The sequence below is a fragment of the Ursus americanus genome, chromosome 34 (genome assembly GCF_024610735.1).
Source record: "Ursus americanus isolate L20-20 chromosome 34, mUrsAme1.1.p, whole genome shotgun sequence".
Taxonomy (NCBI): domain Eukaryota; kingdom Metazoa; phylum Chordata; class Mammalia; order Carnivora; family Ursidae; genus Ursus; species Ursus americanus.
In genome coordinates, this window is record NC_142160.1 from 18,770,943 (window position 1) to 18,915,121 (window position 144,179).

Consider the following 144,179-nt stretch of genomic DNA (forward strand, 5'->3'; position numbering starts at 1 on the left):
GTGCGGATCCAGGGGATAATTCTTGACTTTCATCATGCTGGGAAGGCTTCAGCAATTAATTTCTTCTGTTCTTCTTGCAGCCAAGGGTTCTCCACATTATTCATCTCTTTGGGCAAAAGCCATTGGTGGCTTCTGAGTTATTTTCTCATTAGGTTTCGGGTGGGAATTACCCGATCGTGGATGGCTTGTTCATTTTGTAGGCGGATTATGACCAGGTAGGACCTCAGCGGTAACTTAATTTGTCTTGAGCTCCTAAGGCACGGAGTTCAGCATGGTATTTCCATTTGACATGAAGATAGCAGCTTGGCATTTTCAAATCCAGAGGCACCACTTCCTGATGGGCTCTCCTCTGAAAGCGGCTGGTTTCCCTGTGTGCACATGACAAGACCCAAATGGTTTCAGGAGAAGGCTAGACCTGGGCTTTTATTGCTGTTACTCTATAGGAAAACAAAACCAAAACAAACAAACCACCCCCCTTCCCCCTCCAACACTAACCTTTCCCGTTGGGAGATTTAACACTTGAACAAAATAGAGTCTGAAAGAGCCCTGGGTGTAGCAAGCCGCAGGGGAGAGCAAGTGGAGGGCAGAGGATGGGATTGAGTCCCCAGGGGTCTGTCTCAAAGGCTCAGAGATTTCAGAGAATGAAGTTGGGGTCTCCGCAGTACCATTTAACACGGTCCCCCTGATTATCTGTGTTTTTATATGTGGGGAGGGCTGATAGATTCCAGATAATGATTTTGCCCTCAAATTTTCCCTTTTCAGCACCGTCCCCTCTTCGGGGTCTTGGCCAGGCCCATAGTGCTTCCAGGTCAGCAGGTAAAGAACACAAACACCGCTTAATGAAAGGGAACCTTGGAGTCTTTCACAGTCTCGTGGAAGCAAGTAGATTGGGAGGTGGGAGAAGAGAGGAGCTGCCTCTGGTTGGTCAGAGTGTTGCCTGTTTGTCAGGAGGCCGGCTTGAGTGGCTTGTAATCCCCAAGGCATAGAAGCCAGGGTTTTCCTCCTCCCAGAGTGGTGTAATTAAGGGATGCTGGCTTTGAAGTGGGCCAAGTTGGTTTTGAGTGTTCTTTGTCTTCTCTCTGATTAGAAACTCACTTCATAGTGTATCACCTGGTCTTAGCACAGTCTGTGGCAGAGTAAGCACTTCATGTCCAGTGAGCAAAGGCATCAGTACATGCCCAGGGCTGGGAATGCATCCTGTCTGGTGCCCTCCTTCTGCAGTGCAGCTCACCTTGCTTTCCACGCTGCTTTCGCCTCCGTAGCAGAACTGCCCTGCTTGCTGTCCCACCACTGCTGAAGTAGTCCTCTCATTGGAATGTAGTCTGAACCACTCATTCTCTCCGAGGTCTAACAGTAGATAATGAATAATTTAATGTGCTACCCTAGCAGGGTTATGCACATTTTAACAGGTGACAGGTAACCGGAGACGGAGTAAATAATAAGAATAGATTCATATTAATGGTGGAATTTCAAGTTGATTGCAGGGCACTGTCTTGAGTCAGGAGGGGGGCATCTCTGTGATTTCCCTCGTATGGCTTACACAGTGAAGTCCCACACCTTCTTTACATCTCCATGCAGGACAAAAATTGAGATCTTCCGAATTCTAGCCTGGTCTCGGGCTGGGTTGGGTCTCTGAGGGAGGGGAGCACAGCGATGGGAAATATGGACAGGTTCACTGTGTATTCAGATTTTTTCCAGTCAAACAGAACGTGTGTGGGCTCAGTGAGTCTGGAAAATAATTTGCAGCTCTGACAGCCTCTTTTTATGGAAGGCATGTGTTAAACACAAAGTAATACCCATTAGATCTTTTTCTGTGGGAGGGAATGAAGGGGCTGATTCCCTTTTGGCAGACGTGGGCAAGTTGAGCTGCTGGCTGATAAAACAACATGGCCAAGGTCATTCAGCAAGTGGCTAGACTGCCTCCCGGTTCCTAGTCCAGCTCACCATTGCCCTGCCCGCCCCTGTTGTCCCGGTTCAAAAGCAGAGCTTCGTCTGAGTCAGTCTCCTTGGGAGGGCTGTGTGGAATGTGGGTGTCAGCAGTCTGGTCTTGCGGAGACTCTGAACAATACCAGGTATTTTGTAGCAGGTATGTGCTGAGTGTTCTTCTCTCACTGTCTGCATTTGGGGCATTCAGCATATAATCCTACAATTAGTTCATTAAAAAAAATAAAAACTACTTGCAGGTCACCTTTAAAACAAAGAGAGAAGCAATTTTGAATTTAGCAATTTTTCATTTTTGACATCTAGTACCACCTTAGGCTCTGCGCTTACAAATAATGCTGGTGGGGAATGGCTCCTTTATGCACATTTGAAGGAGGAAGGGCTATACATTATGAACAGAACAAGGATGAAGGAGTTGGTTGTGTAGTGCAAGATATTTTGAGTACATTAATCAGCCCATCTCTCTGAGAGTGAGAATCGTTTTTTTAAAAATGGGTATTAAACAGAATGCAAACAATTTGTGCAATTCAAGTCTGCCTGATACACAATGGATGGAGGAGGGCAAAGGGAAGATGTGAAAACACAGGGAGCAAGGCATTGAGGGAGCTCCTTAGGGTAAAATAAGGCAAAGGAAAGAAAGAGAGCTTGGAAGAAACACTAAGATGGCACCTAGTCCTACTTACATTCCCATAATGCTTGGCGCAGTGATTCATTGACTCACTTCAAAAGCAGCACTTAGGTGCCAGCCGTGGGTCAGCCCTGACCCCACAAACTCCAGGGGAAAAGACAGGCACCTACTCAGAGTTCCAATAGGACTTGCTATAATGGGAGCGAACACAAGAAGACCGTATCAGCTAGGAGTGTTTCACTTTACTAATGACAGAAAATACTGTTAACAGTCACTTAGAATTTTATATTTCTCACATAAGAAGTCTGTAAGTAGGAAGCTGTGGTGTGGGCTTAACACCCCAGTGACACAAGAACTACTATCTCTGATTTTCCTGGGCTCTCTCCCTCAGTGTTTCAAGATGGCAGCCATAGTTCTTTTGGGGTGGAGGAGAAGAGACGCCAGTAATAATTATCTTGTTCATCACGGAAAACCCCTTCTTTAAGCTCCAAGGGTGACCTCTACTGACTCCTCATAGGCTTAACCTGTGTCATATGCCACCCCTTATCTCCTACCAGCTGCAAGGGGAACAGAGAAAATGAGAACTTAGCTTTTCTAGATGTCTTCTAAGCCTTGCTCTCTACACTAGGAGGTTGACAGAGAAGATATCAATGGCTTCCTCACCTTACTTTTGGGCTTAGTGACTGGGCAGCACAGGACAGAGGAAGGGAAGGATGGGATCTTGGTTGGGACGTCTATTCCCTTGACTTTGACCTTGTGTGGCTGCAGCAATTAGGCTGCATTTTGCTGTTTCTGTCAGGCTGTCCTCTCCTTGGCTGGTAGCCCACTCTTCTTATCCTTTCTGGCTTAGAGATGCCCTACTATTGCCAGCACCACCCCTAATTCCCTCGCACGCATGTACTGCAATATTCATTAGGCTTTCTTTAATGCCACTCCTTTGTAGATACTCCCTTTTCAAATTACCCAACCTGAGTGTACCATTTATTTCCTATGTGTTCCCTGACTGATATAATAGTAGGGGTTGGGCATGGCTGTTTCTCTAGTCAACCAGCATTGTCTGTCAGAGGGACCTAATGTCCTGTGGGGGGTGGGGGCAGGAAGGGTGCTGGAGAGGGTTCACAGAGGAGCTGAAGTAAATTTCAAAGAGTAGGGAGAATTTCATCAGGTAGAGGAGGGATGGGAGATGGAGGGCATATAGGATGTAGAACCTTCTAGCAAGAGTAACATGTACAAAGAAACTATGGGAATGTGAGGGAGCATGGTGGTAGTTTAACGATAGTTGGGGACAGCGGAGACAGGACGCTGAAGTGTGGGATGGGAGAGTATGCGCCATGAAAGCCAGCTGGCCAAGGTGTTGAGGGTTTTATCCTGAGGGAGATGGGGTGCCCTTAAATGATTTCAAGAAGGGCGTGGCTTCAACTGTGTTTTACTAAGAAGATTCTGGTGGCACCATGGAGAATTATTAGAGTGGGTTGAGAAAACATCTGGGAGAGGCTTAGGAAGTTTCCACAAACTTTCTCCATGAGATAATAAAATCCTGAATGGAGAATAGCATTCCCTGATGACTTTCTCTCCAAAATTAACCCTCCCAAAACAGTTACGACATAGGCCTATTATATTCTGCCTCACAGAGTATTATGGCATTATAATATTATATTATTATAGTAGAGTACTATAGTTCACTACATTATTGACTTTTCCACTTATCTGTACTACCCCATGGGGACAGGGACCATGTCTCAAATTATCTTTGTATTCCCAGCACATAGCATGGGGCCTGGCACACAATAAGCATTCAATAATTGTCTGTTGAATTGAATGTGGGAACTGGGATTTTCATCTACTGGTGCAGACCTACTTTACATGCAAAGTGGTTACCTGTGATGACTCTAGTAGGGCTTGATTCTCATATCCGACAGCTACTCTCTTTCTGATCAAAAGACAGAAGGAAAAAAGGAAGGAAGGGAGGGAAGGAGCTAAGAAGGATGGAAGGGAGGAGGAGTGGGCAGAGTCTGGTTTTCTCAGTGATGTGGATGAGAGAGAAAGGCAGGGATGGGGCACTGAACAAGTTGGTACATGGACCTGTACTGCACATGACACCGAAAAGTTCTAAGCCAAAAGGAACAGAAGCCAAATTCTCCTTTGATCAGTGAAATGGAAGGGGAGGAAATAGACCAGGTAACAACAATGCATACCTTAACTGTTAGCACCCTGGCCGGGTTATTCTGTGTGGGCTACGGTGTGCTGCCCAGAAGTCCTTTCTGAAACCACAAGGCTGCGCCTGATTCAGAGTCCTGCCCAGAGATCATCTGTAAGGGCGACTCCCTTCCGTGATCTGGGGCGGGGGCGTGAAAGGCCCTCCTCTAACCCATTACCGCAACGATGTTGAAAAGTCCAACCTGATCAAATGCATCCCTTGGAAAAAGGGGGTGGGGGAGGAGATAAAATAATAAATTGTGGAGAGTGACTTGAAAATAGTTCTTGAGGGTTATGAAAAAGGCAGCCGCAGATTAGAAAACTCCAAATGTCAATAAAAACGGGACTAACTTGAGAATATACTAGAAAAAGTGTCAGAGAACAGGTAAACCTGTCTTTAAATCATGTCTTGAATACTTATCAAGTTGTGTTGGCTGGGATAGGGTCTTAGGACTTCACAAGAAAATCTTTCAATAGTTGTAAGCATCTGTTCTAAGTCAGGCACTTGCCATATTACCTCATTTAAAATCTTACAAAACGTAGCAATAGCTGGTACTCATTTTACAGATGACAGACCTGAGGCTTACAAAGTTTAAGTAACCTGCCCACAGTCTCACCGAATGTGATGGAGCTAGGATTTGAACTCCGTTTGTCTGATTTCAATGACCGTGAACTTCACCCAAGGTATTACTCTTGCGATACTTGTATCAGCTTTTCTACATTTCTCCCCCTTACCCGTATTCTGTTTTTCAGTGTCATTCCAGATGTTTGATTCTGTGAGGGGTTAATTCTCCCAATGAGGGTTTCGGTTGTGAAATTCCAACTTGGGTCTTAATCCTTCCTTGCAGAAGGGAAATTGAGATCACTTATGACCCTTGTATTTATCTTTGAAGTAACACATAGCTCTTCTTTCTCTCAGGCTTTTTGTGTAGGTTAGATGATTTACCGTGTATTTGTTTGAGAAATAGCGTGTGGCCATTTTGTTACTGGCCCAGGCTTTCGTGTTGCTCTTCACTGGAAGCCGGTGACTCATCTCGGAGGCATTGGGCTTTAAGTACAAGCAGAAGCCCCACTAAGTCCTAAGAGCATCTACTCTTTGCTCTTTAACAGGAGCGAACTTGGAGCCTTGAGAAGTGTACATGTGCTCATCACGAGTTTCTTATTTCTTTTGGGTGCTGAAATGTGGAATTATTTTTGCTGGTGTTAATCTGGAGCGTGCCATCTCAGGGAGACAGCCACCACGGCTGGCAGTGCTAGGCCCTTCCACGTGTGACCGAAAGCTAGCCGGGAGAACAGAATCCTCTGGCCAGGGAAGCTACCAGTTCTGTGTTTCACTTAGACAGCTCTCTCTCCCTGTGCTTAGGCCATGGACAGTTTTGTATCTGTTGGTGGGGTAACGCCTTACACGCCATTCTCCTTTGCCTGTCCAAAGGCTCAAGGGGCCTTTGCCATTTTATCTTCAACCTGAGACCTGAGCTGTAAGGTGGAATTCAGCTTGTCAGGAACTCTCAATCTAAGGCCAGGAGAATGTCTTTAGAAGGGTGGGAGTAGTCTTCGCAGTACGAGCTTCATGAGGCGATCCATTCTTAGTACTTGGTATCTTCTTTGGGTACGGAGCTTATTTTTTTTACTCTCACGTCACATATGTAAGACCTTGGATCTAGTGTAGTAATAACTAGAGCGTAACAAGAGGCTGATACAGGTTTGGGGACTAAATGGCCCCATCGGACAAGCCATTTTCCTTTCTGTCTTGTTTCCTCATTTGTTGAGAAGGATCGCTGCCCACAGCTGTGTCCGCAAGAGACTGGGAACCAGTGTTAGCTGGGCCGTCTAGCCCTGCAAAGAGCTAGCAGGAAGAGTTGGCTGCATCCAGACGGGGACCGTATGTAGCCCTGAGCAGAAGGGGAAACCAAGAGCTGAGGAGGATAAATGCCAGCCTTCTCTCACCTCCACACCCAAACTCCCAAGGCTTTCAGGAGATGGTGGGTTTCCCCTATCCTAAACAGTGGGGATGTAAGCCAGTCCTGCTAAAACCTTAAGCAATAAGGTGACTCCCGAAAGCTCAAGCAAATTCAGGCAGCTGACGTTTGGGTTGCAACGAATGTCAGAGAAGAAATCATTGTTTTGCCTCCAAAGCCATTTCCCTTCAGCAAGCCGTAAGTTTGTGGGTTTTTTTTTTTCTTTTTTTCTTTTTTTTTTTTTGTGTGTGTGTTTTTGGTTTTGGTTTTGGTTTGGTGAAGAGGAGAAAATTCAGAGTAGTGCTAAGATGGTGTCCAACTTTCCAAACCAAAAAAGAAACCAGACACCATGTGTAAGTTGATGGTGGTTTAAAGAACTGGAAAATGGGAAGCTAAATAAATAGAGGAAATACCCTTTCATACAAGCTCCAGTTTAGCAAAAGCAGTTGCCCTAAAGGGGAAAACATCACTTTCCTAATTATTCCAAGCCTTTATGAGTGAAACACTATTCACATCAGGGGTCCTGTTACTTCACCTTCATTCCCTTTATCCCCCTGCTTCTTGGTCCTGGATTAAATTCAAATTGATAAAATGCTTTTGCTAGCCACATATCTGCCATAAAGACAGAACTGTCTGCTGTCAAGATACACTTGATTCTTTGAGGAAAAACAAGCAGGAAATGATGATGAAAACAGTTTGGAAACCAAAGCAAAAAAAAAAAAAAAGAGAGAGAGAGAGAGAGAAATAAATAAAAATAATAAAAACGAATTACTGCAGGCAGTCCATGAACTGGAGGGGGGAAAGAAACCAAAAGATCCCTGGCTTTGATTCATACCTTCAGAGAGGTTTCCTTAATGACTGCTCTTTTGTGTCGCCAAAGCAGTGCTCATTTATCAGTCTGTGGTTTAATCCAAACCTATCAGGATGAAAATTCAAGGAGGGTGAAGGTTAACTGACTGACAGCCTGACTTGGAAACTCCAGAGTTGATAAATATCTACAAAACTTGATGGAAAGGCAGAGAGGGGAAAAATCTCTCTTTGGAACCACCGAAAACAAAGAGGAGCTCTGGGGGGCAGGGGGTGAAGGGAGGGCCAATCTGCTTCAGATGCCAAAGGCACATTTTATTCTAACACAATGTTTGATTGCTGGTGAGTCAGAGGGAATTTCTGAACTGTCTCTCCTATATGTCGATGCTGATAAATTTGTGGCGGTAAGTGTATTGTGGCCCAAAGCAAAGGGATTGATCATGGAAATTTAGGTGTTAACAAAGTAGTAAGAAGTCTCCAGCTGTGTTGCCTGCCAGACTCCTACTTCTCACTGGCACCCTCTTCCTTTCTGCACCCCCCCCCCCCATGCTGGATGGGTCTTACTACCTCCTCCTTTCTCAAATGTGTTTAGTTTCCCTTCTCCAAAGTGCCCTTTGTGTAATTGGTCTGTTTATCCTGGTACATAGTGCAGTGTCTGGGATGTAGTAGGTGCTCAATAAATGTTTGCTCGTCTATATTTGGAGCCGTTCTTATCAAACTGGTTGCCTCTGGTATATTGCACATTGCTGGTGACACAGCCCTTCCCTGGCTGCTAAGCTTGGTGTGGCGGTTAAGAGCTCCACTCTAGAATCAAACTCAGTGTTCTCCAGTAAGTTATTTAACTCTCCTGGCTGTGTTTTCTCCATTTATAATAGTGCCTACCTCATGGGGTCATTATGAAGATTAACTGAGTTCCTATTTTTAAAAGTGCTTAGAAGAAAAAAAATGATTATTCTGGGAGCCATGGCAGGTGTGGATAAAGCTTTTCAGTACTGTAAAAGAATCACAATCTGTAAATTCCTTAAAAGGTAAAAGTTGCAAGTCTCTAGAAAAGAGAAAAATGGAGGATTCGGCATGAGTGCCAACCCTCTTCTCTACCCTTTATGTCATCCTTTCTAGAATAAGCTCAATCTCACAAAATACACTGAAACCATACTAAAAACTACTTTGTATTTAATATTCAAAGATAATGTCCAAAAAGAATTTCTGCAGGGTCTCACGCATCACCTGTGCATGGTGACTGCTTTCTCGGCAAGCCGTGTATGAGGCAAGTGACCTTCTGCTTGTAAATGAGTGAGTGGTGATAATGATAAATCATGAGGAGATATTTATGACCAGTTCCTTTTTAGGGTCAATATTGACATTTCGTTTTCATCTGATTCATGGGTGGACTTCTGGTTTGGCGCACATTTTTCTAGTGGATTCTCTCATTTTTCCCTCCTCCTAATTAAAGAGTATCTTGCCCAAGGAAAAGACTAGATCTTGAATCAGGAAGATCTTGGCACTTGTTTGGCATCCAAAGTATGGAAAACAGGCTTCGCATTGCTAACACGTTCCCCTTTTTTTTTTTTTTTCTTGAGTTAGATAATCGTTTGGGCCCATCATTACTTCCTGTCGCATGTGGTAGCTTGACTGACAAATCCTTTGGGTGAGGACCATGTGTGCGTAAGGGTGAGCAAGATGCTGTGGTAATAATTGGTGGAAGTGCTCACTGGTGAGATAGAGTTGGGGGATTGACTCTGGCAGGCATCTCTCTCCAGAGTCTTAGGGCCAACGCTCTGCTATGGGTTGGGCTGCCTCCATGGCACTGTCCTGTCCCCCAGGAGAGGCACTGTGGAAACTTATCAGTTCTGGATTGTTGCCAGAGAGACCGAGGCATCCATCCCTACCGACTCTTCTCTCAGGCCATCCTCAAAGGCCAGAGTTCCCTGTAGACTTCATCTGGACAGGGTGCGGGGAGCCCTATTGAATGCTGGCGGGGGGGAGACATGCTGAGCATCCTCACTCTGCCTTCCATGTCCTCCCCAGAGCAGACTTGCCAATTTCCTGGCGATCAAGGGCATCATTTGACTATGTCTGATTTTCCTTCAACTCTGTCCTGAGAGTCCATTCCTGTAAGTAATTTGTCAGGAACAAAATTTCCCAGGGTGATTTTTCAATATTCTCTCTTCATTTTCTTCAGAAGCTTTATATGACTGTGCTGTATTCACTTCAGAGTTTTAGTATTTAGCTTATTTAGAGAGATAAACAAATATTATGATAATGACAGCAGCCAATGAACAAATGGTAATAACAGCAGAGACCTAAATATGAAAATTAATTAATGAGAAACAGGCAACAGGCCCAGCTGTCTTGAGCAATTTTGAAGGCATAACTGGAAACGTGGAAGATGTTCAAAGGAAGACTTAGGTGGAGGAGAAAACATGTTCCATTAACATGTACATTACAGATGTGAGCTTTGTCAGCAGCGTTTCTTTCTTCTTACCGTAAAGCTGAGGTTGGTATTACAAGATCACATCAATTATGTCAAATTAAAAAATGCCACGTGAGCTGAGAGCTAGAGGAAGAAGTTCCGCTGGTAAAGGAATTGGGGATAATTTTATTAGCTTAATCTCAACATCATGTGATGCATTGTTCTGCTGTCCAGTTGTGAGACTAAACCTATTTATGCTTTTGTGTAACACATGGCATTATACCGAGACTTTCCTTTTTATTTGCAGAGAAACTCCGTTTGCTTTTCAAATAGGAAATAACAAAGGAAATAACAAAGCATCTATAATTCAGCAGAAACCCTTTATAAGTAGTATGACCACATGACTCGTCCAAACTGGGTCAGTTTGGAGAATGAAAGAGGATGTTATTAATAATTATGCTGGGACACTAGATGGGAACCAAAATTGTCCTAGGCAAAGCAGGATATGTGATTATCCAAATTATGAGGCTAGAACATAGAGGCTGGGATTTGTATTGGTCTTAGGAAGATAACTAAAAGGTTATCAAATTTCTTCTTTATATCTTACAGTGTTTTGGGAGAGAGGAGTTGATTAATAGTACAGCCAATTTTACTATATTTTACTGTATTTAGTCCCTTAATAATGAGTAACTAATGGTATATTTCTGTCCATTATGAACTTTTCCTTGGTTCTTAATCATTTTTTTTAACCCTCTGGTATCTGCACACTTCATTTTACTTTCATTCAACAATCTGTCCTCCTAATGGAGATTACTAGGATATTAGAGTGATTTCCCTCATGATTTTGGATGGAGTCTGAGGGTTTTGCTGCAGTAAAAGAGGCACAGGGCTTGAACTTAGAACTTCTAGAATAATATTCATAGTCTTCCAAGAATTAGAGCCACCGATTTCTGTAGAGGTGAAACCTACAATGCTCTGTTCTGTTTGACCATCCATGCAATTGTTCACTGATGAATGGGGTCAGGAAATCTCTCTCCTGGGCTCCTCAGAGCAATGCATTATGGCCACGAGGATTTGGCTTCTCTCTCACCTCACTGTGAATGCCAAATCCAAACCATCAGCACACGATGACCTTCAATAGTTCAGGAAAACATCACTTGGTTAGGCTGAGACCCGATGTGGGCAATTCATTTAATAAAGAAGTAGAAATCTTCCCTCAATGCTGAATGGGTTCAGTTTGACCTCTCTATCTTGAACTTTAGTCTCTTTCATTATTTTGAATGAAGAGAATGTGGTTGACTGCACACAATTGCTGACCATCTTACAAATTGAGAGACATCTGGCCTCTGAAAAATCAGAAAGACTGCTCAGGATGACAGATAATTATCTGTTGGCTACTCTTGTCCCAGAGCAATTTGATAGTGCTGACTTTTTCGCACACCTGGAAATACTTCTCTTCTAAACTTCCACCTCAGCTAACCCTGAGCTCTGTGCTGTACCCTGGAGACTTCCGGGGCTTCATCTCCAAGGGCCACTTTTTCAAAGAAGCTGTCTTCTTGGCTGGAGGGAGGAAATTCTATGACTTTCTCTGTAGACTTCTTGACAATTGAAAACAGTAAGGGAACATTAAAACTTCGACATAAATAATTCAGCACTGATTTTCCTTGAGTTTCATAACCAATATTAGTTTCCTTCCCTTTCTTGTCATTACTCCCATGTCCTTCACTGGGAGGAATAACCTTCCCCTTGTACCTGCCATGGATTTGGTCCAGTAGCATATTTGGGGCAGCAGCAAGGAGAAATTGATGATAACTTCACTGATACAACGTTTTGTGCCCCCTAAAATGCTTATAAGATTCTCCTTCTATTTTTAAGCTCCATTATCACAGGGTTTGATTTTTTTTTTCTATTTTTAAAAATTTTAATGCTTTATTATAGTGTGTTGCTGGGGCCACTTTTACCCCCAAAGAGAAAGCATGGTTGTAATAAAGAAGGTCTGACATGCTTTTTTATGAAAGCTCTTCTCGGCTAGGGCTGGGCCTCTGCTGTTAGATCTCTGCCAGTTTCTTCTTTTGTGGCATTAATAACGTGGATAACCAAAAATATTCCCTCTCACCTCTTGAATTGCTTTTTATAGTTAACTGATTAATGAAATATAAATAATTATGAAAATGTGGGCATGGGAGCTAAGAGGAAGAGAAGAATCTGCATCCATTTCATCAACCTGCAATGAACTCTTTCCTTTTATAGATTACCTGTCAACTCAAAAAATCATTTAAAAATTCTGTATGACTCAGTGAGAAAGATTATGAACTGATTCTTTAAAAGGAAGCTATGCTTTTCTTGGAAGAGGAAACTATAGTTCTAGGTTATCTTCTCTTTAATAGAAGTCAGAGCTGCCTAATTTTTCTTTTTTCTTCTATTCTTTTTTTGCTTTCTCCCCTCCCCCCCCTTTTTTTACCCCCCTTCATCTTTCTTTCTGCCTTGCTTCTCATGCTTCCTAATGGCCTGCTATACACCAGGAATTCTAAGTATAGAGCTGACTGGGGATCAGGGGTATGGAGAGGAGGATGGGGAAGCTACAGCCCCGCCATTAATGAGCTGTCCAGAGAACAAATGAAAGCAACAAGGCAGTTGTGGCAGATGTGATCACAGCAGCCATGCCAGGTACGGATGGGAGCTAGAGCGGGGGTGGGTGGGAAGAGGAGGGTACCCTTTGCCTTGGGTAGGGGAAGTTTTCATTGAGAAGGTGATTTCTGAGGTGAATTTTGCTTGGTGAGTAGAAGCTACAGTGGGTTAAGAGACAGAGTACAGAAGGGGGAGAGGTTGTGTTCCACTGATACAGCAAGAGAAAGTGCTCCTGAGTTAGAAGGACTTATGTCGAAGAAGGAGCGACGTGGAGTGCCAAGGGAATCTTGAGTGAGAGGCCCGGAGAGCACATGGATAGTCCTCAGGAGTGAGGGGGACACTAACAGTCGTTATAAATTATTGCTGATGCTTGTGAAAGCAGGAAAAGTTGCTGTAATTATGCCCATTTCAAACAAGAGGAAATTGGGATTTAAGGAAGCCGAGTGATTCACCCGAAATCATGTAGCACCCGAAATCATAACTGGCAGAGTCAGAACACAGATTTAGACCTGCCTAACCCCAAAGCTAATCCTCCCTTCATACACCAGTAAAAGGGAGGCAGGGACCTGGAAAAGAAAGGGCCGGTCTCCACAAGTCATTTATTGTATCAGGTGACAAACCCGCCTCCCAATGGCAGTGGCACAGAGCTTCGGGAACTACCATTTCTAAAGAAACTCAGGGCTAGTGGAATATCCCCTTCGCAGCTTCATCTCTCTGGCTTGTGGGATCTACCTCTAACTTTATTTGGAGAATTTAGGCAAGGAGGGGAGGGAGGGTTTTCTGAGGCCATTTGGATGCTGTATTAGGGGATTGTGGCAGGGCTGACTAAGTTATACGGTGGTGGAAAATAACCTCCAAACTGCAGTTGTTTAAGACAAAAAAAAAAAAAAAAGATTTCACCAATCACAAATGCCACTTGCCCAGCGGGGGTGGCGGGAGTGCCTTCCTACAGTTGTCATTCAAGGGCTCAGGAGGAGAAGGGTACCACCGGTTATCTTCTGACACTGAGTTCTCAACACAGTGTGCTGAGGTTTGCCTCAGCTGAGCGAGAGTGTGCTGGAGGGTTGAGCTGTGGCAAGTACCTGAATTGGCCGGGAAGTGATACACATTATTTCTGCCTATACTTTATTATCAAGGACTAGTCAGATGGCTGCCCTTAGCTTCCAAGGGCAGAAGAATGGTCATCCCCCACGTGGACACAAGAATGAGATATTAGAGTGTATGAGTAATGTCTACCACTGGGATGTAGAAATGCCAGCACATTCCAGCATACCTCCTCCAAGCCTGAGGCACCACTGGGTATTATGCTGTTGTTTCTTCCCTCACTCTGCAGTCTATGATATGGGGGTTGGGATGCTGCAAACCACACTTCTGTTTTGTCAATTTGCTCCCTTTTAGGTTCTGCCAACTGGAAAGGCAGGAGGAGGGAGCAAAAACTTGCTCCTTCCTATTTGTCAGCTGATTTTGCTGTTGTTAGCCCACTGGCTTCCAAGAGGAATTGATTCCAATTCCCTGCTTCTTTTCACACTCCAAACCAGTGTCACCATGCCTCTCAGATGTGACCACGCCAGCCAGGCAGCACCCCCTCCTCAGAGGTCTGTACCCCAGGGGCCTTTTCTCCAAGTGCCTGAGGAATCAGCATCGGCACCTCCTCAGAGATCTGGGTCCAGGTCCCACAAGCTCCCCCAGACTTCGAGGTCTGTTAACCCCAACTTCTTCCCTTTGATCCCCTGCTCCAGGGGGTGGAAGCTGCTTCCTGAAGTTTCTATCTCTATGACCACAGTGTGTGTTCTTCCCTTTCCAGTCCTCCAATCCCTCTTGAGCCAATTTCCTTTTTTAAATTCTCCGCTAAAATAGCGAGGGTGGTTTATTTGTTGCGTGGACCCTAACTTATAGAGATACCATAGATTAAACTTCATCATAATGCAAACATACATTGTCAAGAAAATGGTGGTGTTGACAGTATGAAATAAAATGATGATATAGATGAGTACTAAGCTAAAAACAAGGGCTATTTAAAAATGGATTTTCATCCACTACTGTTAATGATGAATCTCACCGCAAGTTTGTATTGGGCCTTGAGATATGAACCAATTATAATAAAAAGACAAAGCAATTAAGACAATTAAAAATAAAGCAATCAACACAGGAAGCAAACCCTGCAGAACTTTCAATGATATTTTCAGATATTCAGTCTTTTACTAAAATTTACTAAACTTCATTTTAAACATTTAGAAACATCTTTTGAGTTGTAAAGAACAGCTTTCTGAATGCAAGTATTTTTCTACTTTGTTCAGCACTGTATCCTCAGAGCCTAGAAGAGCATGTGGCAGGTAAGAGACAATCAATGTATGTGTTAAAGTAATGAACAAATAGTAATAGTGCAAAACAAAGATTGCACAAATTGGGAAACAGCTTATTCTTGTAGTTGCAGTAAAAATGGCTAGTGTTATATATGGTAAACAAGAATATGCATCCCTTTGCCAGCCAGTGCTATTGGAAAGCCCAGAGAAAACACTGCTGATCATTTGAGGAAACAAGTATTAAAACAGATGTGGAATGTTTGCTCTACAGCCGCCTCAAAGTACAGATAGCTTGATCACGTCTCAGTTTATGGTATTTATTAGGTTCAGTTTCAATGTGAAAAAAACAAAACTACTTTGTGATCCATAAAAAAGAATATATGAAATAAGATATTTTGTACAGATTAATTCACTTCTTTAGAACAATTATTTTCTGGAAAAGCTGGGTAAGTGTAGCTGTTTTGACTGGAATTTAAAAAATAGGATTCTGGGGGCAAAATCCAGAGGAAGAACCATAAGTGAAATTCATTCTCTTTCATAAGCAGAAACATTGCAGAAGAAGTTGAAGCTAGGTATGACCAAAATGCTGCATAATGTCATTGATGTGGTTAATTTTTTCTTTTTAAAATAAGACTTTTAAAAGTCTTTGTGTCTGTAATGAGATGGTGTCTGTAATGAGATGGAGGGTGACCATGAAAATAATTTTGATCACATGAGAGTTTATTCTTGATCCTGTGGCAAATTGCCTGAGACAGAGGTAAAGTAAAAGATGAATTATACTTTATTCTTTTACAAACACACAAGTGTTCCAAATTTGCTGACATTTCATGTGATAACAAGTAGCTCTCTTCAGTACATTATTTAGAAGGCATTTTTAAAATATACACTCTTAATTGGCCCTTTCAGCAGAAAGGAGATATTTTAATAGTGAACGAGAAAGTAAATGCTTTTCAAAAGATACTCATGTTATGGAAGAGCATCTTGAAAAGTGGCATTTAGAAAGGTTATAATTGTTGACTGATTTTGTTGCTGAAAGTGGTCTAAATAGTCTACTGGTATACTTCAAATTGGAACAAAAATTTTCTGACTTGGTGAATAATATCACATATGTTCAAAACAATTTTTTAGAAATAAGAATGTAACGTTTTCCAATTACTTTGTAGAAACAAATGATTGAATTCTGGAAGGATAAAAATTCACTAGCTGAATGTTCATACCAATATTTGCCTAACTAGAGAATGAGATTGGAAAACATGTCAGATTTTGTAAGTGCAAGGAACTGTTTCATTTGGATCTATATACCTTGCTGAGGTATGTTTTTTTAAGTAAGACAACTAATATTGAAATAAACTTGAGTTGAAAATCAGATATTTTAATTGTTGTATCTCAAAATGTTAAATTTGGATTTCCATAGATAATGAAGCAATTTAATCACATTGCTATCACTAAAAATATCATTCATGTTCTATTTTAGTGAGATTAAATATGGTTTGTACCATTAAAAATAAAATACTAAAATATTGATAAAATATTAAAGTGCTAACTTATATTGGACCTTAATAATTGAATAATGATTGAAGATGTTATAACTTATATAGGAAATCCTGAAATATTAGAATAAGAACATATACCCAAGCTAATTGAGGGGGAAATATAGAATAATATATATACAATCAACTTGAAGTAAGAGAAGGAGAGAAAGAGCATCACATGGAGAAATAAATAGAAAACAAATAGTAAGATGGTAGATTCAAACCCAGATTAATCAATGATTATATTAAATGTAAATAGATGAAACACTCTTGTGTTGACTAGATAAAAAAAATGAAAAAATATGTTACTTTATAAGAGAAAATATATAAGGCTATAGGAAGAATGGCACAAAAGTGGAACAATTCTAAATTTTATGCAACTTTAAATGCAAAAATACTATATCTCTTTGGCTTCCATTTATGTATCTCTGTATCATCTACATACCTACTTACCTAACTATCTACCAAAAACAAATCCTCAAATATAAGAAGTTTTAACACACTTCTGTCAGTAACTGAAAGACCAAAAAGCCAAGAATCAATAGGGATATAGAATATTTGAATAATATATGTAATAAATAGGGCTATACATGGACACACCACGCCTATACTTTCAAATGGTAAGATAATGTTTGATTCAAGTGCACGTGGATCACTCACAGGGTTATAAATCAGGTCTCAACAAATTTCAAAGGATTTAGAACATTTATTTTCCACAGTAGAATTAAACTAGAAATCTTTAAGGGATAACTAGAAAAATCCCCATGTGTTAACACTTCTAAATTATTCATGTATCAAAGAGGAAATCACAATGAAAACTGGGAAAATTTTAAGCTGCTAACAAAAATGGCATATCAGAACTAGTGGAATATAGCTAAAGCCATGTGTAGAGAATGTATTGTCTTAAATACCTATATCAGAAAAGAGCAATGGCTAAACATTAGAGTATTCTCTCATGCAGTCAGCAAAAGAATAAGAAACTAAAAGTTACTGAGTGGAGAAAATAATAAAGGTAAATTCAAAAATAAATCACGTATAAAAGGAATTTACCATAGAGAAGAATCACAGAGCTAAACATTTCTTTTGAGACTACTAAAATTCATAAGTCCCTGACAAGCTGTTAAAAGACAGAAGGCCAATAGCAGGAAAGAAAATGGTGCATCACTATACAATTTAATGCTGTAAATTTGAAAATTGTGATATAATAGAGAAATTTATTTTACAAAACTACCAAAACTGACACTAGAAGAAATAGAAAGTTCTATAGAAAGTTCACAATCTTTTATTTTTAAAACATTGGAAAAAAATAGGGAAGACCTAAATAAATGAAGAAATATATTGTGTTGAGGATTTGGAGGACTAATTATGATGATGTCATTCTCTCCAAGTTGATCTGTAGACTCAAGACTGTATTTGTCAAAACCCAGCATATTCTTCTTCTTAATGTGTGCCTTTGTGAAAATTGAGGACCTGATTCTAAAATATTTATGGAAATGCAAAGGACCAAGAAGAGAGCAGGAGCTATCAGGTAGATAGGGATAATTTTACTTCATATGATGAATTATTATAAAGGTATAATAATCAAGATGTTATAGGATTTGCACACAGATATATAAATACACTAATGGATTAGAATAGAGTCCAGAATGAACCCCATGAGTAAATGTGGACTTAATTTACAACGTTTTCACTTATGGTCTTTGAGGAAAGGACAATTTGTTTTAAATAAGTGGTACTGTGTCAGTTGTATATCCACATGAAAAATAGAAAACTTCTACCTCATACCAGTACAAAAATCAATCCAGGTGGATAGTAAGCATAAATGGTACAACAATAGAAAGTAACTTAGGAGAAATCTTCATGACCTGGGAAGAGGCAGAGACTTTTAAAGAGGATACAAAAAACACTATAAAAGAAATGGTTGCTAAATTTGTCCTCTGGGAATAAAATTAAAAAAAAAAAAATCTCTGTTTGCAGACTGAAAAAGACACAAGCCACAATCTGGGAGGAGATATTTAGAACATATAACCAAAAAGGGGCTTGTGTGATAAATTCCTTGAAACCAATAAGAAAATACAGCCCACTGGCAAAACAGGTAGGAGACAAGTAGCAGGCCTTCACAAAAGATATTTGAATGGTTAATAAAGATATAGAAAGGGACTAAATCTCAGTAATTAGGAAAATGTAATTTTAAATCATAATATTTGAAGTGTTTTAAAAATCACAATTCATGAGAAAGACTAAATTTATTGCCTAACACTAATAAGAGTTGCAAAGACTATAGAGCAGCTAGAATTCTCGTAAATGCTGGTAGGAGTAGAAGCTAGTCAACTACTCTGGAAACTGGAAGTACCCACTTGTATAGAGCTACCCAACAACTTAGCGATTTCACTCCTAGGAATATATCCAACAAAAACACATACATATATTCACACATCTACACACACACACACACACACACACACACACACACACACAGACATATATAAAATGTTCATATAAACTTTTTTTTGTAATAGAAAATGGGAAAGCATTCAAATGTTCATCAATGGTATTAATGGAATTCTATACAATAATGAAAATGAAGTATTGCTGTATGTGACGTGGATTAATTGCACAAACCTAAGGTCTGGCAAAAGCATATGTATTATATGTATTATATGTTCAAAAACAGTTAAAACTAATCTGTGGCACTAAATGTCAGAATATTTGTTGCCTGTGATAAAGAGTGAAGATACAGGTTTCAAAAGGACACAAGTGGGGCTTCTAGGGGGCAGGTATTATTCTGTTTGTTGACCAGGGTGGTAGTTATATGGATATGTCCAGCTTTTGATAATTAAACTATATACTTATGATTTGCACATTCTTCTCTATGAATATTACTCTCTAAAATGTTTATTTCAAAAGGAAAGAGGGAGTATTAGACATGGTGGTGGACATATGAATTATTTCCTACCCTTGTTCTCTCTAAACAATCCTCTCTAGTCCAATATGGATTTGGTTCTTGGAAAAATGCTATGTATTGGTGGTGATGATGGTTGTGTCCTCTGTGGCCTGATGGAACCACTGCTCCCGGAAGGAGATCTACAGGGAGATACCAAGAGCATTTGCAGAAGAGAGTAAAGCTTTACTTGTGGGGCTGGTCTTTGAGAAGCTGCACAAGGTTTGGGTTGTTGCCTAAAGACATGACACTAGGTCCTAGGGTTTTCTGGTTACATGAGTGGTGTGCTAGAGCCAGCTCCTGCTAGATGACAGGCTGTTAAATGTTCACAGATTTATTTTAATTTTTTTATTACATAAATTTTATATTTTTTCCAGCTCTATTGATCTATATAACATTATGTAAATTTAAAGTATACAGTGTAATGATTTGATATATGTATATATTGCAGAATTATTACCACAGTAAGGTTAATTAAGACATCTATCATTTCACATAGTGGCCATTTTTTTGTTTGTGTCGTAAAACCCTTTAAGATTCACTTTTTGTAAGCATTCAAGTATACAATACAGTATTGATTTTTGTATGTTGATTTTGCATCCTTGAAGGATGAAAGTTGAACTTTACTGAATTCGTTTCTTAGTAATGGCAGTTTTGGGTGTTTTCTATATACAAGATCATGTCATTTGCAAGCACAGTTTTCCTTCTTTTCTGATCTGGATGCCTTTTATATATTTTTCTTGACTAATTACTCTGGTGAGGATTTCTAGTACTATGTCAAATAGGAGGTAGGCATTTTTGTCTAGCTCTAATCTTAGAGGAAAAGCTTTCAACCTTTCATTGTTGAGTATGATGTCAGCTGTGGGTTTGTCATGTCTGGACTTTATAATGTTGAGGTATGTTTTTCTATATCCAATTTTTTTTCTTTTTTAAAATTTGTAGCTCTTAACCCCTTGACCTATTTCACCCTCCCACCACCCTCTCCCCTCTGACAACCACCAGTTTGTTCTCTGTATTTATGTGTATTTTCTGTTTATTTGTTTTGTTTTTTAGATTTCACATATAACTGAAATCATATGGATTTCTTTTTCATTTTTTATCATGAAAAGATATTGATTTTGTCAAAAATGCTTTTCCCACATCTAGTGAGATGATCATACGATTTTATCTTTCATTCTATTAATGTGATGTATCACATGTATTGATTTGCATATGTTGAGCCATCCTTGCATCCCACAGATGAATCCCACTTGTTTATGTTGTATATTCCTTTTAATGTGCTATTGAATTCAGTTTGCTTGTATTTTGTTGAGAATTAGTACATCTATATTCATCAGGCATATCAGCCTGTAGTTTTCTTATAGTGTCCTCATCTGGATTTGGCATCAGGATAATGCTCACCTCATTAAATAAGTTTGGGAATATTTCCTCCTCTTCAATTTTTTAGAAGTGTTTGAGAAGAATTGGCATTAATCATTCTTGAAATATTTGGTAGAATTCACCAGTAATGTCATCTGGTCCTGGGCTTTTCTTGGGAGTTCTTTGATTACTGATTAAATCTGCTTACTCCTTTTTGGTATGTTCAGATTTTATATTTTTTATTTCTTCACTATTCAGTTTTGATAAGTTGTGTGTTTATAAGAATTTATCCATTTCTTCTAGGTTGTTCACTTTGTTGGTGTATAATTATTCATGGTATTCTGTTATGGTCCTTTGTATTTCTGTGGTATCTGTTGTAATGTCTCTTCTTTTGGATTTATTTATTTGAGTTCTATTTTTTTCTTGGTTAGTCTAGCTAAAAATTAATTATCTTTTCAAATGAGCAATTCTTTTGTTATTCTTTTCTATTGTTTTCCTATTTTCTCTTTCATTTATTTTTGCTGTCATTTTTATTATTTCCCTCCTTCTCCAAACTAGGGCTGCATTCAAGTGGGGCTGCTGGGCAGGCTTTCTGGTTGAACAGGGCTGCAGACTGGTAGGGTGGTAACAATGGTTGGATTCCTTGAAAGGGCAGGGCTGCAGGCTTTACTCTAATTTCTCATGGTTGGGTGGGGCCTCAGGCTGTCCTCCCCAATTTGCTGGCACCAGTGACTGGACTCTGTGTTTAGGTGGGGTTATAGGCTGGGCTTCATGGTTGGACCAGGGCCTCAGGCTATGCTCTGTGATCAGGTGGGGCTGTAGTCTATGCTCCAAAGTTGGGCAGGACTGCAGGCTAGAGCTTTGCAAGTAGACTATAGAGCTAGCTGCACTCTGCTGTTGGGTGAAGTCATTGGATGGGGCTCTCTGGGTGGGGCCTCCACCTGTACCTCACAATTGTCTAGGGCTAGAGACTGGGCTCCCTGCTCAGGTGGGGCAGCAGTTTCATCTCTTGCTTGAACTATGGATGTCAGGGCTGGGCTTCCCTCCTGGACCAGGCTGCAGGTTGTGTTCAGTGATTGGCAGGGCTCTATTCTAGGTTCCACTGATAGTTGAGGTTGTAGGCTGTGTTCTTTGACTGAGCGACACTATAAACTGTGCTTGAGGCTTCACTGTTAAGGTTGCCTGTTTTTGGGGGGCCCAGGGCTATGCTCAACAATTAGGGCAGCTGGCTTGGATCTCTGCCAGGGTGGCCCTAAATATATCTTCTATAGCTACAGATCAATTGTGACCATGTTTCCCACAGGAGTGGGACTGGAGGCTATGGTCAGCAGTTGAGTGATACTGGGAATTTTCTCCCCTGCCTGGGCAGGACATAGGATATGCTTCATGCTACTGGGCATTTGTAGCCATGCTGCCCAGAGGGGTGGGACTGAAGACCATGCTTTACAGTTGGGCAGGATTGTAAATTTTCTCCTCTGTCCAGGCAGGGCTGTAGAATGGACTTGACTGCTAGTATGGTCCTTTGGCTGGGGATCCAAATCAGGCAGAACTGCCAATTGAGCTCCTTGGCCAGATAGGACCACTGGCTTGGCTTTGCAGATGGGCAGAACCATTGGCTGAGATTTTTGCTCGAGTGCTACTGTAAGCAGGAATATGGTCTGCCAAGATCTGAGTGCCAGTTATAGTAGGTCTCCCCCTGGCTTCTCTGTCTCTATCTGATCCCCAGTGACTGAGCTCCACAGATTCCCCTAGTGATCCCTATGAGGTGAGACCAGAGTGAGCCTTCTGTGAAGTGTCCTGCAACACTGGGGAAGCTGCACATCCCCCCTGAGTTTGCTTTATCCCACCGGAGAAACTATAGGCTCAGGAGGCCCCATCCAAGTGGCACTGTGCTGGTCTGGGGGAAGGGGGTGGCATTCGGTCAAAGTGTAGCTACTCCCTATGCCCCTCTAATGTGGTCCTTCTCAGTCTCTGTTGTCCAGGGTGGTTACTTTGGCCTCACTCATGGATTTTGGAATTTTCAACACGTGTGTCTTGCATTTCCTCCACCCTTGTGGAGATTCGCAGGAAACACCAAAAATTCGGAGAAGTCCTTCAGTGAGGAAGCCGGTTTAGCTTCATATTAGTACAGTGTTTCCAAAACTTTTTGACCACTGACTCTTTTTTTTTTTCTGTAAATATTGACTTTACAGTTTGGAAAATGCTTTAGAGATTGATTAACCAGGCTCATTTGAATGCTGGATCTTTTATAACCAGGTCCCATGGCTTCAAATATAGCCTACTATTGACCTAGATCTTACAAGAGGCATCTTTTGGTATAAGTGCTCAGACTCTTATTTTCTTAGAAGCAAATATGCAATTATGGGTTACAAGTAAATCAGTTTGGTGACTGGATTCATTGTATTAACTTAGATTCTCCTATTCTGTTGACAACATCCTGTACTTGGCTTGTTCTAGGGGTTCCAATGCTTTGGACCCTGAAACTTCTTGCTGCAAACCAGTTCCAGGACATTGTAGTCTTGTGATAAGGATGGAACATCTCTACAAAGGAGTGATACTCACACTCATTGCTTGGTTTCCAGTAACATCACCCTCGTGACTTTCATCATTGCGGAGACATTTATTTTTATTTATTTCTTTTAAAGATTTATTTATTTTTAGAAAGAGTGCAAGTTGGGGGGGGGGAGAGGCAGAAGGAGAGAATCTCAAGCAGACTCCCCACTGAGCACAGAGCCCAATGATCCCACCACCTTGAGATCATGACCTGAGCTGAAATCAAGAGTTGGACTCTCAACTGACTGAGCCACCCTGCACCCCATCATTGTCAAGACATTTAAACTTTTTCTCAAAGTTCATGTAGGAAAACATCATGGAAGGTATGTTCACTGATTATTTTTGGTATGTAATTGGAAATGTCTTTCAGTCTCTACCTTCTATAAATCTTTAGCCAATACTGTAGTATACTGAGGACATTTTTCTTAACATGTATTACTATCATGTAAATCCTCAAGATGAGAATGGATCATAAACAACAGATCTGATTCTAACCCAAACAGTATCCTTCTGGATGTCTGATCTCTGTTTGCATAATTCATGTGACAGAGGACTGAGGAAGCTGGTCTCTTTCATAAAGTATCTAATTGTTAGAAAGTTTTCATTTATATTGATTCATAATTCATCTCCCTGTAACTTCCACCCATTAGTTCTAGGGTGCCATCTGGGGCTGCATAAAAAGGCATTTTATTTCTCTTTTCCTTGGGAGTTCTATAGCATTTGTAAAGGCCCTATCCAATTCTCTTTAGTTTCTTCTCTTTTTCAGTCCAGTGACCTCAAATATCCTTTGTATTTTCTCATGATTACTTGCCAAACTATAGATCTTGTCTGCATGCCTTTTCGTTTGTAATCATCACTCTTGATTTGACGCTCAGGACAAAATTAAATACTCCAGGGAAGATCCAGTTGGTGCACTCTAGCAAGAGATCTTCCTTATGTGAGGCACTGAAATTCTTCTGTAAGGTTATATTGAACCACTGGGCTTATAGCTAAAATCTCTAGTATTTAATTTTGTGCAATAGCTGCTAATTGAGACACATCTTCTCTGTCCTATCTTTTTACGGTCCTATTGATTTCCATCTGATGAGATTTGGCCCACCATCCTTGTCTATTGCTCTGCTTTGAGAATTTGCTTCTTTCATCCAACTTAGTGTTTTTTCAGTTTTGTTTCATCTGTAAGTTAGATCAGGCAGATATTAACATCTTTGATCAAATGATTAATGAAAACATTAAACCTGAAAAGTTATAACAGTATTTTTTTTCTTTTATAATAATTGAAAGTATGACAGTGTGGTCACATGGAGGTTTTGAAGTCAATGGTTTTTATTCTGTTTCATGAGATTATATAGGAATTGTGTTTAATAATTCTAATGGTTTATGTATTTTGGACGCTTAATAACTATTCAGTGTAAATGCCTCAAAGTGCTAATCATTCATTAGGTCCAGTATGTAAATATTGAACTTCTAAAAACTAAATGAGAATGAGTATGCCTAATATTTATTAACAAGGATGTTAAGAGGCATAATTGTTTGGAATCCAAATTTTTAAAATAGAAAAGGAATACTGAGTGAAATTTTTAGTATCCTTACCAGGCTATTAATCTTTTTTGGTAAAATTTAAATTTGAAATCCATCTTGATGACCTTCATGATAAGTTTTTCATTTGTAATTCCTTAGGTTTATCAAATAACTTAGGTGGAGAGGGCTTGGTGAAAGACTAAATGATAATTATATGATGATCCAAATGACAGTTTGGATCGGATGGATAGTGAGCAACCTAGCATGCTATTGTTCATGGCTTGCACTTTTATTGTCTGCAAAATAGAATGAAAAGTTCTTAGCATATGAAGCACAAGAAGTAGACTGATAACAAACTCTTTAATATACTTTAGCTCACCTTGTAAAACACAAGATCTGCTCAAGTTTTAGGATGGAGGTTATTATATACTAGTAATAAATGAGTCAGATCACATTGCTTCCCTGCTTACATCCTCCAATGACTGCTCATTTTAATAAGCAAGAAATAATAAATTCGACTTGGAAGAGCTGATGGGATCAGCCCTTACTTTCCTTTCTGGCTTCATCTTCTCCCCTTGACTCAGCCATACTGCTTTCTTTCCCTTAAACAAAATGAGTCCATTTTGCCTGAAAACTTTGCACCAGTTGCTGGCAAATGATCTCCCTATATGACCTCCCTATAGACTCTAGAGTTTGCAGTGACCTTTTTCTTCGTACTTTTCAGGTGTTAGCTCAAAAAAGCACCTCAGAGGGGCCTCTGCTGACCACTCAATCAAAATAACTCTTCTTTCTTCCTCAGTTGCTCTTTATCATATTACTTATTTTCCTCATGTCCCTTAGCATTACTGGAAACCATCTTGGTCTATTTATCTGTTAACTATAGAGTTTAAGGCAAAGTCCCTACCCTTGAGGAACCTTAGTTATTGCCATAGTCCTTAGGCCTGGCACCTAGTAGGCACACAACAAATCTCTGCTAAATAAATGAATCAATTCTCATAGTTACATGGAATTAGTGTCTCGTCCTTGCTGGTTCTTTTTATTATTCTGGTTATTATTCTGGTTCTTTTTTTTTTTTAAAGATTTTATTTATTTATTCGACAGAGAGAGAGACAGCCAGCGAGAGAGGGAACACAAGCAGGGGGAGTGGGAGAGGAAGAAGCAGGCTCATAGCGGAAGAGCCTGATGTGGGGCTCGATCCCAGATCGCCCGGATCACGCCCTGAGCCGAAGGCAGACGCTTAACTGCTGTGCCACCCAGGCGCCCCTATTCTGGTTCTTTTTAACTAGTAGAGCAACAATAAAAAAGGAGAAAAGCCAGAAATAATACAAACGTGGACATAGTAAGTTTACAGAAACAAATCCTAACTCTCAGATGACGATCTTCTGCCTATTTTAAGAGCAGCTAGAGCCATTAGTCAGGCATTTCCTCAATATTCCATCTCTAGGCTTGTAAATTAATATCTGTAACTTTTCCTTTAAGAGTTGAAAAAAGTGCTCCTAGTTTTGTTTGGGGGTAGTGCTACCACCTGAGTTCTGGGTCCCATCCTATCCAACCTTTTCTGGGATTATGGAGTCTCTCTCCTGTCTCCTGTATCTGTAATCACTTCCTCTCTGGTTGCTCTTTTTCACCAACATGTCAACATACTCAAGACACATCCCATCTTTTAGAACACATTCCTTTAAATCCCTCTTCCCTTCCCCCATCTCCAACAGCTCTTTTTACATCCCATCTGTTGCCACACTTTTTGGAAGTGTTGTCTACACTGCTGTCTCTGCTTCCTCTATTCACTTCCCAACCCACTGTAGTCTCATTTCTGACCAAGACCACCAAGAGCCTCCTTGCTGCTAAGTCCATGATGTTTCTCAATCTTTATCTTTCTTGATCTCTTGACAGTACTATCTATATCTTCTGGAAATATTTTCTTATATTCATGTCCATGAAATTACAGTCTCTTCATTTCCCTCTGATGTCTATGGCTATCCTGGGTCATTTTTTGCTTCTATGTCTAAAATGTCAGTATGTCATGGAGAATCTTTTCTGCACTATAATCTTTTCTTATTCCATGTACACTCCCCAGGTGATCTGATTCACTCCCATAGCTTTACTTTCAACTAAATATTGATGATTTCCAAATCCAAACTTGTATCTTTGGCTCGTGTCTCCCGACTATCAATTTATATACCCATCTACCTACTTGACATATCTGTTGAGATGTTTCATAAGCAGCTCAACATGTAAAACAACGGATTGGTCATCTACCTCAGCAAACTGGGGTTGGTTTTTATGTTATCTCAGTGAGTGCGACCATCACCTACTTAGCCAAACACATGTCGGGGAGACATCTTTGATTTCTTCCCATCTCCTGCCCCCAACATCCACTCAAGCCTCCATGTCCTGTTGAGTCTAATTTATTAACTTATCAGAAGCCCATCTCTATTTCCATTCCTGCCATCCCAAGTCAAGCCATTATCTTCTGTAGTATGGGATTACTGGAACGTCATTTTCCCTGTCTTCCTATTTCTAAAGCCTCCAATCTATTCTCCTTGACTTCAGAGTAATCTTTATAGAATATTATGCTTTTAAAAGACTTTTAAAAACATGAGAGACTATGGACTATGAGAAACAAACTGAGGGCTACAGAGGGGAGGGGGGTGGGGGAATGGGATAGACCGGTGATGGGTAGTAAGGAGGGCACATATTGCATGGTGCACTGGGTGTTATACACAACTAATGAATCATCGAGCCTTACATCGAAAACCGGGGATGTACTATATGGTGACTAACATAATATAATAAAAAATCATTATTAATAAAAAAAAAAAAAAAAAGAAATTTGGTCTCAGCATGTTTATGAATCCCTGAATGATCTTACTCTTCACTGTCCTCTTTCTTGAAATTCTATCTTGTACTTTATATTCCAGCCAGCCAAAGTTTTGTTCTGGCTTCTGTAATGTAACATGCACCATCTCTCCTTTTTCCCCTACCCCTTTTGCTAAGGCAGCAACATCTCCTGGGCTCAGCTTAGCATTTCTGCTGGGCATTGGGATATATTCTAGTATGTGGGTTGCAAGCAAGAGAAACAGACTCTGGCTTATATACTAATAAGGAATTGTTTGGAAAGGCACAAGGTAGCGCAAAGAAACAAATGAACAGCTAAAACTCAGGACCCAGGAGGGACAGGAATGAATGGAGCACCATGAATTTAAGTGATAATTAAATATTATTTCTTTATATATATATATATATATATATTTTTTTTTGTTGTTGTTGTTGTTGTTGTTGTTGTTGTTATTCGACAGAGAGAGACAGCCAGCGAGAGAGGGAACACAGGCAGGGGGAGTGGGAGAGGAAGAAGCAGGCTCTTAGTGGAGGAGCCTGATGTGGGGCTTGATCCCAGAACGCCGGGATCACGCCCTGAGCCGAAGGCAGACGCTTAACGGCTGCGCCACCCAGGCGCCCCTTAAATATTATTTCTTGAATGTCCTACCATTGGAAAAACTCCAACTATTTTTTATCTGTGGCACTCTACTCAAGATTAATATTTCTGGAAGAAAACATCTGATGGTTGGTCTAGCTTGGTTCACAGATCCACTCCATAAGCAGAGGGCTGCCCTCAGCAATTAATGGGTGAGTCCCTTAACTGCGGGGAAATAGAGTTCAGCAAAAGGAAATTAGGTGCTGGTGCTCAAAAAGAGGGAAAAGAATGCTGGGTAGGCAGAAACAGATGACCACTGTAGAACAGTGACTCATCACCCCTCACATTTGAAGTTGGTGTCCTTTCCATGGGCTCTCAGAATTGTCACCTGTTTTTTCCTTTTTTAAGGCTCATGGGCTTCTTACTCATTTGTTCCCCTAGTGGGTGATTAGTTTAGTTAACACAGTGACTGGCACTTAGCAGACAATCTATAAACATTCATTTAACATAGGATGGAAAGAATAGATAGGTTTAAGTAGATGCATGAAACATGCTCTGAAATGGCTTTTGTGGCTGGTTGGTTTGTGTTAGATAATTAAAATGAAATTGGAAGTTTTGAAAAGACCGTCCATGCCAAGTAAACACGAAACCATATGAACATAATATTGTGTCGACTCTAACTTCTTGAGGGTAGAGGAAGTATTACTTTTTGTATCTCACCTAATGCCTGGTATAGAATTTGCACTAAGAATTCTCTGAATAGCATTTATTGAATTAAGGCTTTTCATGGACATTTCCCTTGTACTTGCTGTAGTAACCTGTTAATCTTGAGCATATCCTAATGCAGTTCTTTCTTTTTTTCCCCTTTGTGTGTATGTGCTGCTTCAGTTTTTAATACCACTAATGACTTTGAAATGGGACATTGACTCAGAATTAGTGACAATCAAGTGTTAATGGTCCTTGCCTCTGTGGCCTATCGGCAACTCATCTTAGTTGATCATTAGTTCCCAGAAAATAAGCCGAATCAGGCTTTTCCAAGATGTGGCCATTTAGAAAAGATTCCTAATTGTCAATGGACTCTCTCACTCATCTTGCATTGCTTTTTCTATTTTTATATCTTCTTGGCTTGTGCTTTTGATAGAAAGGGAGTGATCTGTGCTGGTTCCAGTGGGTAGCTAATGAGAGGAATAAAACAAAAGGAAGAGACACAGAACAAAATATTCAAACTGAACTCACGTACACCATAATAAAATCAGGGGACCTAATTGCCATAAACGACCTTAGAGATTATCTAATTAAACTCCCTCATTTCTCATCTTATAAATGAGGAAATTGAGACCCGGGGAGGCTAAGTGACTTTCCCAAGGTCTGTAAAAGAAAAAACACATTGAATGCTACCACCCGTTCACTTCTCTAAGCATTTCTGAAGACTTTCTCCTGTTGGGCCTCCACCATAGACTCATCTCGTTGCATGTTTGTGAAAAAATGTGGTAGTGAATGAAAGGAGTCCAAATTTCAGTAGTGCAAAAATCACAGGCACATTTTGTACTTCTTGTGCCGCGATGCTCTGGAGATTGCCATCTTCCGCAGAAAATAGTCAATACAGAAAAAGCAGTAAAAGGGACAAAAAAAATTGGGAATGACATTGGTGGGGGGGGGAGCCAGGGTGCCTTTTTCTCCTGTAAAGTATTCTGTGAACCTAATTATGATTCATCCGCACGGAGAATTAGTTATAGAGATGCTCAATTCCTTCTTGCTGGAGAGACTTAAGTCCTCCTTAATGTGTTGGCCTTGCCTCGATTTATAAGGTACTGTTTCTGGATCTGTTTGTCCTCAGCTTGTGCTTCAGGAATGATCCTTCCTCTTCCCCTGCTCTGTTGTAGATCAGTGAGGCTGGAGCACTTCTGAGCTGCATTTTCCAACCTCCCTTGTTAACTGGACCAGGTCTCTGGGACCCGGCTTTAGCAGATTGTGCAAGCCCATTGTTACACGTTCAGGATCCCATGAACTGGTTAACACTGGTTAACATTATCACTAACATTAAATTATCCAACCTTACAGTTAAGTATGTAAGTTTAAAAGCAAAAGTAATACCCCCTAAAGTTATCATTTCCTAATGATTTTACTACTTCCTTTTGGCTGTTTCTTCTCATAAGGTTACTTACGGAAGTGTATCTATATGGGGGAAACATTATAATGGTGTGCAATTGTGCCTCTCATCCCAACCTTGCACCCAGTGACCGCGCAAGTCACTGAAGATTGGCCAGTTGAGAGTATTTACACCATGGGCATCGGCAAATGGCAAAACTCAGGGTATTTTTTTTTTTTTTTTTGAGAGTCAGTGGTTGACCTGTTTTTTTTGTTTTTTTTTTTTTTCAGATTTTAGAGGGTTCAGCTTTTTTCACCTCTCCTTCTGTGGCCCCCTTGAGTTGCGCCTCTCTCGAAGGGTGATGGCAGCTTCCCACTGGTGCTAATCTCCAGGTTGCTTCGCTGTCCGCCATTTGCCGTTGAGTTTCTCAGCTCTTCTATCCCTATTGTAACCAATTCCCTGCGTTGAATTCTTTCTGCTTGAAATACTTCAATGGTTTCCTTTTTCCTGATCACATCTTGTCTGATACACACAGCAAATTTATTTAGACAGGTGTCTTGCTTTCAGTAGCATTTTTATGTCAGAGCTTACCTAATTTAAAATAATATACAGCATTAGACATGGAAGGCCCTCTCTTTATTCAGGTGAAGAACTAAAGACCCAGAAAGAATAAACAATTTGTCCAAGGACCCACAGTTAGGTGGTAAAGGCAATACATACTTCCCCAGCATATGCTGAAATCTGTGAGCCCTGCATTAATATTTGGAACTAGAGTTGATATAAATGTATTAGAATTGCTAAATCCCTCCAGTGCTTTTTTGAGACTTGATTTTTTTTCCCCACTAAAATAAATGCAAATAAGCCAACATCAATTTTTGACTTGATAGCTCATATGTTGCCTTTAGTTAGTTATTATTTGGTGATTTTTTTTTTCGTGCCATGGTGGCTATATGATACCCAGAATGGGAAATTTGGTAAAATTTGTATGATTTTAAAATATTGAATTGATTTCCAAAAATTGAACTGATAGCCAGCCAGGTGTTTTGCTGTCGTAATTACAGTAGTAGCCTATTGGCTATATAGCTGTGGTGTCTGGATTCTGTATTTATAAAGGTCCATTAACTTATCATTTCATATATTGGCCCAAATCCACACAGTTCTATGGGACACAGAAGGAGATAGATGCCAGAGAAAGACCATCCCCCCCCTTTTCTTTATGGATTTGAATAATAAAAAGAAAATGGATTTTATTTAGGGAATGACTGAATAGTTTATTTCATCTCACAAGGAAGCCCTGATTTTCAAATTCTGCTGAATTGGTTTAGATTATAAACACTGCTCATGTAACTTTATATCTTGTAGGTCTCTTAGTGCTCTGCTATTAAAATATGAAAGAAAGGGTACTGATTAAATTTGCCTACACAGATACATTTACATTAGTGCATGATGATTAATTATAAGTTAATGTGCTCATTCACAAAAATATTTGAAGGTGGCATGATAAGACTGCATTGATAACCTGGCACAGCCCCTTATTAACATGATTAAAAGCCAGATGTGAGGCTATGTTCCACGTTTTGGAGTGGAATGCCGGCAAGCCAAACTGGCTTTCTCCAAGTGTCATACTCACCTTTGACCACAAGATGCCGCTCGATAATCCGTTATGATTTAGGTCTTTTGTTACAAGTGGAATGACATTTCCTTTTATTTTACATGCTCTCCAATTACATATTAAAACTCATAGTGGGTGGGTTGGGGGAGGAGGCTACCCCTACCCTGAAGGCACTTTTTAACTTGTGTGTGGGAAATCAATGAATAATTTCTTTAAGATACACAAATTCAGGCTGAGAATTCAGATGCCGTAGAATTACTGTACCCTTGGTTTCTGTGCTTCTGTGTGTAGATGTCTACACCCACCCTGCCATCCGCCCAACCTTTTCTGTTTAGTCACCAGCACCACCTGCCCCCAAATGAAATAATTTCCTGCTGGCCCCTGCTAGCACCACACAAAAACAACCTATTTATGTAGCTATTCAAAATGTCAAAGGATTATCTTAAAACGCAAACATGAAATCAGTTTTCTGTGTTTCAGGCAGCAATTAAGTAGTCACAACATGGCAGTCCATAGATGAATGCTCTGGAAATTATCATTTGCAAAGGTAATCACTGGAAGAAGGTAATTTTATTTCCCAAGTCCTTGTTTTAAGCTGGAAAACAACATCACGGCATGAAGATTCTCTTTGGTAAAGATGGCTGTGGTCCTTAACTTTTGGCTTGAATTTGTCTTGATTTTAACTTATGCTTTTTATTTTTTGAGGTAAGATGAAGCTTAAGCTTTTTCACCATCCTTTTTTTTTTTTTTTTAAATGATTAGTGTCCAAACAAAGACTTATGACCGTAAGACAAGGGTGGCCACATGGTCAAAAAAACATTCTCTGGGAAGTGGAAGGGTCAGCCTTAAATAAGAGGCAGCTACATAACAAAATGTCCTCCACGAATATCTCATCATCAGGTTATTTTGTCCATTTCTGGTATTAATTTGGCAATGATAGACCTGATTTGACCTCTAGAAGAAATAAACTGCCTAGGGTGGTATGATTTGGGGATGTCAAGAAATAACCCTCCAAATAGTAAGTCGTTGGCAGTCACTCTCATTTTAGTAGAGTTGAGTTTTCAGATACTTTGGTCTCGGTTGGCTGAGTACAGGGTTTTAGGAGATAGAGATTGATGATCAATAGAAACAGATGGAGGGGACAGAAGAGCAAGAATAAGCAGCAGAAATAGAATGAGAATGATCTAGAAGTGGAAATAAGAAAATGCTCTTGGAAACAACCTACCTGCTGCATTGTTTTTTCTGCAATTCATCCTTAGGGCTGGATCAACTTGATGACGAGAGCATCTAGTTAAGGCAATACAAAATGAATTGTAGAAGCTGATTCTCGTGTCCTGTAGCCAACGTTTGCATTTTTTTCCCGCTTTCCCATTTCATATCATTTTATATTAGGATACCTGGCTGGTTATATCACTGACAGATACATCACCTTCCTGTCTTTATCCTCATTCATTTGTTCCTACTTGTAAATCATCCTTTCACCTGCTGTTCTTCTCGTACGTACCATTCGCAAGGTACTGGGTGAGGTGCAGCAGATATGAGATGAAGATCTTTCAGTTTTCGGATCTACAAGGAGAAAATCCCTAAGTTGTGATTTAGAAAAACTTTTTTTTTTTTTCCTTAAAAATATCCTAACCCATATAGTGGGAGGCTTAAATTTGGTTTTATTTGGGCATAAGGCTTTATTTGTTATAAAAACATTGTAGTTAAAAAAAAAAAAAAAGAAAACCAACCAGCTTCTTGAAACCAGTGGTTTTCAAGCATTCGTGTGCACAGGAATCACCTGAGAATTTTGTTAAAATGAAAATTCTGATTCAGTAGGTCTAGCGTCGCACGTGAAACTGTGTATTCCTAACGCATTCTTGGGTGATGCTGTTGGTCTGGGGGCCACGCACAGAGTAAGAAGGCTTTCGCTGGACCTCCTGGGGGGTGACTGGACACCCATAAAGAGAGAGGTCTCTCACAGCGAAATGAGCCTCTTCTACCTCAAAGAGGAGACAAAAGGTGCTAAGACAAGCCACTATTATAAGAGCAGGACAGGAAGATCTGTTTCTGATGATTTGTTACCTGCCACGCGACTCTCTGTGCGGGTTTTCAGGATTAGATGTAACGGACCACACGCCAGGATACAGGTATTCTCCTAGGAGGGATACTAATCATTGGCGGCATCGCTGTTTTGAAACATCACAACCAAAATGGCTTTTATGTTCCTAAAAGAAGAAGAAGAAGAGGAAGAAAAAGGCAATGCTTTTGAAGGGAAAAAATAGTTTTCCGATAACCCCCATTAACTACAGGGGTCATTGTGGGCAAAATGAATGGAATTAGAAATCGGCTAAAAGCTGCAGTATATGGTACGCGATGACTGACAAGCCTTTCGCTGAGTAGTTACAAATGGGACTAATGGTTTAAACTTGTTAGTCATTGTCAGAGGCTCTGATCCTTGAGTCAGCCATGGAAGCTATGGCAGAAATCGATAAGGCACCACTTTCTGCAGTGAACCGCTAGACCATATAGATTGCCTGGAGGGAAATGCTGAGTTCCCTCCCAGGCTGCCAGATGAAAGCGGGCAGCTAAATCTGCAGGAAGATTGACCACACTGCTCGGGGCAATTAGGCCTTTCACCACTTTGAACGATGATTATAAATGGGGGAGAGGGTTGGGAGAGTGAAAAGGAAGACAGCTCTGCATGATAAACTGGAAGCTGGAAGCCATTTTGGGGAGCCTTGTCAGTTTCATGGTCACTGAGGGCATTTTTCCCCCTTTCCCTTGTTTGGATTGTTATACAATGAATGTTCTGGGGCTGCTGCTTTCTTTCCTTTTTTTTTTTTTTTCCTTTTCCTTTATTTTTCTTTAGAAGCTGGAGAGGGGGAGGACAGGCAGTGAGAGCAACACTTGGTTGATGATAAACTGTAAACTACAGCTGAACTCCATTAATCCATCCAATCCCTAAAGCCTAGGGCCTGAGAGCACGTAGGAGGATGGCTTCCTGTTGGACACGTTTCAAAACAATCACATCCCATTGTTCAGTGCCTTTTTGGGTAGAGCCCTGTGAGGGTGCCAAAGTCATCAGCGAAAGAAAGTGCATGTTCACACAACAATTACAGACAAGCTGCAGATTATCAGCAGGCTGCAAGGGGCGAGGTGCTGGGGCACATTCGGCAGAAGAGCCCCATATCTGATGCACGCAAAGCTGCACCCAGCATTATTACTATGAGTGACTAAGTGCTTTATGGCTGCCCAGGCTGCGGGAAGCCAGATGTGCAAGAGGACAACTACGGGAGACGTGCAAGGCTTTGCCCTGGTTCCCCGCCAAAAGGCAGGACAGGCTCAGCCTTGTACTGAAGAGTTTCTGGCCTCTTTCTGCTTCATCAACCTGGCATTTCTGCTCAAACTGCAATGGGGGGATGCATCTCCTTTCCATCACTCTTGTTGTTGAATCTCATTCCCTTTCTAGTATTGGCTTCATGATTGATTTGTTTAATTTTTTCCTTTTCTAACCAGACTCTGACTCCCATTTTACTGTTGACTTTAAGTTATACTGTAAACCATGTTCTGCTAAGTATTGTTTAACTGTCAAGCGGTTGGGGAGGCCAGAGGTTGTGAGGATAATCCCAAGGTGCTACTCTGTGGGAGGGCTGTCAATCAGAGGTTCTTGGACCATTTCATCGCCGTGGTGAATCTACCCTTGGTGGAAAGTGTTGAAAAGTCTACTTTTTTGAAGTTTGCTTGGCTCCTGGTAGCTGGGGAAAGGTTTGCCCCATAAAGATGTGTAGACTAAGAAATGAAATCCTGATCTTCATTAGAAGACAAGAGAATGCTTGGTGGGCGTGAAAGCTGAAGGTATCTAGTGGAGGTGATCTCTTCTGTTGGGAGGGTGGTTCAGAAGAATTTTTGTTGCCATTTTCTGTTGCATGGAAAGGGGGAAGTTTGGGCTCTAAAGGGCTAGATAACAGGGCATACCTTTGCTCATCTTTAACTCCCTGAACATTCCCTGGGTGGCTCCCAGGCAGACAGGAAACTTAATGTTACTTACCTACATCACAAGGACCAGCTACTCATGAAAACAAAAGGGAATTATAACTACTATCCAAACCTTAATCATAATCATAAGTGAAATAAAATAAAGCAGTGTTTGATTTGGAAGATTCTTTTATAAAGTAAATGAATATGACCTTTCCCAACCTCCTTTATGGCATAAAAAGGAATTTTTCCTGCAAATCCAGTACAATTAAAAGGAGATATTAACTCTGTTAAGCAACCAGGGAATTACCAGTTTCTTGAGAAAAAAAAAAAAAAAGACTTAATCCGAAGACTGTTAGGCGTCAGGTCCTGGAAGAATTTATAAAAAATTCAGAAAAACTTTTAGTCTTAGGAATGCTTCTTTTTTCTTTAAAGATTTTATTAGAGAGAGAGAGAGAGAGACAGAGAGCATGAGCTGGGATGGGAGGGTGGGGGAAAGGGCAGAGGGAGAGGAATAAGCAGACTCCCCGCTGAGGAGGGAGCCTGATGTGGGGTTCCATCCCAGGACTCCAGGATCATGATCTGAGCTGAAGGCAGATGTTTAACTGACTGAGCCACCCAGGTGCCCTGGGAATGGTTCCTCTTAAATTATAATTTTACTGAAGATGACAGTGTGGTATTCTAGAGTACTGGGCTGGAAGGCAGGAGGCATGAATTTTAGTTCTGATTTTACCCCACACCATTGGGGCAGGCACATGCCTCCATCTCCTTGCCCCTCTTTCTTCACCTGTAAAATGGAGAATTTCACTAATCAACCCTAAAGTCTTGTGGTTGGTGGAATAATGGCCCCACCCAGAGTCTACATCTTAATCCCTGGAACCTGTGAATGTGTTATGCTCTATGGTTATAAGGGACTTTGCCGATGTCATTAAGTTAAGGATCTTGAACTAGGGAGATTATTCTGGATTATTTGGGTGAGCCCAATGTAATTACAAGAGTCTTTAAAAGATGGAAAAAAAAAGGCAGAAGAGTCAGAGAAAGAGAACAGAAGCAAGGTTGGAGCTAGGCAATGTGAGAAGGACTCAGCCTGCCCTTGGTGGCTTTGGAGATGGACGGAGGACATAAGTCAAAGAATATGGGTGGCCTTGGGAAGCTAGAAAAAGCAAGAATGTGACTTCTGCCTTAGAACTCGCAGAAGAAATGCAATTCTGCAGATGTCTTGATTTTAGCCCAGTGACACCCATTTTGGAATTCTGACCTCCAGAGCTGTGAGACAATGAATTTATGTTGCTTTCAAGCTGCTAAATATTTGGTAATTTGTTCCAGCAGCAATAGGAAACTAATACAGGTCCCTTTCAGCAGTAACCTTCCCTGAAACTATGAATGTGCAGCATGTGGTCATTGGAAAATCCCAAATCAGGTAGTAATATGCAAAAAAGATGGCTACTCACATTGATTTGAGCGTGAAATTCAGGGTTGCTTGAAAATATGGCGTGTACGAGCAAAAACCAGTAAGGAAGGAAGTTAGGGTACTAACGCCCGTGAAGGAAAAGAAGGATAGAAAAGATGTTTGTGGAGGAAGAAGTATACTTCAGCATTTGCTTAAACTTGAGGTATTTTAAACAGCTGTAAGTCTTTTTTTTCTTTTTCTTTGATTGGCAGAGTGGAGAATGTTAATAGCCACGGCTTTAGAGGAAACAGAATATTCTAATTAAAGGGGCTGTTGAGATTGATCTCCTTGTAATGACTATCAGAATGCATTCTAAGCATCCCTGGAAAATGCCAGAATATTGCTAGAGGGGCAGCCTTTGCCACTTCAAGGAACAGCCCCTTTTATTATTGGGCAGCCCTTATTCTTAAGAAACTTTTCTTTTTTTTTTTTTTTTTAAAGATTTTATTTATTTATTTGACAGAGAGAGACAGCCAGCGAGAGAGGGAACACAAGCAGGGGGAGTGGGAGAGGAAGAAGCAGGCTCCCACCAGAGCAGATGAGCCTGATGTGGGGCTCGATCCCACAACGCCGGGATCACGCCCTGAGCCGAAGGCAGACGCTTAACCGCTGTGCCACCCAGGCGCCCCTTAAGAAACTTTTCTTACATAAAATCAATTCTATCTTCTCATAATGTCCACTTTTTGATCTTGGTTTCTTTTTTTATGTGAATTTTCGATGCTCGGACTTCAAGATGTACAGGTCTGTTAGTGAACAGGATGTGGCCATGGGCTTTGAGGCAAAGTTCCCACCAGACAGAAAGGGGTCAAAACCCCAAGTCATATGCATATAGACACAGGCATTCAGATATGTGCGTGTGTGTGTGTGTGTGTGTGTGTGTGTATTTAAAAGTACTCAAAAGTCTAAGACAGCTATGAAGTATTTTACAAGCATTTTTCCTGCTGTTCCTAGGGCCATCAACAGTGCTAGCTCACAGTAGGCGCTTAATGTTTGCTGACTCCGTGAATACATCAATGACAATGGAGGACACCGGTAGTAAGTAAATTAGCGATTATGAAAAAACCAACTGAATAATCGGTTCAGATTCATTACAAGATACACTTTGTAATGATAGCTTTTGCTCCCCCCCCACCCCCCTGATTTTAAAGACTGCAAGCAGTACCTTGTTAATATCTTTAAAGAGATTTTCTGCTTTCCACTGTTCCACTGGAACTGTAAGGGATATGTGGAAGTCCTTGCACGCTTTTTTTTTTTTTTTTAAAGAAACCTGTGCGGTCACTGGGAAACCAGGAGATCATTGCCTTTCACTGAAGAGTATGCGGCACTTTTTCCTCCCAGGCAATCTAATGAAGTCACGTGGGTAGCTGTAACCTCCCCGTAACACAGGATGTGGAGGTTACACTGGGCCTTGAACAATTAATCAGTGTTATGGCATAACAGTTCGAATATGGAAATTCTAAAGGTCCCACATGTTGATAAACGGCCAATTTATGCTAAGATCCATCAAGTGTGTTGAGGCATTTGGAGTTATCACTGCACAGTCATGACATGGTCATTATCAGACTGCAAATCGTCCAAAGAAATGACATGCCTCAGGAAGCAAGATTTGCAGGCAGAGCCTGCCTCTTTCTAAACTCAGTGTGAGGCCAGCTTGCTGTAAACGGAGCCATACAGCATGTAGATTAGCTCATGTGTGGCAGCTGCATGGTGGAAAGCAATTATAACACAGAGGCAACTCCACACGCAGGAACTAGCACCTCCTGAAATATGATCACCTCCGCTTCACTATGGAGGGAGATGCCAAACTGAAATACACACACAGCCATAATGGAAGAGACCTGAATATATTACATATTACAGCAGGGAGGGGAGGAGCTGGGGTAGAAGCTAAGCAGTTGGCAGAGGCTGCTGCTGAAAACTCCTTCGCTCCTCTGAACTCTAATATAGGACTCCTCTAGAGCTAACACAGTCCACTATTGCCTTTGTTGAACGTGGAGGACCTCCTAGGGAGGGTGTTAGGGTTTTTTCTTTTTGTTGACTGTACTAAACATGACAGTCGCTTCCTTCCCATTGTCATACCCTCTCCCTAGAGGACTCTTTCTCAGAAATGAGGGGCCACTGGGCCGGGAGGGCAGGCCCGGTGGATTGCATGATTGGTCAGTACTGGACCCAGGCTGGGACAACCTGACTCGGCCTCCCATAGTTCCAGGCCTTGATCTGTATTTGCATATAATGGCTGTGTAAAGCTGGGCCTGGGATGGTCCTTTCCGCCACGTGCTCAGGGAAGCAGGAGCAGCCAGTCTGCAGAGTGAGGAGGAGCCCAGGAGATACACAGACATGTGATCCAGAAATAATACTGTCTGAACGAGATGATTCCATCAGCTTCTGACTTCCCACTTCTTAGTCTCTTGTGAGGCCCTGCTGTGATTTCTTCTCTGTTTCTGTGAGATATTTGTATAGTCTTTCATAAATGCTCCCTTTATTCTACTTCCTGTTTTTGAAGCTTTGATTAAATGACACCTGCCCCCAACGTTAGCTGAACACTTACCATGTACCGCAATTTGTTTTGGTGATGTAGGTGTATCACCTTATTCAGTGCTTTTGCCAACATTCAAAGGTAGGCATGGTTATTTTATTTATTTATTAGTTTTTTTTTTTTTTTTAACAAGGAAATAGGCTTGGAAAGGTTAGATAATATCTCCAAAGTCACACAGTTGATAAGTGGGGGAAGTGGTGATTTCTATTGAAGTTACATTTGCATTGAAATTGATTTTACATTTTCTGTGAAATCATTAAACCACCTACTATATAGTAAATGATTTATGCTATAATTTGAGAACAGAATCTATGCTGAATTACTGAATCAACTTGGGAATATGACTAGAAACCAAATCATCTTTATTTAAAAAGCTAACACTACCTATGTTTACTTGAGGGTTGAAAACTTGCACAAGCCTGAAAGAAAATAGGCTATGTATTGGGATCTTGCTAAGGGAGTGAGGAGGAGGGAAAGTTTTAGAAGTGTTACCTAGACTCTTTATAGCCTGATCCTATTTATAGTTTTCTGTGATGCTAAAAGGATGAAAGAGGCCATTGGCTATTTCGTGAATTACTCATCTTAGGCTCTTAACGTGGAGAAGAAAATCAGAGATAATTAGATTAACATTATTTCACCTGAATAAAAAGTTCCGATAATCCTCTTTCCTGGTTTCATCTTTCTTTTCTGGATAAGGAAATAAACATATTCATTAATTTGTAACATTGAGGATCTTTATCTTCTTTAATTTTTATTTAGCCTTTTCCCCTGACTTCAGCCTTCCTTACCATGACGTTTAAGACCATTTAAGATTTGGCCACAGTCCGAATCTTCTCTCTGATCATTACTACCCTTCACATGTTCAATATTTCAGACAAACTGAATTTCTGGGAGCTCAAACACCTGTGTGATTCATCTACCCTCTTTGGTGCTTCCTGCCTTTCAACCCATGTCACTCCCCAATCTGAATAAATAGTACCTGTCCTTCCAGACTCTGTTAAATACTCCCTCTTAACAAAACTTTCCCTGATTACCACAGGTCACAAGCAACATGAACCTCACTCGAACACCCATAAGATGCTAGCTCTACCGCTCTTATGATCCCTAATAATGAAAACCTAGGTATTATAGTAATTTCTGCTCATGCCGTCTCATTACTGCACTATAAGCCACTTGAAGACAGGGTGAATTTTCATCTGTTTACTCTCCCTACCACAGAGCACCTTTCATGAAGTAAGTATTCAATAAACATCTGTTGAGTTAATAAACAAATGAATAGACAAATCCTTTAAGTGGGGGTCGTTTTAATGTAGCTCTGGTATTTACATTTCTTATCTCCTGGAATGCTAATATACAGTGTTCACATTTGTCACACCCAAGTACACTTTAGTTTTATCATAATATGTGTTTTTAAATATGATTCATTGGGGGAGAATGAACAGTGAATTGCCTACTCTTCAGTATTGTTTTTTTTATTATGTAGAAGCAACTTTGGTCAAACAGGCTCTATAGGCTGGAGTTGATGGCTGCTATATTGATGTGACATGTGGAGCGTATTAGACAAGGTGCTTAGCTCTAATGAATATGAGACCCTGACTGAATTGGCTTAAACAAAAGGGCAAATTATTAATATATTTACAAGAAGCGTACAGGTGGAGTAGCTCCAGGATCAGTTAAATTTGTGTGTGAGTTACATCAAAGACCTAGGGTCTTACTCTTAGCTTGTTGCCTTTGTTCTCACAATAGCTAGTCTTCAGGACTTTTGTCGTTGTTGTGATCATACACAGGCACAGTAATACCCAATGGGAAAAGAGAACAGGTCTTCCTCGGAGTATTTCTGCCAACGGTAAAACCTGTTGGGGAAGCACTCAAGCAGTCTCCTCATTTCTTATTAGCTGGGGTTGGGGTACAGGACGATTCCTAAACCACTTTTGGTAAACGCATTGGCATTACCATAATTGCTTTAGACTTTGAGGATTTACCTCTGAGTTTTGGAACAGGATCACCATCATATCTGGAGGGCGTGTAGTTCAATGAAATTAGGCTTCTGTTATCAAAGGTGAAATGTATAGTGGCTTTTAGAAGGCCATACCGGTATTTGCCATATAGAGAATGAAAATATTCCTTTATATAGATGAGCATTTCTCACCTGTGTGGTGGTTGGGGAGATGTGGGCAATTTTGCCTCCCTACCCAGGGGACGTTAGTGACATCTGGAGACATTTATGGAGGTCACAACTTGGGAAGTTGGGAAGAGGCTGCTATGGGCTTCTGGTAGGTGGGGATCAGGAATGCGTCTTACAATGCACAGAACAGTGCCCCCCCCCCCCAAATGATCTGGCCCTAATTGTCAGTAGTGCTGAAGTTGAGAATCTTTGGCATGGATCTATTTGCTCTCTGGGGCTGAAATATTGTCTAAAAAATTTTACTATTTGTTTTTAGCACTTATTGGAGACAGGACCACAGTTCATATATAATATCTTGCTTTGTAGGAATAATATATCAATAAATTATCATCTATTAAAACAATAGCAAAACTATTTCCTCAAATTACCTGGCTGGCCACTTGGCAGGACCCCAGGGAAGTGAATGTGACAGGGTAGGTTTTGACAATGACACTGAATTCAGAGGAAGACTGAGTCCAGGAGACAAACCTGTGGCAGGTACAACCACTGTTTCCTTTACTGAATGCAGTAAAAAAAAAAAAAATGACCAAGGGTCCAGGAAAGGGGAAGAAATGCTTTGTATCTGAGTGCCTACTGTTATAGCAGGCACTACCCAAGGAAATTTAGAATACGTGTAATAATTTTCCGGATGAGAAAACTGAGTTTCGGTGATATTAAGAGAATGGTTGAAAAATACTTTTAAAAATGTTGGCTTCAAATTTTATAATAAGAGAATAGTTTTCTCTCTTCAGATGTTTTTTCTGAAGAAGTGAAGAGGGTTAGTTGACCTCATCACTTGGTAGGAATTTGAAGTACCACAGAATTTTGAGACTGGCTAGTTCCCTAAACAATACTTGTTATGCTTCCTTTCCATTGTTTTACTTTCTTGTATTATCTGAAATTATAGCTGATTCTGTAGATCAGTCTCCCAGACTATTAGAATATCATTTCCTTTCAAAACTGTGGTCACGCATTACTTATTTTGTATTCTCTACAGCTTCTAGCACGATGGGCTGCACATAGTAGATGTAATGAACATTTCTTAATATTTTTGGCTGTCCATCTTCTAATTCCCCTCTGTATCAGGGGAGAATCCACCACTGTGTTGAGATGTAGAACTCTGTCTCCCACCAAGAATGCTGGCAGGTTCATACTCTCTGTTTCCCGGCTGTCGGGTCCCTAGGGCAAAGGGCATATGACCTAAGCATCACAAATACGATGCTTTGCTCCTGGATGTTGTACCATAGAGGTCTTGGAAGCCAAGAACTCCAGGTGGTGTAGTTCTAAAATGGAAGCTGGAAGGTGTATGGGTCCTTAAGACACTACTTGGAGAAGAGCTTTCTGAGAGAATTCCACAATACACACTGGACTGTGTGACAGGCCAAGCCAGCAAGATTTCAGGAATCATTCATTATGACGGTGTAGCCAAGTCTATCCTGACTGATGCATCAGTAAAAAAGTATTTGTCAATAGATGTGCTTAAAAGCAGAAGTGAAGTAGGGTAGTGATGAGTAAAGAACAAAAGTTTTATAGTCTGACAGGACCACTTGGAACTCCAGTTCTACCACTCACTAATTGAGTGACTTTTAGACATTAGCTGAAGGGAGCCTCGACAGAAGTATGGGGCAATGGTTTTTCATATGCAAGAAAGAAAGGGGGTATATGCATCCTGGGAAACTTGAATGAGATAAATCCTATTAAAGTCTTCCTAGCTCCAAGACAACATATTCTCTAAGCAACCCTCTCATCTCATTTTGGTTTCCCAAAATTGCTTCTCTCTTTTTCTCTGAAAAGTAAGCTATTGTATTTCTCACACAAACTAATCTCTTGTGCATCTGGATGACACAAGCTTTTTTTTTTTTTTTTTTTTTTTTTTTTAAATAGGCCTTATTCATGCTTTGATGAGCTGAAATGTCATACTTCAAATCTGGCAACCAGAAGTAAAAATTCCACAGTTCATAGGGTGACTTCGAGCCTTTCCTTTTCCCATCTACTACTCCCCATACTTGCTGCAGAACCCTCAGGTGGTTGACCAGTTGGTTATTTAGATTTAAGCATTACTGACTTTTGCCTCCCTCATTTTGCATCCTAAAAGCATCATGCTGGAAATTCAGTGTTATATGACCTGAAACTAGCATTTCACAGACATTCTTTTGTGCCAAAGAGCTCACTCTAATGTATGTCCAATCTTCCCACAATTATCACATTTCTTTTCCCTGCTGAGCACTCTGATGCCTTTTTGCCAAGTAGCTACAGAACCGCAGTGGAAAGAGTTCTGGTCTCTGGTGGTCAGAGTTGCAAATTCATCCCAAACCATCGTATAACCCGTACACGTGCTTCACATATGCAGAAAGCCTACTGTTATGACAAAAAGGTAAGTGGGTTATTCTGGGATGCCCTCTTTGCCATTAGTCGTACTGCATTGGGATTGTGGTGCACTGGACTAGAACTCCCAACAGCTCCGATTGCTGCCTGCTGCCTCAATGAATTTTATGTTAGCAGGCAAACAAAACACCAACCAAGTGAAAGGAATTCATAATGCCAAGGCTTCCTAGGACCTGCATATGCTGTGTGTTTTGCAAAGAAGGATTGTGGCTATCAGCTTGCGAGAACTAATCTAGATAAATCGCCCTTTTACAACACATCTGGCCTCAAGTTGTTTAAATTAGTGGAGTTCAGCCGTAGAACAACAGCTGAATTGGAGCCTACAAATTCATATGCTTCCTACACATGCATAAACGCTAAATGATGAGCTTGGTAATGATTGGGAACCCCTCATTTCTGAGAGACTGGTAAGTCTATGGTGTTGCTTTGCTGCACATTAATTAGGATAGTGTAATAAAGCTTCAGAAGGAGTCTTCCAAGCAACATAGTTTGAATTAATGTTTATGAAAGCTCTTTATTAACCTGAAAGTGCACTTCAAAGGTAATATGGGAAAAGCTTTTTTCCTCTTAATTGGCATTTTAGTAAGTATCACAGATCTTTCCATTTTATACCTATTCTCATTATAACCACAGCCAAAGATTTTGGCTGTCCAGCTTCCAATTCCCCTTTGGATTGGGGGAGAACACACCATTGTGTTGAGATGTAGAACTCCGTTCCCTTTCCCTGTCCTCTGGTCACCAGGGCAGGGGATATGCAACCTAAATACCACAATCATGATGCTTTCCTCTTGGAAGTTGTAGCACAATAACAATTTCCCAATATGTTTGCCATTGTCTTCTTCTGTGTTGAATTTGTTGATGAGCTTATAACTTCGGGGTGGGGGGAGTTTGGGGGGAGTGTTTCTTTTAGTAAACTCAGAGTTCAGAGTTGGAAGGACCTTAGAGATTCTGTACTCCAACCATCTGCAAAATAGAAAACTGAGGCCCCATTTACTTTTTAAGTAAAAGTAGCACTGTGATGTGGTTGCCAAGGAGCTCATGCAATATTGCTCTGTATTGAATCAGAACATGAGTGGCTCCAGGGATGATGATTTAACTTTGCTATGAATTTCCCAGGTCGCTCCAGTAGCATTGTGTTTATTTCTGAGTGTAACACATTAAGAGAAGCACTGGAAAGATAAGCTGATTCCTGGAAACAGACCTATGAGAGGAACCGATCTTGAGATCATGCCAAAAAAACTATTGATGGAACAGTTGCGCAAAACAAGGTTCAGGAGGAACTTGACAACTATCTTTGAATAAAGGAAAACTATCAGGAGTTAAAGGAGATCTGAGAAGCTCCTGAGGTTATGTGTAGAGTTTGAGTGTACGGGACCGTTTATACTTTGAGGTGAGGTAGGTCCGCAGAATTAACCAGATTCTCCAAAGACTAAAGATCAATGTGCTATATTTATTCTGTTGGCTGAAGAGGACTGGACAACAACCAATAGCTATAAGTTGCAAGGAGGGAAAATCTGGCTATATCAGGAATAATATTTTAAAAATTTGAGTTGTCTCCCTATGAACTGGTCTGCCTCCAAGTGGCGTGAATTTCTCATCACTTGATACTTCTAAGTCCCAGACAGCAGGGTTGGTAAACTGCTTCTATGATTCATACCAATTCTGAATTTTAGGAATCCTGTAACTCACAGCAAGCAATCAATGCTTAAGGGCCACGAACTTAACTTGTGGTATGGATCCCAGGTGTCTGCATTTCTTTCTTATTGTCTTTCTGTTACTGATTTCTTCAGGCTTAGAGTAAGCATATTTAGATAAAAATCCTCAGCAAAACAAAACAAAAACACGCAAGTGCTCAAGGGATTCCCTAATTATATCTTTCTAAAGGATAGTTTAAAATTTTAATTAGCATATCTTACATGAAAACTCTGAATATCTAGGGCTATTAAATTAGGAGACCTCATAGACTTCTTCATGAAGTATAAGAACTCTGGCTGAGAAAATGCATTTTCAATCGGGTTATTGTATAATTTGTTGCAAAATTAAAAAGTATTAATAAAAACGATCATTAGCTTTATTACTATATGGCTATGTATGTTACTTTATATTACCTATAAATATCAGTGTTAATATGTGCTAGAGGTAGAATCTAGTATTTTACGCGTATTATCTCTTAATCTTTATTCTTTTCAAGGATGACAGCTTTATTATTACCTCTATTTTACAAGTACAGAAATTAAAGGTTATAGAGGTCACTCGGCAAGTAACTGGCAATAGGATTTGAACTCAGATCTGGTGGTTTCAGAGTCCATATCTTAATCATTCTTCCTTTCCACCTCCCACACTTACGGAGAGGCGAAACTGATTAGATAGATCATTCCGCGAAGACCGTGCTGTGAAACAGTTTCGACTAGGTTGTGCCGCGCCTGTGAAATAGGCTGGTCTTGCGGAGCGGAACCACATTTCCCAGAACTCCCTTCCCGCCCCGTCCAGGTACGGTAGGCCATAAGAGACAACCTTGTGGGAGGCTGCGGGCGGGAAGAGAAACAGCAGCGGCCTTGTTGCTGGTCACGTGCGGCGTTGCGTCATTCCTTTCTTCCTGCTCACCTGGTTGGTGGGAGGCGGTGGCTGAGCTTGCATCTGCTGGCTGTCCTCGAGTCCCTCCTTCAGCTCCTCCAGCTCCTGGGCCTAGTGTTGTGTTTAGCTCCGTGCCAAGGCCTCCCCCATCTTTCTGGCGTCCGGAATGCTCATCCCATGAAGGTCAGAGTCCGTAAGAATTTACAAGGGCTTCATATCATCCTTCTGGGATTCCAGCTTCCCCTTAATCTTCACCACTTCATGTCTTCGCTTTTGAACAGCCGTGCCTGCAGATGTCTCGCTTCAGAAGTACTCGCGAGAACAATGGGTTTGCTGGGGCTGCTTAACCAGCGCCCCTATTGTGTGAGTCAAGGCCCCGTAACAACGTGTGTGTATATGCTCGGCCCACCTACTTCTGTCAGTCAGTCAGGGTTCAGTCTTTTTCGTACTTGCTATTGCTTCTCTGATTGAACCCTGAACAACTGATACAGGTATATTGGGAAATGACCTTGATTTGTGGCATGAAGCTGGCACATTTCCTATCTTCTATTGTTAACAGGCCTTATTTCTGGACCCTGGAAACATTCATTGCAATCTCTGAAACAGTAAATTTGTCTCTCGATATCTCAGCCCCACAAGAAAAGAAATAAGGGATTTAATAGCGGGAAGTCAGTGCAGACAGAACCAAATACTTCCAGACCACAGGAGGTAGCCTAGAGATGGACAGAGCCAGGCTGCCAGGTTCAGGTCCTGGTTCTTCTGCAACTTCTATGCTGTGTGATGATGGGTAAGTTATTTACCCTCTCTGGGCCTGTCTCCTTGTCTGCTAAAAGCAGTAGTATTAGTATCTACCTGTTGGGTGTATGAGGATTGAATGAGTTAACATATGAGAAGTGCTTAAAGTGTAAGCTTTATAATTAGTGTTTTGTTAATGTTGTTGTTGTTGTTATAAGAGAACACTAGAAGTGTTTCATTCAACTTCTTAGGGAGTGAAAACCCATGTTAGAGGTCCGCCATAGACTTTCTCTAGCCCTTTCCTATCCCATCTTACCATCCATGTCCCTTTCACTATCTTGGCTCTCTTTAAATATTTTTTTGGGGGGGAGATCAGGAAAAGAAACAATCACATAAGGAAGAGGGCACAGTACAAGGGTAAGAGACAAGGAAGATACTAAAGTAAAAGAGTTACAGTTAACTTCTTACATCAAGGCTTGTCGTAATCTAAAGAAAATAGGAGACATGACACATTAGGGAAAAATAATGGTCTTGACCGAAGGGGAGTCATGTCAGTGGCAGCCCTCACAATAACCACAGTCTGGGTAAATTTTCCAGATTCTAATTGCACGTGCTCTGCCTTCAGGCATACTGAAAAGGAGGTAGAATGGAGGTGAATAGAAAGTACTGTTCTTGTCCTCCCAATTGAGCTCTGTCATTCTCCTTTAAGAAACAAGTGGTTTTTTCCACAGACATTCTGGTACATTTTTCTCTGGCCTTGCCTGGAACAGCTCACCTTTTCTGGCTCTACAAGATAGGAGAAACCTTTTGAATGCAGCTGCTTGTTTGGGCTGATAGAGAGGCCTGAGGAGACATTTATTCATTCCTTTTAGAAGATAGCCTCTTCCTTTCCCTCTGGAGTTCGCTCTTGCCAGAGTGGCTGCTGTCTGGCAACCAGGCGGTCCAGGGTGGTCAAGTTTCAAATGTCACCATGCAAATGGCAGTTTCAAGGACTGAAGTCAAGGATTGAAATGCCAAACCTTAAATGTCCCTCAAATACATGTTTTCCCAACTAGTGACTTGCCACAGAAATAAACAGCAATTATGCAGAAGTACCTCCTCCCCCGCGTTTCCATTTCCCTCTCAGTTGTTCCCAAAACCATTACACGGAGTACTTTGTGACAAAAAGATGTCTCAGTGTGGCCCACTTAGTATTTTGAAGCATAGAAATGAAAGATGGTAGGGCACATATGCCACAGAACCACTAAATGACAGAATCATCACTGGCCTAGTTTTCTGAGTCACTGTGACAGACACAAGGGGATTGCTTTTAAAGCTCCTGATGACACATCAAGAAAAGGGAAGAGGATGTCTCTGCTTTAGAAAAGAGACTTAAAGAATCTTATTTCTGAGTTTTGAATTTAGACTTTTTTTTTTTTTTTTTAAAGATGGTGCACAGAAAATGAAAGGCAAATGACAGGGTACTTACCTGAAAACCCCTGATGGAGACACCTTACCCAAAAGCCTGTGAATGCACCGGCAGAGAGAATGGCGCACACTTTTTGCTATTTAGGGTCCTTGGGATGGCATCACTTATGGCAGGGGAAATTTCACTACAGAGCAATGAGCCAAAGAAAACATTACTATTTAACGATTACAGGCTGCTGTAATTCAGTCTCCTTGCCATGAACAGCAAATGAGTCAAGCTAACTAATGCAGAAGGTTGAACTCGTTTTCTTTTGAGGAGCCCCAGGAGCAGTTCCACAGTGACTTTTTGCTCACACGACCCAGTTGTTCTTCTCTTGCTTGTGTAGTTACTCATCCATCTCTGGATCCAAACGGGATCAGGAGAAATGAGAGGATGAGCTCTCAAGGAGAATCGGGCCAGCTTTTGATCATTCTGCAAGAGGCGAGGGATCTTCCCGAGGATCTCTGATGTCTAGAATCTGTCTCTTGGACAAAGCTGGTAGCTCAAGTTGTAGTAAGCTTGCACCAACTCCCAAGTGAAGGGAGGAAAAAAAAAAAACCCCACAATGATTCAAACTCTTTTATGGAAGCAAACAAATCAACAAACAAAATAAACCCATACTCTATGCCTTGAGTCATTGTATTGGTAAAGGTCCCTAGGATATCGGCTTTTGGGATTGTTGCTTTGTATCAAAACTTTTTCCTTTAGTTACTAAACTTTCTACTAAATGAGTTGAAGCTTGTAGACCTTAAATGAAAAGTAGGCCGATTAAGTGCAAGAGTTTGAGTTTTGATGCCATACAGAGTTGGCAGTTTTACGAACTAAAAATATAGGATTCCCACTAAATTTGAATTCCAGATAAACCATGTGTAATTTTTTAGTGTGAGTATGTCCCAAATATTGTATGGGTCATATTTATACTAAAAAGTGTTCACTATTCTACTGAAATACTTAAAACTAAATATATTTGCTCATCTGAAATTTTAACCTGGAGTCCAGTATTTTATGTCATAATCCTAGTGCTATAGGAGGATTGTAATGGACTCGTTGACAAACATTTTTATGGGACTGATTGGAGGTGTATGAAGGATGTGTTACCTGTGCCTGGGTAACCTGGTTTCTGAACACCTGGCTGTTCTCATTAAGAAGGACTCCTCGCATTTACCCGGTAAGAGAACTGCCGATGGTCATCCCTCCAGGGCAGCCTGAGGCCTGGGATGCTGCTGTCACCCCCTAAGGAGGACCTGCTGGTTCCTCCCCAGGCGCTTGTGGAGACCTGCAGACACCTGAAACTATGCCACCTCTCCTCCCATCAGTGTGCAGGATGTTCTGTTGGTAGTGACAAGAGCTTAGAATGTTTTACACTCTCTTTTTTTGGTTAGAAATCTTGTTCTCTTGCCCCACTGGGACTAGAAAAAAAGGAAGCTGTGTCAGAACTTACTTTTGGGGGGCACTCACAGTCTGTGTTTTCTGTGTCAGGCTGTCCAACCTCGCAACCTGAAGATAGGATCCTTAACAACATCTTTGATCTAAATCAAAGCAAACATGAACCCAATCAAGCTCGATGGACATGGTATATGAGAGCTCCCCCAGTTGTTTTTTAGTGCTTGTGTCCAATGTGGGCTGTATAGAGCATATGGAGATGTCCAAATAAAAATTTGGGAAGTGACCAAGAGAAAGGAAAATGCTTGATGGAGAGGCAAGTACAAATGCTACGAGAGCTCTCGTCTCTCTTGGTACATGCAAGGTGCTGAAGATCACAGAGTAGGGAATGATGGATTGTTCTTGGTCAAGTCATGGAAGAATTTATAGACTCAGGAGAACTTCATTGGAGCTGGATCCTGAAGTCTGTAAAGGAGTTTTCCAGGTGGAGAAGGAGGAGTGGGGAGAAGGGTGGGGGCTGCTGCACATGGAGTGAAGACAGGGCACGTTGGTTCAGGGATGGTGGCTGAAGTGTGTATGCGTGGAGATGGTGGTAGAGGAAACTGAAATGGTGAGTCTGTATTTGGATCCTAAGGACCGTGAATACTTTGCTGAGAAGATTAAATCTCATCTAGTAAGGGATAAGGAACACAGCACAGTACTTGTCCCTCCATGAAGATGTCACAGATCCATACTATCAGGTCAGTCTTCATGTATGGCCAGAAATCACAACTCGAGTGAGACTTTACGTGGTGTTTACAGCCAGTCAGCTGTTTTACCTACTGTTGGCTAGCATTGATTTATCATCCCAAGTAAGGCAGGGGCAAACTCATCCTGAGAAAAGCAAAAGGTTTTTTTCCCAAAACTGATTATAGGTTTCTTCAGCCTTATCTTCATTTACCACCTCCCCCCCCAAGCATTTCTAGATTGATTTCTGTATTCATAGAGGGAGATCCTGTTAGGAATTTCCCTTGGAATTCAGTGAAAGAGAGCTTGATCTCCAACTTTGTAGCCTCTCTAGATGTCTGGGATCTTAGGGAATGAAGGGAGTGTTGGTAGAAGAGAGAACTTGAGGTGTTTATTTCATTTATTCATTCATTTGTTTATTATGTGTGCATTTATTACATTGAGAGTGGGGAGGAATCTTTAAAGCTGTAAAATGGAGGAAACCAGACTTCAAAGTACTTTGGCTCTTTGCTTTTAGAAAATTGACCAGTTTAGAGTTCTGGGAAACCATACTACACCAAGGTGCTTAGAGGGTGGGTGTTCAATTATCACCTATGTATGTAATAAATGAGGAGAACTGGATATTGGAAAGGAAATTCTCTAATTTATGGTCTTAGTCTGGAGGATGCGGTGGAGGGTGATAGAGCAGCAGTAGCTGTAAATAAGAATTGTGCTTGCTTCAGTCTGTCCTGGAGCCTGGGTTGTCTTTGTTCCTTTGGAGGCTAATCATCTCTGGGAAACTGAGGCAGCATATTGCACTTGGTTGTCATTTCCCTGAACTTTGTCCTTCAGATCTTGATGGACATTTGGTAGCCTCATGCTTGAAGCTTTCTTGCAAGCTCTTCCAACTGACTGTCAGCCTGTCCAGGCTCTGAAAGCTCATTTTGAGTCCTTCTTCCTTCCCTGCTCTGTCCTTCGTGATAGATTCTTTCTGGAATCTTTCCTTCATGTGTTCCATTCTGAAAATACATCTTGGTTTCTCTGTAATTCTTGATCTTCTTACTGCTCACTTTTCCTCCTCCCACCTTATCCCTTAATACTCTTTTGTCAGTGTCTTATTGTGTCTTGTTCTTTTTGCCTTCCCACTTTCAGCCCTCACTCCCAGTATAGCAGAGATCCTTATTCCTTTTGGGGAATCACCTGACATATTTTTGTATTATTGACAACTCTGCTTTCTTGGGTAGGCTCCTTATCTTCCCTTATGGATTTTAAACTACAGAGAACTCCAGCCTTTCAGTTTATCTTGTTGGTTTCCTGGAGTAGAGGGAGGGTGGGGCGTAGCTTCCTTTGTCACTGAGGGGAGGAACGTTGACCTGGGGTTCCCAGGTCTGGCACTCATTGCTTGATCTGCCTCAGCCTTTGTAATGCTGAACATGCCATCTACTTCCCTTCTGTCTTCTGGACTCATATGCATCCTTCCACCCTGTGTTCTGTTGGGAATGGGCCAGTAGGAGGCCGTGGGAAGAAGAAAGAGGCTGTGGCTTTAGCCTCACTTAATGTGGTGGTTTCTGGGCTGTGGTGATTCTCAGCTCCAGGCAAAACACTGTTTCGGCGTTTGCAGCCTTAGCTGAGGAGATGCATCTCCCGTGGGTCTAAAAGTGGTACTCCCACCAGCAGCAGTCCAGGCTTGTAGGCTTCATTCAGGTCAGTGGCATTAGTGTAATCTGAATCTCACCCTTCCTTGCTTTTGTAAATCCAGCCCCCTGTCCCTCTGTTCTTAGCAGCCTTGCAGCACCTTCTAAATAATTTCCATAAATACCCTTTGTTTGAAATACCTAGAATGGTGTCTATTTTCCTGACTGGATACAACAAAATACAACATGGCAAACTGAAAGCAAAAACAGTGCAGCTTTTTTTGCTTTGTTTATGGTAGGTTTCATTATCAACTGAAGGAAACTTTTATTAAAAACCTTCCCTCGAAGTCCATACTTTGGAAAAACTTTGTAGGTGTCATAAACATAAAATCAGCATCATCTTGGGTGTAGGAAGACAGAATGCCTTGGATGGAAGTCAAGGACAAATCATCTTATAATGCAAATCTAAGAGGGTGGAGAAGCACTGTTGCCGCGCAAAGAACGTGACGTGTAAGGTAAACATTCCTAGCTTCAAAGTCTGCCCTCTTTACTTACTAACCATGTAATGATGGTCAAATCTTGTGATCTCTTTGAACCTCCATCTCCTCACTTGGTGACATCAATATGTAGTCTGACTCATAAAGTCATAGTGAAGGTCAGCTGAGAAATGTGTGTGAAAATGTTAGGCAGACTTAAAATTGCTCCGAGGGACATTATTATGGGAAATATTTAAAAAGGCTGTGTTCTGGTTGATGCCCATCTGATTTTATAAACAGTCACACAATTACAGGTACTTAAATATTTGAGAGCACAATGGATGAAGTGATTATTTTTTTATTGAAATATAATTGAGATACAACAACATATTAGTTCAGGTATACAACATAATGATTTAACATTTGTATACAATGTGAAATGATCACATTAAGTCTATTTACCATCTGTCACCACGCACAGTTGCATTTTTTTTTCTTGTGATGGGAACTTTAAGATTTATAGTCTTGGCAATTTTCAAATTTGTAATACAGTGTTACAGGCTGTAGTCCCCATGCTGTACATTATATCCACCTGACTTATTTTATAACTGGAAGTTTGTACCTCTTGATCTCCTTCACCCATTTCACCCTCTCTCCTCTGGCAACCACTGATCTGTTCTCTCTATCTGTAAGTTTTGTTTTGTTTGTTTATCTGTTTTTTTTTTTTTTTAGATTCTAGAGATAAGTTAAATTGTATGTTGTCTTTTTTTTTTTTTTAATTTATTCCATTTAGCATAATACCCTCGAGGTCCATCCAGGTTGTCACAAACGGCAAGATTTCATTCTTCTTAGCTGAGCAGTATTCCATTGTTTATATACACCACATCTTTATCCATTGATCCACTGATGGAAATTTAGCGTGTTTCCATATCTTGGCTTATGTAAGTCATGCTGCAGTGAACACAGTGGTGCATATATGTTTTTAATTTAGTGGGGTTTTTCCCCCAGGTACATACCCAGTAGTGGAATTGCTGTATTGTATGGTAGTTCTGTTTTTAATTTTTTGAGGACCCTCCTTACTGTTTTCCATAGTGGCTGCACTAATTTATATTTCCACCAACACAGGGCTTCCCTTTACTCCACATCCTCTCCAATGCTTGTTATTTTTTGTCTTTTGATAATAGCATTTTGACAGACGTGAGGTGCTATCTCATTGTGGTTTTGATTTGCATTTCCCTCATTAGTGATGCTGAGCATCTTTTCTTGTGCACATTGACAATTTGTCTTTCTTGGAAAAATGTCTACTCAGTTCCTTTTTGTAGCTGTTATTATGTGAGTTTTTAATATATTTAGGATATTAAGCCCTTGTCAGATATGATTTGCAAATATCTCCTCCCATTCTGGTTGTCTTTTTATTTTGTTGATGGTTACTTTCACTCTGCAGAGTTTACTTCCATGTAGTCCTATTTGTTTATTTTTGCTTTTGTTCTCATTGCTTCTGGAGTTAGTTTCAAAAAGCTATCGCCAAGACCAGTATCAAGGAGATCACCACCTTTCTTCTAGGAATTTTATGGCTTCTGTTTTTATATTTAAGTCTTTAATCCATTTGAGTTAATTTTTGTGTACCATGTAAGATAGTGGTCCAGTTTCATTCCTTTTCATGTGGCTGTCCAGTCTTCCCAACACTGATTATTGAAGAGACTGATCTTTCCTCATTCTTTGTTCTTGTCTCCTTGGTCATAAATTAATTGATCACGTGTGTGTGGGTTCATATGTGGGTTTTCTATTTTGTCGATCTGTGTCTGAGTGTATGTTAATACTGTACTGTTTTGATGACTATAGCTTTGTAGTGTAGTTTGAAATCAGCTTCATTTCTTATTCTCAGGAGTGCTTTGATTATTTCAGGTCTCATGTGGTTTCATACAAGTTTTAGGATTGTTTGTTCTGTTTCTGTGAAAAATGCCATTGGAATTTTGATAGGGATTTTTAAAAATCCGTGGATTGCTTTGGGTAATATGGACATTTTAGCAATATTCTTCTCTAATCTATGAGCATGGAATATCTTCTCATTTATTTGTGTCATCTTCAATTTCTTTCATCAGTGACTTACAGTTTTCAGTGTACAGATCTTTTATAGCCTTGGTTAAATTTATAGCTAGATATTTTATTCTTTTTGATGCAATTATAAATAGGATGGTTTTCTTAATTTCTCTTATAATTCATTGTTAGTGTATGAAAATGCAACAGATTTTCATATGTTGATTTTTGTATGCTACAGCTTTACTGAAATTGTTTATTCTTTTTTTTTTTAAAGATTTTATTTATTTATTTGACAGAGACAGCCAGCGAGAGAGGGAATACAAGCAGGGGGAGTGGGAGAGGAAGAAGCAGCCTCCTAGCAGAGGAGCCTGATGTGGGGCTTGATCCCAGAATGCCAGGATCACGCCCTGAGCCAAAGGCAGACGCTTAATGACTGTGCCACCCAGGCGCCCCTGAAATTGTTTATTCTAACACTTTTGTGAATTCTTTAGAGTTTTCTGTATATAAAAATCTTATAGTTTGTAGATAGTGACAGTTTTATGTCTTCCTTTCCAATTTGGATGCCTTTTATTTCTTTTCCCTGCCTAATTGCTCTGGCTAGAATTTCCAATACTATATTGAACAGAAGTGGTGAGAGTGGGCATCCTTGTCTTGTTTCTGATCATAAAGGAGAAGTTTTCAGCTTTTAACTGAGTATGATGTTAGCTGAGAGCTTGTCCTATATGGCCTTTATTATGTTGAGGTATGTTTTCTCTCTATGCACTTGGTTGAGAGTATTTATCATAAAGGATGTTTTATTTTATTAAACATGTTTTATTTAGTGTTTTATGTCATTAAATGCTTTTTCTGCATCTATTGAGATCATATGATTTTTCATCCTTCATTTTGTTAATGTGGAGTATCATGTTGGTTGATTTGCAGATGTTAAACCATCCTTGCATTCCTGAAATTAATGCCACCTGATCATGTTATATGATCCTTTTAATGTATTACTGAATTTGGTTTGCTAATATTTTGTTGAGGGCTTTTGCATTTATGTTCCTCAGGGATAGTGGCCTCTGTGTGTGTGTGTGTGTGTGTGTGTGTGTGTGTGTGTGTGTGTGGTTTTGTCTACCTTTGGAATCAGGGTTTTTTTGGCCTCATAAAATGAATTTGAAAGTGTTCTTTCCTTTTAAATTTTTTTGGAATAATTTGAGGAGGGTGAATTTTAAATCTTTGAATGTTTGCTGGAATTCACTAGTGAAGCCATCTGGTCCTGGACTTTTTTGGGAGTTCTTTGAGTACTGATTTCATCTCCTTCCTAGTAATTGTTTTGTTCAGATTCTGTATTTCCTCACAATGCAGTCTTGGAAGATTGTATGTTTCTAGGAATTTATCCATTTCTTTTAGGATGTCCAATTTGTTGATGTATAATTATTCTTAGTAGTCCCTTAAGATTTTTTGTATTTCTTTGGTATAGGTTGTAACTTTTCTTTCATTTATACTTTTATTTATTTGAGCCCTTTCTCTTTTTTTCTTAGTAAGTCTAGCTAGAGATTTGTTGCTTTTGTTCATCTTATCAAAGAGTAAGCTCTTTCATTGGTCATTTCTATTGTCTTTTTAATTTCTATTTTATTTATTTGTGCTCTGATAGTTATTTTCTTTCTTCTAATTTTGGGCTTTCTTTATTCTTCTTTCTGTAGCTTCTTTAGATGTAAAGTTGAATGGTAAGATTTTTCTTGGCTCTTGAGGTGGGCCTGTATAACTGTGAACTTGCCTCTTAATATCGCTTTTGCTGTATCTCGTAGATTTTGGCATGTGATATTTCCATTTTCATTTGTCTCAGGTATTTTTTTGATTTCTTCTGTGGTTTTTTTCAATGACTGTTCAGTAGTGTGTTTTTTAATCTCCACATATTTATGATTTTTCCATTTCCTTCTTGTAATTTATTTCCAGTTGTATACTGTTGTGGTTGAAAAAGATGCTCGATATGACTTCAGTCTTCTTAAATTTATTTAGACTTGTTTTGTGACTTATATATCCTTATATGTCCTCTTATATGTCCTTATATGACTTATATGCCTTCTACCTTGAAGAATGTTTCATGTGCAGTTGAGAAGAATGTGTATTCTGCTGCTTTTGGATTGAATGTTCTATATATCTAATAAGTCCATGTGGTCTAATGTATGGTTTAAGGGTTGACGCTTCATTATTTTCTGTCTGGATGCTCTGTCCATTGATGCAAATGGGGTATTTAAGTCCCTTACTATGACTGTGTTGCCATTGATTTCCCCCTTTAGTTTTGTTAGTCTTTACTGTATATATTTAGAGTCTTTACTGTATATATTTAGATTCCCTTATGTTGGGTGGATAAATGTTCACAAATGTTCTATCTTTTTGCTGGATTGACCCCTTTATCATTATGTAATGATTACTTTGTCTTTTATTACAGTTTTCATTTTAAAGTATTTGTCTAACATCAGTATAGCTACCTCAGCTTTCTTTGGTTTCCTATTGCATGAAACATCTTTTACTGTCCCTTCACTTTCAGTTTGTGTATGTTCTTACATCTGAAATGAGTCTCTTGTAGGCAGCATGTAGATGGATCTTATATGTGTGTGTTTTAATCCATTCAGCTGCTGTGTGTTATAGGATTGGATAATTTAGTCCATTTACATTTAAAGTAATTTTTGGTAGGTATGTAGTTTTTGCCATTTTGTTGTTATTTGTCTGTTTGTATTTCCTCTCTGTTCCTTTCTTCTCTTGTGGTTTGATGACTTTCTATAGTGTTATGCTTAGATTCCTTTCTCATCATCTTTTTAGTATTTATTCTGGGCTTTCGCTTTGTGGTTACCATGAGGCTTATCTCTAACAGTCTCTCTATATAAAAACATATTTTAAGTTGATGTTAAGTTTAAGAGCATTCTAAAGCTTTACATTTTTACATCCTACCCTCCACATTTTATGTTTTTGATACTATATTTTACATTTTCATATTTTGTGTATTCCATAACTAATTATTGTAGTTATGTGTATTTGTACTACTTTTGTTTTATAAATTTCATATTAGTTTTATAAATAGTTAATCCACTACCTCTACTATATATTTACCTTTACCAGTGAGATTTTTACTTCCGTATTTTTTCTTGTTACTAATTAGCGCCCTTTCTTTTCAGCTTAAACAAGTTCCTTTAACACTTTCTGTAATGCTGGCTTAGGATTCATGATCTCATTTAGTTTTTGTTTGTATGGAAAATGTCTTAAGTTCTGAATGATAACCTTGCTGGGTAGAGTATTCTTGGTTAGAAGTTTTTTCTTTTCAGTACTTTGAATATATCAAAGCACTCCCCTTTGGCCTGCAAAGTTTCTGCTGAGAAATCTGCTGATAGTCTTATAGGATTTCCCTTGTATGTAACAGTTTGTTTTTCTCTTGCCACTTTTAAGATTCTCTCCTTATCCTTAACTTTTGACATTTTTAAAAAAGATTTTATTTATTTTTGTCAGAGAGCACAAGCAGGGGGAGCAGCAGAGGCAGAGGGAGAAGCAGGCTCCCCATTGAGGAAGGTGCCCATTGTGGGAATTGATCCCAGGTCCCTGGAATCATGACCTTAGCAAAAGGCAGACACTTAACCAACTGGGCCACCCCAGGCATCCCAACTTTTGACATTTAATTAGTGTGGGTCTCTTTGGATTCATCTTCTTTGGCAGTCTCTGTGCTTCCTGGATATGGGTGTTTGTTTTACTAATCCAGGTTAGGGAAGTTTTCAGCTATTACTTCTTCAAATAAGTTTTCTGCTTCTCTCTCTCTCTGTCTCCTTCTGGGAGCCCTATAATGCAAATATTATTTCTTTTGATGTTGTTCCATTGGCCCCTTAAGCTACGTTCATTTTTAAAAATTCTTTTTTCTTTTTGTTGCTCCGTTTGGTTTGTTCCACAATGTTGTTTTTCAGGTTACTTAATTTTTCCTCTGCGTCATCTAGTCTGCTAGCAAACCCCTCTAGTGTATTTTTCAGTTCAGTTTTGTATTGTTCAGTCTCTGATTTTTTTTTTTTAGTACTTTCTTATGTCTTCTCTTTGTTGAAGTTTCTGATGTGTACATCCATTTTTTCTCCAAATTCAGTGAGCATCTTTAAGACTATTACTTTGAACTCTTTAACATAATTTGTATTATAAATTACTTATCACTATTTCATTAAGGTTTTTTCTAGGGTTCTATCTCATTCTTTTGCTTGAAACATACTCCTCTCTCCTCATTTTCCTTGTCTCTCTGTGTTTGTTCCTATGCATTCTGTGTATTAGGTGAGACAGCTATATCTCTCCCAGTCTTGCAGGCCTTGTGTAAGAGATGAACCTTATTGTTTAACCTCGCCCTGGCTCTTGAATGTCTCTTGAACCTTTGTGATTGTCTAAGCAAGCTGATTTTTTTTTTTTTGTAGGTCTTTGTTATTGAGGGTGTGCCAAGACTTGTGAGTGTCCCAGAAAGAGGGATTTCAGTTAGCACTGAAATTAGTTTCAGGCTAATTGGAAACTAGACCCTCAGACAGTAGCTTTTAAGGTATGCAAATGTATACAGTCCTGTAGGACTGCAGTTGTATACGCTGCTGGCCTCCAGACCAAACAATCAAGAGGTGTTCCCTTCATGAGACAGATAAAACTGGGGGCTTTAGATGAGTGTGTGGGCTCTTTTTTGGGGGAGGTATTGGGGAGCTGTAGTAAAGCCAGGTGAGAGCTCAAAGGTGGTGTCCCTGGCCTGTGTTCCCCAAGAGCATTTCTATTACCTTTAGGTGTGTGGTAGACTTGAAGCCTGTCCCTTTGGGTAAAGCTCCAGGTTAAGTAGATAGACCTTATTCACAGGAAGACTAGGGGTATGTTTCAGTCTGCTGTCTATGCGGTGCCCTGGGGATGGTAGGCGGCCAAGAACTGTTTCTTCAGTTGTTTCAGACACATGGGGCCCAGAAACGCAATCCCCTTTGGCTACCAGAGGCAGGTGCTCAAGTGATGTTCCCTGTATGGGCTTTAAGTATGGGCTGGCTTTGGTAGGACCATGGTGGAGCAATGTGTGGGGGCAGGGTGCTTCCTTGGCCAACTTGGCAGAGTTGTGGTGGAGCTGGGTGTGTGTGTGTGTGTGTTGGCGGGGGGAGATGGTGGAAAAGCGATTGATTTTTAACTAAAATCAAGGCATCAAGAAATTTCTGATACTGCTCGCATTTGGATAAATTGACTAGACATACCTCATTCTTTTGGGAAAACAGTTTTTTTTTTTAATCTGTAACTGGGGACAAGAATGCTGACCTGCCTTCCGAATGTGTTGTATGCATTAATTAACCGCGTATGATTGAGTAGCATCTTCAAGATGAGCATGTAAATGCCAAGTGTTCTTACTGATAATAAAGCAGATACTTTCTTGATGGGGTTGTCATGCAGATTAATAATTTAATTGCGACAGAGTGCTCTGATATTCTTAGATGAGAAGTGCCATATAACTTTGAAGAGGAATATTATCAAATAGCTTCTGCTTTGGTTCCTGAAAAAGCAATGCAAAATAAGGCAATGCTGATCTGCACATGCCTACCTGAATTGTTCTACCTCTTTTTAGAACAGCAGGAATTTAGAAATGGGGTTCATGAAGGAGGCCTGTAACAAAGTAATTACAAATTTCTGATTTTTGTTTTCTAGTAGGCTCATAGAGTCACTCCAAGATGATTTCTTCAAAGTTGTCAACAGATATTATAACTGGGAATTAACCAGTGCAAACACTTTTCTTTTGATGAGAACAAAATTTAACTGCCCATGTGACTCTGTCATTTCCTGTACTCCAACCACACTGGCTTCCATGCTTTTCTTTCTACTTGCTAAGCTCTTTTATTTTCACTCATGACTTTTGCATTGTTATTTCTACCTTTTCAGAGGGCTGAGCATGGTCACTTTTGTCCCCCTCCTGAAAGAAGTCACAGTCTCAGGACTCCCCTTGTCCCTAGATCCATTCCTTTCTGTCACACCAACCTTTTTGTCATTAGTACTTGTGTAAATTAGTTTGTCTTTTTATTGACCTGTTTAAGGATATACTGTTTCCCTCCACTAAAACATTAAATGTGTAGAGGTGGATTTTATTTATTTATTCCCTGCTTTTTGCCAGTGTCTAACACATACTGATTGTTCAGTGGAGTTTGTTGAATGATTTTTTTTGTCTTGAACAAAATTGTCCAATTGATTATCAGTAAGTTAGGACAGCTTTGAGCTGTGTATAATAGAGGCTTGGGGTGCAAAACTGAAACTTCCTTTTAGCAAAGTTCTATAAAATCATGAATATCAAAACAGTTAGATATAAGAATAATAGATGTACAGAATGCAATAACGGGAGACTTAAAATTCCTTGCCCAACTTAAATTATATTTTTGACATTTCCTTTTCTCTGCACTTGATTTTGTGATTCTATACTTTGGGACTTCTAGTCTTTGATAAATGCAAAAATTAGGTATATTAATGTCCTAGATCAGAGGTCAGTCTGCAAACTAAGGCATGCCACCAACTGCCTGTTTTTGTGAATAAAGTTTTATTGGAACACAGTTGTGTTCCTTCTTCCTGTGTTTTCTTTATCCGTTTTTGCACAGTGGCAGAATTGAGCCAACAAAGCCAAAAACACTTAACCTTCATAGAAAAGTGCTCGCCCCTTTCCTAGAGTATTATTTTCCCACCTCTCTTTTATTGAAATGTATTTGACATATAATATTGTGTAAAGTTAAGAGGTACATGTTAGGGGCGCCTGGGTGGCTCAGTCAGTTAAGCTTCTGACTCTTGATTTTGGCTCAGGTCATGAAACCAGGGTCGTGAGGCTCCATGCTGGGTGTGGAGCCTACTTGGGATTCTCTATCTCCCTCTGCCCCTCCCTCCCTGCTTCACACTTTCTCTCTCTTTCTCAAAAAAGAGGTGTATGTTAAGTTGATATATTTATGTATTATATGATCACCATTGAGTGATAATTTTACCAACTCTTTGGGAGCTAGAAAAATTAAAAGAACTTTGAAGTATGTACATTGATCCAAGGAATTGTTAGTGGCAGGTTCTGTTCTAAGGAGTTTTGTGCTATAATTTTCTACTCTTTTAAGAAAAAGGAGGTAAACAAACATGGGGGAAAAGAAACTAGCAAGCCAGAAAAACCTCTTTAAAATATCCTCAGGCAAAACTTGGAGAGTTTCATTCCAAAGGGAGCTTTGTTGGAATAAATGAAATACTGTAATTGTTTGTGCTTTTATGCCAACTTTTATTTATAGGAAGGAGGCTATTTTATCAGCATGCAAATTGGAGCCTCCTGTTTTAGACGGGAGAATTGGAAGGAGAGAGAAGGGAAAAGATGGGCTGACTTTTAGCAACAAAGCAAGTTGTTAATTATAAGAAAAATGATTGTCATTGTGTGTCTACTGTGTAAGCCATGGATTGTGTTAGGCGCCTCCACGTGCCATGTCTTATTCTTGTAGCGACCGCCAAGGCAGAAACTAGTGGCTCTGTTGTACAGATAAATGCTCTAGTGCTCCGAGGATTGTGGTAACTGGCTCACGGTCCCCTAGGTGATCTGAGGTGGCGTAGGATTAGAATTCATGTCTATTTGCTCTTCCCTACGAGAGCAGCAGCTAGAGAACTAGGGGCTGCACTTTACAGCAAAGGCAGTGGTGTACACTTTCATGTACTGCACCTATACACGATTTTATTTGTCAGTTATGCCTCAGTAAAGCTGGGGGAAACATATATGCATATGTACATACTGGGAAGGCAGAGCTCCTCCTACGAAGAAAACGTTAATTCTCACATCCTTCCCTTACTAGGCTCAGTACAGTGCAGGGGACCAGCAGGCCGCTTACTGAGCTGCTTTGACTTGAAGCGAGGAAGGTGAAGCACCTTTCCCACACTGACTCCCAGATCTTTCCTTTGGAGGAGTCAGGTGCTGCTTTGATAGATGTGGGGAAGGAACCAGAAGAAAGTGCTTCTCTCTCTGACTCTTACCTGTTAATTTGAAATGCCTTCAGCGAAGTCAGCTACCTGCAGGTTTTTAAAGTGAAACACTTTTCTTTGCATTTTCTTCGCATAGGTAGCTTTTGAGAAAAAGTCTCCTTTTAAACATTCCATGACTTTGGTCAAAGAGCCAGGAACCTGGTATTAAAGATTTCAGCACTGTCAGAAGCTTCCACCAATGAGAGTGCTCCTGTCATTCACACCGGGGCTTGCTCAATATTTCTCGTGTTCCTTGCTTTCACCCTGACAGCTCCTAAGTCTCGGGGGACGAGGGGATCTTTCTTTATCTTTTTATTCCCTCTTCAAAGTGTGTATATTTATGGGGAGACTACAGAGTGGGGGGTGGAGGATGGAGAGAAGGTTGGGGAGAATAGGTAAAGGGAAGGAGCAAGGCTGAACATTTTCTCTGCCTTTTTTGTTACTCCTGACAAAATTTTAAATAAAAATATCGGCCATTTGTTCAGGCTTTCCCCCCTCGCTAATATTTAAAAGCGTTCAATTAAGATTTTCTAATGTGTCCAATGAGTTAAGCTGTCCTATGGTATTAGAAAAATATTACGTATATAAATAAAATACGTCAAAGCATTAAAAAGCTATTACACACACTGAACATAAAATGGCAGAATAATGATGGATCCCGCCATGCAGGAAACATATTCAAAAATATTATCTTCCTGGTAATGAAATGCCATCCGTTTCATTTTAAGCTAAATACGTTAGACATATCAGTGGAGTCTGTGCTGACACAGCAGTGAGTTGAAATTGAAAATCTGAAATTATATATATGATTGGACACAGTGTTAAAGTAATTTATAGGAAAAACCACGAATGTGCTGGGTCTGCACCTTCTGGTGAACTCATTTTATAGAATCAGATAGAGGAAAACTCTACCATTTCTAATGTGCAGTTAGAATGGCAGCCCGCCAGGGCCCCAATATATTCAGTATGAAAAGAGAGAAGAAAGACAGAGATGGGGTGGGAGGGGAAGGGGGTACAGGAGCAGCCAGGGAAGGGGGGGCAACGGGGTGGGGGAAAGAGACAGGGGGAAGAAGCAGGACCTCAGAGGCTTGCTTCAAATTACAGCAATTCTGCATAAGCCATCAAGAAAATGGCGTTCGTTTTCATTGCTCTGACCTAATGGCATAGAGCGACCGTGGGAGCTGTATTAGCTATCAAGACAAGCGGGAGATAACAGGAGAGCCCGCGCAGGGCCAGCTTTCAGCGAGGCTGTGGCTGGGTGCTCTGTGACACCACTTGCGGAGGTGGTAGTCGGCCCCCCGGTGGCGATCATCTGACCCTGAAGGTTCGGGGGGATCCAGAGTGCTGACAGGAAAGGAGGCAATGGGTGGCACTCACAGACCCGCTCCAGTCACCTATCAGTGTGGCGGCTCTGGCTCCCTGACCCACTTTCTTCTTTCTTCTTTTTTTTTTTTTTTTTTTCAGTGTTGTGCATGTTTGGCCACAAAGTGCAGTGGGAAATGGGTTAAGCTGGGGATGAAGAGGAAAACAAGACTGTGCTTTTGTGTGGAGATGTGTGACGAATTGGTACCCTGATGTGCTTTTCGTCTTTCATTTATATCCATAATCTTGCTTGAAATGTGGATTATTTATTCATACAGGACTGGTCTCCTCCCGGAACACCAGGGAGCCGCTGCTGTGCGTTTTCATTTGGTGGCCGCGCTGGCTGAGGCAGAGGTGGGCTAGTGTCTCCACAAGTGTCCTTTCTAACCCTCTCTGATTTTTAAAGAGAGGAAAGAAAGTGTCGAACGGAACGAAAGAAGGAAGGGTGTTTTTTCATCCTGTAGCAGAAGGCCACCTCTAGGGCAGGAAATGCAGAATGGAGACAGAAGTGTTGGTGCCCTCAGGTGAGAGAAAATGCCACCACACCCTCTGGTGATCTTACTGTCCCCTCTCACCACATAGCTCAGGCATTTTAGAAGTCCGGCATTAACTGGAAGAGTGGGGGGGAAAAAAAGATCTAGAATGTACGTGGAATTTTTCTTTCTAAGCACTCAGGATATTTCCTATTTATTTTAATAGCACTAGTTGCCGGCTAGGGAGAATTTACTCTGTGGCAGACACTGGGCTCATAAGCATGACCTCACAGACTCATGACCTAGGGGCTGTTGTACTTCCCGTTTTGGTTTATAGAGGTCAGGGGACCTTGTCCAAGGAAAGAAAAGGACGATGAGTGCCCCAGATGACGAACTATGAACTCCTCATAGTCTTGGTGTGAGACAAACATCTGCCCAGTTTCATTCCAATAATTGTGGATGAATGGAGAGGTTAAATGACTTGCATCAAGGCCACCTTTCCTAAATCTTCCCTGAATCCTCCACCTAGCTGACGTGGCGCTTCTAGCATCCTGCGCCTTTCTTCATAGCATTTACCGTGGGTTGTAATTTGTATTTATGTGTGCTTATTAATGTCTGCAGTAGACAGTAAGTTACGAATACGGTAGCTGGGTTACTGCTGTATCTCTAGGACTCAGGACAGTGGCTGGCACTCAGTAGGTACTCATTCAGTCTTGGTTAGATAAATGAATGGATGGATGGGGAGATGCATTTTCATTGATAGTGTGTATTAGAGCTGGGGCAGGACACTTAGCGGTCATCCCCTAGACCACTTGTCATTTTTCACTTGTGCCTGTAGTTATAGTTGTCTTCTCCGGAAAAAGAATCAACATTGATAAAATCAAAGAATTTAGAAATTGTAGGAAGCCCAATGGCATATCTAGTCTACCATTGTCTCTGGTGCTGAATTACTCTTAGCCATTAGGTTTCTGCTTTGATCCATCCTGTGGTGGAATGCTCGCCGTATCACAAGACAACCTGTTCCATTGCTTTGTAGCAGTGGTTTGTAATGGCCTTTTGTATGAAGAATCGAATCTATTTCTGCAAATGTCATCCTACTGGTCTTTGCTTCTCTAAAACTCCACACATCAGGCCCTTTTACACCTACAAGGACAGGCCTTTAGATGTGTGAAGATAGCCATCATGTTTTACACTTGCATCTCTTTTGCAGGCTCTATCTACCCAATTCTTTCAGCCTTTGCCTTATGTGTTTCTGGGCTTCACACCATCTTGGTCTTCCTGGATGGGCAATGTCCCCCTTTAAAATATTTAATGCAATGAAAATATTGGACACCACATTCCAAATGTGATTGAATCTTTCTGTGATTATTGCTGTCTGTCATCTAAACATTTAATGTGAAGCAGTCTTATATTAAGTTAAATTTCATAGCAGCCAGACCAGAGTGTTGAACCATGTTAAATTTACGGCCAGCTAAAACTTATTTGTTCAATTCATTCATTCACTCAGCAAATATTTCTTGAGCCAATACTATAGTCTAGCCAATGGGCAAACATTGGTAGTAAGGTGAATGAGACATGATTCCTGCTGCCAGCTGAGGACCTGCCAATCTATTGGATAAGGCATATATGTTAATAATTATTGCACCCCTTAATCACATGATATGTATTTTAAAGTGTTTTATCACTTTGATTTTATATTCTATTTATAAGTCATTGGTACTTTTACATGACTTTATAACTGAGGGACTATGACAGTTGCAATATTATAAACAAGTCTAATAGCAGTATGTGCCAGGTAAAGATGTGTGAGAAAGGAATGATGAGCATCTTTGGGATGCACAAAACTCCACAGAAGAGAAAATTAGTGTTTTCAGGCCTTGGTGGATGAGCCATGGTTTGCCACTCTTGTGGTGAGAACGGAGCAGAGTAAGAGGGGAACGTGTGAGCAACAGGAGAAAGACTGGACCTCACTGTTGAGAAAACCTTCCCCCACAAGAAAGATGATGATGAATGTCATACAGAAGCATATCTAATTGCTGTAAATGTTCACAAGTGAAAAAGAAAAGGGGGAAGCTACTTGGAATTCTAAGAAGAGAAATCTGGAAAGAGATCATGAATTTGCATCAAGGGCAGTATTTGCAGTATACCACCAAAGGAAGGTAGGATTTCAGAGAAGATGGGAGGAGTGTATTCCAGGGAGAGGAAAATCAGCTTGAGCAAAGACCTAGAGGTGGGAGAGACCACAGAAGGTGTGAGTAGTCACAAGCAGTCAGGTTTGAATGGGACGTGGCATTCGGATAGGGAAGTGGTAACTTGGAATATATAGGAAAGACCCGAGTATCAGTAGTCTCTACCAAGTCTGAGTGCAGTACAGCATGCTTGGGCTCAGATACCTGGAGTTCACTCTGGAATACATGGTGAGGGATAGGCGAATTCTTCAGTCTTGGTGTTAGTTATAAATGGAAACAAAGGGAATTATTGATGGTCCCCTTTACCAGAAGTCAAGGATCTGGCAGTGGGGTGTGGATGAGGGAAATCCATCATCAGCAATTTTGAATTGAACTCCGGCAAGGTCTTGCCGTTTCTCATCTGACGGCTTCAGTATAGGGCCCTACTTTTGGCATGTCTTTGTTTCCATGATTCCCAGTTTCAACACGTTTTTTTTCCTGCTGCTAAGTAGAGTTTACTCACCTCTGTACTTACGGTTGCCTTTGTAAAGTACTGAACCTTTAATTTAATTGGGTTGGCTTTGTTCAAACATTCCATCCTGTCAAGATCTCTTTGAATCTTGAACTTTTTATTCAGCATATCACTTCTCTCTTCCAGTGTTTTGCTATTGAAAACTTTAGAATTGTGTTTTGCATCTTTATCCAAATCTGTGATGCCAAGTTTCAAAAAAGAACCAAGGAGAGAACTCTGTAGCACTCAACTAGAGATGTGGCTGGGGCTTGACACTGTCAGTGGATATGAGTGTTTGAGTGTTTTCATCCACCACAAATCACAATCATGAAGTCCTAAAATGTTTTCTTGACATCAAGACAAACTGTATTCATGACGAGCTTCTAAACACCTTTGAAATTCTACCAAGAAGGAAGTGGGGTTCATGTGGCTTGGAGATATGGTTGAAAATTATTCTGTGAGATAAACCCTCCCAGAAAAATTCTCTCTAATCTAGCTTCTTATGCTGCCACCCATATGAATTCCTTTCTGTGAAGTCTCAACAGCCTCAGTTACCTGTTCTCTCTATGGCTGAACTTCGATTAAATGTGCCCACTGGCCCTTAGCTGTCTAGAAAGTCATCCAACATTGCAGGGAATGGAAGGGAAGATCCTTCCTGGGAAGGCAGAATCTAATTTCTATTTTAGTTCTGCTTTTCCTTAACCAATACCAGTTCTTCATTTCTTATGGACTAAATTGTGTCCTCTGCCCTCTGAAATTCATAAATGAAGCCCTCTCAGTGTGATTGGGTTTGGAGATAGGTCTTTTGAGAGGATAATTTAAAGTTAAATGAGGGCATATAGACAGAGTCCTCATCCAATCGCACTGGTGTTCTTTTAAGAAGAGGAAGAGATACTAGAGAAAGAACTCTCTCCACATACACATAGAATAGAGGCCACATGAGGACACAGCAAGAAGTCTGTCATCTGCAAGCCAAGGAGAGAGGCCCAGGAGAGACTAGACCTGTTGGCACCTTGATCTTAGACTTCTAGCCTCCAGAACTGTGAAAAAATAAATTTCTATTTAAGACACCCAGTCTGTGATATTTTGTTATGGTATCTCTAGCCAACTAAGAACATATTACTATTTAAATGCTAAGTACCACCCTCCACGCCCCCCAAAAACTAATCTTGCTTTAAAAACCGGTTTTGGGGGAAAAATGTCTTCATTTTAAGAGTATGCACTAGTTAGGACACATTTTTACTACAAATCTATTAAAATATGAAAAAAACCCCTCTAAAATTGTATTTACGTAATGGTTCTGCATCTGTGCACACTCACATGCATATTTCATATTTGGGAATGCCTTCATTCAGAGAAATGGGAGTGTTAAGCTGCCTCTGAGTTGCTTCCCAGTTAGCAATCACCAACCAGGGAGAAAGATCATTAAAAGTTGTTGAGTGTCTTGGTAGATCTGTATCTTGTAAATCACCTCAGGATGATTACCTCATTCTCCCCTAAGTGACAAAGTCTGCGAGAAGATACATGTGTAGAAGGAAATAGTATTCATCTCTGGTTTCCAGAAACACATTTTTGTCTGGAGCCCAAGACTTTTAGGGAATGCTGTTGCTCTATGGCAGAGGTCCCCTTGAATCTCTGTGGTTACTCTCCAGCTCTGGGCCTGTTCTCTTTCTCTTTTTAGCTGCCTCTCATCAAGGCGGGGGTTTGAGGTTAGGTAGTGTGATTTTCCATTACTGCCATAACAAATTTTCACACACTTAAAAGCTTTATACAATGCCCATTTATCACTGCACAGTTCAGCTGACTCACAATGGCCTAAGTGAGTCTTTTGCTTAGAGTCTCACAAGAGTCTCACTTCTTTTTTGGAAGTGCTGAGAACGAGTCTGCTTCCAAGCTCATTCAGGTTGCTGGCTGAATGCAGTTCCCTGTGGTTGCAGGACTGAGGTGCTGGTTTCCTTGCTGACTGTCAACGGGGGACTGGTCTCTCCACCAGAGGCTGCTTGCTTTCCAAGGGGTTTCCCTCCAGCAATGGTGGATCAAGTCTCTCTCATTCTATAAATTAGACTTCTTTTTCTATAACCAGCTGGAGAATATTCTTGGCTTTTAAAGTCTCACTTGGTTAGATTGTACCCACATGGATAATCCAGGCAACTCTCCTTAAGTTCTGTTATCTAATTACATTTGCCATGTCCCTTGTGCTATGTCAAGTTAAGACATGAACATTTTTTTTGGGGGGTGCTATTATTCTGCCTACTATGATAGGTTTCTAACTTTTAATCTTCCCCAGATTTATTCTTTACTCAGAATCTTAGAAAGGCTATAGTATGTTTTCAAAATCCTTTAAGGCCATGTAGCTGGTTGGGAGACATTCATTTAACAAATACACAGTGGACCCCTATGATGTGTCAGACATTGTGCTACACCAGTAAATTGTGGGGAACAAGTTAGAGTCCCTGCCCTTTGGGAGCTTTCATTCTTTTTTTAAAAAAGTAAACATTATCATAATTATTTTGAGTACTTGGAAAGCAAAAAAAAAAAAAAAAAAAAAAGTCAAAGAGACCCACAGAGAGCCCTTGAAGGTAATGTAAAGTGTTCTTTGAGGAGATGACTTTTCAGCTAAGATGAAAAGTGGGAGAAGGAGCTAACCCCTTTGAAATATGGACCAGGGTGTATGAGGAAGAGGGTAGGGCATGTGTAAATAACACTTGCTCGCATATATTAAGTCATTTAATCCTTTCAACAATTGTATGTGTTGGGCACTATTATTATTCCTATTTTTCGAAGCAGACATTAAAAGATTTAGGTCCAAATTATTTGGGAGGTGATCCCAGGGGGTACTGTGAGGGAGTAGAGGAATGAGTCAAGGGAAGAAAACAAATGTACATTGGTGAGCAAACGATTGCTGTGGACAGCCTCACCCCCAGAGATGCTAATTCAGTTGGTCTAAGTGGAGTCCAAGCATTATAAAAAGTGTGTATGATAAAACTAAATTTTTTTTAAGCCATAAAAAGTCGGGTGATTTTGCTGCTTGAAGTCGAACACATTTCTAGCTGATAACATTCTGTGTATATGTGAGCGCACAAATAAGCAATTAGTAATGTTGAGTAAATACGGCAACAGACGGACGTGCTCATCTTTGCTAAGATCATCTTATCAATGCCTTCTGCTCTCCAGGCCTGTAGTCCTTCTCCTTCAAGTCTGTGCCCCATGTAGGCTCCAGAGGGATCATTTTTTAACACACACAGCTGACTCTGTGCCCTTGTTTATGGGGAGCTCATCTGATCTTCACTGGGATACTTGGTCAACTCCTACTTATCTTCAAGATTGGTTTTTAGTGGCACTTCCTTTGCGAGATCTTTTCTAAGACTATATCATATAACAAACATCTGAGCTCCTCCTGGGCCCCAGAACTTGGAGCTTCAGTCTTTTTTAAAAGCTGGCCAGGTTATTCTGACATGTAGCTACAACTAAGAACCAATATGTTAAAAGGACAGAGGGAGATGACTAGCAGAGGTAGGGAGTCTGTGCAGCATCGCATCCTGTCAGAATAAGAAAAAGGAGAAGGTGAGGTAGAACCATTAAGGACAACATCCTAATAGGAAGAGAAAAAGCAAAGGGTAAGGAAGGTTTTTTTTTTTTCTTTTTTTTTTTTAAGGTTTTATTTTTGTGAGAGAGCGCATGCGCACAAGTAGGGGGAAGTGGCAGGTAGAGGGACAAAGCAGGCTCCCCACTGAGCAGGGAGCCTGATGCGGGACTCTATCCCAGGACCCTGGGATCATGACCTGAACTGAAGGAAGATGCTTAACTGACCGAGCCACCCAGGTGTCCCAGGAGGGTTTCTTTTCTGAGTATGATTGTGATGCTTCTAAAAAGATCCTGGTAGATGAGGACCACTGGAGCAACAAGACCATGTTTCTGAAAGGAAAAGGAAGCATGAAGTAGGCAAATTCATTGTGTAGGCAAGACACGAAGCATAAAAAAGAAAACCTTAAAACAGTTTGTTTCTGGGTGAAAGTTTGCTTAACTGAGGATTGAGGGTTAAATAACATGAATTAATAATTTTTTTAAAAAAAATTTAGGACCAATTTGGGAATAATTGCAAAGGGAAATAGCATACACTGTGGCCAAGATTCTCTAGTGACCCTGCCAGAGACTATCACTGCTTGCTGACTGTCCACATGCCTCTATTTCCCTGTCCTTTTGTTTTAGTCCCTTTGTCTTCATGTGGCATGAAACCATCTGGCTCTCTCTTTTCCCACCTGGCACTGAGAGAGTGAAACCTCCATTTGTTTAGACCCCTGAGCAACCCTGTGGAGCAGACCTCTACCCCCAACATACCATGAGTGAGAAATAAACATTTGTTGCATTAAACTGCTGAGGTTTAGGGGTTAACTTGTTAATACAGACAACTCAGCTTATCCTGAACTACCTAGTTTGGTGTAAGAGAAAAAAAAAATCATGTTGGAAGAGGACAATATGGTTTGATGAAATGGTATTGAATTTAACAGCTTCTCCAAATAAGATCTTGGCAAAAATCAATTAATTTTGGTACTGGAACATAGTTGTTAAAAGGAATTATGATAAAGGAGACTGAACATTTTAGCTGGCTTTTTGAACACCCATTTTGATCTCCCTGCAAAGAGGAAGGAGATATTAAATTCTGTCATGTAGTAATTCACATGTGCGCTCTAAGCTCAAGCATTTGTAGGATCCTTGAAACAATCACTAAATACATTAAGTGCTTACTGTGTGTAGATCAATGAAGTAGGTACTATGGGAAGATGTAAAAACATCATGAGGTATAATATCCCTAACCTTGAGTATTTTTCACTGTGAAGAGGCAGATAGAACTGACACTGGTAAATGGGATTAGGATGTGGGGGGTGGAAGGGGCATAACTGGGAAAACTTATTAGATAAGAGTTTTAATGTCTGATTTCGAATGTCTAAGGACATAAAAGCTAAAGGGAAAATGGCACACATGAAGAAAGTCTGGAATTAAGAAGCAACAACATTGGGCACTTTTAAAAAGCTTTACAAGTCAAGACATGTAGTCTATAAATTCTATGTAAAGAATTGTTTTCCATGATCACATTTTGCAATGCAATTTGTCACCAGGTTTTTAAGATGGAAAGAAAATACATATATTCTTTTTTTTTTTTTTTTAAGATTTTATTTATTTATTCGACAGAGATAGAGACAGCCGGCGAGAGAGGGAACACAAGCAGGGGGAGTGGGAGAGGAAGAAGCAGGCTCATAGCGGAGGAGCCTGATGTGGGGCTCGATCCCAGATCGCCATGATCATGCCCTGAGCTGAAGGCAGACGCTTAACCGCTGTGCCACCCAGGCGCCCCAGAAAATACATACATTCTTTATCAAGTTAATACAAACTCGATGCTAAGGAAATATACTGAATCTCTAATTCAGTATGTGTAAGTGGAATTCGTATGTTGGGCGATGCCTTCTTTGGAAGTTATAATGGAATTATAAATTACTTGGTATATTTATTTCTCCCTTCTTGATCTGTATTTTTTGGTCAACACAAATATAATTCTCAATATTAATTCATTTTGGTATAATTAATTCTTTTTCCATACCATTGCAAAGCCTTAAAAAACATTGTTTTAATCCTCTACCCAAAATGTGGCTATAAAATGGGAAGATGATAATGCAGTCATTCTAAATTCTTATCCTGCTGATAGCCACAAAGTGAAGCACCCCTTAATTCCTAATAGCATTTGTTTTGTAAGATCACTTTTGCTAAGTGGTTAAGACAAAGACTGACTTATTAGAAGTGGTAGTAATTTATTACTATATTTAAGTTAATTATTTGTTGAAGAATATATTCTAGATTCTGCTAGAACTAGGGACTTCAAAAGATTCTGCTAGAACTAGGGACTTCAAATGTAGTGGTCAAGAGTATTCTTTAAAATTTTGGAGTATGTATCTTTTTTTTTTTTTTTTAATTTATTCGACAGAGATAGAGACAGCCAACGAGAGAGGGAACACAAGCAGGAGGAGTGGGAGAGGAAGAAGCAGGCTCATAGCGGAGGAGCCTGATGTGGGGCTCGATCCCATAACGCTGGGATCACGCCCTGAGCCGAAGGCAGACACTTAACCGCTGTGTCACCCAGGCGCCCCTGGAGTATGTATCTTTTTTTAAAGAAGATTTATTTGAGAGAGAGAGAGAACGGAGCGGAGGGGCAGAGGCAGAGGGAGAGAGAGTCCCAAGCAGATTCTGCATGGAGTGTAGCCCCTGACATGGGACATGGGGCTTGATATCACGACCCTGAGATCACGACCTGAACTGAAACCAGGAGTCGGATGCCTAACGAACTGTGCCACCCAGGAGCCCCTGGAGTATATATCATTTAATGTCAGGCTAATTAAACCTCCAAAATAAACATATGTAAAGAGAGGATGTATAAAGTTAGAACCCTCATTTAATTGGCTGTATTATATTTCATTTTATGGAGCTACCATCATTTACATTCCTCATACTAAGTATAAAAACCAGTAACAATACACTGCAGCTGTTTCCTCTAAAATATATGTATGTTTGTATATTTATTAATTTTTACATATTATGCATATATTCACAAGTTTAGAAGCACGTACAGAAATAGAAACACACCAAAATGTTAATACTGGTTTTTCGGTGAGGGGTAGGGAACTGTCATTTATATGTTTTTTTTCTTCTCTCTTCCGGATTTTACAATCTCTACAATGAACAGGAATACTTTTTACAGAAGTTTATTGTCATTCCTCCTATATTTTTTTATAAACATATGAAAAATTAAAGGCAGTTTTTAAAAATAAAAACCCATAATCTGATCACCATATGCCATTATAATTTTTATAGTATTGCATTCCATTTGCCATCAAACTGCGTATATATTTGATAGAAATGCTATAAAATTGCATCTGTAAATTTTTGTATAAGTAATATATTCATACAATACAAAAATCAAAAGATACAAAGGATTTACGATAAGAAGTATGTATATAGAATTTTTTTGCATAACTGTTTTATTCTGTATCTTAATATGAGGCTGCCTCATTGTTTTTAATGGCAGCATGGTGTTATCAGATTCCCTTTTGGTGAGTATTTGGGTTGTTTCTAAATTTCGTTAATGCGACAGTGAATATTCTAGTATCTGTGTTATTTTGCACACTTGTGACTATAGCTGTAGTCTGATTTTGTAGATGTGGAATCTCTGGGTCTCAATATGTATTTTAAAAATTCGGAAAGATACTGCTAAATTGTCCTCCATGGAGGCTGTGCCGTCTTACAAGGAATGTGTGAAGGACTCAGTTTCCCCACACTCTAATGAAACTTTGTATTATCAAACTGATCTGTCAGTTTTGAGAGATTAAAGGTTATATCTATTTTTTATGTGTACTTCTATGATTACATGTGTAAGTTTTCATATACATCTATATTATAATGAATGAAGTTTAGCATCTCATATTTTTTTTTAAGTTTTTTTTATTAGGTAATCTCTACACATCATGTGGGGCTCAAACTCATGACCCTGAGATCAAGTGTCCCATGCTCTTCCTACTGAGACAGCCAGGCACCACTAGGATCTCATACTTTTAATGGACATTTTTATTTCCTTTTTTGTGAGAACTATTGGTCACATTTTCCCCGTTTTTCTATTGAGTTGTCTTTATCTTACTGATTTAAAAAATTTTTAAAATATGAAGCACATATATATCCCTTTTCCATTTAAAAAATTTTTTTGCCCACTATTTGAAATGTTCTGTTTTATATTTCCTAATTTCAGTATTATTTTTTATGGTCTTCTCGGTTTTGTATCTGACTTAAAAAGATCTCTTCCAATACTGAGATTTAAAAAATATTTAATATGTTTTTATTTAATTTTCTTTACTTGCAATGCTGGTTATCCTGGAATTTATTTTGGGGTAAGGTATAAGGAAAATGTTTAACTGACTTTTTTCCCAGATGGCTAACTAATTATCAAGTATTGTTGAGTAATAGCCTTTCCCCTGTTGATTTATAATTCTATATTTATCATGTAAAATTTTACAATTAAAAAAGATAAAATTTTTAGAAAATATGAAGTAAGCCTTTTTGATCCCTCGAAGAATAATTCTAAGAATTCACTATAAGTTAATTTTTAAAGCAATGTACATCATATTTAAGATAAAGTGAACTGACTAAATACGAATTATAATCAAGGAATATTTTACCTGCTTTTTCCGAGTGCTCGTGTGCTGACTCATGCTGGGTTAGCTACACGAGAATCACTAGAGGAACTTAAAAATGGCGAGAGGTGTTTCTAGTGTCTAGGGTGGGTTGCAGGTGTTTACAGTTCTTCAGGCTGTCCCTAGTTGATTTTGATCTAAGTATAGCCAGACTTAGAAACCATTGGTTCACATAGTCACAGAATCTTATTTATTCTATTTCTGTTATGCCTACTATATATAAAACGCAGGATTTACTTTAGGAAAAGGTATCAAATTCATATAATTTACAACTCCAGTATGCATACATGTCTAGTGTCCATTCCTCAAAGCACAGGTCTTTCCCAATTCTTCTGTCCTCTGCAGAGCAGAGTTGGCAGTACACCTTAGCAGGTGTTTTTATTCCCTCTCTGTCCATGTTGACTGGGCTGGGCTTATGTCCAGCCCTCTCTAACAACCCCTGTTTCTCCTCTTCAGCCCCTTTCTTGGGCAGTAGCCAAGAGAACAATCCTGCTCAGCTTCTCCCTTTCTCCCATAAGAACCTAAAATAGAGCAAGTATTAAACCAGAAAATGATATATTTTTTTTACTACAGAAGCTTATTCATTATGAATGCCCCCATGTTTGAAATGATTTAGTCCATCAGAAAGCAGCATTTAATATGTAGTCATTTCATATTTGCATTGTATGAAACAAATGTGTACATAAAAACAAGATCTATAATCTTCTAATGAGAATTTCTTTCACTGTGTTAAAGAGGAGGCTTTCATAAGATGACTGTTGCTGGTCTGTCCACCCTTATCTATAAGTCACCCCATCCACATCACATCTTTTGTCTTCCAGCTGTTGTACAATCTTCTGTTTCCAGATAATGTCAAGCTTGCATTCCTTTGAACTTCTTCTTTTATACTAGTCTTAGCCCCCACTTTGCTCATGATGAAATAACTATCTGAAAATGATATTTCTGTAGTAATACTGAGTTTATTATCCTGTACTTATCTTCTTATCTGCTAGAGTATGAGTGGGCTTTTCTCTGGCAATTGGCAAAAGAATGTCACCCATTGAAACATGCAGTGAAAATCGGAGCTCTAGGGGGGGCTGATCCACATCCAAAAGTAAAGTACATTTCACTTAATGATGAGGGAGAAGCTTGTTAGACTCCAGGTGTGTGTGTGAGTGTGTGTGTGAGACATATTGGTTAAACCTATGCGTTCCCATCCTACCAAACTAATCCATTAACTAAAAGTAGTTCTTAGGCTGCTTTATCCCTAGAATGCCAACAAGAAATGAATGAAAGTATTTTTCCATAATTCAGACTACAGGAAAAAATATTTCCACTTAAGATTAATTTACCCTGAAAATGCTTAAGAACAATCCATCATGAGTTAGGGTGAGCAGACAAAAGAAAGTTTGGCAGGCCAAATTTTGAGATAAAATAATGTGAAGCTGTATAATTAGTATCTTTTAAATGGCTAACAAATAAAAAGAAAGACCAGGAAACATAAGAAAAAATAAGCAAAATGATGCCAAGGCAGATTTGAGAAAAAAAATTAAATTGAACTTTTAGAAATGAAAAAATTGGGAAATTTGAAATTAAACTTTATTTGAGAGGTTAAATATCCAATTAGACATAACTGAAGGGAAAATTATAAACTAGAAGAATGGCTATAAGAAAAATACCCAGGATTTAACACAGTGAGTAAGATAGACAGGTGAGAGATACGAGGATAGAATTATATTTTGCCATGTTCTCTTGATAAATGAATATGGGGGCATCTGGGTGGCTAGTCAGTTAAGCATCCGACTCTTGATTTTGGCTCAGGTCATGATCTCAGGATTGTGGGATTGAGCCCTACCTTGGGCTCCCTGCTGAGTGGAGCCTGCTAAAGATTCTCTCTCTCTCCCTTTGTCCTCCCTCCCCCCTGCTTGCACTTGCTCTCTCTTAAAAAAAAAAAAAAGTGAATTTGCAAAGACACTAGATTCAGAGGAAAAACTGGTTGGTTTTATTTTACTTTATTTTTTCATTCATTCATTCATTCATTCATTCATTCATTCATTCATTCCCATATTTAAAGTAGGCTCCACACCCAGCATGGAGCCCATCATGGGGCTTGAACTCAGAACCCTGAGATCAAGACCTGAGCTGAGATCAAGAATCAAAAGTTTAACTGCTGAGCTACCCAGGTACACCCCATACTTTGTTATTGTTTTTTACTTTATTGTTTTTACTGGGTTAACTAAACCTTCATTTCTAAAGGGCCAGCTGCTCAATGGCATTAAATTTTACTGTTAGACATAGAAGTATTGAAAGCCTTCTCAGAGAACACTTGGATTACAGGCGTAGACCCCAGGTTCCAGAGGCAACCAGTTTTTTTCTTGATTATTAGAATTAATCTCAGGCAGTACAGAAACCCCATTCTTGGAAGGGCTGTTTTTTGAGACCATTCTTCTTCTTTTTTTAAATCACATAGCTCATGTTTATTTAGCACTCACTATGTGCCAGGCAACATTTTATGTTCTCTTAACCTTTTTAATTTTTTTACAATTAAAAAAATTTTAAATTCCAATATAGTTAACATACAGTGTTATATTAGTTTCGGGTGTACAATATAGTGATTCAACACTTGCATATGTCACCCAGTACTCATCATGACAAATGCATTCCTTAATCTGCATCACCTATTTTAACCATCCCACCTCAAACTCCTCTTTGGTAACCAACAGTTTGCTCTCTATAGTTAAGAGTCTGTTTCTTGGTTTGTCTCTCTCTCTATTTCCTTTGCTTTTTTTTTTTTAATGTTTTTTTATTATATTACGTTAGTCACCGTACAGTACATCCCTGGTTTTTGATGTAAAGTTCGATGATTCATTATTGCGTATAACACCCAGTGCACCATGCAATATGTGCCCTCCTTATTACCCATCACCAGCCTATCCCATTCCTCCACCCCCTCCCCTCTGAAGCCCTCAGTTTGTTTCTCAGAGTCCATAGTCTCTCATGCTTCATTCCCCCTTCTGATTACCCTCCCTTTCTTTATCCCTTTCTTCCCCTACCGATCTTCCTAGTTCTTATGTTCCATAGATGAGAGAAATCATATGATAATTGTCTTTCTCTGCTTGACTTATTTCACTTAGCATTATCTCCTCCAGTGCCGTCCATGTTGCAGCAAATGTTGAGAACTCGTTCTTTCTGATAGCTGAGTAATATTCCATTGTATATATGGACCACAACTTCTTAATCCAGTCATCTGTTGAAGGGCATCTCGGTTCCTTCCATGATTTAGCTATTGTGGACAGTGCTGCTATGAACATTGGGGTGCATATGGGCCTTCTCTTCACTACGTCTGTATCTCTGGGGTAAACACCCAGTAGTGCAATGGCTGGGTCATAGGGTAGCTCAATTTTTAACTTTTTAAGGTACCTCCACACTGTTCTCCAGAGTGGCTGTACCAACTTGCATTCCCACCAACAATGTAGGAGGGAACCCCTTTCTCCACATCCTCTCCAGCAATTGTTGTTTCTTGCCTTGTCAATTTTTGCCATTCTAACTGGCATAAGGTGGAATCTTAGTGTGGTTTTGATTTGAATTTCCCTGATGGCTAATGATTTTGAACATTTTTTCATGTGTCTGTTAGCCATTTGTATGTCATCATTGGAAAAGTGTCTGTTCATATCTTCTGCCCATTTTATGATTTATTAATTTGTTTCTCTTGTATTGAGTTTGAGAAGTTCTTTATAGATCTTGGATACCAGTCTTTTATCTGTAGTATCATTTGCAAATATATTCTCCCATTCCGTGGGCTGCCTCTTAGTTTTTTTGACTGTTTCCTTAGCTGTGCAGAAGCTTTTTATCTTGATGAAGTCCCACAAATTCATTTTATCTTTTGTTTCTCTTGCCTTTGGAGATGTGTCATGAAGAAGGTTGCTTTGGCCGATGTTGTAGAGGTTGCTGCCTATGTTCTCTAGGATTTTGATGGATTCCTGTCTCACATCGAGGTCTTTCATCCATTTGGAGTTTATCTTTGTGTATGGTGTGAGAGAGTGCTCAAGTTTCATTATTTTGCATATAGCTGTCCAATTTTCCCAGCACCATTTATTGAAGAGACTGTCTTTTTTCCACTGGATGTTTTTTCCTGCTTTATCAAAGATTAGTTGCTCAAAGAGCCGAGGGTCCACTTCTGGGTTCTCTATTCTGTTCCATTGGTCTATGTGTCTGTTTTTGTGCCATGCTGTCTTTGTGATCACAGCTTTGTAGTACTGCTCGAAATCCGGCATTGTGATGCCCCTGGCATTGTTTTTCCTTTTCTACAGTTCCTTGGCGATTCGGGGTCTTTTCTGGTTCCAAACAAATTTAAGGACTATTTGTTCCAGTTCTTTGAAAAATGTCCTTGGTATTTTGATCGGGATAGCATTGAAAGTGTAGATTGCTCTGGGTAGCATGGACATTTTAACTATGTTAATTCTTCCAATCCATGAGCATGGAATATCTTTCCATCTTTTTGTGTCTTCTTCAATGTCTTTCAAGAGTGATTTATAGTTTCTAGAATATAGATCCTTTACGTCTCTGGTTAAGTTAATTCCAAGGTAACGTATGGTTTTTGGTGCTATTGTAAATGGGATGGATTCCCTAATTTCCCTTTCTTCAGTCTCATTATTCGTGTATAGAAATGCAACTGATTTCTGAGCATTGATTTTGTATCCCGCCACGTTACTGAATTGCTCTATAACTTCTAATAGTTTGGGAGTGGATTCCTTTGGGTTTTCCATATAGAGTATCATGTCATCTGCGAAGAGAGACATTTTGACTTCTTCTTTGCCGATTTGGATACCTTTGATCCCTTTTTGTTGTCTGATTGCTGTTGCAAGGACTTCTAGTACTATGTTGAATAATAGTGGCGAGAGTGGGCATCCTTGTCGTGTTCCTGATCTTAAGCGAAAGGCTTCCAGCTTTTCCCCATTGAGAATGATATTTGCTGTAGGCTTTTCATAAATGGTTTTTATGAGATTGAGGAATGTACCCTCTATCCCTACACTCTGAAGGGTTTTAATCAGGAAAGGATGCTGTATTTTGTCAAATGCTTTTTCTGCATCTATTGAGAGAATCACATGATTTTTGGCTTTTTCCTTCTGGATAAAATCTAAGACACTGATAGATTTGTGAGTGTTGAGCCACCCTTGCATCCCAGGGATGAATCCCACTTGGTCATGATGGATAATCCTTTTAATGTGCTGTTGGATTCTATTAGCCAGGATCTTGTTGAGGATTTTGGCGTCCATATTCATTAGGGAAATCGGTCTGTAATTCTCCTTTTTGATGGGGTCTTTGCCTGGTTTGGGGATCAAGGTAATATTGGCCTCATAGAATGAGTTTGGTAGCTTTCCTTCTGTTTCTATTTTTTGAAATAGCTTTAGGAGAATAGGTATTATTTCTTCTTTGAATGTTTGGTAGAATTCCCCAGGAAAACCGTCTGGGCCTGGCGTTTTGTTTTTTGGAAGGTTGTTTATCTCTGATTCAATCTCTTCGTAATTAATCGGCCTGTTTAAAAAATCAATTTCTTCCGGTTTCAATCTTGGTAGTTTATAGGTTTCCAGGAAGTCCTCCATCTCTTCCAAATTGCTTAATTTATTGGCATAAAGCTGTTGATAAAAATTTTTAATAATCCTTCCAATTTCATTGGTGTTGGTTGTGACCTCTCCGTTTTCATTCATAATTTTATTAATTTGGGTCCTTTCTCTATTCTTTTGGATAAGTCTTGCTAGTGGTCTGTCAGTTTTTTTAATTCTCTTAAAGAACCAGCTTCTAGTCCTGTTGATCTGCTCTACTGTACTCCTGGTTTCTAATTCACTGATTTCTGCTCTATTCTTGGTCAACTGCTTCCTCGTGCGTGGATTAGGCCTGTCCCTCTGTTGCTGTTCCAGCTTCTTGAGGTAAGAATATAAAAACTGCATTTTGGATTTTTATGTTCTTTTGAGTGAGGCTTGGATGGCTATGTATTTCCCCCTTAGGACTGCCTTTGCAGTATCCCGTAGGTTTTGGACCGTTGTGTTTTCATTCTCGTTGGTCTCCATAAATTGTTTAAATTGATTTTTGATTTCCTGGTTTATCAAATCATTCCTGAGCAGGATGGTTCTTAGTCTCCAAGTGTTTGAATTTCTTCCAAATTTTTCCTTGTGCTTGAGTTCCAATTTCAAAGTGTTATGATCTGAGAATATGCAGGGAATAATTTCAGTCTTTTGGTATTGGTTGAGACCTGTTTTGTGACCCAGAACATGGTCTATTCTTGAGAATGTTCCATGGGCATTAGAATAGAATGAGTTTTCTTTGGTTTTGGGGTGTAGTGTTCTATATATATCTATGAGGTCCAACTCGTCTAGTATGGCATTCAAAGCCCTTGTTTCTTTGTCGATTTTTTTTTAAAGATTTTATTTATTTATTTGACAGAGATAGAGACAGCCAGCGAGAGAGGGAACACAAGCAGGGGGAGTGGGAGAGGAAGAAGCAGGCTCACAGTGGAGGAACCTGATGTGGGGCTTGATCCCATAACGCTGGGATCACACCGTGAGCCGAAGGCAGACGCTTAACCGCTGTGCCACCCAGGCGCCCCTCTTTGTCGATTTTCTGCATAGGTGCTTGTCTATTTCCGCTGTGCCACCCAGGTGCCCCTCTTTGTCGATTTTCTGCATAGGTGCTCTGTCTATTTCCGATAGTGGAGTGTTGAGGTCCCCTACTATTAACGTATTTTTATCTATATGTCTCTTTATTCTGGTTAAGAGTTGGCTTGTGTATCTTGCTGCTCCCTTGTTGGGGGCATAGATATTTATAATTGTCATATCCACTTGTTGGATACATCCTTTAAGAATAATATAGTGCCCTTCTGTGTCTCTAACTATAGTCTTTAGCTTAAAATCCAATCTGTCTGATATGAGAATTGCTACCCCAGCTTTCTTTTGAGGTCCATTGTCGTGAAAGATGGTATTCCATCCCTTTACTTTCAGTCTGAATGTATCCTTAGGTTCAAAATAAGTCTCTTGTAGACAGCAAATGGATGGGTCATGTCTTTTTATCCAATCTGCAGTCCTGTGGTGTTTTATGGGAGCATTTAGGTCATTTACATTGAGACTGATTATTGCGAGATATGATTTTAATGATGCCATGTTGCCAGTAAGGTCTTTGTTTCTATAGATTGTGACTTTCTGTTCTATATCACTCTTGGGGCCTTTTTACTTTTATAGAACCCCCCTTAATATCTCCTATAGGGCTGGTTTCGTGGTTACGAAATTGGTCAATGACTGGCGATTCTGGAAGGTCTTTATTTCTCCATCAATTCTGAATGACAGCCTTGCTGGATAAAGGATCCTTGGCTGCATGTTTTTCTCTGAAAGAGCTTTAAAAATGCCCCCGCAACCTTTTCTCTCATTCCAGGTCTGTGTCGACAGGTCTGACATAATTCTGATACCTTTGCCTTGGTACGTGAGAAATTTCCACCTATGAGTGAAATCATAGGTATTTGTCTTTCTCTTGATGACTTATTTTGCTTAGCATTATACTCTCTAGCTCCATCCATGTTGTTGCAGGTGGTGAGATTTCTTTCTTTTAATTGCTCAATAATATTCCATTGTATATACGTACCACATCTTTACCTGTTCGTCATTGAATGGACACTTGGCTGCTTCCATATTTTGGCTATTGTAATAATGCTGGTAAAATATAGGGGTGCATGTGTCCCTTTGAATTAATGTCTTTGTAATTTGTATTTTATTTTAAAGATTTATTTGTTTATTAGAGAGAGATTAGGTGAGTGAGAAAGAGCACGCCTGTGCACAAGTGGGAGGGGCAGAGGGAGAGAATCTCAAGGAGACTCCCTGCTGAGTGCAGAGCCTGGTGCGGGGCTCAACTCCGCCACCCACGAGATCATGACCTGAGCTGAAACCACCAGTCAGCCACTCAACTGACTGAGTCACTCAGGTGCCCCTGTATTTTTTAGGTAAATGCCCACTTGTGCAATTACTAGACTGTAGGGTAGTCCTCTTTTTAATGTTTTGAGGAACCACCATACTATTTTTCACAGTGGATGCACCATTTTGCATTCCCACCAACAGTGCAAGAGGATTCATTTTTCTTCACATCTTAGCCAACACTTGTTTCTTGTGATGTGGATTTTAGTCATTCAGAAATGTGAATGGTGATATCTCATTGTAGTTTTGATTTGCATTTCTTTGATGATGAGTGATGTTGAGCATCTTTTCCTATGTTTGTTGACCATCTGGATGTCTTTGGAGATACGTCTGTTTATGTTTTCTGCCCATTATTATTTTTTTGGATGTTGAGTTTTATAAGTTCTTTATATATTTTGGATACTAACCAAATTACTATTAGAGCAGAAATGAATTATATAGAAACTAAAAAACCCCATAGAACAGATCAATGAAACCAGGAGCTGGTTCTTTGAAAAGAGCAACAAAATTGATAAACCTCTAGCCAGACTCCTTTAAAAAAAAAAAAAAAAAAAAGGAGGACCCAAATAAACAAAATCATAAACGAAAGAGGAGAAATAGCAGCCAACACCACAGAAATACAAACGATTGTAAGAGAGTATTATGAAATCTATTTGCCAAGAAATTAGACAACCTAGAAGAAATGCATATATTTCCTTTGCGTCTGCCTTCAGCTCAGGTCATGATCCCAGGGTGCTGAGATCAAGCCCCACACTGGGCTCCCTGCTTTGTGGAAGCCTGCTTCTCCCTCTCCCACTTCCCCTGTTTGTGTTCCCTCTCTTGCTGTGTCTCTCTCTGTCAAATAAATAAAAATCTTTAAAAAAAAAAAAAAGGAAAAGAAAAGAAAGAAACATACAACCTATCAAAACGAAACAGGAAGAAATAGAAAATTTGAATAGATTATTACCAGCAAGGAGATTGAGTCAAAAATCAAAAAACTCCCAACAAATAAAAGTCCAGGAACAGATGGCTTCACAGGTGAATTCTGTCAAATCCTTAAAGAATAGTTAATATCTACTCTTCTCAAACTATTCCAAAAAATAGGAGGAAAACTTTCAAATTCATTCTATGAGGCCAGTATTACCTTGGTACCAAAACCGGATAAAGACACACACACAAAAGACCATTACAGGCTAGTATGTCTGATGAACATAGATGCAAATATCTTCAACAAAATACTGGCAAACCAAATCCAACAATACATTAAGAAAATCATTCACCACAATCAAGTGGCATTTATTCCTGGGATGAAAGGGTGGTTCAATATTTGTGTATGAATCAGCATGATATATCACATCAATAAGAAAGAGGATAAAAACCATACGATTATTTCAATAGATGCAGAAAAAGCATTTGACAAAGGATAATATCCATTCATGATAAAAGCCCTCAACAAAGTAGGTTTAGAGGGACCATATCTCAACATAGTAAAGGGCATATATGAAAAACCCACAGTGAGCATCATACTCAATAGACAAAAACTGAAAGCTTGCTCCCTAAGGTCAGGAACAAGACAAGGATGTTCACTCTTCACCACTTTGATTCAACATAGTGCTAGTAGTCCTAGCCACAGCAGTCAGGCAACAAAAAGAAAGAAAAGGCATCCAAATTGGTAAGGAAGAAGTAAAACATGCAGATATGTTACTAAAACATTGTAGATGATGTGATACTATACATAAAAAACCCCAAAAGACTCCAAAAAACTACTGGAACTGATAAGTGAATTCAGTAAGTCATGGGATACAAAGTCCATGTGCAAGAATCTGTTGCATTTCTATACACAAATAATGAGGCAGCGGAAAGAGAAATTAAGGAAGCAATCCCATTTATAGTTTCACATAAGATACCTAGGAATAAACCTAACCAAAGAGGTGAAAGTCCTGTTCTACGAAAACTATAAAACATTGATGAAAGAAATTGAAGAAAACACAAAGAAATGGAGACATTCCAGGCTCATGGATTGGAAGAACAGATATTGTTAAAATTTCTATCCAACCCAGAGCAATCTACAGATTTAATGGAATCCCTGTCAAAGTACCAACAGCATTTTTCACAGAACTAGAATAAACAATCCTAAAATTTGTATGGAACCACAAAAGACCCTGAATAGCCAAAGCAATTTTGAAAAAAGCAGAGCAAAGCTGGGGGTATCACAATTCCAGACTTCAAGTTATATTACAAAGCTCTAGTAATCAAAACAGTATGGTACTGGCACAAAAATCGGCACATAGATCCTTGGAACAGAATAGAAAGCTCAGAAATAAACCAACAATTATATGATCAATTAATCTTCGACAAAGCAGGAAAGAATATCCTGTGGGAGAAAGACCATCTCTTCAATAAATAGTGTTGGGAAAACTGACCAATTACATTCAAAAGAGTGAATCTGGATCACTTTCTTACACCATACATAAAAATAAACCTAAAATGGATTAAAGACCTAAATAAAGACCTGAAACCATAAAAATCCTAGAAGAGAGCTCAGGTAGAAATATCTAACATCTGCTGGAGCAGCATTTTTTCTGGAGATGTCACCTGAGGCAAGGGAAACAAAAGCAAAAATAAACTATTGGGACTACTTCAAAATAAGAAGCTTCTGCGTAGTGAAGGAAACAACAAAACTGAAAGGCAACCTATGGAATGGGAGAAGATATTTGAAAATGACATATCTGATAAGGAGTTAGTATCTGAGACCATTCTTGATAGTAAGTATTTTGTTTAGTTGTAATCATGGAAGAAGAAAGATAAATAAAATGTGATTATTCAACACAAAGCATGGAAACAAAACAGGTGCAAAAGTATGATCAAGTGAAAGCAAAAAGTTAATTATATCTACAGGAACAGAAATATAATTGTATGAATTTTGCCCTTTTAGAGACGTTCAGATTGAGAAAGAACAAACCTACTTATATGTTGCTTCAAAGAGAAATACTTAAAATATAGTGACACAGGTTGCTTGTAAAGGAAAGGAAATGATTTGCCAGACTAATATTGACTAGAAAAAACTGGTGTAGCTGTATATAGCACATTTACTAAGTAGACAATCATTACATAATGATAAAGGGAACAATTGTCCAGAAATGGTAACAGTTCAGACCCTCTGTAAGAACCTAAAATCATGGCCTCTGCATGTAAAGTAAAATTTGATAGAATTTCATGAAAGTAGATGAAATATTAAGTCACAGAAGAGCAGTACAACATCCAAATAATAGGGGTCCTGAAAGGGGGGTGGAATGTGGATCAATATTATTAACAAAAGATTTAATAGCATTCCCAAACTGAAAGGCATGTGTTTCAAAGTACAAAAGAGATCAGTAAGTACAATAGGTAAAAGAAGTCCACACCAATACCTGTTACTGTGAAATTTTGGATCACTGGAGCCAGACTGATGATCATCAAGGTCAAGGAAAGAAAGAACAAAAAAAACTCCGAGGGTCACATACAAAGTATCAGAAATCATAATGACTTCTTATTTCTCAAAATCAACACTAGAAGATGGAAAACCACGGAGTAGTGTTTCAATATTCTGAAGAAAAATAATTTCTTTCCCATAATTCCATGTTCAGCCATACTGTTTTATCCCCACACATTCTTTCTCTGGAATCTATTAGAAGATATAGTTCATAAAAAGAGGAATAAATGGAAGAATGAGGCATAGGATTCTAGATATTGGAGATCTGTCACAGGAGAAATGCAAAGGGGGGATATCTGGGGTGATGGCAAAGAGAAATTCTAGGATAATAGGTGTGCATCAGGCATGCTGGGCAACCACCCACGTTGAAGCACGTTAGAGGACCTGGGAGAGACTTCTTCAGGAAGATAAATTTGATACAATACCTGATACATCTGATCATCTTAAAATGAGTTTTAGACAGTTGGTGAAGAGTTTGGTATTAATTGTAAATTTATAGAAAACTTAGCAAATAAAAACAAGACAGTATGTGCTGAAAAAATAAAGTCCACAAAGGAAAAATAATCGTAGCTTACTACATTGAGCTGGGAATGTTTGTATAGCTATAATGTAAACATATTTACCTAAGTAAAATAAGTATTTAACTCTATTAGAATGGTAGAAGGGAGGGAGAGTATATCTCTGTGGGAGGAGTTGGGAGTGAAAGATAGTCATGCAGTGGAAGTTAATAGAAGATTAAAACTCTGAAAAATGTAGTAACAGTGCAAGCATTTTATTTAGAAATATGGAAACAAGCACTGAGAGGATCAGTTAAAAGACGTAAAAGGCATTGTTTTGTGGATGAGGAAAGGAGTCTGCTGTGCTTCACAACGGTTGAATAGTCATTTGACTCTAAAATGTATTCACCTGTAACTGATAAAAACTGTCTTAAGAAAAATCAGTGTAATTTACCTCGTTAACAACTTAAAGGAGAAAAATCCTATAATCAAACAATAAATACAAGATACACATTTAATTAAATTCACCATTTACCCATGACAAGCTCTTTTAGCAAACTTTCTTACTCTGGCCAATAGTAATTTGAGAAGTTATAGAAAATATTATACTTAATGGTGACATGACAAAAGCAGTATTTTCAAAGACAGGAATAAGACAAGGATCCCCACTGTCATCATTTCTCTTTAGTATAGTACTGGAGATCCTAGTTGACATGGTAAGACCACAACACATGAGAATGAAAGGAAAAAAAATGTATCATTATTTGCAGACAATATTGTTTATCTAGAAAAATTCACATGAATCAAACTATTTGAACTAATCGGGGAATTTAGTAAGGTTGCTGGATATAATATCCATGTACCAATCTCACTAGCATTTCCATACAAAAAGAACAATTAGAAAATGCAGTTGAAATATCATTAAGAATAACACAGTATTTTATTTATTTTTATTTTATTTTTTTAAAGATTTTATTTATTTATTTGACAGAGATAGAGACAGCCAGCGAGAGAGGGAACACAAGCAGGGGGAGTGGGAGAGGAAGAAGCAGGCTCATAGCAGAGGAGCCTGATGTGGGGCTCGATCCCATAACGCCGGGATCACGCCCTGAGCCGAAGGCAGACGCTTAACCGCTGTGCCACCCAGGCGCCCCGAATAACACAGTATTTTAAGGACCTAGGAACACATGTGCAAAAAGATACCAAAGATGTTTATGGACAAGATTTTTTTTTTTTTTTAAGATTTTACTTATTTATTTGACAGAGAGAGACAGCCAGCGAGAGAGGGAACACAAGCAGGGGGAGTGGGAGAGGAAGAAGCAGGCCTACAGCGGAAGAGCCTGATGTGGGACTCGACCCCGCAATGCCGGGATCACGCCCTGAGCCGAAGGCAGACGCCCAACCGCTGTGCCACCCAGGCGCCCCCTATGGACAAGATTTTTAAACTTCGTTAGAGAGCATAAAAGGAGACCTAAATACATGGACAGATATGCCCTGTTATTGGATGGATGACCTGATGTTATAATGATAGCAGCTGACCTTTATCTTTAATTTCTGTGTAACACCTGTAAAAATTCTGTGTATTTTTTTTCATAGAATTTAAGCTGATTTTAAATTTTACTTGACTAAAGGGAAGAGCCATCACATTTTTGACCAAGAAAAATGGAATATTTAATCTAACAAATTAAGACCCGTTATAAATATTTAGTAGTTAAAACTGTATGGTGTTGGCACAAAAATATTTAATGAAGTATAATAGCTCAAACAGAATCATGTACATAGGTGTACATATGGTGGGGGAGATACTACAAATCCTTGAATCCAACTATTCAATAAATAGGGCAGAGTCAACTGCCTATTCACATGGAATTCATTAAAATAGATCACTATCTCACATCATACAAAAAAATGAATTCCAGAGGGATTAAAGACCAAAAATAAGTAAAGCAAAATTTAAAAAAATTATGAGGAATATTTTTATGACTTTAGGGCAATGAAAGATTTCTTAAGATGAAAAATCAAAAGCTATGAAAAAAACCATAAATTTACATTAAAATAAATGTCTTTTAATAGAAAGCTACAAATTGAAAAGATAACATACCAGGAAAAGTGTTTTTGTGTACAGCTGACAAAAATTTAATATCTGGAGTAGAGAAAGAATTTCTAATATATCATTAGAAAAACAGGAAAAAAAATAAGAATAGGAAACACACAGAATAGGAACCCCAAATAGCTAATACTTTTATGAAAATATATGTGACTCCTTTGTTGTGGGAAATACAAAATAGGCCATGAGATGCAGCTCCACACCTTCACTTTTGCAAAAAATTAGTCTTTCTGCACTGTTTATTGCTTAGATTGTAGGGAAACGTGAATTAATTCCTTGCAGGTAGGAGTGAAATTGCCATAGCCACCACAGTAGCAGTTTGACAATACCTGGAAAATCATACTTCCAGATGAGAAGTGAATCTAAAGGAGTGGTTCTCAAAGTGGTCACCAGACCAACAGCTTCAGCATCACCCAGGAACTTGTTAAAATTCAGTACTTCAGGTGTTACTCCAGACTTACTGAATCTGGGTGGGTTACACAGCAGTCTGTCTGCCTTTTAAGGAGCTCTCCAGGGGATTCTGATCAGGTTAAAGAATGGGAACCATTGCCCTGGCATAAATTCTTCATGTGTACTTAGTAAGGCATGTTCAGATTTTTATGAAGCATTGTTTATAATATAGAAGGAAATTTGGGAAAACTTTTATACTTAATCTGTTCACTTAACAGAATATCATTGAGGAATTAAAATTAACGAACTAGTTCTTAATGTTTTGACACGGATAATTCTCAAATGCAATGAGAATGAAATATACACACGAGGAACATACATGTAGAGCAGTGGTTCTCAACGGAGGTGATTTGCTCACCAGGAGACACCTGGTAATGTCTGGAGGCAATTTTGATTGCCAAAACATGAGGTATGCTGCTGGTATCTACTGGATAGAGGCCAGGGATGCCACTACCTTCTACCATGAGTAGGATGGCCCTCAACAAAATAAACAATCATTTGGCCTGTGGTAAGCTCAGTCGTAGTTGCCAAAGATGCCCATGTCCTAATTCCCAGACCCTGTGAATGTTACATTCTGTGGCAAAAGGAGTTTAGCAGATGTGATTAAGTGAAGGATGTTAAAATAGATTATCTTGGATTATCTTGTTGGACTCTAAGTGTAATTGCAATGGTCTTTATAAAAGGGCAATGAGAAGGTCAAAGATGGAGGAAGGCAATGTGACAGTGGAAGCAGAAGGAGAAAAGACTATATAAGTCAAGGAATGAAGACATCTTTAGAATTTGGAAGAGGCAAGGACATGAATTCTCTCCTAGAACCTCCAGAAGAAACCAGCCCTGTTGACATCTTGATTTTAGCCTTGTAAAACTCATTTCAAATCTCTCAACGTCTGGAACTATAAGAGAATACATTTATATTATCTTAAGCCATTAAATTTTGGGTAATTTGTTACAACGGCAATAGGAAATTAATGTACAACCCAAAATGTCAATACAGTTAAGGTGGAGAAATCCCGGTACAGAATGCCATTTCTGTAAGTTAAAATTTATACAAAGCCATACTACGTATTTTGAGTGAATTCCTATATATTTACTTAATACTGAAAATAATGAAAGTGGTAAGTATCAACGTCCAGGTTATAGTAGACTTTCAAGGAGTGGAAGGAGAGGACAGTGGACAGGATATGGCTGACAGTTCTGTCTGTAAAGAAAGAAGTCTGTAGCATATGGAGCAAGATGTTTTAAAATATATAAACTCTTGTTGGTGGGTGTGTTTCTGGTTTTAAAAAATAATTTCTGTAAAATTTAAAATTAGAAATAATTTTTTAAACAATGGTGAATTGCTATCATCTTAGCTTTTCCTAACCTCCTGGTAGCTAAGATCGATGATAAAACTTGTCTAGAGTGGGGGCTGCACCACAGAGAAAACTCACAGGATGTCAGTAGGTGCTGAATTCTATGTTCTGTTACCTTTGTGGCCTATTCACAATCGTTCATGTTGTTGGCAGAGCTTGTCCTGTGGTACATAATAAAAAAAAAAATAGCCTTTTTTGGGAGTCTTTCTCTAGTGACAAGAAAGGAATCTTTCCCTTCTCAGTGCTAGTCTTCCTAAATCTTTTCCTATTTCAAGTCCCAAGAGATATAATCTGTTCTTCCCCTAAAAGTCTACCCCTGGCAGAATCTCTGAAAGAGGCTGCTGTCCCCGTGTGTCCAGGTGCCTGTATGTGCTCATGCTTCAATATCTATGAAGTCCTCTGGGCCAGGGCCAGGGCTTGGGCTTCATGGTTCATATTATTCTTGTTTTCCAAAGCGGTAAAAGTCTGCTTTGACTTGAAGATGCTCTATTCCCATGATGTTGTGATTTATAATAAATATATATTTGATATTTTTTCCCACTTATGGCGCAGAGCTTCTAAAACCCTTGAAATTTCCTCAGTGATGAAAGCAATAAAGGTTCTTTTGTTATGTTCATGAGGTGACTTTGGAAAGCAACTAAGAACGGGGTCTGGTCACCAGAGGAATCAACCAGGAGAAGGCTGGATCTTTGACTACCACCCTCCTCACCTCTGAGGAGGAAAGAGGGGCTAGAGATTGAATTAAATCAGCAGTGGCTGATGGTTTAATCAGTCATGTGTGTATAATGAAGTCTCTATAGAAACCCAAAAGGATAGTGTTTGTAAAACTTGCTTGTAGGTAAACACATGGATATTTGGAGACAGTGGCAAAGTCTGGAGAGGGCATGAAAGCTTCATACCCTTTCCCCATACCTTGCCCTATTTATCTCTTCATTTGGCTGTTGATTGATAACCTTCATAAACCCTTTTAATAAACTAGTGTCCTGAGTTCTGTGAGGTACTCTAGCAGATTGATCGAACCCAAGGAAGGAGTTGTGGGGACCTCTGATTTAGAGCCTGGTGGTAGGAAGCACAGGTAACAATCTGGACTTGCTTTGGCATCTGAAGTTAAGGGCAGTCTTGTGGGACCGAGCCCTTAACCTGTGGAGTCAGATACTGTCTCTGAGTAGATAGTGTCAGAATTGAATTGAATTGTAGGATACCCAGCTGGTGTTCACAACTTGCTTGATCATATGAGGAGAAACCCACACATTGGAATCGCATTCAGGATTATGAATCCCTAAGGACAGACAGGTTTTATAATGGACTCCTAGGAGCCTCTTGACTCACATTTTTTAATAATTATCTGTGATGGCTAGCAAAATTGTATGCTATTTCAGTCCTTCTAAGGGTTAATTCCCAGTTAGATATAAATTCCTAGCAGCTGTTCTAAAGTTTTGGTGGCTATGTCTTCCAAACCTATGGACGCAAATTCTTTCTAATTGCATTGCAGTGTCTATAAGGTGAAAATGAATGGTCACGGTTTCACAGGGACCTCTGACGTTTTGGGGTTTGTTCTTAATCTAAATACCTTGAAAGAATTTTTAATTTTGTAAACCCTTTCACTGTTGTAAGGAATTATTATTGAAAAATCACAGATTTGGGTTACCAGTTAATAACTTCCTCCATTTCTTTTCACATGACAACTTGTATTTTTGTTGTTCATTTTCACTGGGGCATATAAGAGAATTGATTTTTTTCTGGACACATTTTCATGTATTTATATACTAGCAGATGAAGCATGGTCTGATTTTCAACCAGCTGGTTTTTCAAAGTATTTTTCCAGGCAAAATCCTAACTTCAACATGGCGCAAATTATTAGAACCCCGTGGGGATATTTAGTGCTTCTCTGAGATTTTGGAGAGATCCCAGGAAGAAATCTGTAGCTTTAAGTTCCAGAATTCCCATGGCTTAATCCTTCAGGACTAATAAAGGAAAAGAAGGTAACTTAATCAGCAAGCTGTGCTTCACCCCGTACAAATGATTCCCATTTCTATTCTGTCTCATCTTAGAAAATAAGTACTTTCCTCTAGAAACTGGGAATGAATCAGAATGACTTATAGATTCCTGCAGAAGCCCACTACAGATAAATTCATTCAAATGTCGCTCCAGCTTTAAGTTTGCTGGAAACTATTAGCAGAATTATTGGAAAGGATTTTACTAATAGTACTTCCAGTTGAAGTGTTGAGAGAAAGTTGAATTACACCAGAAAGGGTCCTTACAGCCCACGAATAACAAAGTAGACTTATTTTACCTCGGGCCAAAGGACACCAGAGAGATAGTTACACACACATAAACAAATCGAAAGTCCTAATCCTGGCTCATGAGACGGTTGGTGGTATGTCTCAGATCCTTCCGTCAGTGCTTGAAGAAGGTGAACCTGAGCTTACTTACATTTGGAGTGTGTCATGGCCTAAACAGTGTTTAGGCAGTAGCTCTTAATCAAGGGATTTTGCTTAACTTGGACAGTCTCTTCTCTGCCATTATTTTCTTTGATGTATAATTGGGCTTAGTGATTTTCAAATTTCCTGCCATTCTATTCTCTGATGGATTGTATTTTCACAGTTATGAGCCCAAAGATGACTTCTGAGCTAAATCCTTGGTGGAAAAGAGCACTTAATAAGCTTTCAAACTTTACTGACCAGCCCTAAGGAGGATAACTAAAGGTGTAATTTAGCTATTAACTTTTTGGACTTTCTTATCATGTTCCCAGGGTTTTAGTTCCAGGTTCATCTTTCACTAGGAGTGTGACATATGGTGGGGTCTCTTGGTTTTGGTGAGCCCAGTTTCTTCATCTGTAATGGGGATAATAGTACCTGCTTTGTAGTTGCTGTGAGGATTAATAAGATAATCTTAGAAAACCCTTAACTGTATGCATTTTCCAGAGAGAGTCTGTATCATGTGTGTAACACTCAGGGTTTGATCAAAGAGACAACTTTAGAAATGGTAAGAGTATGGAATTTATCAAAGAGGATTGACATACAATTTCTGAATGGCTACTGCTTCTGTATCTGATGTTGGCTTTGAAGTCATCAGGGGAAAATCTTCAACCCCATAACATACTTCCTCTCAGCTCATGGGAAAGCTCTAGCACAACTAGTCAATGTAGTGGATTCTTTGAAAAATTTAACTAGGGTTCCCATAGATATAAGCCTATTAGAGAGTGCCTACAGTTTATTGTAAGCTATATGACAAGTTCTCAAAAGGAAGAAGAGATTTTAATTATTATTGATCACATGATTAGTTATTGATCATTATGTGGCGATTTGTGTAGGATGGTCAATTAATGTTTCTCAAACATGGAAAAGAAACTTAATGAGTTTGCATTTTATTTCTTTTTTTTTTTGATTGATTTATTTTTAGAGAGAGAGGAAGCGAGTGAGCACAAACAGGCGGAGGGGTAGAAGAAGAGGGAGAATCTCAAGCAGACTGCCCACTGAGCTCAGAGCGCAATGTGGGGCTCAATCTCATGACCTGGAGACCATGACCTGAGCCAAAACCAAGAGTCGGCACTCAATCAACTGAGCCACCCAGGTGCCCCTGCATCTTATTTTTTTAAATGGTTACTTAAATCAAGACATTTGAACCACAGAATAATTTGGGTTGTCATAAAAAAGATCAATGAATTTGTATTTGCACTGCACATTTTGGTAAGTTGAGAGGAGGAATGAAAACGTGTGGCCTTGTATCAATGCCACACAGGTATGCGAATGTTTATTGAGGAATTGCCCGTGTGTCTGTATGATGGAAACTAGATCTGACAAATGCAAATGGGTTTGAAAACTGCCAAGCTATTGGTTTAAAATCAAGCCCCAAACTTGGTTGTTACTAAAGAATTTTAGTTCAGTGATTATCCTTTCAGATAAGAGGTTGAATATGTAATGTATGCCAAAGGGATGTTTCAAAATCTATATGTAATATCTAGATTCATAAACTTAGCAGATGCTTTAGAAACTGCAAATCAGGACCTCTGGTTCAAGACCATGTGGATTTCTAGAAATTCTTCTATGCTTCCTACTTTAGAAACCAAAAGAATCTTAAAGAACATATGTGAAATCTAAGGGAACATCAGAATAAATATTTATAGTCTGGAAATATGCACTTTTGTCACTCAAATAACATGAATTCCAACTGCTGTAAATAGCAAATACCCAAGAACTTTGTGTTGGTTAGTGTTGTGGGCTTGGCCTATCAGGTGCAGCTTTTATGCCCTTAGAAATGAGCAAATTCAAGATGGAAAGAAAGTGAAGTCCAGAGTCGAAAAATGTTCATTCTGTAGTGAGAGGCTGTGACACTTTGTCTAGCAAACGACAGTGAAATAGAAAAGGACAAATGAGAGGAAGAAAAGGCTATGCTAATGAGTCATAAAAATCATCTAGGAGAAGCCAAACGTGTGATACTTGTTAAAATTATGCAAGGACCTTTTATCATGTGGGGTTTATTGTTGGACTAATAATAACGTTAATTTAGCCGAGAAGTTGATTGTACAATGCGGATGTGTGGCGTGGTGGCAGAGTGCGTGGAATTCACGGTGAGATTGAACTTTGGTTCCGATTCTAGCTCCGTCTCTGGTGCCCGTCCATCCCTGAGGAAGTAGGTCTCTACGAATTAGTCGGCTCAGGTTGGATTGATGAAATCCGATGATCATTTAAATTTCTCAGTACTGTGCTTAGTACATATTAAGTGCTCAATAAATGATAATGGTGAATTTAATTACTTACTTTTAGTCAAGTATCACTGAAAAATGATCGTGTGTGTGTGTGTGTGTGTGTGTGTGTGTGTTTTAAAGAATGTAAAGCCTGGGGCACCTGGGTGGCGCAGTCATTAAGCATCTGCCTTTGACCCAGGGCGTGATCCCGGCGTGATCCCGGCATTCTGGGATCGAGCCCCACATCAGGCTCCTCCTCTGGAAGCCTGCTTCTTCCTTTCCCACTCCCCCTGCTTGTGTTCCCTCTCTCACTGGCTGTCTCTCTCTCTGTCAAATAAAAAATAAAATTAAAAAAAAAATAACGTAAAGCCAGACTCCCTAAGGTGTCCTGTGTTCTAGACTATTTATAGTTGCTACTAAGTTCTTGACTAAGTTCTTGATGTAGCTTGTCTGTCATGATTTTAGTCCTATACTCAGCACTCCATCTCCTTTGTCAGACTCTCTGCACATCTGCCATTCTCCTCTGTTTTAAATGACCCTGTAATCCTCCGAAATAGAGGTGGGGGCGGGGCGGGAATGAGAGGATGCAGAGATGGCTATGAAACATTTGCTTCCTGTATAAGAAGAGCTGAGCGTTCCCTTCAAGTATCTTGGGTCAGAACACTGAGGATGACCTGGAGGTTAGGAGGGTGTGAAATATAGGAGATTATGAGCAATAAAAACTCCGCAGCTTTTATTCCAAACTCATTGTCCAAGTGAATCCTGTGTGTTGTGAACCAAGAGGGTTTCCTACTATGAAGCTTCTCCTCTCATAAATTTACTAGCAGGCGAATTTTGCAAAAGCAGAGCTAGGATTGTCATCAACAAGGGTCATAATAATTATTGAAGTTGTTAGCTTTCCTGAAGCTTTCCTTTTTTTCTTTTCTTTCTTTTTTTTTTTGCATGTCCAACCTTTAGGCTCCTATTCCCTTAAAGTTCACACATCACCTCTGAATTAAAATGCAGCAATTATTCATGACCGTTCACTGCATTTCTTTTTTTCTTTAGAGCCTTGTCTCTGCCTGATATTACAAGTTTTGATAGCTAGGCAGTTAAATGAGAAAGACAATCTTCTGTATCAAGGTTTAGACTAAGACAACTTACATTCCTAATGGTGTAAGCACTTTTGTCTGGTACTAGTAGAATGGATACATATGAGGGCTGTTAATTTAGCTCTAATGTGAGCTGCATGGGAAAAGCTATAGGGGTTCTATTTGGTTTGTAGTAAACAACTTCGGAATCAATGTGTTTTTCTTTACTGAAGACTTGCTTAGTGCATCAGAAAAAAATTCTATTAGTTTGCTTCATTTAGAAGTCACCACGCATCCTGACGCGGGAGCCAGTGGCCCCCATTAAGGCCGGCGTGACTGTTTGTAGCAAAATGAACCAAGCCATCTGAATTCAACCCCCGTGTCATCATTCAGGCAAGCCAGACAGAGCCATGATTTAGGATTTTCCCAACATTTTAGGGCAATTTGTTTCATTTGCCACAGGCCCATAATGGTGCAAATTGCCATAAAGTGGGATAATCAGGCAGTAGAAGTGTCATAAAACTGCAGGAGAAACAAATTTCCATCTTGGAACTTTGCATGCCGATGAATGTGGGGAAGAGTAAATGTGGCCCTGGCTTGGCTGGTGTTACCTCGTTGCCAAGCTCTGTGCCAAGCAGAAATGATTCCATTTTGTCAATTTGTACTCATTTTGAGGCCAAAGAATGGGAGCAAAAGAGGACCTGCAAATACAAGGAAGCACCCGGCCAAAATCTTTCCTCAGGTGCCTGGGCTATGATCCGGCAAGAGGTGGGACAGGGGAGAGGAGGCCAAATGTGTGCCATGAGGTAGGAGGAGAATAAATTAAAGGGCTGTCAGGGATTGGAGGGATTTGGCCTTCTGAAATGCCATGGTACTTCTCCTGCTATGTTTTTGGGATCCCTGCCCTGCCTTGAACAGCCCTGTCTCTCTTCTGCCATGAACAGCGTGTGCCGCGGTGGGAACCAACAGGCTGGAGATGGCATGGTTAGGCCAAAGCTCTTTGGGCCGTGCTGAGAACTGGGACATGGTTGAAATGGATGAGTCCATTCTCACATATTCTTTGCTTGCCCCTGGAAGCGAAAATGGTTTTTTTTGTTTTTTTTGGTGTTTTTTTTTAATGCCTGAGAAACAGACTTCCTTTGTCTCTCTCCTTTTTTATTTTCATTTTTTTCTACTCCTGACCACATTCCTACCCCCTAGATCATTTACATGTTTCAGGTATGATGAGTTATGCCTTGAAGAATCACGCAGCCGGAAATTTCCAGGTCTCACTCCATAGCTGATAATGAGGTTGTTTCGTCTTCGCCCTTTATTTGTATGTTGTCCGTTTTGTTTTCTGTTTTTGCAATATTACATTAATGGCACTTGTTTGAAAGTCCCCCAAGGACACATTCCATAGCTTCACTCCTGCTAACTGAACTGGTTTTGACAGATATCTTAATAATGTTCTAGCTTGTTGCCAAGTTGCTAGGGGTAAGAGCTACAATCATTTCTTCCTTTTTAAAAAAAATGAAATATATCCCAGGAAAAGCTTCTCTAGAAGTCTTCTGATTTTATTTTATAGACTGAATTTCTCCTGGACTTCCCAGTGAACAAATCTGTTCCCAAATTTGACGCTGTTGCATCCTCAAAGTCACACAGTAAGTAAGATGAAGAAATGGTCTCTTTCTGGCTCAACAATGGCGATATTTTATCTATGGCTTTCATATATCATCATTTTCCTGTTCTTCTGTTTCCTATTTAATTTAGTATGTGTTCTGTGATGTTCTTTTTAAATAGAATATGTTTAGAATATGAAAGATACTGTTTTTAAACACTGTGATTGCCTGGTCTCTGTTAATCATAGCTGCTGTTGATTGCAAACGTTTATTGAGAATGCACAGTACACCTCACATTGTAGTATTCCTTCACCTGCATTATCTCAACTTCAAAAACAAACCTATGAGGTGTTTTCCTTTCAAAATATTTTTCCATTTTAAGCAACAAAATGTGAACAGGATTGGGTAGACTATTGAGGAGATTGGAGATCGATTTTCTTTCAACTTCCAGATTGATTCAGGGCAAGCTCTGTGAGGTTCTGCTTTCTAAGGATCTCTTGCAGGAAACACGGTCACACTTGATAACTGTGCATTTACGTACAAGGTGGAAGTTGAAATTTAGTAATTGGAAAAGTCCTGGACAGATGAGAATTATATGATATTTGGAATTCCTGAAAAAGTTAATTCCTTGGAAATGCATGTGGTATTCGTGTAATGACTGAACTTGATGTGTGGTAGCACTTGAATGCTGGGTTTCTCTTGAATGATTTTTAGGTCTCTCCTAAAGTTAAAGTGCAAAGAATTAACATTTACTTTTGGTGCCTCTTCATGCTTCCTTCAAAGCCTTCTTCTGTAATGCCCTTCTTCTCCTTAAAGTTTCCACTGCTGTCTGGGTCCCTACTGGTCCCTACTGGTTTATTTCTCCAGCAGGACCTCCCTCATACTGTTCTGTTCACAAACACTTCCTATAAGAATATTCCCGTTTTGTCTTTTTTTCCTCCAATTTTAAGCAGCAAAATGCTAACAGGATTATGTAGACTACAGAGTGGATTGACTCCCTTTCTAGGAGAGGACAAGCTCTCTTGGGTTCTATTTTCTACAAATGGTATCAACCAACTTTAGCCAGTCTTCCACTTTTATTTTCATTTTAGCAGATAAGGGAGAAAGAATAAATGGAAGAGATGGAGGCAAAAAAACAATAGCAAGGAATATTTTCTTGGGGAGCTTAGTGGTAAGGGATAGCAAAGCACAGCAGTACGTGTATTGGTACATGTTTCTCATTGTAACCTCTGCTAATTTTCATGGAGTAAATACTCTCAAGGGAGCCATTTTCAGGTGACCCACATGATGTCATTGCATGTAGAATTGGGAAGAGATGCTAACTCAAACTTCCTAGAACTGGTATATGCCAATTCTAGCTTACCCCTTTGCACCAGCTAGTGAAGCAAGAACTCTAGTTGACATGAACTGGGGGCAAAGTGATAATGGCTGGCAAGATACTTCGAATACATGAAAGGCCTATGCTATTTGTTATGGAAGTATGTAATTTTATTCAAATCCTAAAGGCATTCAAAATGATGTAGTTAGTGAAAATTTTCAAAGCCTATAAGAACAACTTAGGCCTAAGTGGTTGAATTTCTAGAAAAAGTCTTGAATATTTTAGAGGGTAAAACTAATTTTATAAATGTTTCCGATTCCTGAGCAGGTGATATTTATATTTTTGATTTAACAAAAGGTTATATTTTCATGGAAAAAAATAAGGCACTAAGAAAATACCACGTCTATAATAGAGCCACAGCTTGCAATGGATATTGTTATGTTAATAAATGAAATGAAAAGCTGCACTGCAGCCCAATGCCCATTTTTTCCTCCATTTCTCTCAAGTAGAATGAACTTTATACCTAGAAGGACTGAATAAATGTTTGTGAGGGGGCACTGGGGTCTAAATTAGGTGAAGCCTGTCCTTTGTTCAGGTTTATATTAAGGCCAAGGTAAGTATGTTCACATCACTTATGTGGCTGGCACAATTTTCATGTTGAAAGAGTTAAAAAGATGAGATCTGGAACGATGGGGTGAATCTAACAAGACCAAACTTAATAGGTGGAAATGCGAAGCCATGAAATTTGGACCAGTCCTTTAACAACCCAAATATGAGTGGTTTCAGGTAGTTGTAAACTTAATATAAGTCTCCAGTCTTCTGTATTATGTGGATGCTCCAAGTACAATATAACACAAGGGCACATTATTTGGAGTGCATTGTACTATCTGGGGGAAGGGAGATAATTATTTCACTGTACTTTTCATCTGTTCATTTATCTAATTCATCACACACATTCACTCACTCTCATTCATTGACTCCACTAATACTGATTTGAGGTTCTACAGAGTCAGATAAGGGATGGGTATGGAGTCATAAAATAGTACTGCTCATGCCCCCATGGGGCTTTTATTCAGTCAGTCGTTGTTCAGACCATGTATAAAGTACCATGGTTGGTCTTGGATATGATGTTAAGGGAGCTGATAGAAAAGTAAAATCTGCCCACAGACTAGTAGTAAGATTGGTCCGGAGTCAGTTGTCAGTTACGTAAGGAAGGGTTGAAGTAACCAGAGGAGAGAAGGGTTTAAGAGTATGTCCTAGCTTTCCACAAATATCTAAACAATCATCGAAGAGCTCATATGGTACATATGCGAAAGGAAAAAGAAGTGAGTAGTTAAGTCTGGTTGAGTTGGGAGAGGAAGAGGGAATTTGGGAAGATTTAGCCAAGGAAGTAATTCTTTTTTTTTTTTTTAAGATTTTTATTTATTTATTTGATAGAGACAGAGAGGGAACACAAGCAGGGGGAGTGTGAGAGGAAGAAGCAGGCTTCCCGCTGAGTGGGGTGCCTGATGCGGGGACTCAATCCCAGGACTCTGGGATCATGACCTGAGCCGAAGGCAGTCGCTTAACCAACTGAGCCACCCAGGCACCCCAAGAAAGTAATTCTTAATCTGAGTCTTAAAGGATGAATGGGACTTCATCAGGGAAAAAAAAAAATTAAGAAAGAATTAAAGGGCATTTCCCCAAGTGGAGAGAACAGTGTGTGCTAATGCTCAGAGCCACAGAAAGAGGATCTTTGGTAACAGCATGCATTTTTGTGTGTTTGCAGTACAGAGACTAGGAGTTGGAGGGGAGATTTTGAAGGGGTGTGGCCGAAGGTGAATGTGGAGAGAAAGTCTTGGATCAGATCATGAAAGTCTTTTATGCCAGGGAGTTTAAATTCCATTTGAAGTCACTAGGGGAGGGGATGGCATCAAAGTATTATAGGCAGGAGAGTGACATGCTTAGATTTATGTTTCAGAAAAATCATACTGGTGGCAGTGTGGAGGAAGGATTTGCGGGAGAGTTAAGTTTCCTGACTGGAAGGGAAGGAGGAGTTTCTGACATGGACTGACACTGGGACTGTATTTTTAGGTTCAGTTTAATATCAGAGAGTCTGAAGTGCATTGTCTTTGTAGTTGTAGTTCTTTTACACTGAGCTGGGTTGAGGGTCAAAAAAAGGTGTCTTTTCGTTTAGGCTACTTGTGTACTCAGAGTGCAGAGTACATAGTTTTCTCTTGGTGTGTCTGGTGCATCTCGGTATTCTCTTTTCCTTCCTTCCTTCCTTCCTTCCTTCCTTCCTTCCTTCCTTCCTTCCTTCCTTCCTTCCTTCCTTCCTTCCTTCCTTCCTTCGTCAAAGATGTATTAAATACCTAGCAGGCGGCAGCCATATTCTTGGTTGTGGAGACATAGCAGACACACAGATAAGTTCTCGAGGGTTGGGGAAGGGAACAATAGAGACAGACAATACAAGAAAACACGTGAAAGGTAATTTCAGATGCTTTTGAGTGCTGTGAAGTTACTACAACAGAGTAACATGATTGGAAGTGGCTTGGGTAGGGGTAGGTTTTTCAGGTGGGATAGTCAGAGAAGGCCTCTCTGAGGAAGTGATATTTGAATTGAGACCTGAATGAGAAAGAGGCAGTCATCTTTAGATCAAAGAGATGCTCTCTGAAGCAGAATAACCCACAGGATCAAAAGGTATCAGAATTATTTTGTCATGTTCAAGGAACCTTTCATGCCAGTGTGGAATCAATACACCCAATGAGGGGGAGGTTAGCACTAGACAAGGTCAGGAAGGGAGGAAAATGGCAAGCAAAATACAGTTCTAGGATTCATCAGGCCTTGGTATGAGGTTGGGCTGCTTCTGAGGGGGTGGTGGTGGATTAGAGTGAACAGGAAAAATAAGCCAAATGAAGGTTATTGTAGATGTCCAGGTGGAAAAAAAAATGTGACCTCTACTATGGTGGTGGCAATAGTGGTGGTGGAGACTTGGTAGATTCTGGGGATCAAGCCAAGAGAACTTGCTGATGCATTGGACATGGGGGGTGAGATACAAGAACAATCAAGAATGAGGTCTTGATTTTGTGCTTAGCCAAATGTTCCATTTGCGGGGGGAAATAATGGAGGAAAGTGATGGAGGAAAATGGTTGGGAAAACTAAGAGTTGTCCTTAATCTGTGTTAGCTTTGAGATCCTTGTCAGGCTTTGAAGTGAAGATGCTAAGGAGGCAGATACATGAGTCTGAAGCTTAGTGAGGTGAAGTCAAAGCTGAAGATACGAATTCAAGGGTTATTAGTACTCAATTCATGACGGTATGATTAGCTGCTCACAAGGTGTTCACTTGGTCAAGTAATGATGGTCTTTGCTACCTCACTACACCAGAATGCTTAACATTTGGTAGATACTTAATAACTGTTTTACTTATTGCCCTGAGCTGTACTAGAATGCTCCAGAGTATTAAAGATAAGTGCATTCATTTACAAGTATTGTGGCTGCTTCCTACCAAAAAAGTATTTTTGCCTTCATGGTTAAAGTCTGGGAGAGCATATAGAGAAGAATCCTCTCCATTTTGTGTTTGTTGAACATATCCTTTTGGACACGTGGAAAGAATTTGAGAACAGTGTTTCTTCCCCATCTCCTCCCTTCTGTATTTAGAATTCATTGGCTTCTAAAGAGAATTTAAGCACTGGGTCTGTAGTCCTATTGGATGGTTTCGAAGATATTTCAAACTGAAATTTTAAGCCCAATAAAATTGCTCTTTGTATAAAACAAAATACTCTCAGTATTCACACCTAAATCTACATCACAATGGGAGTTAGGATCACAGAACTTCGGTGACTTGGACTTGGATCCTGATATTAGTGTTGTTTTCCTTCTGTTTCACCCTAGAGTTTTTGATTTCTGCCTCAATCAAGTACTATAGACAGTTTAAAATACTGCTTAGGATTTGTTCAGTAATCTGAACGTTAGCTTTCATTCTTAAAAATAAGATCACAAATAGTTTAAATAAGGCATGAGAAATGAATATTCTTCTTTGAATAGCAATTCAAGTCATCTATTAATTCCTAGCAAGATTCTGGGTGCCAATTTGTACTGATTTTTCTTATTGTTGGCACTCTTTGTAAAGACAGACTAATGATGTACTCCTTGGTTCTCTTTCCCCTTTTATTTTCAAATCCTTATTCCCTTTCACGGATGCTTTTGAAATCCAAGTAATTGAAGAGCTTGACAAGGGACAAGAGTCTGGTTGTGATGATACAGCTGGTCCCAGGGGAAGGAGAAAACACTACTCTTAGTTGTCTTACATTTATTTCTTTCTCATGGCTCTGCAGACAAAGTTCCAGCTGAGGTTTGCACTCAAGACAGCATGATATAGACTCACTGACTGAGCTGAGAAATATTCCTTAAAAAATGCATTCTGTTCATTTCCCAGGAAAGATACGAAGGCATCTTTTCAAATTACCTAATCGTGAATGTTAGGATGAAAGTTACTGATTCTGTAGTTTTATAATAACAATCTAGGTTTTATTTTAAATTAATGTCACAGATACATTAGACAAAAATGTTTAGTTTATTTGTTTATACCTTAATTACATTACATCTATTTCACGGTGTAATACACAGTTTTTACATCATGTATAATGCATTTTAATTTATTCACTGTGTTGCAATTGAGTTATCTCCATGGATTTCATAATTTATGTTATAAAAAAACCTGTGTAAAAAGATAAATTCTTTGTTCCTACTGATCTTTAAAACAGATTTATAGCTTTCAAATACTAGCCTCAGAAGTTAAAATTTTAATATCATTTTAATGTATTCTCCAAACACTACTTCAACATTAAATCTTGCTTTTAACTCTTGTATTATCCTCTTTTTCATTATACCTTACCAGCATGAGCATCCGATCCCTCCTTATTCTCTCTTTAGAGGATTATATATTAAAGTTGGGACAGCTTCAAAGTTCATTTCATAAATGGGACAATTGAGGCTGAAGAGTCCTTTTCTCCGTATCCAAATAGCTCTATCATACTGCTGTCATCCTGATAGTGACATTTTCAACATCACCTGCCTCGGAAGTAACAGCCAAAATCCAAACAAACTAGTTGAGTTTGCAAACACATATTCAACCCCAAATTCCCATGAAAGGAGCATTCACCCAAAACGAGTAAGAAGTTACCTAAGGGGACGTGACCCAGTGGAGGGAAGGCTGAAAATGTGACCAACTGAATTTGGGGCTATAAGCTGTGCTGTCCATGCTCATGCATTTGCCTTTTCTTGTGTCAACCAATATTCCTGCTGTTCATTTCCAGTAGTGTGGCCCTCACAACGAGCACATGGCCAGAAAATTTGTTTCCAGAATACAGCCGAGGCAATGGAAAGAAAAGGTGGTTTCAATAATACGGCTCAGAGAGTATGACAGGTTTTATGACTTCTGAGCATTGGGGGAGATTTTTTTCTCATTGTTCTCAGAGTTCACTACTCCTCAAATTAAAAAGCCAAGAACAGCTTGGAAAGAGACTCACAGTAGTGTAAGAGAGAGTGGGTGGCAGACATGCCTCCCCCCACCAGATCAGGAGAGGTGTCTCGGTAGCAGAGTTTTGCAGAGCGCACATTCACATTTCCAGCATGTGCACAGGTCTGCGCAGTGTTTAGCGGAACCATGTGATGAGGGAGCAGAAGGCAAGCTGAGGACAGAGCACAAGCTGACACCCCCGCACCCCCCCCCACCCCAAGCAACACACACACACTCCCAGGTGGAATCTGTGTGACATTCCTCAGGCACTACCAGCTGCCTTAAAGCTAAGGGGAGGAAAAACAAAGGGTTAATTTATAGAGATCACAGCCCTGCAAGACACAAATCTCCCTCAGTTTACACGTATCTTAGTGATTTACAAGAAAAAGGCATTCTTATCAATAACCTAACTTCCAGAAGGAAATGTAGATAATATTAAATGTCCTTATAACCTGCAGTCCATTGACAAATACTTGAGGCAGGCAGAGTATAATGTTCCTCCAGGAAGCTCCCAACTGTCTTAATGTTAATGTGTTACTAGAGGGAAAAACGACCGTAACTTGACAATGGCAAGGCCTCCAGTATCTTGTGGGTCTTCTTTAGCATGTGAAAGTTCTTTTGAAAAATCTCCTTTTTCCTTACCTCCCCCAACTCCACATATACTATCAGTCACCCCTCACAACCCCGGTGCAGCAGCTCTTTCTCCTACGGGTCCTGTCCCCGTGCTTCACTAAAACCACCGTTTTGTACCAAAGATGCCTCAAGAATTCTTTCTTGGCAGTGGGCTCTGGACCTCACCCCACGGAACCATACTTCTATTCCAAAACTAGAGCACATGGATGGCCGCAGTGATAGAAATGTAGTTGTTGGAGCCTCTGTCTTTACAGGGTTTGAGAAGTTGCAGAATGCCAGATGGAGATTAATTTAATTTTATTTTTTTGCCACTGCTCTTCAGATCTTTGATGTAGGAAAATGACATTACAATTGAGATTGCTTAGAGGAGGACAGGTGGACAGGTGTATCTCACTTGTCAATTGCAGTTATGGTTTTAGTGCCTGGAAGGAGCATATCTTGTAAATAGCCCCTGATTATTATAAGGTCTTGTCAAGACGTGTTTCCTTCTGATGGTGACATATGTCATGCTGGCTCTAGGTTTGAAGCAGATATTTGTTATTGAAGACCCAGCCATCTATTAAGAAACTTTTTTTCTCTCTGCCTCAAGTTTGCATCCCATACCTGTTCTCAACAAAGGCATTGTACCTTCATAGCAGCTTGAAGTATAAAAATCAGACAACAGCTAAAATTCTTAGCCTTCTTACGGTATTTGCATTTTATCAGAAATTGAAATCTTAAACCAAGGAAATGAATGCCAGAGGTGCAATTTTCCAGCGGTTAATGAGCTAATAAGGATTTTCTTTTTCTTGAGTAGCAAGAGGACTTTCTTGTTCCCTTAAAATTATGCCACATTAAAAAAGTAAAACCAAATGAAATAATCCATGAGCATTTGAAGGGTAAATTGATATTCATTTTTATTTTAATTTTGAACATTTCAACAGTATTTCCGCTTCCAGAAATTATATCTCTGTGAGCTTCGGAAGTTTAAAGATGTAACTTTGTGTCATAAATTTGCATGTTTTCAGTTTTTTTTTAAAATTGAGACATAACTGATATGTTAGCTTCAGGTATACAATGTGAGTCGATATTTGTATATACTATGAATGATCACCACAATAAGTCCAGTTAACGTCTGTCATTTTCTTGTGATGAGAACTTTTAAGATCTACTTGCTTAGCAACTTTCAGCATTTTTTAAAGTTGAATTAAGATGGTCTTTGTATTTCCTCTTCCTGACCCTGAAATTGAATACACGTTGTGTAACTTGAATTATCTTTGGAATTCTAGTCTCAGGACTAAAGGCTCAGTGAGTAAATTAAACCGAGGTCCAATGCTCTCCCTGACTGGATGTGTATGTTCTTGGAAGTCCTTAACTTTACTGTGCCTCAGTTGGATTCTTTATAAAACAGTGTATTTTGTGAGGATATCCCAAATAGGTGTAACCCTAAGAGGGAAGGAACAGACTGTGGCTACAGGGATTAATCAGTGAGCCAGGGGCACCTGGGTGGCTCAGTTGTTAGGTGTGTGCCTTTGGCTTAGGTCATGATCCCAGGGTCCTGGGATCGAGCCCCACATAGAGCTCCCTGCTCCGCTGGGAGCCTGCTTCTTCCTCTCCCACTCCCCCTGCTTGTGTTCCCTCTCTCGCTGGCTGTCTCTCTCTCTCTGTCAAATAAATAAATAAAATCTTTAAAAAAAAAGATTAGTGAGCCAGGGCTAGGTAGGAGAGAAGCATTGGTGGCTATGATCGATGATAAAGAAGAGAGAGAACTTGGACTCTGATTTGCAAAAGTTGCAAGTATGGTTCTCCCATGTATTAGCTGTGACGGTTTGTGCAATAAGTTTATCCTCGCTGAAGATTAGTATTTTTGGAACATGTATTATATAAATAGGTGAAATAACATAATGCATAATTTGGGAATCATGATCTTATGTAAGCAGAACTTCAAGTTCTGTATCTAAGATGATACAGAAATGAAATAGGAAAGAGAGTTAGAACTTCAGAATTCAGATTTTCAGGCTTGAATTAAGGATGATTTTTGTTGCTTTAGAGCTGTGGTCATAGATCAAGATTTTTTTCATTGAATTAGAAGCCAAATGTACCATGAATAAAGTAGTAATGATATTACCCGCCATATACAATTACATCTCCTAACATGATAACCAATGCCAGGTAGACCTTCTGGGCCTCTCCTAATTCCCTAAGATGCTGTTGCCTCCCAGACCTTCAGTTGTGTGGCCAAGGACTCTACTTGGGTCCATGCTGCTCAGCTGACTGGGGCTGACCAGTTATCATTGAGCAGCCAGACAGAATGTGAGCAAATACGTGCCCCATGTTTCTGACTTCTTTTGCTACTTTGGGACTCAAATGATACCCCGTAACACACCGTGTGGGAAGTGGGATGATGACACCCAAAAGTGTGGGACCATTTACTCTTAAAAGATCAATGGGCATCAGGAGGTGGGGAGAACATACAAGTTAAATCCTCCCCAACCCCCACCACCATGTATTAGTTTTTCCATATATCCTATCTGGAGAAATCCCATAGGGCTGAATTAAACTCATAATATAATAAAAAATATTATTATAAAAAAAATAAATAAACTCACCTGGAGAGAGGTATGGTTGATGCCTGGTTCGTTGTGATGCCATGAGCATAAGAATGCATCGGCCTGCATCTCTTTCCATCCTTCTCTTGTTTTAACTTTCCCTATCCTAGAACTGCACCTCTCAAAAGTACCAACAATTAATTCTTCAGATTCTTTTGTCTAGAAAAGCCAGACTAAGATGTTGCTTAGCACTTAGAAGTTGTTCATTAAATATTAATTTTCCTTTCTTCCTTTAAAAAATTTTTTTCTTAATTTTTAAGCTCTGTGTCCAACATGGAACTTGAACTCACAACCCCAAGATCAAGAATCGCATGCTCTACCAACTGAGCCAGCTAGGTGCCCCTGCCTCCTTTCTTCCTTTTCTGTTAACTTTCTTTTATTTGACCTTGCTCAGTTCAAGGCTAAATTTGAACTTTGGTGTCTTAGTTGCCTCCGTCCCTTGTCTTCTCTTCCTGAACTCATATTCTATCTCAGGTACTGATTTTTTGCAGTTTGTTTTTCATTTGCGCCTGAAAAGCAATCTTTCCCTTTCATGTTTGGTTTCTAGAAATCTTGACTTGGTCTAAATAGACTCTGATAGAATGCTCCTATGAAGGCTCTTAGCTCAGAACTATCCACACACGGGGAGTTTATGATTTATTTTACTTGTACAAGATTTATTTATTCCTGGGCATTGCTAGGATAGCCATCTGGGTTTGAGAATGGCATATACATCAATGTGCAAACTTCAGTGAGTCTTCTATGGTTTTTCAATGATGTGGTCATTGTTCTAGAGAACAGAAGAATTTGGAATCATCAAACTCTAGATTATTTTCCTGTAAGAAAGTGTCAATCTGAGGAATGAGAGGATTTCTGCAGTTTAGAATTCTATCTTCTATAGTTAGAGATTTATAGCAGCCTCCTTTTAGTAGATCCCATGCTTAGTTCTCAATAGATAAAGGTAGATTTTGGATATCCAACCGCAGACCCATCTCGGGAAGCATATACTTCCCATTCCAGACCTGGAAGGTGACCGGAGTGGTTTTTCCTCTGTTAGATGTTTGAGGACTGTGATAGTTAGAGCAGTCTTCATGGAGGAGTTGAGGCTTGAATTTCAGCATAAAGACTGGTAGATTTTGTATAAGCCCATGTTTCTGGGTTTTCTCACAGCATACACTTTTGTTTCTTCATTGCAACCCATCAAAATTCTAATGGTTAAAGATCCACTTCAAATAGCACTTTCTCCAGGAAACTGTTCCTCATCTTTCTGTCTGAAGGCAATGTCAACTCATCTGAGTTTCCACAGGCTCTGTTTATGGCTCTTTATGTACAGTTTTGTCTTGTAGGCAAACTTGTTTTTGTACCTGAATAGCTCTGAGCTCTTTGAGAGCAGGGGCTAAATGTTATTATCTTTCTATCATGCCTTAGCACAATGTTGAACACATGAGGGGCTTAAAAATACTTGCATTGAATTTTTTCTGTCCTTCAACTTAGCTTGAATATTTATTTACTTTGTGCCAAGAACTATGTTGAACATTATGTAATTCAAACCAATTCTTCCTTGAACCCAGCAAAGATCAAAGAAAGAATGCCTTCTAAATTATGGACTTTAAGAAGAGAACAGTATTGAAAACTTGGAATTTGACAAAGAGCGCCTCAGTCGTGGATCATTATGTGGCTCTTTCCCCTCAAGATCACTTTCTCCTCCTTTCACATTTGAGTCTTTCTCTGCTGCTGTCTTTGCCCATTTCTCTGATCTCAAAGCCTCCCAGCCTTCTTCCGCTTTCTGACTGACTTAGATTTTACCCCCATAAGTGTTGTAATTTGTGTTCAATTTAAGTTGGGTACAGACATCAGATACTCTGCTCTGTTTCCCATTTTGTTTTCTATGGAGGGAAAACTCATTTTGAGAATGACTATATGTTTTATAACAATTATTAGTTGATAGGTAAAACAATACATTTCAAATTTAATACGAAATGCCACCTCTTATTTAGAGCAGGACTGCCCAATAGAACATTTTGGAGTGATGAAAATCTGTCCACTGCAGTAGCCACTGGAGACTTGTGGCTAATTGAGCACTTGCAGTACGGCTTGTGTGACCCAGAAACTGAGTTGTAAATTTGATTTGATTTTAATTAAGATTTAAGTAGCCATATATGGTTCGTGGCTGCTGTACTGGTCATTGTAGGTATAGACCGATGACAGATCTTATCTCAGTTTTCTATACAGACATAAAATGCCCTTGGATAAATACCTTTGGGAAACACTACCTGTATGACATTATCCCCCCCTTGTGGAGATTCACCAGGTGCACAAACATGGTGAAGGCTCTAAGAAACCTTACTGCACAGTCTGTTTATATTAGTTTAACCCAGAATTGCCTGCTCTCATTTGACCACGGAGTCCGCTGTCCCCTACCCCCAGCGGGAAAGCTTATGACTTCATTCTGCGGAACCCGTTTGGAAAAAATCTCCTACAGACCATTTTTCCCCTCAAAAGCTTATGTTACACGTTTAGCTAGACTTATTCCCCTCTTCTATTTTAGTGAAAGCATAAGGATGGCTTAAGTAGGCATAAAGGGTAGCGTTCTCTAAGCTGTACAAAATCTGTTCTCAGGAAATGGGGCCTGACATTTGCCCCGTAGGCATGAAGCTGTGGAGACTCTGAAATGACCCTTTAGGGAGGGATGGTATGTTTTCTAGTTATAGCTGTGGTGGAGCCTGGATCAGATTTAGTTCCTGGAACCATGACATGTCCTCAGTTTGACCTAAGCCACAGGTAGTTCTGCCTTTTGCGGGCCGAAGAGGAACAATCACCTATCCCCCACTGGAGTCGCTCTTGTCATGAGTTGATCCCACCAACAGTAATACGGGAAGGAGTATGATAACGTTCGGTTGTCTTTTCCTCTTGCTCTTAATAGACTAGCTAGTGATGCTTCAGATGAAATTGGTCTGAAGGCTGAGAGCAGGTCCATTATTGGGAGCATTTGCTTTAAATTATGAAATTCAGGAAGGCTTGTGGCAGAGAGGCAGCCAGTTCCGCCGCAAAAGGCGCTCGCTTGTCTGTTTCTTGCATTCTGTTAAATATTTCTTATTTCCTCAGAATACACCACAAGGACCATTTGACTGTCCCCTCTGGCTTCTGCATCTTGCTTCCAGCATGAACAGACAGGTAATAACCGTTCAGCAGGGCCATTACCTCTTCTAAAGACTATTATCAAAATGGTCATTATACATAATGGAGATTATTACAGGCAGCCTGAGAGATTTTTTAGATACATCTCTCCAGTAATAGGTGGCCTTTTTTAGCCTTATATATCTGTGGGGATAATACCAGGGCACAGAATACATGACAAATGGTGATTTTTAGCAAAACTCTTGTCAGCTTTTAATGCATTAATTGGATTGTGGATTTAAATTGTATTTATGCAGAAACTCTTAAATTTTAACTCTTGACAAATACACGCCGTGGCAGGAACATTTCTAGAATAGGAGTTAAAATATATAGAATGTATTGTCCATGTTTATACTATGTAATCACATATGCAAGGGTACTGGCATTAATGATTCCTTTGAGAACAAAGTCTTTTATAATGAAGTGACTGGTCTGTAGTCAGCCAATCAATAAGTATTTATAGACCTTGGGCTTCGTGCCAGGCCCTGGAAATATGGCAGTTAGAATACAGAGGGAAGCTTAGACACTTCGAATCTAGTGGTCTGTTTTTTTTTTTTTTTAAGATTTTATTTATTTATTCGACAGAGAGAGACAGCCAGCGAGAGAGGGAACACAAGCAGAGGGAGTGGGAGAGGAAGAAGCAGGCTCATAGTGGAAGAGCCTGATGTGGGACTCGATCCCGTAACGCCGGGATCACGCCCTGAGCCGAAGGCAGATGATTAACCGCTGTGCCACCCAGGCGCCCCCCCCCCTTTTTTTTAAAGCCAAATCTCAACATTTTAGCCCATGAAGATAAAACCTCCCTGTATATCTTCCTTTTGTTCCCAACTATTTGCAGGTTAATAGGTCCTGTCCTAGGTAAAATTGTGAATTTCTTCTGTGTGATACACAGTTGGTTGTCTACCAAATGGCCTTTCTTTCTTAAACCCATAACTTCATTATTGTTTGGTTGGTAAGGTATCATTCCCTGGGGATAAATCACGACTGGGGTAAGCCAGTCAATTGTAATGGGATGGTAATATGGGATGCATTTTAGTTGCATTTCAGTTGCGACTAAGGACCCAAGAACAAAAAAATAGGTGGCTGATAATATGTCATTCCAAAGGGGGATGGTGGTGGTAGTGTTGGATCCCTTCTGCCCAATTTGCAAAGGAGGTATCAAAAAAACCCAGTTTTGTAAACCCTCACCCAACATCCCTTTTTGAGTGTAGAAGGGTTGAGGTTAAAGTGAGAAGGGAGAGTATTCTTTGGAAAAAGTTGTTGGAGAGGTGTGGCATTTTGCTTTCTCATGGTGAGACTTGCCCCTCACTTTACAAGTGAGAGGGTTTTGAAAAGAGCACAGAGATCTTGTCATTGGTACCCATAGGGTTTATAAAACAGAAGGGATTAGTACGTGACCCTTGCCTGAAAAAGCAGGGGGGCTTTCAGGGGCTTTGGCTAGCAAGCTACTCTGATAACCAGGCAAGGAAAGATGGCTTCATGGAATTTGCGGCACTGACAGATTTTATGGTAACAGTGAATAAATGAGTATTTCATCTAGGCCAGAGAGAGACATTAAGGAGAAAGAACTGAGCTGCTCTGGAAGGAACTTAGAGTTTTCCCAAGGGGACCATCTTGACGGGCACTGGGACTCTAAGAGAGTCTCTGTGGAGAAGACCTCCGAAAAGCAGCTGATGAGGGACGGTTGTTTTGGCCCAGTGCGGGGGACATTGCATTTGTGGACGCCTCAAAGATGTCCCGGCGTTAGGAATTTCTTTTGCAGCACATTTTACTCAGCTCTTCTCTGTTTTACAGTTGAATTCTTCCTATTTGATACATTGCTGAAATAATGTCATGTTACCTGTCTCCTCCGTCTGGGCCTACCTTGCTGGAGATGTCAGTCCCTGCTTTGTCCTGTAGGATCCAGGTGTCTGTACTCCCAGACCTCCATTAAAAAGAGAGAGAAGAGTCTGCAGTTGGTCATTATTTTGCCCACATGTTCTTACTTTCTGTTCACTTTTCTCTTTTTTTTCTTTATCTAGTTAATGGTCATTATTTTGCCCATATGTTGTATTTTTCTGTTGACTTTCTCTCTCTCTCCCTCTCTTTCCTTCTTTCTCTTTGTCTCTCTCCCCCTTCCCACACACCCCATGACCATAGCAAGATTTTTCTTCTGTTAACCTGTGAGTAACCACCCTAAATCACTTTCAGTAAGTATAGTTTACTCCACTTACAATTCCAAAGGTAAGCACCTGTCTACAAACTGGCCAGTTGGCATATCCAACTGTATTTAACACAATGATTAGTTCAGAGGTGTGACCTAAGCAGTCTAAGGAACTTTTGCTGAGACTATGTAGAAGAGGCATTCTCTTTTTACTAGGATGGCTAAGCAGGTAGGATGTAAAGGAGGGGCTTCTGATGGTTTCCATGCTTCCTGTAAGCTTACCTCAGCAGAAAGCAGAGCCAAGAGATGGGCCAGAAAGATTTGTAGTAACCCCATTTGAGCATCTGTATCCAAATATGTCTGAAATTGTAACTGTTCTACTTACAAGAAAGAATAAATCCTCCCAACCATTTTGTATTGAATGTTGTCATTTAGAAGATTTAGAAGTAAAGACTTAATCGATGGGTATTTATATGATGATTAAGTTGCTTTAACCAGAGATTAAAAAATATTATTTCCCTCCTCACTTTTTTTTTTTTTAAGATTATTTATTTATTTATTTATTTGACAGAGAGAGAGAGACAGCCAGTGAGAGAGGGAACACAAGCAGGGGGAGTGGGAGAGGAAGAAGCAGGCTCCCAGCGGAGGAGCCTGATGTGGGGCTCGATCCCAGAACGCCGGGATCACGCCCTGAGCCGAAGGCAGACGCCCAACGAGTGAGCCACCCAGGCACCCCACCCTCCTCACTTTCTAAGAAGGGAAAGTTTTAAACATAGAGAAGGAAGAAACAATAGCAAGTTGATTTCCATATGTGCTCTACTGAGAGTTTAACAATTAACTATCTTTGCTGTACCACCTGGAAGTATATTTTAGACATCACGACACATTATTCTTTTTTTTTAAAAAAATATTTTATTTATTTATTTGAGAGAGAGAGAGAGTGCATGCGCACTCGAGCAGAGGGAAGGGACAAAGGGAGAGGAAGAAGCAGACTCCCTACTGAGCAGGGAGCCTGATGCGGGACTTGATCCCAGGACCGAAGGCAGACACTTAACTGACTGAGACGCCCAGGTGCCCATGACACATTATTCTAAATATTTCAACATATCTCCTAAAAATAAAGAATTCTTCTGTATAAACATGATACTGTCCTCCCACTTAAGAAAATTACCTGTGATATTCTAATATTCAGTTCATATTTAAACTTCCTCAATTTTCCCTAATCTGCCTTTTATAGATGATTTTTTTTAACAGAATGAGGCTCCCATGTTCACACAGTGATTTTGATTATTAAATCTCTTTAGAACTGTTTTCCATCTTATTATTTGTTTAATGACATTGACCTTTTGAGGAGTCCAAGCCAGTAGTAGTAAGAGATGCCCTGTATTCTGAATGGTTGTTTCCATATGATTTCATTTAACTCATGAAAAGCTAGTAAGTTGGAAGGCATAAATCTAACTTGTGAACTAGTAAGTCAGAAATTATGTCTTGGGACTTGATTATATCCAAGTTAGTGTTTTATTTTTTTTAAAAGGATACTTAGAGATAAATAAGTGTTGGTGAGGTTGTGAAGAAAAGGGAACTCTTGTGCACTGTTTATAGGAATGTAATCTGGTATAGCCACTATGGAAAACAGAATGGGAGTTTCTCAAAAAGTTAAAAATAGAACTACCATATGATCTAGCAATCTGACTTCTAGGAATTTATCTGAAGGAAATGAAATCACTATCTCAAAAGGATATCTGTGCCCCCATTTTCATCATAGTATTACAGTAGCCATGACATAGAAACAACCTAAGTGTCCATTGACAGGTGAATGGATAAAGAAGCTGTGATATACATAATGGAATATTATTTAGCCATAAAAAGGAGGGAAATCTTGCCATTTGTGACAATATGGATAGACCTTGAGGGCATTGTGCTAAGTGAAGTAAGTCAGAGAAAGAAAAATACTATGATATCACTTATCTTTGGAGTTGTAAAAAACCGAACTCACAGATCTAGAAAACATAGTGGTGGTTACCAGAGGTGGGGGGTAGGGGGTAAAATAGATGAAGGTGATCAAAAGGTATGAAATGTAGTTGCAAGTAAGTTTTGGGGAAGTAATGTGGCATGGTGACAATCGTTAACAATACTGTGTTGTATATGTGGAGGTTTCTAAGGGAGTAGATCTTAAAAGTTTTAATCACAAGACAAAATAAAGTGTATGTGGTGAAGGATGTTAACTAAACTCATTGTAATCATTTTGTAATATACACATATTTCACATCATTATGTTGTACACCTAAAACTAATAGCTGTTATATGTCAATTATATCTTATTAAAAGACTGCGCTGGGCATGTGGGTGGCTCAGTTGATTGAGTGTCTGACTCTTGATTTTGGCTTAGGTCATGATCTCTGGATCGAGCCCTGTGTTGGGTTCCGTGCCCAGTGGGGAGTCTGCTTGAGAGTCTCTCTCTCCCTCTTTCTCTGCCCCTCTCCCAGCTCTCTCTCTCTCAAATAAATAAATCTTAAAAAAGACTGTCCTAAAACTTCATAGGGATGTGATATTATAGGTGATAACGGTGGTATGTTGTTCCCATTGCTCGCATAAGGTCAGGTTGCTTAAAATTAGTGATGCTGAGCTTGACTATTTGCTTGAGCTGGTGATTGCTAGATCTCTCATTATATAGGTACAATTTTTTGTATCCATTATGCTTAGTAAGTAATCTGTGTGGCTGTGAGGTCATACTTTAGCACACAACAATCCTGTAAGACTTCCACATTTATTTGTTGGCTTGTTTCTGTAAAGAAGAGTTTTACTTCCTTTTCTCCCTCTCTCCCTTCGAAATTTCCCTTCCTCTCTCCTTTTTCTTTTTCTTTTTTTTCTTTTCCTTTTTCTCTTCCTCTCTTTCTTTCCTTCCTTCCTTCTTCTTTCTTTCCTTTTCTCTCTCTCTTCTCCCCACTTGAGAGTTGGTACAGTGTTGACAGATTTGTTTGGTTTTGTTTTTATTGGAATGTCTTTATTTTTATCTCTCTGAAGGCTATTTTCAATGGGTTTTGAATTCCAGGCAGGCAGTTCTTTGTTTGAGAACTTTAAAGATACCATTAAACACACACACACACACACACACACACACACACACACACCAAAAAAACCCCCATTCCATTATCTTCAGACTTGTATTGTTTCTGTTGAGAAGTCAGTTAACAGTCTTATTGCTTCTTTGAATGTAAAGTACCTTTTATCTTTGCTTTTAAAATCCTTTTCTCGTCCTTTATTTTTAAATTGTTTTCCTATGATGCACATAGGTCTAGTTTTTCTTATAAGGCATGACAAGAATTGTGGATGTCTCCACCTAGAATTACTGAAATCTTACCACATCACTCTTTGTTTTAACTCTTCTAGTTTTACCAGATAACTTATCTTGCTAGCAATATACCAGTTATCTTGTTACTCTTGTCACTCTCTAATTGAAAAATAATAAAAGCCCACAGAAAAATCTTAATTGAAAGGTGGAAACTATTATGAAGATCATCTTGTAGTACAGGTTGCTGCTGGGCCTCAGGAACAAGCTAGAACCAGGAACTTAAATCCTATATAAGAATTTCTTATATCTTTACTTTTCCCATTACAGGTATTGCTTTTCCTTTTCATACTTCTTTTTTTTTTCTTTTACTGCAGACTTGAACCTATCCATGTGTACTTAGCAGAAAAAAAGTGCTTATGGTTTCTAAGTTTATGTCTTCTCTGATCAAGAAACCAACCAAACCATGTCTATGATATCGTATGCCTAATTCCTTCCCTAAGAAGAAATTCATTGCCCCAGTGGTGTGAAAGGTAAACCAGATTCAACCAATTGGCTAAACCCAGATTAGGCATTTTAAGGGCATGGCTTCTGAGAGGCCAATGTTGTAATCATATGTATTGAGGAGGAGAATTTGGATAGACAAGTCAGTAAGTGCTGGCTACATCTTTCCATCCTCCATTGAATCTAGTCCCTATATTGCTTACTTTGTAGAAAATGAGTTTTCTAAAATATAAAAATTTCCTCTATGTAGGCCAGCTAGGAATCATCTTAAATACTACCACATTTTAGAAACTCAAGATACTTTTTACCTTACTGTAGGATCCTGGTATCCATAAGAATCTTCTTTTGGAAAGCCAACCTTAAGCTGCACTTCCCCATATCCAAGGTATTGCCCTAGGCTATATCATTCTCGTTCAGCATTTTTGTTTTTTAAACTATGCCCTGTCTTTCTAGGTGCAAGATCCCTGGGTGTATGTTTGATGAGTTCTGTCACATTTGACAGTGTTTTATGTAATGTTAAATAATTCTTTTATACCATCTTCCTTTTATCTGATATTGCAGAAGGCATTCCTCTGGTTCTTTTGTTGTTTTGCTTTTGGTTATCAGAGTAACTGGCAAAAAAAAAAAAAAAAAAGCATATCACAGGAATGAATCATCTTCATCAAGGAAGGAAAATCCCACATAGATTTGATATCTCAGAGCAATGTATTTAGCATCATTTATATAAAAATAAAGTATATCCTTAAAACTCAGCAACTACTTAGATGCTCTTGAAGTTAAAAATTTTAATTAAGGATCTGAAAATATCAACCTTCATTTAAAAATGTATTTGACGTCTTTTTTCTTTTGTTTCTTTTGCTTTTCCTGTATACCTTAATGTGTGTGTCTGTGTGGGTACACATACACATATATATTTTGTTAAGTCTGATATCTAAAGGAAAACCCTTTTCCTCAAATTTAAGGGGATGTGCAATTTTCTTCTCAAGAAGCCAACGATAGCAACAGCATTACCAGCAGCATTGAATGATTCTTTCAAGAGATTTTTCTATTCCTTATCCCTAGCACTGAGAAAGTCCTTAGGAAGCTATAGTTTTTGCTAAGAGAAATGCTTACATTTTTGAGACCAGGCTTCAAACAAACTTGTGAATTCATCACATTTCAACAACAACGGCATACCAGAGATATGATTACTGTAATTGGAAAAGAGGGTCATCATAGTTCAGCTTTGTCTAAGGATAGTGGTATAGTTAACAACATCTATGAGAAGCTGTGTTACTGAACAGCCAGGTGATAATAACCTATTTCCAAAAGAGTCCGTTCTGGTACATGATTTTCAGTTATAATAATGTGTGCTGGCATGTCCTAATGAACTTGGTGAGGCATGTTCAAATGGCCCAATCTTGTTGGCTTCCTAACAGCTGCTCAGAGTTGCTGAGGGGCCGGCCTGGTTTTGTTTCCAGGCTCCTCAATACCACTCGCCAAGGAAGCATTCACCAAGCATTATGAATGGTGCCTTGCTCCTCTGAGCAGTTTAGAAAACAAGGTGCCTGGACCAGCCCCTCCTGTGTGTATATATATACTCCCGCTCTGTCAGCCTTCAAGCTCATTACAACGTAGGGCATAGGTGGTGGGTGTGGCCTCATTTCAAAGGCCACACCCACCTTTGTATGTATGATGATGTGACATACTCCAGTCTGCAGTGATTCTGTTTCAATGTCACCATTTAAGAAGATTAGTTTTTTTGTTTGTTTTTTATTAAGCACTCTGTAACATAGATCCAGGATCAAAACAAACAGAGTTCATTTATAAGTTTCCTAGGGCTGCCATGACAGCCACTAACTTGGTGGCTGGAAACAACGGAAATGTATTCTTTTACAGTTCTGGAGACTAGAAGTCCAAAATCAAGGTGTCAGCAGGTTTGGTTCCCTTTGGAGTCTCTGAGAAAGAATGTGTGCCATGTCTTTCTCCTACCTACTGGTGTTGACTGGCAGTTCTTCTCATCCCTTGTAGCTGTATCACTCCAATCTCTGCCTCCAACATCCCATGACTTCTCTGTGTATCTTTCCCTCTGAGTGTCTGTCCTCTTCTGAAGTCATCAATGATTGAATTTATTGCCCATCCTAGTCTAGTGTGTCCTCATCTTAACATATGTTAATTACATCTGCAAAGGTTATTTCCAAGGAAGGTCAACATGCATAGGTACTGGGGGTTAGGTCTTGAACATATCTTTTGAGGGCGCACAGTTCAACCCATTATAGTTGGTTTCTGCTGTGCAATCTTGTTTAACTCAAATGACTTGTTTCTTCCCCCATTTCATTACTAAAATCTAAATTGATCATTGAATAGAACTCTGAAAAGTGTTATCACCATTTAACAAGAACCATCTTGCTTAGTAAAAACCAACAATACTAATTAGTTCCAAAAATTGCACCCAGGTAGCTGCATGAAGATGTTAGGGAAAAACCATCTAACACAATACTTAATGGGTAACATTGATAATTCCACTGGATAATGTTCTTAGCTATTTCATATATTGAAATTTAATTCAAGAAACAGGTCTTTGATCCCCACTGAGGGCAAACAACAGTATTAAGATCTGGGGGTAAACAGATAAGATGTACATCTTGATTTCAACCTTTATTGGTGATACAGAACAATAGGTAACTGATTGTTTTTGAATTATTTATTGTTTTGAATTACTAATCCAGTCCTTCTAAGAGAAAATATCTTGATGGCCACTCTGATCATACAGTTACACCTCTGAGATATCTCTGGTCTAAGCTTAGTTTGGAAACATCCAGTGTGGATCGGATTTTTCACTTCTTTCTTTTGCAGGTATCTTGGTCTGTGTGTCGTTCTGCATGACCTTCCCCTTGTGACTTTGATAATTCCTTTCTTTCTAGTTGGGGCACCAGATTCTTAGCCCAATATGTTTTGAATTCCCATAGAAAAATGCCAGTGCAATAAAAAGGAGAGATCCTTTCTGTCCCTCACATACATGTGTACTTGACTTTCAGCTCCTTTGCTCAGCACATTTATATGCTTTTTTAGCAATGTGGCTAATGTCCTTACACCTAACCGATCAATTTGTTACTGTGGGAGTAAAGTGTGTGTGTATCTGTGTGTGTTTGTGTCTGTTATTGGGTGGGGGGAGATTGAAATCCCTTACTTTAAGATCCCAATTATTGGGGCGCTTTGGTGGCTCAGTTGTGAAGCGTCTGCCTTTGGCCCAGGGCATGATCCCAGGGTCCTGGGATTGAGGTCCGCATAGAGCTCCCTGCTCCGCTGGGAGTCTGCTTCTTCCTCTCCCACTCCCCTTGCTTGTGTTCCCTCTCTCACTGGCTGGGTCTTCTCAAATAAATAAATAAAATCTTTAAAAAAAAATAAAAAATAAAAATAAAATCCAAATTATTGACCACATAGTATTTCATTCATGAATATGCATGGTTTAAAATGATCATTATCCTATTGCTGGGCCCATATACTGTTTTCAGTTTTCCCCATTTGACAGCTTCTGTTTACCCTCATACATTGTAAAAAGATTGATTCATTCCAGGTGGTTTTCAGCCTCCATCTACTTGTCCTTGCTGTCCTTCTCCCTGGAATTGTCTTTCTTCTGTTCTTCATATGGCTATTATGGTTGTCATGAGAATGAGCTTTCCACATCTTCTACCTCTAGTGTGACTGACTGAAGGCCCCTTGAAGGTTGCTGTGCTTGGAAATCTATCAGTGATTTTGTATCAAGGACTTCCTCCTGGGGCTGCTTCCTCGGGTTCAGTGGTTGAGTGTTGTGAAGATTGAGTGTTGTCAGGATACGTGGGGAGCCTTATTCATAGGAGACATGGGCCTTTTTTGTCTGCCGACTTTAGCTCCAGAAGTCCATGGCGGCTTTGCTGAGCCTTTATAACATTGCACAGGAGCCCAGTACTCTTCTAATTAACCTTCTCTCCCTCTTCCTATCACCTGGGGTCAGACTTACATGATGGTCTCATGACCGTGTCAGCCTTCTCCCTCCTTTCAACACAGGAATTTTTTTCCAATCAAATCTTTACACCTTGAATCCTGTCTTGGAATCTGCTTCTTAGAGGACCTGGACTAACACAGCTGACTCTCTCTTCCTTACTGTTTGGTCAGATGTCTTCCCATACATGGCCTTCACTACTGTAGCCCCTTTCCTGGTTATTATTTAGCACATCTGCCTGCTGTTTTATTTCCTGTATAGCAGTGGTTACAATGCCTAAATACTTACTTATTTGGTTACTGCTTACCTATTTCCTCTACTGGAGTATAGCTATCCCTTGGGCAGGGACATGATCAGCCCCAGCATTTAACTGTATTCCTGGCACCTCATATATGCCTAACAGATACTGTTGAATTAAGGAATGGATTCTGATAGCTTTCCAAGAAGGGTTTGGGAGTTTTGAAGAGGGAATGTATCAGTGGTAATTAGGGAAGCTGGCATGTTTTGTAAGAGGGCAAGACTAAAGATATTATTAGGCAGTTGAAGGCATTACATGGATCCTGGTCTCTTGGGGGTAACGAGGTGAAAGAGATGATACATTGACCTATGTCCTTAATTCTCTGGAACAGCTCCATTTCTGTCCTGTCAACTGTCTAAGTGAACTCATCCTTGTCAGGGCATGCGTTCTGAAAAATGATGGCCCAAGTGACGAAAAAGGGCATCAGTGTAGTGTCAAAGGCAAGCTTTGCTTTAATTTACCATGGTGCTTCTGTCCGGCTCACCTGGTTTCCCTCCCTCATGATGTGCAGGAAAGGCTTGGATCTTCATTTGCTCCAGTGACAAGGGCAGACCCGGAATTAGATGTAGGGGGCAAGTTGCTGCTGCACATTCTCTTTGGCGGCTGTTCTAGTGATGGTAGCATGTGCTACATTTAAAATTCTCTAGCCTCATTTTAGCCAGAGGACTCTTTCTGTCATTTAAAATTTTCCCCTCACCTTAAGTGGTAATGCTCTATACAACAAGAGGACTTGGCATTTTGGCCTCAGAGAATGTGGGATTTAGGTGTGAGGCTGCTGGTTAATTAGTCCTGGAGTCAAATTTGCATGTCTGGCCATATTGGAAAATATATGACAACCGGCAGAAAAATGAAAAACTACTCCTGAGTGCTCAGAAGTTGTGGCATTCTTGAGGAAAGTTGACCTAAAGTTAATCGAAAGTTTTCTTCATGTGGGGATCTGAGGCTCAGTTTTGGCTCTCAGGATAGAGGAGTTTGTGTGCTGTGAATAACCAATAATGGATCCCATTTTTGTCTTAGATTCTGCTGGACTAATACTGTTCTCTTCAGGTAGATTCTTAAAGGTAATAAGCCCATTAGCTACCCATTTTTTGGCCCCAAATTACCACTTTCATGTGTGCCGCATATCCATGTGGGTACCAGTGCATCAAGAAATTACTGCATTTGCTCCTATTTGATAGATCGCGTTAACCCAAGCCTATAAAAGTTAATGAAAATAAAATGAAGATCCACATATATGTAAATCAAGATCCAGATAGACCAACCAGAGAAAGAACTGGAACCAGAGGGAGAAATGTACTATTAGCTGAGCAGTGCCATCAGAGGGGAAGTATCCCTTTGCACGGGGTCCAGGTGAGAATGGTAAGTTTCAGAGAAGGCAGCATTAGCCTGCCTTGACAGTAAGGGTAGAGACAGAAAGACAGGAGCCCTGCCAGGTATTTGTGAAGTAAAAGTTCCCCCTTTCTTTTAAAACACAATAGCTTGTGTAATTTTGTCACATGCCTCTGTTGCTCTCACCCCTTACTTTGTGCTGAAGTGCTCACTAGAGCATTCACAGGAGCAATTCTCCCTCCCACCTCTGACACCTGCCATGGAAAATGCTGCATTATTCATCGGTGAGCTAATGGCAGGTGATGAGATCTTTTCATGCTACATCCCTCTCAGTAGGTGTTTATCACTCTGTTCACCAGCAGCCCTGCTATTACCGAGGGGCCAGAAGAACCCTACACACTCGCTTGCAAGGTAATGGGAAACGTGCTCAGCTTTCTGGGCTCACAAGTGCAGATGAAGGTTATCACCAGGGCAGCTGCGAAGCCCAGGGCGGGAGGAAGGTGGTCACTCTAAGCGAACAGCTTAATTTTGGAAATCCATACAAATCATGTCAGAGCCATGATAATCCATCTTCTTTAGCTCCCAGCCTTTCAGCAGTCACTGCGCTGTAATAATTTCCCCCGATTCACCTGTGATCTCTATAAATAACCGGAGTGAGGGAGGAACGGGGAGGAGGAAAGAGATGAGTTTGGCTTAGTGTCTGATGAGCATGCCAGCGAGGAATTTATCTATGTCTAGTAAGCAAGATGCAGCCTTCTCCGAGAGTGGGTGGGGTGTGGCCACGCACAGGAAGCTAGCAGGGGGACAGTCCTGCGACCGTGGCTCGGTGCTCTGGTGTCATTTGGAACCAGCCTGACAAGACAGGTAGTGGTGCTACTGATTTATCTGAAGGCTGCGACAAAAAAAATTACGGAGCAATACCATGTCAGCATGTGGGAGGAATAAAAGAAGGGGGACTATTTTATCTTCAAGTCCTTAATTCCGTGCAGGAGCACGCGTTATCAGAGGTTTCTTTGCCGTACCAGATGCGCCATGATAACCATCAATTGCTTCTAACTTTTTTATTCCTTTCTTTTCCGTCCTGATGGAAGTTTTATTTATTTATTTATTTAGTCGTTGCTGTTGTTAGGAATAGCAGGACTTGGGGGTTTTCATTCTGGGTTACAGGGCTGTTAAGTAAAAAAATCTACCTACGAAAAAGGCATTATGGTCAAGGCAGCCTGGTAGGGAGGCGATCAAATTTTTGTTCTCTCAGCTCACGATGGCTGATTTCATAGTTCTTCCAGATGGGTGCTCTTTCTGAATCCAGGGACTCCCGTTGGTTTCTCTCTTTCACCTTATAGGCAGTGCGGTGTAGTGGAGGACAGAGGGTACGGGCCTACGGTGGGAAAGATTTGGGTTTTAGTCATAGATCAACTATTGAGTGGCTATGGGAGTTTAAACTTTTTGAGCCTTGCTTTTATTACCTGTATAATGTGTATAATAACAAGTCTGGGGTTACTATGAAAACTAAATATCAACCATTTAATAAGTCCTTAGCAATGGCTAACGCCTTCCATTCTTTCTATCTTCAAGTGAATTTATTTTTCCTCTTACACGGCCAAAGAAAATTTCTTTAGATAAGTTGACAAATCTTCCATGAGGTGAACAAGTGGAAACACTTTAATAAATGTTTTAGATTGGCCCTTGGTTGGCAGGTTAATGGTTAAACAGACTGATATACATCTGTATCGTGGAATATTATTCAGCAATAAGGAGAAAACTATTGATACACACAAGGTTGATGTATCTCCAAGCGAATTATGCCGAGTGAAAAAAGCTAATCCCAAAAGTTTACATATTTTGCCTTAGAAGAAGATACTGAATAAGCAGCAGGGAGGGCACTAGAGGGGATGGGCGCTGGCATCAGACTGGTATGGCTACGAAAACTGGGTCCTGCCTCTTCCTAGTTGTCTGATCTTGGATAAAAGCTACTTATCCTTTCTGGGCCTTAGTGTTCTCATGTGCATTTTGGGCATAATAACACCCATCTTGTGTGGGTTGCTATGGTCATTAAATGAGAATGTGTATGTAAATATTATTATTAACTGATTGACCATATAAGAATAATCACAAACACTTAATTTACGCCACATACCCCATTTCTTAAAGACATCAAGTGAGGCTTGTTTAGTAACTTCCCAAGTTTGCTGATTGTGTCTGAAAATAGTACTCTTCACAGAAAAGGCTGTGATGTCAACATCCACACTTGAAAGGAACTTCAGTAAAATTTCAGAGTGCCCTATCAATGAGTTATGGAAAGAGCTCCTTAATTGCTCTCTATAATATGATGTTCAAATGAATATCTGGCCCTTGGGACATGAATAAATCTTTAGTATTGTGTGTCATCAATTACACAGTGGGTTGTCACAGTTCTAGGACCACCTGCATATTTACATGCTTGAGCAAGTGCTTACAGATGAAACAGAAGAGTGAGTATTATAGACTGTAGTCATTCACTCACAATTTCTGATGGTGAATTACCCTCCTTCCATTTCCTGTTGGTCTAGGTAGTTACTCTTTCCTGCCTAGTGTGCTGGAAGGTAATTATGGGAGTCTAAGCTCCAAAGCCTAGTTCTATCAAATTTATATTTTAGCATTATAAAGTATGGCATTTATAGTATAAAAAAAATGCCCCACTATTTTCAAAGCTACTGTGGCCCCAGCAGAATGTGTACTTTCAGAGATGTGGAGAAGAGAGTAATAAAAGCGAGTGCCGTGGTGCTGTATGGACAGCTGTGCGGTCGGATCGCCTCCGACTGCAGGGCACCCGGCACGTGTGAGCGGAGGGCCAGCCAGCTAGAGCAGGGTGTGCAAAGACAGGTGCAGACCTGATTTTGTTCCTTATGCTTTTATTAACCATCTGTGTATTTCTGGGCAAGTGACATGATCTCTGAGCATATGACTTGTCAGCAGTAAAGTGTTGAGGGGGTGGGATTCTGGAGTCACAGAGATGGAGTTTAAATCCTTGTTCTTTTGAACCTCAGTGGCCTCAGGCGTAAAATGGGGATGATAATAGGATTTATTGCATAAGAGATTATGAGGATTAAATGAAGTAGTATATTTAAATACTAGTAAAGTTCTGAGCATGTAATAATGCACATTAAATGTAAGCTGCTCTTTTAAGTGCCCAGTTGAATCAGAGAGAAGAAAAATCCCTGGACAGATCAGTACTATGGAGAAAGTTAGTTTCTGTGCCCCAATACATTTTTCCCCTCTCACCACGTAGGCAGAATAATGGCTCCTAGAAAATGATCCAAAATTTCTAGAACATATAAATATATCACGTTACAAGGAAAAGGACTTTGCAGTTGTAATTAAAGGGTATAGACTTAGGAGAAGATGATCCTGAATTATTCCCGTGGGCACAGCCTAATTACATGAGCCTTTAAAAGCAGAGAACTTTCTTTGGCTGGAAGTTGGAGGTTCAGCAGAAGGGGAAGTTGGAGAGTTTCTAAGCATCAGAAGGGTTTGACGTGCCATTGCTGGCTCTGAGAGCAGGGCCCATGTGCAGGGACTGCAGAGATGCCTCTAGGAGCTAAGGGCAGCTCCAGCTCATAGGATTTCAGTACTAAAGCCATAAGAACTTGAATGAGCTGGGAAGCAGATTCTTACCATAACCTCCCGGTAAGAGCCTAGCTGGCTGACACCTTATTTTCTGCCTTGTGAAATTCTGGATTAGAGAAACCAGTTGAGCCAGCTCAAACTTCTGACCTACAGGACTGTGAGATAATAAATTTGTGTTGTTTTTAGTCACGATGTTTGTGGTTGTTATGGTGGTGAAAGAAAACTAACACATTATTGTACCCTCTTAACATGTCCCTCCAGACTTGGCAGAAATTAGCTGCAATTTCAAGGAGGTTTCATAAGGATAACATTACCCAGAGTGGAAAGGTCTATGTAGAGACTTAGGTGTTACAGATAGGGGAAGCTTATCTGCAGGATATGGGCAAAATTTTATACACACACACACACACACACGTATATACATATGTATATTGTTATATATAAATGAGATGAGATTTTGGGAAATTAAAAATGGAAAGCAATAAACTATAAAACACGGTAAACATTAAAACTGTATATTTTTATCCTCCTATTTTAAAGATGAAGAAATTAAAAGTCAAAAGTGACTAGTGGACTTGCCCAAGGTTAAATATCCAGCTACTTGTCCTAGGCTAAGACTGGCCTACTAAATTCTTTTGATGTTCTCTTTTCACTCTACATAGTGTTAACACCAAACGGATCCTAGTCACACGGTGAGGCATAGAATGGGAGAGTGCTGAAGGAGGTGACCAGGAATGGAAACAGTGTTTTCCTATTCAGTGAAGAATCTCAAAGACCAGCTTCTTAAAAATAAGGTTTTACTGGTGAATGTGCATAATGCTTCATTCACCCTCCAGTTAGGGCTTATGCATCTAGAATCCTCACATGGTTTTATTTCTCTAGTGTTCTGTTTTATGTGCAAGCTAGCATGGTCATAGGTAGACGGAAGTCATTGAAACATCAGATGAGGGATTAGGTTAGGTGACTGCCAAGATCGTTTCCTGTCCTAGAATTGTTCAGAGCACTCAAGGCAGTGATTTATGTCTGCTTAGAAGGATGCCATCCAGACCTTGACCAGTGTTTGAAAACAATTTCCCAGCCAGCAATGCAAAGAGATTATTCCATAAGTTGGCCATGTTTATGGTATATTGTCCATGAAATCACCAAGCAGACATGTCACTGCATCATAGAACCTTCACTCCGATTCACATACGCAAGGTGCTATTGTCTTATGAGGCATTTATGAGATGTATGATAGTGGACAATAGAGGAACTATTTTTCTCTTTGTAATGCTGAAAATATGGCTTTCTTTTTGGATGCTGTTAAAATCCCGGGGGATGCATCTATACCATGACAGTGAGTGGAACTTTTTTCTTCTGTTGCTCCAGAATTGGTGATAAGGGCTCAGAGTTGAAGAGTGTCCAAGTACCCCTCATTGAAATGGGGACACCAAAAAACTGGGTATAAACACCTCTCTAGGGCTTAATAAGAAGAGGCACAATCTGCCCTCCTTATTCAATCATCTCCCCACTCCAAGCTGATAAGAATAGGAGTGGATTGGTATGTATTAGTTTGCTGTTACTGCCACAACAAAGTAGCATGGACTGGGTGGTTTGCATAACAGAAATTTATTTTCTCACAGTTCTGGGGGCTAGAAGTCCAAGATCAAGGTGTTGTCAGAGTTAGTTTCTTCTGAGGTATCTTCTTGATTTGTGAATGGCTCTCTTCTTCCTGTGTCTTCACATTGCTTTTACCCTGTACTTGTCTATGTCCAAATTTACTCTTCTAAAGATTTTATTTATTTATTTAGAGCACGTGTGAGTTGGGGGAGGGGCAGAGAGAGAGGGAGAAACCCAAGCCAACTCTGCACTGAGCATGGAGGCCAACATGGGCCTCAGTTCCACAACTCTGAGATCATGACCTGAGCCAAAATCAAGAGTCAGATGCCTAACTTTGAGCCACCCAGGCCCCCCAAATTTATTCTTCTTTTAAAGACCCCATTCATATTGGATTATGTCCTCATTTTAACTAAATTACCTTTTTAAAGACCCTGTATCCAAATACGGTTACATTCCAACTTTCTGCAGTTCTTGGAGAGCTCAAAAGAGAACGATGATTGGTTAGAATGGCTACACATTAAGAACTAGACAGGTTAAAGGATGGATCAGTTATCCTTGGCCTGCCCAGGTGATATCTAAGCTAAACGGGTGGATACCCCACCCAGGGAAGGATTTGAAGTAACCATTGCTCCTGAGGCTGCTCAAGAGCTATACACATATACCATCTTTGTTAATGGATCTCATCAAGGCTGAATTCACCCTTAGGGGACAATTAGCAATTTTCATTATAACAAGTGGGAGGAGGGTGCTACTGCATATAGTAGGTAGAGGCCAGGTGTACTGCTAGACATCATCATACAATGCACAGAGAATTAAACATGTCAGTATGTCAGTAGGGTTGCTGTTGAGAACGCTGATCTACACTGAGGCCAGAACATTGGCATGGGGCCCACATTGGCACATACGGCCATATCAGCCTGGGCCACCACCATTACATAGAACCAGACTGAATGCGAGGGAGACCAGTGATGTCTCCTCATTACTGACAGGTGGCCAGTTACATAGGAGTGTCTTTGCCTCCTTTATTTCTCCTTCTCTGACTTAACTGCAAAGATCAAGATAGAGGGAAAGGGAGGGAAAGAAGTGACCCAAAGTATACCGTATTCTCCTATTCTGAATTCCAGGACATGGTGGGAAAGGAAGAGTATAAAAGCGGATCATGCTTTCCTCTTTACAGTAGACTACTTGAGCCACTGATCCAGTCTGTGATACAATAAGTGGTTAGCTTTTGAATTGAATGTGAGATTGAAGTATTAACTGGACTGGATATGTATGTATGTATGTATATATTATTATTTTGGGGGCTGGGATTTTAGAAAGAGCCTAGCAACCTATGGGATTTGCCTAAAATGTCCTTAAGTAATGGAGAGGGGAAAACTCAATGTTATTAAACTTAGAAATAGTGATGAAATAAAACCATTCCTTGGTTATATCCCCAATGACTTGAAAGTCCTTTAATAGGAGTAAGCCTGTCATGTAAACATGGCCTATATCTGTCTTTAGGCAGGCATTCACGCCGTTCAGGAGCTTGCCTTGTAATGTCACCAAAGGATGATGCATTTCATAGAGGGGAACCGGTTGTTTGCTCAACCCAGTGTTCTAAGACTTATGAGCCCTAAGTAAGGTGATGATATTCCAGTAGAAGTGCAGTATCTTATTTATTCGCCTGGCTGTGTGAAATAGAGGAAAGAATAGTTTGGAGTGAGGACATCTAGGTTTGAACTACAATTTAGCTACTTCCTGAGCTGAGGGTGTGATCTTTGCTTAAACAGTTACAAAACTTCTGTTTGAGCTCAGTTCTCCGTGTACACGGTGGATAAATCTGATTTAGAATGTTAGTTATAAGGTTTGCTTAGAGTTTACTGGGGCGTGGGGTTTAACTTCTTATTCTTCATTTAGCAAAAGTTTTCATAGTTGTAATGCAGTGGTAGCTTCTATTTACAGAGCACTTTTCTATATGATTTTTATTTATGTAAATTTCAAAGCTGAGCAAAACTAGTCTATGGTGATAAAATTTCAGCATGTCGTTTACCTTTGGCTGGGTGAGGTCATGAAGAGGTGGGTCCTGTAATTTTTTATTTTCTGATCTGTGTGGTGGTCGCAATGGTTTTGTTGGAAAATTCCTTTTTTAATCAAAGTATAGTTGACATACAATATTAGATTCAGGCGTACAACAGAGTGATTTGACAATTACATACTTACTCAGTGTTCACCATGATAAGTAGGTAGTAGCATCTGTCACCATACGAAGTTATTACGATATTATTGACTATATTCCCAATGCTGTACTTTTGATCCCAGTGACTTATCTGTTTTATAACTGGAGGTTTGTACTTCTCAGTCTCCTTCATCTGTCTCTAAAATGTGCCATATTCTTTTCTGAGTACTATTGAGTACGGATAGGAAGTGCAGTCTTAATTTAACTTACAACAAGAGACTCATAAAATGCTTTTGAGAAAAAATAAGTTTAAGTGATTTTAATAGGAAAGATGGTGACTGCAATTATTTTTGAGGTCATTTGACAGATTTCTTTAGACGAAACTATAAGATCTGAAATTTGTTTCCCCCCACCTTCTCTTTCTTCCTCCCTCCTTTGGGTTCTTTACTTCTAAGTGACAAAATCGTCACCCATGGGAGCATAGTACTTTGCTTGTTGGCCCTGGTGCTACAGTAGGGCAGTCATTTGAAGACTAAAATTGGAGACTTAATTCATTATCTCATTGTGAGGATGAGGAACATTGTAGAAAAAAAAATCTCAAAAGGTGGAGATTTGATGGCGCCAAGGGGAGGAGATCTTGTTTCCCTTCATTCCTGGTGAAGTCTCTTTTTGGGAACCGCTGCGCCCTCTGCTGGAGGCCCATTGGAGCTCCTGCAAAAGCTCGAATGGTGGAAAGCTACCTTTTGGGAACTGGTCCTTTTTTTCAGGTGGAATGATCAAGCAGAAAAGAAAATACCCCCTAGCTGTCCAGAGGATCAGGAATTTACCATCAGGAGGGGAAGATGGAACAACATGAGGGCTCTGCATTGTTCAGTAGTCGCCTTAGTTCCTCTGTGGCATGCCTGAACACAGTATTTAGAAAGGGAATGTTTGGTAACTATGCTCACAGGAGGGCGGTACATCAGACTTTTTCTCAGATTGATCAAGGTTCACATTGCATACCTTTTATGTGCAAGGAATTGGGGATACAAAATTATTAAAACATAGTTCGTAGCTTCAGAATCTTATCCTCTGGAAAAAACAGACAGGTATGACAAATAGACATGCCTACTGGTTTGGGTAATAGTTGATATAATGGAGGCGTGAGCATGTTGTAAATAAATGGAGGGTGAATAGTGTGAAAAATTATGGTATGTTATTTATAATCGCATTTATGTAAATATTAATGTATATATTTATGATCCCACTTATACAAAAAATTAAAATATTGTAATACTTTGAAATGTTACAAAAATCTAGGAAAAATAGATTGATTTTTTAAAATTGGTTAATTGTAGGATTTGAGGATACGTTTTAAAATTTGATGTTCAAGGGGCGCCAGGGTGGCTCTGTCAGTTGAGCCCCCCGACTTTTGATTTCGGCTCAGGTCATGATCTCTGGTCCTGAGATGGAGCCCCCTGTAGGGCTCCGCGCTCAGTGAGGAGTCCCCTTGAGATTCTTTCTCCCCCTCTGCTCCTCCCCCACGTATGTGCCTGTGCTCTTTCTCTCTCTCTCTCTTTCTCTCTCTCTCTCTCTCTCTCTCTCAAATAAATAATCTTAAAAAAAGTTTTGATTTTCAAGAATAAAACTTTTTTTGGTATTTTTAAGATGTTCTCTTTGCAAAAAAAAAAAAAAAGAGAGAGAATATGTAAAGATGTAAAGAAGAAAGTGAAAAACCACCAATAATCCATTTTCTGAGTGTGAAAACATGAATGAGCTGGCCTATATCCTTTAAGGCTTTTTCCTGAGCATCTATACCCCCATATCCACATATCTGAGATGATGCTGTGCTTTTTCATTTAAGATCTCCCTTTGTCCATGTTAATAAATTTCTGTTGTTTAAAGGAAATGCCCAAGGTATACTGGTTGGTTGATTTTCCGGCTTTATTGAGGTATAATTAACATAAACATTGTACATATTTAAGGTGTACAGCGGATGACTTGATATACGTATTGTTTGCTTAGCTTTTGTAAGCAGAGAGGTGTTTGAGATGCAAAGTAGAATTTTTTTCTGCTTATTCTTCCTTAGCCTCAGTTTTACTCGGCCAAAGCAACCACTTTTATACACTGCTCTTTATAGTTTCCCTCTTGATGAGTTGCATAATATAATGCTTATTATCTCTGCTGTCCCTTCTCTTTCTTCTTCTGCCCTTCTACTTCCCAATTTCTGGCAACTTTGCTTTTAATTTTACAGAGTCATAGTGAAACATTTACCTTCCTTTCTGAAACCATAATTATTAGGAGCTTTGTCTTTAGCTTTTACCGCAGGCTGGAAGCCAATGAATATTATTTGTTTTAATGGCCATCTACATATTATTCACTGCAAATTCAAATAAAGGCGTGGGATTGCATTTCCTCCTTTTATGTCCAGTGTTAGAACATTTTTGCCATTTGAAAAGGAATGTTCCTAGTGTCAAAGTCAAATGGATTCACTTTTACGACAATTTTGTCATATTTTAGCATGACTCATATTTAAACAATGGCTTTTTCTGGTAGCTCTTCTGTCTTTCCTGTTTCTCTTTTTTAAGTTGACTTTTTATAAGCGACTCTATCCTTTATTGCATTTTTGTTTTTGCCCAATAGCTGTCAAATTAACAGTGTTTTTTATCCGTATTCTCAAAATCACCCAGCCTCATTTTTACCACACACGATACTTTTTTTGTCCTTCTGGAGACATCAGCTTCCTGCTCTATGTGGCCTGTTGCTCTTCGAATCTGCTTACAGCATCAACTGTTATGAGTCTTTGAATATGTCTTGCACTTTCGGGGTAGCTTCTCTTTTCTTGGAATCGTATGTCTCCTCTGTTTTGGTGGCAACTTTATTTTTTTGTCTGTGGTACATACTCAAATGTCAGACTCACAAATGGTGCTTGGTTTATCAATATTCTGTGTCCGTGCATATCCAAAAAAAACACTTTTTTTTTTAAATCTTCCTTCTTGTTTTTTTGTATGACTATAGAATTTCAGGTTCAGAAACCTGTAGAACTTTGAGTATGTCTTTACTGTTTAACGTGCAGGGCTGCTGATGAGAAGTTTGATGCCAGCCTCATCCCGTATGTACTTACTTGTTTTGTAGATGAACTGTAGTGTGGTCCTCACTTCTGGAAGCTGGTTGAAAGCAAGAGCAGTTGCCCTGGCCAGGGATACTGGTGTCCGAATCAGTCCCAGAGGAATGAAATGGGGGAGTTGTGAGACATGCAGTGTGAAGGTAGGATGTGTGAGACTCATTGGGTCTCCTTTTGAAACTTGGCTTCAATGGTCAGTTTCTTTGCAAGGCCTCGCTGGAGATTTTCATTCTTCATGCATTCGTGGTTGGTGGGAATTAATGGGTGCCCACCATTTCCTGTAGGGTGGCACAGCTAAATTGAAGGGTATAAAATATCCAGCCTGTGTTTTAAGGACTCTAGTTCTTTCAGAGGTAAAATACAATTGACACAAGTCTTTGTCTTTCACTAGTAGTTTACATTTTGAATTCCGGTAAGTTATGTTTGTTTTTGTCACCAGGGAGCCGGAAGGTAACCACAAGTTGCAGTTCAAGTTGATATTGTAATTATTGTTTTTATATTGCTATTATTATAAAATGGATGTCTGCCTTTGTTTGTAAGTAACATGACATGTGTTCTCTTGTGAATTGTAAATTGTGGTTTTGGAAACGCTATGGTAAGCCACACTGGGAGGATGAGTTATATAAAAAGGCCGGACCTGTTTTGGAGTACATCTCTGCTTATCCAGATGACTCGTAAGCATCTCTAGTCTGTACCAGGTCTGGACACATCCTTGTTCAATTGCAGCTTTTCCCCAGGGCCTAGAGACAGAAATTTCGAAGGTGGTAGCTCGGTGTGAGTTGACATAAAAGAGGCAAAATGGAGAGCAAGAATGGTTCAGGTGTTTGAGAGAAAACATTGGAGTAACAATTTCTTAGCTATTAAAATCTTTATGTGGAGGTTTGTGACGTAAATATATCAGTCTGCTGAGAAGGAGGATAAAAGCTCTCTTTTTTTGTGTAACTAGGAAAATAATAGCCCCTATCCAGGAGGACGTTTTGAGGATGTCTCCTACTGACACCATGATTCTGCCATGTTCTAAAATATTTATCGAAAGAGATTAGAATCATCAATAATTGTTACTTGATGGAGGTTTGTGGAAATATGCTCTTGCAAGCTCTGAGAACCATGTGGTTCTATTCAGAACAAATAATGAAGGTCAAAAGCACCATTGACGCTTACTTTGCCACAGTGCATTAAAAATAATATTCTTTGTCTGAAAGCTGCTGAATCTGATACACTTTGAATCCTTCCAGTGCATTAGTGGCGTAGGACATATGATGGTGACTCTGTGTGTGGATGAACTTTGTACATAGAATTAGGGGATGGCAGTAGGCGGAGTAATTTCAGTTACCACATTCTAGAATTATAGATCTATAGAAGGCTGTCGGAATCAGGAAGCTGGATAAACTGGATTTTTAACCTGAAAAGGTACCTTTTCTTCTGTTTTCTTGGTGGCAAGATAGGGTCTGCAGTGAGGGAGATGGTCAAGGGACGGGAAGAAAACCGTGGCACAGTGACTTTCTGCTTCCCTTCACAAAGCACTCAACTCACCTGGCTGTTTTTTGTCAGCCAAGCCGGGTTAGCCTGGGCAGACCTCCATATTTTCTGATTTTTATCCATTAGTTTTATATGCTCATTGCTCTCTATACAATTTGTCTTTTTCCTCTTCTTTTCTCCATTTCGATCTCTTTGCCTGTCTCCTCATTCTTTCTCTTCATTGTTTCTTAGCCGTTTGGTCATTCGTTCATTCAGCGAGCACCCATGGAAGACATTCTCTGCGTAAGGCACCATGTGATGTGGTGGGTACAGAAATGGGTAACATATGGTTCTAATCCTAAAAGTCCTCACAGCCTGGATAGTGAGGTTTAGAAGAAAAGATCTAGAAGTTACCTTTGTGCTTTGAGTTATCTCGATGCTTTGGGAGTAGAGCCCTTGCTTCCTGTGTATGGATTCCCCTGCTGCGCGCTCTGCAGAAAGACGCAGAGAGAAGTCAAATAGTTAACTCTGTGGGCCTGGTGTTCATCGTGTAGACTCTGGTCCCACCACCCTTGATTCCTCCCTACCTTTCTTTCCCATCTGTGGTAAAAAGTAAGGCCTCTCCATGACCACTCTGGGCTTCCTCTTTTGGAAAGCTCCTATTTCAAGGTTATTGTTAAAAAGCCATTTTTTTGGTCATTGTCCTCCCATATTCATTGGATTCATTACTATCATTACTTAAAGAGGGCAGCTAGGCTCAATGCACAAATGGAGAGAAGATAATAAATGGCTAGAGAATTTCAGTTCCGATTTTTGCAACTTTTCTCAGTTACTCTTTTAGAAAGTGCAAGATGGAGACTTCCCCTCAAAGCTTTCTGGATCTTCCTGTTGAAAAAAGACATCCACTCCTGACACTTGGAATAAAAGTGTTTTTGGTGGCAAGAGACTCTTTGTTTCCTGTTCCTGGATCCTTCTAGGCACTCTTGGTTGCAAAGCTCCCTCAGAGTTGCAGGGCAGATCCCCAAGGCCCTGGCTCAGCGGGCTCCGTGCGGGCCTCCGTGGCATTCAGCAAAGTGACTGATGACAGCACCGTTCATCATGCCAGCTCTCTGCAGAGCACAAGCAGAAAGGCACCTCATGTTCACTTGAGAACCACAGAATCTTCATGCAGATCTATTCTGACGTGACTGCGACAGCAAAAATAATTTTCAAAATGTTTTACGACCCCAGGCACCTCTAAAATAGCTTCACTTGTCACTTCCGTAGCCTCAAATCAGAATTAGACTAATATCAAGGGGGATGGCAACAGCACATTAGCCTGTCAAGCAGGAAGATCTGAACTTATGGGGAATGTAGCATGGTCTAGAGCTAGGAACTGTGGAGGAAAGTGCGTTTAGCTCGGCGACATAACGCTGCTAGGTTCATATGGACCGAGCATTGGGAGACACTTGGGAAGGGGTAAGAATTTGGTAGCCCTGATTTGTATCGTGCTTTACAGTTTATAACATATCCCCAAATACACTTTCTCTTTTTTAGTCTCATCACAGACTTTTAAGTGTTGGGGGGGGGGTGTATTGTCTCCACATTAAAGAAACAGCCTCCAACAAGTTCAAGGCTTGCTTCAGACCCAGCTGGAACCGTTTGTGCTGTGAGAGGTGGCTTTCCTCACCATTGCCTCCCGAACACCTAACACATTGCCTGGTATACAGTTGGCGCTGAAATAGGTGCTAAATAACTGACATAGTGGCTGAGCTGGAACTTAAATCTAGGACACTTTCATCTCAAGGTGAAGTGTTGATTGCCTTCCTGAGAGGGAAAGAGTAATTCAGAAGCCCAGCATTGCTGTGGACCTGACTGTTCAACTTTGCTCCAGAGCAGTCCTAATCGCTACCCTGGGCTGGGAGAGCTGGGTATTCAGTAAGGTAGGGCAGGCTTGTAGCTGAGCTTCAGGGATAAAAATAGGCTTGGGTGCTGGAGAGACAGGCAGCCAGGGAGAAAAATCCATGTCCATAGCCCAAGGACTCTAACTAGGGTCAGCCAGTCTGTAAGGTTGGGGTTTTTAGGCCACTTCTCCCGATTCTACATATGAGGAACTTGAGGCAGGAGAAGGGTTTTGGCTAGTCACCTTGGGTTGAAGATTATACTCTAAAGCACAGGTTCTCCTTCACGACACTTTTCTGTCTCTGTGGGACAGGGTATTCACCACAGTTACGTAGGGATCGGCTAAGTGAAATCAATCCATCATGTGAGTCTTGTCCGATATCTACCAGGGAGACAGATGTGCAAGTAGCAGCACAGCATATGATTGATGCTGTGATCAGGGAGAGAAGGGCGTGCAGTAGGGCTGCAGGATGGAGCTGAGACTCCAGGGGGATTGGCGGTGGGGGTGGGGTGCGGGGGTTGTTGCAGGAAGAGGGTGTAGCATGCGCAAGGGTGGAGGGAGAAGCCAGCCTTTGGAGTGATTGGAATGCCCCCTCCCAGGAGGCTGAAAGTGAGTAACAGCCAGATCCCCAAGGTCTGGTGCTGTCCCATGCTGGGGTTTGAACTTGATGAAGAAACATAGGAAAAGCCTCTGAAGAAATCTCTGCAGGGAGTTGCTTTGAATAAAGGTGCATTGTAGAAAGACGTGCTCTTCCTAATTTCTTAGAAGTGTTTGCGATTTTTGAAGGGGGCTTTGAAACTCCCCATTTTACAGAGCCACTGTATTTCAAAGAAATATTTCTAAGCTAGAATTTGTAATGCCTGGAGAGAGATTTAAATGCATATTGCATGGTTGTAAATGAAAGAGAGCAACACATGTAATTAATGTGGATGATGCTCCATATATTAGGGGATTCTCTTTATCCCCGAGGGCAGGGTCTGCAGCCCATCTTTCACCTTCCTGGCTTTCAAAACCCTGCAGGATATTAAATGCGTCAAAAGGCCATTAACAGTATATTTGTCTACAGTAGGGAAGAAGACTGCTTTCTGATCCATGTAAATATCCCTTATTGATTTAAAAAATTCAGCCTGACAACGTATAAAGTAGATATTTAAAATGTGCATAGTGCATGAAATTACCTCACATTACTAGTAAATGCATGCCTTGTAGCAATTATGTCACTTATGCTTACACTAATTAAGTGTTGATGTGTGAGCAGTAAGTTGCAATGATGTCGTTAACTAATGTACATAAATATTCCCTTTAAACTGTAATTGCACTTTGCCACAATGTAAAAGAAGGCAAGCTCAATTTAGGAATTATGTAGGACTGTTCTTTGAGAAAATGTTAACGAACTCTGGAAAGGCAGGGTTTGGTTCCAGAGTCCTCTTTCAATTCTAAGAGGGGGAAGAAGAAATGGGAAGGGGAGAAGGAAGGGTTTCAGGAATGTCATTTACAAATCTGCCGAGAACATTTACATAGATTCTCTCTTTTGAGAATACGTGGGTGAGGTCCAGGCGCCCAGCATCAGTTGCGCCCACCGAGTATCTCAAGCTGAAGGAGCCGATCAGACTTCATGCACACACTGTCCCCAGCAGCGAGACAGTGCACTGCATTTCTGTCGCCAGAACTTAGCTGATCTCTGAGAAATTTGTGGTGGCGTACCCATTTCCTTTAGTGAAGATTTAGGACGCCCAATGGTGCTGTGATTTTATTTTTAACTCTAAAACTCCAAACTCTCTTTGTTCCCCAGAAACGAAGGCCCAGCCAGGTAGCGTGAGACAGGATGTGTCATCCTGAATTGCTTCCGCAACCAGAGTTAAGACAGGATGGTGAAGCTTCTGTGGTTTGGAGTCAGCTCAGAATTCACTAACTAGGTATCTGAACCCTCAGGGACACACATTATTCTCATTCTGTGGCTTCTAATGACCCCCCTCTGAAAATAGTGAGGTTATTTTCTAAAAATATTCCTCCCTCTGCCAAGAACAAAAGAAAGTCTGGCGCCCCTTACAGAGCTTAAAACGAAGTTTGTTGTCTCATGCTAAGAAGGAAACGAGCAAAGGGGGGGAGAGGCCTGGCTATAATTATTAGTGATAGCTTCTGGGGTAACAGCAGTCAGCAGACAAACCTCAATTAGGCTCGCAGCCCCAGCCCCTGGTGGGGCCGGAGCGTGAAGTGAGTTTGGGCTGTTTTCACTTTACTTTGGCCTCCAGTTTTAGACTTCAGTTTGTCAGTTGAGGTTTTAACATGAGGTGAAATGAGAGGCCATTTTCATGCTACTTGTACTGGAAGTTTCTTAATTCATAGAATTTTAAGTGACATATAATCTATGCTCAGTAAAATATTATCAGTGTCCGAAAAAGATTACCTTTAGGTGAAATCACTCCACTGAGATGTATTTTTAGTACCTGAATGACTTCATTTCCTTGAATGGGCCACATTACACTTCAATCAGTCAGGAGAGACTATGTTTTACTAGAATGACACACAACCCCATGCTCTGTGGCTTAAAACAACAAAGGTTTATTTCTGCCTCATGTTTCACGTTCATCACATATCATTAGAAGGTTCTGTTCACCATAATCATTCAGGGGTCTGATCTGATAAAGTAGCCAGTCTGTCCACGTCTGAAGGAAAAGAGGGCTCTGGAGGGTCGCGCAGGGGTTATTAAATGCTCTACGGGTGGCATCTCTCGCTGGCACCCCCCCTCCCCCCAACATAAGAGGGCAAGTAATTATAAGCCCACCATGTGTTGGGAGGGAGAGAATTAGGTATTTTTGGCAAACAGATACCACGGTATTTACTTTTCTTACACTGAATTTCAAATGTGAACAAAACGTTTCTTGAGTGGCTTCTGTAAGACAGTCACTGTGCTAATGCTTCTCTATGCTGTCTTAACCCTCAGCAGGGAGGATGAAAGGGGAGATTCTTAGAATCAGACCACTTTATTACCAGCTGGCTAACACAGACACCAGCCCGGTTCCCATTGGCCACACCCACTGTAAGTGCAATGTCAGTGCCAAGCACGGAGGATGAATTTCATAGCCACTTTCTTTCTTTTTTTTTTTTTTCTTAAAGATTTTATTTATTTATTTGACACAGAGAGAGAGACAGCCAGTGAGAGAGGGAACTCAAGCAGTGGAGTGGGAGAGGAAGAAGCAGGCTCCTAGCAGAGAAGCCTGACGCGGGGCTCGATCCCAGGATCCAGGGATCCTTAATGATCCTTAACGACTGAGCCACCCAGGCGCCCCATAGTCACTTTCTTTGTACAGTTTGAAGTTTTGCATTGAATGTTTTTTAAATTAAAAGATACTGTATTAGAAAAATAGCGTGAATGAACTTATAAAGAGGAATACATTTAAAAGTACCAGCAGTAAAATCTCTTCAAGAATTAAAATGACTAAAAAATTATTCAGTTGTTGCTGGAAGTCTATATCGAAGATTTATTTGAGGTTCTGCACAAAAATTTAAATCCCGTGTAGCTCAGACCCTTTGGTAATGTCTCTCCCTAATGTTGGGCACCTGGGCAAGTAAGCCATTAATTTTTGGATTGTTTATCTCTTAGACCCATGTAGTTCTTGTTGATCTGAAGATCTCGTCGAGTAATTCTTACAATTTTAAGCAACTGACTTTGAGCTTTCTTGAATGGAAAAAGGAAGGAATTAATTGTATTTAATTTTTATTTTATCGAGTGGGTATAATAGGTTACAGACAGGTTAAGGGGATGGGAGGTTGAGAAGTGTGGGAATGGTGTAATGGCACTTTGGAGATGCTTTGTTCCAACTACCTGAAAAATACCACGTTCTCTGTAGATTGTGTGTTTTCAGGTGTCTTCAATAAGTAGGGTTGCAGTCTATTAAAAGCAGTCACAACTTGCAGGACCCCAGACTCAAATCTGAAGGACAAAAGTTGAATTTATTTCTTGCCGGTCAAGAGGGACCTGTGACTGGCAATGCTCCTTCTTGAAGAAAGCAAAAGTCAGGGTTTATGAAGAGTTTGGGATAAGTATTGGGTTTGTAAGGTTAAATTTGAATGAGGCAGCATTGTGCTTGGTGAAGTAATTAATCAGATTAACACTAGTGACTAATTGACTAGGGTTTGGCAGTAGGCAGTGCAGTGATGGTTCACTGAGTGGGTGATTTAACGCAAGGGTTAGGCACTTCAGGCATGAGTGCAGAGGTCTTTTTTACATTCTCATAAGGGTTCCGATCTTGCCTTCAAAGCTCTTTCTTCCACTGTCTATAATAGTCACTGGAGACTCCCATTATGTAAGAAATCTAAAGCTAATCCTTTTCATATTTTAGCTTATAGATGAGGTTCGACATATAAAAGAATTTTGAGCCTTTACTATATGATAGGGACTTTGCTTTCCAGCGGCATTTATCATCTGGGTCTGGCAGGGGCATCAGAATTGAGCAAAGTGAGTGTAAACAAGAATGGCAAGAGCTATGAGAGAAGCCTGTATACCATAGTGCGGACATGATGGAGAGAGTGCTCAATTGTACCTGTGGCTTCCTAACCTTGTTCTTTACTTAAGTCTTAAAAGATAGGCCAACATGTATGTGGCCATGAGTTCAGTTGAGGGATTCTGGACAGAGGGAAGGGTATGTGGAAAGGTAGAGGACTGTTAAAAGCCATGCTTTTTTAGGGGACCATGAGCTATTCCATGTGCACCATGGGGTGATTTGTTTTTCTCCTTCTCCCACCCCTCCCTTTCTCTTTGGCTTCCCCAGGTCTTGCTGTGAACTGAAGTCAGGTTAACAGACCCCTTTGGAAGTGCAACTGAACTTGGCAAAAGACGACATTTTTAACGTAGTAACTGTGCTGGAGGTATGGAGAAGAAAGATCTAATTGTTTCTAAGATATTTAACCTTGAAACTAGTTCATAAGAATAGCCTCCTACCTTCTCTGTCCATAGGATTGGAAGCAACTACCCACTTCTGGGTCCCAGCTGGCTCAGAAGAAGGAAGTAAATGCTGACAGCCTCTCCTGAGACCCAGAGATAAAATAAGTGAAGTAGGGTGGGGAGAGGAAAGAATTTACAAGGATGAAGGGGCTGTGTTGAAGAGGGAAAAGAGAGTGGGTACAGGATAGGTTAGGATGGTTTAGGTGATAGGTCTGGCTTTCAATAGGAAAGGGAATTTATTAACTCATTTAGTAAATAACCCAAATATTCACAATGTCCTCAGGAATGAGGCCCCATTTTGTGTGTGTGTATGTGTGTGTGTGTGTGCACGCACGTGCATTTGCATGTGTGGTTCTCTAAGTATTCTGCCTACTCTGCCCACATGTATATTGAATTTCTCCTTTGTCTGACTTTATGGTAGTGGCAGAGTAGCTGCCAGCAGCTACAGGCTGTAGGTTTCCTTCATAGCCGGGGGAAGTAACAGAATGTCTTCCCACATTCTTCAAAGTCCAGAGCTTTATTATGATCGGAGCATCTTAGATCATGTGCCTGCCTCTGAAGCAATACTAGGGGCTGGGACAACGCTCTGAGCTGCTTGGGTTAAGGCCAGTTTATGTACCCATCCCTGGACCATTGACTGTGGCCAGAGGGATGCCATGGCCTCGCTTGGTTTAGACCAATCAGAGCCCCTTGGAGTCAGTTCAGCTCAGGCTTCAAAGTTTTTTCTCAACAGGAGAAAGGAGAAATTGGAGAATTGAAGAAATATTCTCCAATAGGAAAATATTCTGGGGAGGCAAGCATAAAGTGCACTGCATGTGACCTTCTGTCATACCCCAAATTCTACGCTGAAGACCTCAGGCCTTTTGAAAGGCCTGGCTTTCCTCTCCCATAAGGCCTGGGACATAAAAGACTGAAGCCTAAACTGAACACTTGCTTGTACTGCTGACTTCATGTGACGAGAGTGTGTTCTTTAAATTCTAGACCGTGTCACCCCACCCTTTACCCTGGCGCTGGAATTACAGCCAAGTCATGGAAGGAAAGGGGACCAGATGAAGGAATTTAACATTTCTCCTGAGGAATTTTAGAATTAGCCTAGAAGAATTAGGTAAGAAGGTTTATAATGAGGCCTATAGTTTGGAAGGGCAACACAAATTACTTGAATGGAGAATGAATAGAAGAGACTGAAATCTGAGTGAGGCTTGGGCTGTTTGAGGCAAGAAGAGCAATGATGATGGAGGTGAAGGTCCTACTGAGAAGATTTAAGGAGGAATCTAAGGATTTAATAAATGAATCAAGAGTGCGCGGTGGTGAGAGCATTTGGTGAGAGAAAATGGAGAGTCTCTGAGGAGTGGCTGTGAGCGTCATGGCGCCTTTTTCTGAAAGGAGAGGAATAATTACAAAATACTCATATCCTGGCACAGGCTAGGAAAGTAATAATGATTGTTTTTTCCTTTTTGTTTCCTTATGGTGAAAGT